Genomic DNA, 137219 nt, shown 5'->3' on the forward strand with positions numbered 1-137219 from the left:
GTCATGGCGCATGGGGGCCGGATGGCGGAGCAGGAAGCCGCCCCGTGGCGTCACGGTCGCGGTCCCAGTACATCGCGGGCGTCCCAGTGCCCTTGCGTCACACCGGGGAGAGGAACCGCCTGGGATCCCCCACCGTGGTGGGGGCGGGCGGTGGAGGCTGGAGGACACGGAGGGATTCCCCGCGGCGGGGTGCGGGTGGCCCCAAGCCCCCACATCCCTGCGGTCGGAGCGGGGCTCTCCCTCGCGTGGGTCCCCGGGGATGGTGGGATGTACCCGGGGCTGTGCGGTGCTGGGTGGGGGGGGGCTGCGGTGATGCCCCCACCCCGGTGCATCCCGGTGCCATCCGGATGCTTCTGTGGGCACACGCTGGTGCCAAGCCCTGGTGGGACCGGTGGGACCCGCATCCGTCCACAGGGCCACCCCGGTCACATCCCCGCAGCCCCAGACCACGGTGCCACCAGCTTCCCCGGCCCTGACGCCAAGGGCAGATAATTATAGCTGCAGAGAAGCTAAAAATAGCCCCGCGAAGGAGGGCGGGTTATTTTTAGCCGCGCTCCCAGCTCTGTGCCACCAGCCAGCCCCAGCCCGTGCCGGAGCCCGCGGCTCCACGCTGGCAGGAGGGTCCGGCAGCCTTTCATGTGCTGCCAGGCTCCAGCGCCGGGCGGGTTTGCTTTGAAGCAGGTTTCCAGGAAGGTGGGGGCAGCTCCCCGCCTCCCCAGCACGTCCCTGCGTTTTCAGTGAATTTGGGGGAGTTTGAGCATCTGTGGAACGGTGGGTGCAGGGACACCCCCCCCCCCCCCCCCCCCCCCGCCGGTGCAGCTCTGATCGTCCCCACCCGGCCGTGGGGCACCGACATGGGACCTCTGGCTGCAGGAGGGGACGGGGCTGGCACCGTCCCCGCTGGAGAAGGTGCCGGTGGCTCCAGCAAGGCCACGTCTCCCCGAGCTGCTGTTGGCCAGAGACTTGTGGGGAAACCGTGTCCCCTCTGCTCCCCTGCAGCTCCCCGGGCTCTGCCGGGCGCAGACGTGCCTTCGCCTCCCTCCGCCACCCTGGACACCCTTAAGATCAGCGCCAGTCCCCCAAGACCCAGCCGTGCAGTCGGGCATCCCCTGTGCAGGGTGATGGGGCTCAGCCCGAGGACCACGGCTCGGACCTTCGGCAGCAGCGTCTGGCAGAGCCAGGCAGGTGGTTTGCAGCCAGGGCTGCCCGCTGCCTGTCCCGCTGCCTGTCCCACTGCTCATCCCGCTGCTCATCCCACTGTTCATCCCGCTGCTCATCCCGCTGCTCATCCCGCTGCCGCCCTTCCCAGCTCAGCGTTTCGGGTCAGACACTGAAAAATCCCAGCTATTCCAGGCATGCGGAGGAAGCGTGGCTCCAGACTGCCCGTACGCAGCAGCACACATTCCTGCCGGGCCGGGCGGGCAGGAGCTGCTCCAAGCCTCTCCCCAAAGCCGGCGGCCTGGAGGCCGCTGCCTTCCAGGAAAGCAGCCCCCGTGGTGCACGCTGCTGCCAGCCAGCTCCGGCACCGGACCCCGGTGCTGCTTTGGGTGGGAGCTGCCGGGAAGCCGAGCGGGGAGACGGGGCCGCTGCCAGGGCAGGCGGAGGTCCCTTCCTTTTCTCCGAAAAGGGAAGAAACGCTGCTCTCGGTTTCGCTTTGCTGTGGCTCCATGGGACAGGAGGGCCCCGGTGCTTCCCGGCAAGCAGGCGATGCCAAACGGCCAGCTCTGGAGCCGCCGGGGCAGGGCAGGAGCTGCCAGCGATGGGGAGCATCAGGGTGGTGCGAGCAGCTCCCCCCCCCCCGAGGGTGGGAGAAGGGGATCCCCGAGGGGCTGCGCCAGCCCGGCTGTTGCTGCAGGCTGCGATCCCCGGGGGGGAGTTGGGGAGGGAGAGCGAGGGGATCCTGCACAGCCCCTGGGGGCGACGGCCCCATCCCACCCGCTCGGGACGCCCAAGCACCCTTAGGCAAGAGGGCAGGGGGAGGCGGCCGAAACGCCCCAAGGAAGGGGCCGAGAAGGTCTTCGCTGAACCCAGCTCCGGAGAACGTGGCAGGAAGGGTCAGTCATTACCCAGCTCTATCGACTTCCCCTCCCGCAGCCCTGCTCTTCCCAGAAGGGCGAGCGGCCGGGGCGGGGGGAGCTGCCGTGCCCCCCGCACCGAGACCACCTGAGCACCCGCCGCGCCGGGGAACCGTGTGTCGTCCCCCCCCCAGCAGCAGACGCAGGACAGGCTGGGCAGGAGACCTGGCAAAATGAAAAGTGAGCCTTTTTATTGTGTTATCAATTCACTTCTTAACAACAATTCCACAAAATATTAAACACTGTGCAAGAAATTGGTCTATGGCACACCAGAAATAAAAATCAGAGATCCAAAAATGCAGACGTTATGAGGAGCCTACGTTACAGACACCGATTACTTCCTAAGTACAGTCTTTACAAACCTTGATTTGCGTTTGGCAACAAGATCAGAGTTTGGCAAATAATAATAATAATAATAATAATAATAATAATAATAATAGACCAGAGAGAAAAAATTAAGAGCGCGAAGTATCAGACGCGTGGCTTCTGTTCAATGAAGTAAATGCGTTATTTTTACTTTGTTAAATAAAGTTGACTTTTTAAGTACTCGGAGGAGGGGGGACCTGCTCTGCTCCAGGCTGGGGAGGCTCCGGCACCGGCACCGAGCCGCCGGACCCCGCCAGCCTCGCAGCCGCGTCGGCGGTGCCGTGCGGGTGCCCGGGCGTCTCCCGGCTCTGGCTGCGCCGCCGGGACGGTCCCGGAGACAGGGAGGGGAGGACAAGGAAAACGGACCAAAAAATTAAATAGAAGCAACGTTTCCTCTCTCCCTTTTCTTCTGCAGCCTCTCTCCTTTCTATTTTTGGCAACGGCTTCACCACACGCTAAAAAGAAACGCCAGGCAGATTTGGGCATGTGTTTACGTCCAAAAAAAGGCCTTTGTGGAGCCGGGGCTGCTGGCACCGCCTGCCCCACGCCCCATCAGCGGCACAAGGGAGGCCCCGGCTCCCCGCTCCCCCTTCGCGATCTGGAGCACTTAAAAAGTCCTGAAAAGTGACTTTTTTTTTTTTTTTCCTTTTTTTTTTTTTTTTTTTTTGGCAAATGCACTAACAAAGTACAAGCAGCTACTGTAATTTGCACTTATATTTATGCTATACAAAAAACATCTACAGTATGATCACTGATTTACTCAGACAAGGAAAAAATTAAAAAAAAAAAAAAAAAAAAAAGGTCGAGAATTTTTCCACCTAACGCGTCACCCACTGAGAGACACCAGCACCCGCCGGCAGGCCCCTGCCCGCCTGCCCGCCCCGCTCGGCTCCCGGCAGGACCCTGCTGCCGCCGGCCCGCTGGCATCCCCGCGCCGGGAGCCCCCAGCCCCGTCCCCAGGCTCCCAGGGGACCCCCAACAGACGCTCCCTGCCCCCTTCTCCCGGCTCCAGCCGCACGCTGAACCTAGACCTGCCGCCTCGCCCCTCGCCGGCCATCCCACCGCCGGCGCGGCAGCACGACTCGGGCAAGACACCGGGGATGCGCGCGGCCCACGCGGGTGGAAGGACGAGAGGGGAGGCAGACCAACCCCCCATTTGCTGGACCGTGGCGCGCCTGGTTGGCTTTGCCGGCAAAGCGCGCCGCGGCGTTCGCCGGCAGAGCATCCCACAGCGAGCCCACGGGGCTGTGGGGCTGAGCCGCCCCGTCGCGATCCCGGGGGATGGAGAGGGCAGGATGCAGGCAGGGCTGGCACCCGCCCGGGTAGGGGTGTCGGGGTGTGGGGGGGAGCACTCGGGAGCCCCCTCGGGCAGCACGAGCCGATGACGGGGTGGGGGGACACGGCCCCTGCCCGGGTCTTGAGCGGAGAAGCGGCGCGCGGCTCCTGCGGTAACCTCGTCCGCTCGCTCGCTGCCACGCAGAGCGCAGGTTTTTCTGGCTGACCTGCAGCTCGGGCACTTGCCTGGGTCACCGGCTATAGCACCATGCACTGGTCTCTAACATAGAGGAAGAATCAGCAATCTGGAGTAGAAAAATAAGGCTGGAACTGTACTAGATTAAGGACAGAGGAAATTCCCTCGTGGAGAAGAGAAAGCCCTGCTGTGGCAAAACCCAGGCGCACCTCAGGACAGTGCTCGCTTCCCGCTACAGATGCGGCGTTCGAGAGCTTGAAGTTATGTTGGATGAAAGATTTAAAAAAAGAAACCAACCCAAAACCAACAAAAAGGCATTGCCTGTCGCCGTGCCGGGGCTGCCGCCCTCGGCTGACGGACGGTGCTCAGCGCGGTGCCAGGCTGGGGTGCGAGCAGGGCTGGGGACGCGTTCAGCCACGGAGGGAAATAAATCCACTTCCCTCTGCTCCACCTCCCCCAGCGCTCACATCGGGACGGGGTGAAATCCCGGGGGGAGGGTCACCAGCAAACCTGGCACAAGGCTGGTGCTGGGACAGGAGCCCACGACACAACCGGGGGGAGACGGGAGGTTTAAAACGCTCAGACCAGCAAAGGACGCCGGAAAAGCAGCTGCAAGACGTACACAGGAGGTGCTGTGGTTTGCGTTAGTGTTAAAAACGTGGGTTTTTTTCCAACTTCGTTTAAAAAGCCAAGTGATTGCGTACTGAAAAAAAGTGATGGCGAGATACCTGCAACCAAGAAGTGTAAATGGAGCATCTCTGCTAACCACAGCCTCCGCCGGCACTGCCAAGCCGGCTGTGTGGCCCGTCGGCGCTGGAGAGGGGCCGGCCGTGCTGAGCTCGACACCCCACAGCCCATCCCTGCACCGCGGGAGGAAGACCCTCCGAAGCTGCCCTTCCTCCTGGAAGATGCCAACCCGCCTTCCCCGGGTACCAGCCACGCGGCCGCAGGCTCTGCTCCTCTCCCTGCCTTCGAGCCGGCCTCCGGCATCTCCCTGCGCGGCTCCCTCTGCCTTGGGAGCTAGCGACAGCCCCGGGAACACCATCGTCCTCCAAAAAGCGGCCAGCAAAGCCTCCTGGCGCCCTGCCCGGACCAGCGACTCCGACCAGCCTAAGCACACGCAGCATCCAGTATGGGCTGCAAGGTTTCCTCCCTCCAACCGAACCACAACAGAAAGCCTGAGCACGGTTCAGCCGTTTCCCCAAAAGCCGAACCCGAGGGTCTCCTCCGGCCTCCCTCTCCCGGGGGCTGCCGGCGGACGCGGCCACGGGAAGCGCTCCCTGTCCCATGAAGGGGCCGGCCGCGTGGGGCTTCCATCCCAGCGGGAGGTCGTGGCATTTCAAACCAAATCCAAAGCACTGGGGGAATGGGAAAATTCCCAGGACTTCACATCGGCTGCGGTGGTTTGTTTGGTTTGTTTTTTTTTTTCCTTTCTCTTCCCAAAACCGAAACTCGGCACCGCGTGTATTCAGACACCAGCACGGGGTGCCTGTGTTCGGGATAACCGGGAACGGGTACCTGCGTGCTGGTTAGGAAACCGAACCGTGCCTCTGCCTACCGTGGGGAGCGTTCACCGTCCCCCGAGGAGCCGCCGAGCCCCGGGCTCTGCCCTGCGGATGCAGGCCGGGCTCGGTCACTTAAACCCAACGCACGGGACCCGTCCTCTCCCCGGCAGAGCTGGAAGCTGGTGAGCGATGCCGCGGCTCAGACGGCTGCGGGGCGCCCAGCACACCCGGGGCGGCAGCTCCAGCGACGCGGGGAGACGCGGTGGGACGTCCCTGAGCTCTGATCTTTCTCCCAAGCATCCGCCTGCCCCGGCACGGAGCCGCCGGGCTCCGTCACTGCCATCGATCCACAGGGCTCCGTGGCGGGCAGCGGGAGGAAGGCTCGCCTGCTTGTCCCCTCTTCCTCGCGGGGCTGCTCTGCGCCGGGCTACCCCCGGCTCTGCGGCGCGTGCGTTTAACCTCGGTGAACAAAGCGCTCCCTGTTTAAATCACATTTCAAGATTTCCAAGGGATGGGAACCGAACTATTTCTTCTACAGCCTTACCCTCGTCTCCCCGAATTAACTGGGTTTAGCGGAACGAGTTCCACTTGCCACTCTCGGTGAGAAAAAGGGAGATGGGAAATGCTGGTAAATCTGGCAATTTTAGCGTTTTGGACTGCGACTCTCCAAAAGGCCAATTTTAAAAGATTTCTCACGTGATACTGCACAACAGAAAGCCCCTTCCCTCCCCCCGCCCCCGGTACAGTCCCGTTTGGGAAAAACAGTGGTAACAGCACAGAGAAACCCCAGAAGTGATCAGAGGGGCTCGAGCCCGGCCTCTCCCATGCCTCGGGCTTCCTAACGCCGCTCACGGAAACCCTCTCGGCCGATGGATCTGACGCCGGAGAGCGTTTCCCCGCGGTGCCATCCCCTCGTCCGAGCGGAGCCGTGCGGCGCGGGGAGGGAGCCCCCCGGCCTCCGGCCTCCTCCCCCCGGCCTCGGTTTATCCATTTGCAACAGCAATTTTTCGAGCCGCGTTTTGGTTGGTTTGTTTTTTGTTTTGTTTTTTTTTTTCTTTTTTGTACTAGTTTTCTACAAAATAGCTCCCCACCTGGACTCTTCTCCCTTGTTCCCTCTCAAGAGACAGAGCAAATTCTTGCATCGATGCGCTAATTAGAAACTAACTGGATCAGACCCACTCAGAGCTTTGTTCAAAGCTTCTACCGGCGAGGTCCCGATACTCACGTCTTGCATCCCATTGGCAAATGCAATAAACCCCCCCGCTGCCTCCACCACCCTGGTACCAATTTCGAACGTTGCTATTAAAAATACGCCCCCCCACCCCCCACCCCTCAACCCTGGTTGGTTTTTTTTTTCTGTTTTTAAATTTTGACCCCTCTCAGTGTGGCACCCGCCCGCGAGCAGACCCCCTGCCCTAAACCACTTGCAATTTTTTTTTGTTTCGTTTTGTTTTTTGAGATTTAAGTTCTATTTGAATCCAACATTTAGTGTTTACCCCTCGGCGCAGTTGAAGTTTGTAGCTTGGTTTCAGTCGATGGAGAACGGTGCCCTGCCTGAGAGATCGCACGCGCCGGAGCGAGGAAAGCTATAGGATGATACAAGGCTTTTTGTCCTTAAAAGGATTCTCCGAAGCGGGCACTCCAACCAGCAGCGGGTCGTTCCTGGCATGTTGCTCGCAGTAATTCATTAGCTCGGAAGATGCTTTCGAGACCTAAATGTTGCAAGAAAGCAGAAGGTCAGTGAGAATATTCAGGTGAAGGTGCAGAGCTCAGCCCACGCAGCACCACCGACCGCTTCCCAGGCTCCGAGGGGGGGGGAGAGAACCGGCGTTCAGCTTTTCGTAACAGAAACTTTACGGAGATGGTGACAAACGAAAAGGGGAAACGGACGCGGAAAGAGAGTTTGTAAGGTCTGACATAAATAAAGCGATGGGTACGGGAAAAATACTCCCAGCCGGGAGCAAGAGATTTAAAAGAAGACATTATTGTCCTCATTGTTAAGGGCTTTGGGATAAAAAAGAGGAAAAAAAGCCTGCTTGAGAGTGGCTTGAGATGTGAAAAACGGAGGTTTTGAAACCATCAGAAACTATTACTTAAGGCTCTCCTTATTTTAGTTCAAAGGCGTCTTCTGGGAACAGAGAGCCCAGAGCAGCCTGGCAGAGGGGGGACCGCGGTGGTGGGCGAGCAACGTGGCTGCACCGCGAGGAGGGCGGGAGGCACGGGGAGAGTCTGGGCAGGGAGGTGCCAGCAGCTTTGGAGACCAGCGGCAACCCCTTTTTTTTTTTAATTAACTTAATAGCTGGTTGAACATAAGGCAAACACAAAACATAGACGCAACCACACCACATCTGGAAGGCCCAGATGTGACCTGTTGTAGTCGCAGAGCCTTACGGCAGCGGTTCCCTTCTCGGGAACTTTGTGGCTGCTCGGCACCAGGGCGGCTCATCCCTCTCAGCCGAGCTGAGCCGTGATTTAGGGGGGTGAAAAGCACCTACACGCCACCTCCCCGCTCCCCCCGGCTCCGGCTCTGCCGCTCTCATGGCGGCACTGCCGGGGGTCAGCCTCGCAGAGGATGCTGCGGCACACGGCCAGTGCGGCGGCCACTGCCGCCGCCGCCGCCGCCTGCAGAGCGATGCAACCTGCCCGGTAGGAACGCGCAGTTGCCCGCCGTCGTTATTAAACCTTTCAGCAGCAACCGAGAGTGCACGGCGAGGAGGAGAAACAGCGCTTGAGACAAAAACCCAGTTCTCTGCAGCTTTGGGCAAACCACTTAATCTGTGCTTCCACCCCACAGGGTGGGCTTCCTCCTCCTCCTCCTGGTGTCTCCTGGAAAGGCAGGTCCAGAGACTGCACCAGACAACATGCTTTTGTGGGAGTCTCTAGGTATTATTGCAATATTAAGTATTAAAGTCCTAACCAGTAATGAACACTTCTAATGAACACCGACTGCTGCTGGCCTGCACTTAAACCAACTTATCACACACATTGGGATCCAACAGCAAAACTGCTCTGCAGAGACAAGGTCAAGGCTCGGCTTTAAACCTATTACTCACATAAAACAGTAATTACTCCTAATCTCAGAGCAAAGCAAGGGGAAAGAGATTAGCTTGCCGGGAGTGCGGCTGAACCTGTTACGAGAGCAAGTGGTCTGGAAACCTCCGCACTCCTCTTAAAGCTTCAGCTGTGTAAATGCAGGGAAGGATGAGCCAGACGCAGTCGCTAGAAAGGGCCTGGCCCTTCTCCAGCAGAGGTACCGGCTGCTTGGGCTGGGGAGGAGAAAAATCACAGCGCGGTGGCAGGGCTCTGCTTCGACCGCAGCGTCGGGTGTTCCGTCAGACCTCGCAGGGAGGAATCGGAGGGCACTCCTCACGCTGCCGCTCTCGCTGCTGGCACAGCTTCGCCAACAGCTCGCAGGGCAGCCCGTTCCCCTCATCACAGAAGTGTATTAGCTCATTTATCCGCAGGCAAACGCGCGTCTCGCCGGCCTCAGCCGCGAGGTAGGGAGAGCAGGAGCTGGAGGAGCGAGCGCTCGTTTGACACTGTACAGAGCTGGCTGGCTTGGCACGCTCGCCCGAGAGCTGGGTTTGTGGATCACGGCTTTACTGAAAGCTCGCCCAGACAGCACATCTCCTCCACTCAGCCTAAATAGCAGCGTGTTGTGGTCCCACCACTGTTGTTCTTTCCCAACAAAGCATTTAAGATAGTCACAGCTACAAAGGTCGGTAAGTATGCACACACCCTCCGTCCTCCTCGGCGTGCACCGTTTGGGATCCTGGAGCTGAGACACGGTAATTCTTAGGAGAGTCAGCGACGGCTGTGCTGGGGGAAGACCTGTAATTTATTTTGTCTTCCCTAAAATGGCCTCGCTGATGGGTGCATCACTGGAGTCTGGAAAGTGGCGGCCCTAAAAACAGCTACAAAACCTCATGGCTTTAAAAAAAAAAAGATATTCAAAGCAGCAGCAGCTCCTGCACATCAAAACCAGAGATGACGGAGGACCTGCTGCTGCAGAAGTCCTAAATTAAAAATTTAATTTAGTTTGGAAACTAAACTAAAAACTATCAGGTGGATTTAACAGCTATGCATTTTACAGTATTTCAGTTTCACTGTGCCTTTCCATCACCACGCATGCGGCTTTCCTTTGCGTGACTTACTGACAAGTGGTTTTCCATGAACGGAGCTCGTCTCTCCCCTCCTTCCTCCCCTCCCGGGGAGTTTCTCGGAGGGACGGGCGGCGGAGCAGCCCGACCCAGCCTGCCGACCAAGGCAGACAAAGCTCAGATGCAGGCAGCAGGGCTGCAGAGCCGGGTGACGACTGCGGTTCCTCCATGGCTTAAGAGGTGTAAATTCAGAGAGTGCCCCGGGGTGTCTTGCTCACAGAGCTGGGACTTGCTGCCCACACACTAATATTTGTCTCCAGCAAAGGCTGCTCTCCAGAGCTCACGTGGCCGAATGAGCCTGGGTACCGCAATCACCGAGCCGGTTCCCAGAATAGAGTGAAAGCTCCTGGAGGACCCGGTCTCCGACTCTCAGGGGACGCTGTGGCTGTGAGCGCGTTACCTGCCTCCAACCCCCCAGTGCCAAAGGGAGCTTTATTTCTGGGGCTCCTTTGCTGCCCCAGCAGATTGCTGGTGAGCCAGCACACAGCTGAAAATAGACTCCGGTTTGCTATCCTGGAGAACTGCAGCACAAAATTAACCTTCCCTAGTTCTACCATAAACATGCCACCATAAACGTGCCTCAAACCAGAGTGAAGGCGTGCCACCATCCTTTTTCATCTGCAAGAATGCAGCAGCTGAGAAATAACTGTGCAGGCAGCGACTTTCTGAGAGAAACTGCGTATGGACAGTGAAGCCATCCTGAGAAAAAATGGGGCAACAAGACTGGAACGCGTGTGAGCATGCCTGGCAGAGCTTTGCTGGGTCCGGCCCCTGCAGCTTCAGTGCCTTCACAGGTTGCATGTGCCCAGCTGAGCTCCAGGAACTTAACTCCAGTGGCTGGTCTGCCCTCGAATCGCGCGGTCACCTCTAACACCTGGGAGAAGCTGCCCAGGCTGCGACCTTGCCTCCCGGTATGAGCAGCGCCCGTAGGAAGGGGTCTCGTCTAGAAATGCTGCAATATCTGAGCCGGAGACATCGCAGCAGCATGCACGTGCTCGGGGAAAACCCAAGGCGCTTGCCCAGGGACCCTTCTCGCCCCGTCCCTGCCCACCCCAGATGCGGCACGTGTCGCGCTGCTCCAGCTCCTGCGCTCACCTTGATCCTCTCGATGCCGGCTTCAATGCGGAGCTGCTCCACCAGCTTCCGGGCCTGCGCTATGTTGTTAGTTGTTGACATTGTCTGCCATCGGCTCCAGGCCCCAGCACGCGAGAATACTGCAAAACAAGGAAGGGGGAGAGGGGGGTTGGCATCGTGCACAAAGCCGCCACGCCACTGTGCACCGTCTCGAAAAGGGTTGTGCACCGCGTCCTCCCCGACAGCCACGTGCAAAGGGCTTCCGCGAGCTCTAAACCGATGACACCAACTTAACGTTTCCTGATTTTGCTTCAAGTTCTCCTTTCCTTTAAGCAGCACTCTTGGTGCTCTTCAGGCTTTTTTTTTTGATTAAAAAAACCAAACAGAAACTTGCCGACGAGAGGGGAAAAATAAAACTTTTTCTGCAGAAAGTCCTGCCAGATGCATTCAACTGACCGACTGGAAAAGCGAACAGAAATTTTCCAGCCCACGTAACCTGCCATGCACCTCTCGCAGCAAGCCAGGCAGGGGGAAGGTGGACGGGGACGCCGCTCAACTGTGACCACACACAGCTCCTGGATGTTCACGCTCACTTTTTATCTACTCGTTGCACCGCTGCCTTCGTCCTGCCCCGACTCCTCCGTCAGGATTTCCTCTGCACAATGAGGCTCCGAGCAGTAACTAGAAACGCTCGATACTGTGCAAACTCAGCCTACGCTATTTATCCATCATTCTGCAAATTGATGTCCCTGAAAAAATTAGAGTAAGAAAGTAAGAGCGACAGACGGTCCCAGGCTGGGTGGTAGGTGGCAAGTCAGGGCTCAGGCAAGGGGCAGAGGTTTCTCAGATGCCAAAGCACTGGATGGAAGCAGGGGACAGGCAGCGAGGCACGGGCACCGACACGGGGGGATATGAAAGCATGAGAGGCACCAATGGCTCATGTCTCAAATGAACCTTCCACAAAAATGGTGCAAAATAAGGGCCCAGCTGAACATGGAAACAAGGAGAGCACCGCAGGGTGAGCCGGAGCCAGAGCGGAGCAGGAACGGAGCTTTGCCGAAGCACAACTCCGTTCTGTGCACCAAGTGTCTGGTCTCTGGGGGTCTCGCGGACCCCATCCAGCTGCCAAACTCTGCACCCATCCCCGGCTGTGCTGATCGTGGGGCTTTAATATACCTGTCACCCGGCCGGGTGCAACCTGCACGTCGGGCCGTGTCCCTGCGACTGCCACGCTGCAGCCGGGCGCCCCGGCAGGGAGAACGCAGGCGGTTAAACAACCTTCCTCGAAATTTAAAAGCAACTGAAGAAGTTTGTCTACGAGACCAACACAATCCGTCACTGTCACTCAGGCCAGAGCTGTGGGGCAGCAGCCAGGGCTGCAGCACGCCGGAGGGCAGCTCCGGCCACGCCATCCCAGCCAGACTCCCTTGGCCAGACACGGTTCTCAGGTCATTTCTTTATGATCATCTCCGTGGGGCTGCTGCAGAGGTGTCAGGAAAAGTCACTTCCTTGCCCTGCCCGGCAGTGACTCAGCCCCTGACCATTCAATGATGGTGGGGAATAGGGGAAGAGGGCTGCAGCGAGTACCACCTCCCACCTCCCGCTGCCTGACAAACCATTAGACGATGCTGGGAGGAGGAAAGAGCCAAAGCAAACACAAGGTCAGATACCAGCGGCGCTCCCAGCGCCCCAGCCAGCCACCCACTGCAGCCCTTCTGTGCTAGCTTTAATTAGAGACTCCTTCAGTCTTCTCCTCAGGACCGGCAGCTTCAAAGCAGATGCTGAACTGCTGCCTATACTGGGGGGAAGAGAGGGGGGAGTGTCTGCCCCATCTAAAATCCTAGCAGACTCGAGCTGTCTCGCCTACGTTTAGACATTAAGGGAGTTTATTCCAGACCACAACGGCACTCTCGGGGATTATTTTGCTTGGCAGCAGCATGCAACGTGCGCTGAACTTCTCTCCCTGAATGGCACTCAGCTTCGTTTGCAACACCGAATGCTGTGGGAGAAAACAAACGGTGCTTCAGCCAGCGTTACCACCTCTGTCATGAGACAATTCCCTGAATTAGCAGGGTTATTTAGAAATCTCCGCCTCTCGAGTCCTGGAAGACGTTAGTCAGGACCAGGACAACATGGGAAGCCACGCTGTTGAAATAAAGTCTGGTACTGTGGAAGCTGGGAGAAGGAAGCAGGCTGGTCCTCGGGGAAGGATCCTCCTCTGCCCCGATTTCCTAAGCCACAATGCTGCAAGAGAGAGACTCGGCTGGTTTGCAGTAAAGCAGGATGTCCTCGTGCTAGCAGTGCCAGTGTCACACCTGAGCTCAGACTCGGGCCTCAGCGAGACGGCACCGTGTCTTTAACCAAAGGGTCCAGAGTCCTACAACGAGCTCGACCAGCACCCGAAGTCCCACATCAGGATGCCAAACCACACGCAGTGAGCTACCTCGCCTGGCACGGCGGATGGGTGCTTGTCCCAGCCTTCCTGACACGGCACAGGGGACGCTCCGCTCTGGTCTCTTTTCCATGAAAAAGCAGCACCTCCAGCTGGGAACACTTCATCTTGGGAGACAGCTTGTTCTTTCAGCATCAAGTGCTATATAGACCCCAGCCCTCCGAGTTCTTTGGGATTTCAGAACAGCAGCTTGTGTTCAGCCCTGCTGTGGTTCCCTACGCAGGCTGAGCAAGAGCTGGACATCAGCTGCACTACTGCTACTGTCAATTTTTATGTCATTAATCCCTGGAAAAAACAGGAAAGTTTTGCCTGTTAGGCAGCTAGCGCACGCGCAGCTACTTGTGGCCATCTTCTGACCACCTGCATTTCCAAAGAAATCCCTGCTAACGGCACGTGCTATGGTGAGAGCAGTTATCTTGAAGCACTCCAAAATAGTGCAGGCAGCATTAGGACCAGGGAAGAGCTCTAAGTCAAGCTCCTTCTAAATCTGTACTGTGAACTTGAAAGACCTTCCCACTGCAAATAGTTCACTCCTCACTGACAAAACAATCCTTCACCTGGATAAAGAGTTAGCAGGCAGCTGGAGGAAAAAGAAATACAAGCAATCAGATGTAATTTATGTTTGCAGCAGCACAAGATCACCTGCTTGTACTTTCCCAGCTTCCTGTTTATGGAACAAGGCTGATGAATCAGTCGAGGACGAGTTACTTAAGGGAACTTCTGCTTCTGCCGCAGCGCTGGGAGACGCGCAGCCCGTGTCCCCGTCCCTGCAGCATCCCGTGGCTCGTGCTGCACGGGGGACACCAGCCTGGCTGAAGGAGGGATGCGTTTTACTAAGTACAGCATGGAGAGAGTCCTGCTGCGTGGCAGGAATTATTGAACTACTGTCTTAAAAGTCCTTGGCAAGGGGGAGAAGTTTTACTCCCCACTCTCCCTGTAGCCCAGTTTCATGGAGTCTTTGCAAAGCGAAAGCAACACCTGTAAATCAGAAATGATGCTTTACTGGGGTCGTTACAGCATCAAAGCAGGCAAGCTACCTGCCTTCCCCTGCCCGTGTGCTGATGACCGCTCTCCAGCTCACCACCATCATCTGCCATCCAGCGAGACCCTGCTTTGCCTACGGCAGCGATGCACTTTGCCTCTCCCAAGCGTAAAGAGCAGCATCGATCGCCCCTGAGCACAGGGCTAACGGTTTTATAGCAACAAAATCTGCAGCGGCAGCTCCTACTTCCTCCTCAGCCGCCGTCACCCAGCGGCGCTGGCGCAGGGCTCCCTCGGGGGAACCGGGAACCGAGCGAGTGGTTCCCTGCATGCCGTGCTGACGGCGCAGTTCCTCTCACAGCAAGAACAAATTTCAGCAGCTGAGCTCTCAGAAAGGTCAAGGGGCGTTTCGCTGGATGCAAAATCCTCCTCCAGCTGCAGCCCACAGCGGCTGCTCATCCCGTGCATCCCTAAGGCTCCTCGGCGGCTCCCGGTCCAGACCTGCCAAGCCGGGTCGGGTCGGCTGCTGGCACAGTTTGGGTCAGCACCGGCGCCGCAGCCGCGTGGTCTCAGGCTCCGCAGAGCCGCAGCGGGACCTGCGTTGCTTTCAAGTCTGGCATGGGTCAGGTAACCCGGCCACAACCGCCGGCCACGCTCCAGGACTGCGCTGCCCAGTGGGAATTTAAAACCAGTTTCTGTTACCTTGGTGAATAATTAACTAAGCGCGTCATTAACAACTGGAGACCATCAATACAAAAGATCCAGTGGGTTGCTGCATGGCACACAAAGGGCGTCCTCGGGATTTTTTAAAAGCCAAAACAAACTTTAAAGATGTCATTCAGCAGGCTTATAGGGGCATGTAAATAACTCGTGAGGTAAAGGTATTTGGAAAAAAGTCATACAGAAGCACGCAGAGTAAAGTATGTGTGATGCAAATCAGGATGACATGCAGGACACAGCTATGTCACCCCTTTTTCCAATCTTTATGTTTTAAAGAAATCAGCATTTGGAAAAGGACGGAGCGGCGACGTCTGCAGCTGGGCCCGAGGAGGAAGCACAGGACAGTCAGGACACCCAGGTCTCGTGCACATCCTCTTGCCTCCGCTCTGTCATCTGACCGCGGAGAAATAATCCATTCAGCCAGGCTTCCTTCCTGCAAGGCGGGCAAAGCCTTCGGTGTTTGGCCACGGCCAACCTCCTCCCGCCCCTGCCCGCAGAGAGCGGCTGGCGCCTGGCCAGGGCAGACTTCTCCTTTCCCCGATATCTACTCATGACTCTGCAGAACCACAATGTCACTCGCGTTTCGCTGAGTCACGAAAGGACATCATTCAGCAGGAAATAAATCTTCCCGCGTCTTTGCCAGAGCACCTTCTGCCCTCCCGGCTAATCCATCTTCCAGCTCTCCCCGGCAGCGTTCCTGGGAAGGGCAGCGCTGCCCAGAGAGGACAACCCAATTTTCGGAAATGACTCCTATTGCGTTAACGCAACGTTAACTTGGCGTGCATTTTTCACGCTGTCGTGTAAGCAATTCCAGGAGGGCTGAAGTCATCAGACGGTCTTGCAACCCTCTGGGCTGCCGTCCCTGTTCCTCCAGCGGCGGAGTGATCTGGCAGGCGGCTGCAGATCCCAGACTGCGGAGGTATTAACAGGACTCGGACTGCAGCAAGATTTCACACCTATGTGGTTGTAGGATGGCGTATGAAAAACACTGCTGCAGTAAGTTAAACACTGAAAATGAATAAAAATTAAGAGAAAACAAGAGCATGGGCGATGACATATCATCCAGTGGTGTTTCAAGGTCAACACCAACAAAAGCAGCAGTGAGGGAGGGTTATGAAACCTTGCAGCAAGTAAACAGGGAGCCAGGAGTGCGGGCAAGGGGCAGAGAAGACTCAAGAATGAAGCAAACAAGTCCCGAGTTATGATTTGGCTGCAGCGCAAACATCCCGTGAGCACTTCTGCCTATTTTAGGAAAAGCACTGGAAGACAGAGTCCCAACAGTTAGGTTAGGATAAATTCTGGAACGATCAGGATTTGTTGTTTTAAACTGGTTTGCATATCATGAACCAAAAGCAGGTCAGGATGCTCATAACTGTGTCCTGCATCAGCTCAGTCTTTGACTCAAGAACAACCACAAATGCCCTCTTCTAGATCAGGTTTCATCATTAAACAAAAGAATTTAAAGGATCACAATAAGTGTTACAAAGGCAGATTTCTTGTGTTCGCATTCTTCATATACCTTCAGCAAAAAAGGTTTTTCAGTGTTTACAAAGCAGGGTGCTTCAGGCAGCGTATTGCTACCGGTACTCCAATGTTTCCATTGAGGCAAGCGTGAAAAGGGCATTTACACGGGACTGTTTTGCACTTTCAGTACCGAGTATCTGTTCTGCACGGCCCTCTGACATCAAAGCAAGTCTGACTTATGACTACGGAGTAGGCACCTCTGCTTGTCACAGAGCTTTTCTTTCTCATTAAGCTAATTCTTCATGTACCAGGTAGATTGCAAAGGTAATGATTTGGGCTACTTTAGTGGGAAAAAAACAACCAAAAACAGCGCAGCTCTTGAGTCAGAAGCATGCAGCAACAGCGGTGACAGCAGCGCTGGCTCTGACGAGCCGTGACTCAGCACAAGCTCCGTGTCAAAGGAGACGCCTCCTCCATCGAGCATCTTGGTCTGGCTCCGAGCAGGGCTTTGCCCGCTCAGCCCTTTCATCCATTTCCCAACCCTGCCCCGGCAAGCGCTTCCTGGCTCCGCTCAGAGGTGAGGGATCACGGAGTGCCGCGGCACGGAGCAAGGTCGCTGCGGGACGGGGCTCGGCATCCCGCACCTTGCTCTGTCCCACGAGATGCATGGAGGGACCCTTTGTCTCACCCTGCCCTCGGCGCCGCACCGAAACGTTACAACAGGATCCAGGTCACGAGGATGAAACTGCCACCCTTGGCATCGTGGCGTACCGAGAAACCGGGCTTGCCTTAGCACGCCTCTGATCTGCACCCTGCGAGATGTACGGCGCTGTGCTGCAAGACTGACACCCAAAATTGTTAATCATTGACTGGGCACAAAACCCTTTTCTCTTTTATGCAATTGGTGCCACCTGCACGCTCCCACCCGCAGCCTCTCCAGCCGAACAGCAGCATTACGCTAGGAAAGAAATATGCACTGATCCCTCCAGTTTCTGAATTCTTCCCATACTTCTCATAGCTGGAAGCAGCCACTCCTAGCAGGCTAAATAAACAAGCGAACATCTGAGTAACTGCCGGAGTTATGCTTCTTTTGTCCCATCCCCGTCCCCGTCCCCCCCCCCGATAAAAAACCCCCCATGAGATTGGTGCTTGTGGATGTCCCTGTGCTCGAGCTGCTGGCTGGAAAGCACTGGGAGAGCACGCCTCCAGCAGCCTGCGTGGCTCACACCCTGCAGCCAGGCTGGCTGGAGCATCATCTTCCAGCCGTCCTCCCATCACGGGGCTGGCGGGACGAGGTACCAGGGTACACTGCGCCGATGAAGGGATGTGGGGAGATGGTCGGGGTAGGAGGACGCGCTCCTGGATCTCAGCCTTAACCAAACTGTGCTTTTAAAGAGCAGCCCAACCGCCAGCAGCGTTTCACTGCAGCACAGCACGCGTGCATTTGCTGGAGGGTGAAACATCCCGCACCACTGAGATGGCACCAACTCTGGAGCCACAGAGGTGCATAAAACCATCTCCCACGCGATCACGGGCAACGCTGGATCAGCAACCTTGCCTGGCAGCCCGAGGGCATCCAACCCTGGCTGGAGAGGCGAGCCCCCCCCAGCACGCAGCCTGCCGTGCTCGGAGACTGAGCGGCCAAGGGCCCACGTTATCGAGCAGCTCCCTCCCAGGCGAAAGCCTGCGGCCCCTCTGCCGAGGCCCTGGACCGGGGCCAGGCGCCCGCCGGCAGCCCCGGCATGGGAGCAGAGCAACATGCACCTCGCCGGAGTGATCCCGCGCCGAGCCGGGCTGGTGCCAGGAAAGCGGGGGGACGAAGGGGGAGCCTGAGACTGGTAACGCAGTGTAAACCCGCTCGGTGGTTACTGCTTTTAAAGATGACCTCATGCTTTTTTGGAACAGAAAAAGGCTGTTAGGGCAATGGCATTTACTCCTTGTCTGGGCAGAACAAAGCAGGCTCCATTTTTCTTTTACACTTCCTGCATCAGTAGCTTAACAGCTGAATAAGCTATTGAATTTTTTCCTGAGTGCAGCAATTTTTTCTTTTTTTTTTTTCCTCCTTTTAGACCTCCAGATTTCTATGGCGTGGGACAATACTCGGGGAGAGCGCAGCGAGGAGCTCGGCCGAGGAGCCATCCCAGGATGGAGAAACGCTCCTTAAAGAGGCAGTGGTGGGAAGCACTGGGCTTCGCTCTGCCTCTTGCTCAGGGCGAGGGTTTATCCACATTTCAGTGTTGAAATGATCCAGCTTATTTTCCACACCTTATTCTGCATCACCTGCAGCTTGACCGGCATGAGGAGCACGGGAGAGGGGCAGGGACGCCAAAGCATTTCACTTCAGCAGTAAACAAGTTAACTGAAGTGCCCATAAGCTCCTTTAGATTTGTAAAAGGTCCCCTCATGCTGTCCCTCCCCAGATAAATTACAGCCTCCTTACAACAGGTTGTAACTAGGCCACGTATTTTAAGGTACTTAATGTCCCTCCTGCAGCCAGCAGCAGCTCCAGCCCGGCAGTGACAGACCCTTCGGAGCTGCTGTCACCGGGGCCGAGCCTTGCGCTCCAGCCCACTTTTAATATATTAGAAGCTGAAAATCTCATCATTACTAGACCAAGAGAAGTCTTATCCTCAATTTCAGGTCCACACTGACAACAATTTGTTTTTCGGGGTTTATTTTTCCCCCCCAGCTCCAGTATCTAGGTATGTCTGTTTCCAGATGGAAACAACCCAAGCCAACATGTCTGAGCTTTGGGGTTTTTTTGACACGCAGAAGTAAATTTGCTTTTTGCACAACCTGGGTGGGAAGGAAACATGTTCGCTTTTCTATTTGCGTTGCGGCACAGAAACCCCTGAGCTCCGAGCGGAGTCACCGGGGTTTCCTCAAGGGAAGGGAGCACTCCTATGGCAAGGTACGTCTCCAGCAAAAATGGGGCTTGCAGCATGAAGCCACGCAGAGCAGCGCGGTGGTGGGCTCAGCAGCCACCCAGCCGAGGTGCACGGTGACACGGAGTATGGCCCTGGTGCCCTGACGAGTTTCTGCCCAAATTTCGGAGGAGGCTTTATAAGCAGCACGGCCATTTGAAGAGAAGGATGGCACGGCTGCTCGCCACTCTTCCTGGATATCCGTGTCACACGTTAGCAGCAACCTGCGTGTAGTACAGATGTAGGAGACGGGGCACGTCTCTCTGATGCAGTTCTGTCTTTACCAGAAGATTCATTAATTGCTGAAGTATTTTGTCTCTTGAACTGCTCTAATTTCAAACCGGCCAAGGATTTTGGAAGGAGAGAGCATCCCTAGAGACGTGTAGCTCCATTTCCTTCCCATTAAAGGAAACGATTACCTGGCTGAGAGAGCGTGAAATCCTGCAGGACACACCTGCCAGCTAAGCTGCAGAACATTCAAGAGACCTTGTTTCCAGGGTAGCCTGAAACCCCCACTCAAGTTAACTCACACTATCGTTATTAGGTCTGGCTTTAAACTCCCCCTTCTCTCCAATTTATCTGCAGCAGCTTTGGTGCCAGCTGGGTGGAGACCTCTGGCAGGACTGCCACAGCAATTACACACAATCACCACCCCGGTGCTGCAGATCATGTACCCTGAGTCACTGCAGCACATTCCAACCTTATTTTTAGACCACACATTTAAAAAAAAAAAAAGAAAAGAAAAGAAAAGAAAAAAAGAGCAGAGTGCAAAGGTATTTACATCGGTTGTTACCTGGAGCCATCACCCAGAGGCTGCAACACAACCAGCAAGGCACTGGGTTTGAAATGCAAAGCCAGATGCGCTTTCAGGTTTCTCCTTGGCTTGCATGTGTGGGAGCTGCAGACGCAGTCGTGGTGCATGGGAGAACCAGCTGCAACAGCGACCGCGCCGGCCTGCCTGCAGGAGGCCGAGCAGCAGGTTCCCTGGAGGGATCTGGCTACCCTCTTGAAGGTCTGGAGCCACCACTGGGCTCGTGTATTAGTCCACGGTACAATACAGATGGCCAGATACATAATAAACGCTCCACCATATAATTTAAACCAGGAACCAAAGCTGGGCTTTAGTCAAGGTGCTTAAGGGCTGTTATGGGTTGAGGGTAGTAAATAAATCAGAACTTGCACTGCAAAGTCCTGCTCTGTCCTCATCCTTCCTGCATTTCTGGTCAGTGCAGTCACAGATAAAGTACAAAGGGGAAAACCAGATCACTGCATGCAAGCAGCGAGCGCTCACAGCTTCCGCAGGAGCGCTGCTACGAGAATTAGGCCACAAAATTTCATGGTAGGTACTCTTTCTCCACATGCTTCAGAGCAGCTGTGAAACTCAGAGCTCTCGGCCAGCATTAGCAGCAGTTATTTAGGAAGGAAGGACGAGCAGAAAAGCAGAACAAGCTCCAGCACCAGTTTCAATCGCCGGGGCAGGTGTAATCTGTGCACGAGCAGCTCCAGCGCTGCTGCAGAAGTCACCAACCACCACTTCTGCAGAGGGAAAACTGCAGCTCGCTCTGTCAGGAGCCGGTGCTGCACCCCAAAACCTCTCACCCTCCCCGGTGCAGCATTACAGGCTCTCGCTTTGAATCTGCTCCTTTCCAGTCACCTGCAGTTTCCTCTCCTACTTCTCAGAGCCTGAGATGACTAAGCCGTATAAATGCCACCCCTCTGCTTGCGGAAACCATTGCGAGAACTCATGACCCCCCCCCCCAACACCCTGGACCTCCTCCCCGGCATGAATGCCTTCTCTTCAGACAGGTGGAAAGGAGAACTTCCTCCCTGCTCTTCAAAATCAGGTTGTAAATGCCTGTACTTCAAGGACCATTTAAAATCTGCTGCTCTACAACTGTCTCAGCAAAATGTTAATCACTTCTGTGAAGATTTTTTAAACTTGAGGACATTTATGATCTTTTAAGTAAATACATGCTCTTCAAACATCTTCATGAAATGCAAGCTAACAGATTTTGTGATCTTACCCAAAGAAAAGGGATGGAAGAACCAGTACTTCACACAGAGCACTGAAATGAAGGCTGGTTTTGTAGTCTGGCTTGTTGAAAATTGCCCACTGTCAAGTCCCGGAATATTTGTACTTTGCTTAAGCAATGCTCAAGGTGCAGGCAGTGTCACAGGCAAAAAGGCACCCATGCTTTCTTTCCAAAAAGGGACTATGAGGAGTAACGCTGATGTTTTAAAAAACTCTCTGAGTTAGTGTATGTCTTAATAATAGCGAAACTAAGACAACATAGATCTGTCCTTGCAGCTCCTGCAAGGGAAGCACACAGCTTTGCTCTAGCCTTCCAGCAGCAAACCCACGATACCAGCACACCAAACCCCAATCATCCCGCTAAAAGCGATAAGAAGAATGGTTTCTTCTTCACGGTTTTGCTATTAAGTTGTTATTTTCATATGTAATCGTTTCGGAAGCGATTAGGGCTAAGTTTTCAGGTCCTTGAGTCCAGAGATTGCCCTAGCTATAAACACAATTCCAACTCAGGCTTGTGTCTTCAATTATGGCCTGAAAAGAGGTACCGACTTACTGATTTTAGTGGTCAGATTGAGAACTAAATATGTATATCCTGGCTAGACCACTGTGGAGTTTGTCCTTGTCTGGGAGGGCTTGATAGTAGCTCCACATTCAACGGGAGGGTATAAAGACTAAGCAGGAAGCTGGGCTGTGTCGTGGCACAGGAGTATTAAGTTATAGAACGAGATAAAAGAAAGGGAAGTTTAGGCTGAATATCACAAAGCTTCCTGAGAATTTCCCATAGCTCCCGAGATCTGAGCTGGGAAACGCTGCGAGCATCAGCACTCAAGACATTTAAAGGAGGCAGGGGAAGTTTTAACATGGTACAGCCTTTCATTCCCTTCTTTACTGAGCGTACAAAGGCTCTTCCAGCTGCACCACAAGGTCACATTAATTTATCGGCCTCGTGTGCAAAAGTTACTTCATCATGAGATCAGCAGATTTTATGGCATCAGCCATGACACAGCTGAGCGAGCAGCCTGCAGCCAGCCGGGCAGTTCCCTCTGCTGTGCAACTCCTTGGGTGCCGAGTGGGTGGAAAGGTTTTGAAATGACTTTTGAGTTTCCTACAGATAAGCAAATGCCCGAAGAGGGAGAATCCTCTGACTAAAGCAGCCACATTCATCTACCCCCAAACCTGAAATGCAATACCAACTTAAATACCACGCAGATGCGATGCTCTCATCTTCAGCTGTAAGCAGAGGAACAGGCAGACGCACCCGGACCTGCACACCGAAACTTGAACAGACCGTGCAAGGGAGAATGACTGCCAGCCACCCAAAAGACATTGCTGCAAAAAACCCACCCTGTTTTGAAGCGGAGACCCTTTGGTCACTGGTATTTGCGTCCAGACAATCTCCTCCTTTAGACACTACCTTTATCGCTGCCCGCTCTCAAACTTTTCAGCACAGTTTAACAGCAAGCCTCCACTTTCTACCTGGGAGACCTAAAACCAGGCTACGTTGGAAATGGTAAAAGGAGACGCCAAACTCTTTTATAAGGGAAAAGGAAAGAAAACGGAGATGAGAGCAGGGGTCTGAGTCAGCTGGCAGACCTGCTGTGTTTTGGTGGAGAAAGCAGCAGAGAATTTCCCCGCCAGTAATGCACGGCTATTAAAAGAAACAAGTCCCTGACATACCTACACTCTCAAGTCACCGTAATGCCCAGATAAAATTCCGTCCTTTAAAAAGTGATCTTATCACAGGAATAAGTCTCTTTCCTGAGACTCCTAAACAGCCAATATTTTCCTGTGCCACACGAGCATTCAGGAAAATTCAGAGCCACCTCTCTGCTTGCAATCTGTGAGCAGAACGCTTTGGCTTTTTATTATCTCAAACTTATTTTGCTTCTCCCCAAAACAGGATCACATGTTTAGCAAGAAAGTTAGCCACAGGGAATTTAAGGAAGATTACAAGAAAACCCCAAAATAAGAATTCAAGGCAAATACTGTGAGGAATAGCCTTTATTAGGAGCATTGTGCCGATTATAGCCTCTATTCACTAGAAGATACTAGGGCTTTTGCAGGGCTTCAGAGAGCGGTTGTGCTGAGCAAGCCCAGCAGGGCATGTTTATTGAGCTTCACACGGCTCTGCGTGCAGGGGATGGAAAGGGCAAGGAGTTTGGCTTCAAGTAACTTCAAGTTTTCATTGTGGAAAGAGTGTTTGGTGGGAATTACATCAGAACCACAAGCTACAATATATTCATTGTATCGCTCAGCATAGCTTGCTCAAGGCTTCTTGAGAAGACAGGGAACTGGTAAATAATCGGGGTAACACAGCCGTTACGAACCTTCCCAGGACAATATGCCCCTCAGCTACCTTTTTTTGTGTTATGGAAAAAGAAACAGGGTTTGTTCATTGCACTGACTGCAGCTATTATACCTATGTGCATTCAAATCGCATTTCAAAGTAGCTAAAAATAGCCTTGCAACCACTGTTAAAGCAAACAGCAGTTTACCCTTGTCTCATTGTTTTCAGCCGGTCTGCAGCGACACTTTCAGCCGGGTATCCTGCCCCAGCAGGATCAAGCTCAAATAACCAGATGAGCAATCCCTCGAGCTGCCACGGAGGGTGTTTTCCCCCAGAACCGGCGCTGACCCAACGCCGCAGTTACAGTCAGCGGGGAGGTGGCACAGAGAGACCAGACATCTGATCCCACACATGTGTGAATAAGCCTGGAAGCAGGAGTCACTGTAATTTAACCTTTTATGACTTTTAGATACACACACCACACACACAGACCTTTCGTTACTACTCTGCAGGCCAAACTGAAGGCAGCGCGGTCTGAAGCTGTTCCGATTACCCCTGGTGTCACTGCAGAGATGGTAATCTGGAGGCTTAGATGAGCTCATCTGATGTTTGAGGACAAGATATCCCACACTGAGGAACTCAGGCCATCTGCTCCAGCGTCACTCTTACTTGTTGACCTTCGGACCAGAATTCAAGGCTGATTTATCTCCTTCTAGACTTTTGCCTGCACTGAAGCCGAGCAGTCCAGGGTGAAGTCTCCCCCTTCAGCCTACTTTCTGCAACGTCAAAAATCAAAACGATAAGCAGCACGGGTGCCCTGTAAGGCTATGGGAATTAATCCCCCCAGCCTATGGTGGCAGATGTGCTAACCACCCCTCAGGTTTTTCTGTATTGGATTCGGTTTCATTCCAGTGTCTGCACAAGGCAAGTATTTGCAACCGTCAAGCTCGGGGGGGGGGGGGAAGCCTGAGGTTACGGTAAAAATATTTACTTAAAAATTAAATACCTTCTGTTCAAGTGCAGGAAGATAAGCGATCCTCTTTGTATGACTGTTCTCTAGGCAAGCCTCACAGAATTGGGAAGCAGCATTCAGCTGATGCTGAGCAAACAAGAAAAATGCTGACTAGCTCGTTGGTGAGCCTTGGTGTAGCACAGAGCTGTGAAGAAACCTCTTTAGGAACGGGAGCCAAAAGCATTTCAGCCTCTTTAGTGTGACTTAAGAGGGTGATACAGGGTTGGCTACAGCACACCTAAACCAGCTTCCAAAGAAAGCATATAAATCACAGCATATTTTCGGCTGTCAGAGCATTGTTTTACACTTTGTATAGTCAGAAAGCCTTTTTGAAGCCACATTATCAAAACCAGAGCATTCCCAACGCTTGGCTCCTGCCGATTGCGTTTGCCACCGGCAGTGACTAAAAGGCTGGCCCTAAGGGCCAGATGGTGTTTGCATAATCACTGCATGTAGAAAGTTTTGCTTTTTTGTTTTCAGTCTGCCCCATTTCAAAGCATCGTGATCGCTTCACCTTAAGTGAAAATAAGAATGGCCTAAATGATAATACTGGGAACCGCTAACTCTGTTCTGCAAAGCAAGGGGAAGAGTCAACTACCCAGCCGATTAAAATACAATTGCATGCTTCTGTGCTAAATTCCTAGTTGCTCTACCAGCTAGGTATCTCACTGCACCCAGACAACAATCCCCTAGAGGCCTTTAAAGTACATTTCTTAGCAGAACTTTTAGCACATTTCAACTAGCAGAGCTTGAAACGTTGACTAGCATTTGCTTTACTCTGTCAAAAACATAGAAGAGTTGGTTTTCCAGGTTCATAGATGAGATCTTTAGTGTGAGCTGCTCATGAGAATTTTTTCCTTTGCTTCAAACCGCAATTATTGCCAAGGAATAGCGACACGGAAACCTCTTTACTCAGTGCATCTGCTCTGGACACATCTGGGTCACACCTGCTTGCTTTACCACCAAAGTTTTTCTGCTGTTGGTTTTGCAAATGCTTTCTACTTCTGTAGTGTGAGGAGCCTCCAAAGCTGCGGGTGAGGTTACTCATTGCAAATACTCTTAGGGATGAGGATGTGAGCAGCAAGACAAGCACGGTATAGCTTTAAAATCCTGAATTCAGTTTATAGCAGTTGCATCTTGAGTCAGTGAAGAAATCAGATGCACCCGTATCTGCAGTGAGGGCTTGCAACGCCTTTCCAGTCTACATGAAACTCAAGCATGAAACGCTCACGCACTGCTTTTCCTAGGGAGTCAGCTGAAAGATGCAAACGAACTTGTAAACAGTGCTGGAGTGGAGCAACGGGGGTTTCAAGGGAAAGAGACTGAAAGCAAAAATCTCTCTAGACATAATGGTGCCATCAACGAATCAAGGCAACCGTGCCCTGAAAAACACAGCGCCTAGACAGACTGTTGCTACAGAAAGTTCAATATTGCAACACAGATTAAGTAATGCATTGACTCGACAGCCATGGGCAATGTGTCCAGACACCAACTACGGACCTCAAGCAGTGAGAGAAGAGCAGTTTCCACTAGCCTAATCCCTGAGAGTCCTTCAGTGACCCTGGATCGAAACAAACACGATCCCTGCTCGTGTTAATATCTCGCATGCTGACAGAGAGCTACTTACAGCTATGAGCAGGGAGGAAAGCGGTTCAGGATAGAATTAAGCAACATCTACGATCGTGTAATTGCTGGGACCCCGAGCGCACTGCTAGGCTGAGCTAAAGTGAACAGGCACGTCCTTGTAGCACGCGTGGAGGACTCATCTCGAGTACTGCATCGCTGCATCAGCCCAGCACTGAACAGCAAAGCAGAACATCACAACATCTGTCCAGCACCATGCCACAGCTGCAACGCTCCAAGGTTTGAGCTGGTCATGTCTGGGCATGTAGTGCACTAAATACCTATCTTTTTTGCTAATACAAACCCCAAATCCTCTGACCCCACCCAGTAATTAGCACCCTGTTGCTAACTAAGCCTCAGAAACCCAAAGTGAGAATCTTTTTCATAAGGCAGGAACCTCATCTACAGTGGGAAAACTCAGACCCTTAATTCCACACTGGTACTTCTGAAAAATCACACCCCATAGCTCGGTGTTAAGCAAAAACTCAAAGTCTTAACTACATGCCTCAGAAATAACTAACAGCTCGAGGTATCCTGAAGCTGGGCTGGTGTGACACTTGCTTGAGAGCTGAACCGCTCAGGGATGCTTATTCACTGCCAGCTACTGACTGCAGAAGGGACTCATTTGCATTTGGGGGCCAGCTCCTTCTAATTTCACTAGAAATGTCAGTGACCTTTTGCAGCAGAGACATCACATGAGCGTAAATACTACCGCTTTCTTCATACACCCATAAAAGACACTGATATGAGAGCAGCCCTGTGACTTTCTCTAGTCATCTTGTTTTCATTACTGATGTAGCTACAGAGGGCAAAAATGATGCTCAGGAGAAACGCACAATAGGTCAGCAGAGCTGGGGGCTCCTCCTCCCTCCCTAAGTCAGCTGCAGGCAAGCAAAACCGAAGAGGCTTGCTTCCAAATGCGGATGAGGACACATTTTGATCAGCCCGATGACTACTTTTGCACTTGTTTCAACCACCAAAGTAATTACCCTAAAAGAAAAGGCCAGTATCTCCATGTGACTGCAGCATCTGTGCGGCTGTTTTCATGCAAACCCGGGTCTTTTGGTAATACTGATGACTGCAACATCATGTGAGGGTTTGCAACAAGGAGCAACTCCTACATCGGCGCTGGAATCCGCTGGGCAGACAGGGAGAGGAAGCAGAAGGTCGTTTTCTTTTGTCTCTCTTACAGGAAGAGAAGTCACGTTGGGCTGGCAGCGGTTCAGCTCTGAGCTCAGGGCTGGGACTGGGAACTGCTGGGGAAAGGCTGGGGCTGGAAGTAAGGCAGAGAGGCTAAAAAAAGCAACTCGCACACTGTGTGAAAGGGTTGTACCAGAAAGCACGTGAGGGATCTGCCTTCAGGTAACGGGCAACCTTTGGCTCGCTGACTATTTTCATAGGGCTGGTGCTTATATTTAGAAAATCATCTGCTACAGGTTAGAAAAACCAGAGATGTAAAACATTCAAACTTCCCCAAATTCACGGCATTAAGCAATTGCTATTACGCAGGTGCCATCCTCCTCTGCTTACACTGTACGTACCTGAGCATCGCTGGCACCCACTCACCTGCACCTCCAAGTCCCAGGGGACTGCAAAGTCAACCCTTTACTGAAATTCTGAGAATTACCCAATGGCACTTTTTGCCCCCAGTTTTTATCCACACCCTGGACAAGGAACGCAGTTCTGCAGTTGCTTTGGCCCTCCATTTCTGTATGAACTCACTTGCCAAAGGAAAAGAAAAATTACTTATGTGCCTGGCTGCTAACTTGAAACTGAAACAAAGAGAAGGGCGAAAGCTTTCCTTTTGCACAACGGCAATGCAAATACTGACATCTGGAGAAGGGTCGGTACCGGCAGCATCTGCTCTGTCACCGAGCTGGGAGATGAAACACAGCGTCACAGACTGCAGGGCCTGAAACTGCACGTTATCACAGAAATACAGGTATTTCCTTCTACTTGTGTATCTGAACAGGAAAATGTGGGACACTAAGAATATTTTGAATAATTTGTCAAAATTAGTCGCTAAGCCAGGTGGTCTACTTCAACTGTAAACAGATTTTGAGGCAAAATATACCATTGAATAAAAAAATATCTGGCCCGATAAAAATCTGATTCAAGAAACAGATTTCCACATACGCTTGACCAAAGCACGACGAGCCTCCTGCCTCTCCTGGGAAGCATGAACCTCCCCAGCTGAGCGTGCCGAGCACTGGGGATGCCGGAGCAGGCACCTGACGGTGTCTCAGTGACCAGCTGCCGGCCAGCGCAGGTCCCTCGCCAGCGCACGCCAGCGAGCCGGTCGGCGGCGAACATCAGCCCCGCAGCTCCTGGGGAGGGAAGAGCCTGTCTCTGGGGGACCAACCCTTCGCACAGACAGTACTCGCCAGCCCCAGAAGCGCTCGCTCTTATCTATACATGGACTTAACTGCGAATAGCCCTCACATGCATCCACTTTTAATCCCGAGCAAGAACACTTTGTTCCTGTTTGCTTAATCTGCATTCAAGAAGCATGTTTGTGGGGGAAAGAGCTGGTCAAAACATCTTACAAACAGAGCAAAAACTGGTTAAAAATTACCTTCTCTAGCTGCTTGGGGCTTCTTGCTTTTATTTCTTTTTAAACTGTTAGACAGTTTAGACAGTAAGGACTCCTAAAACGTTTCCATGTAAAGTTAGACCAGATGAGTCTAAATAATTGGCAAGAGATTTACACTACTCTTATGCTAAAAACAACTAGCAGATCTCACACCATCCATCAAGACTCTTCATTTGTGGGAGTGATGACTGACAGCGATGGCAGTTAAGAAAAAGGAGCATTCAAGCCCAGTCTTCCCATTTAAAAAATGCCCAACTACAACTGGGTTTGATTAAAACCAGTATAAGGCACTTCTATTCCAGAGCAGGACTACCTCCAGATGGGGAGATGTACTGGTGCAGGCATTAGCTTGCGACTCCACACACTCCTCAACAGCAGCAGCTTCCTGAGCAGACGAGACCTCGGGCTTTGCCTGCCCACCCCGAGATGTGCCAGACAATTACATCTCCCTCCCTTTAAAGAAAGTTTACATAACAGGGACAGAAGTGCTTTTAAACGTGGTCCAAAAAAACACGTATGCTGAAAAGGTAGTAAAAGAGGCACCGAATTTAAATCCTGCTTTGCCTAGCAAGCGAAGAGCTTGAACAAACTTAATTATCCCAGTAAAAGAGAAAAAATTAAGCCGCCTTTACTTTTGGTGTGATCATTCCGAGTTGAAATAAAACCCAATGTGGTGGCCTGGCCCCCAGCTTACAGCATCTCCACCTCCATCCAGCTGGCAATGCCGAGGTTTTGCATCGGGACCAGCTCCCCTAGTTTCAAAACAGATTGATTCAAACTGGTACACGATGAACCCGAAGTTCAATTCAACTCCAGAGAGCAGAGACAGCCTAAGGCTGGAAGAGTGCAAGTGACCAAAGCTGCTCTTTGTGGACAACTGTGTCAAAAAATAAAAACTTAATCCAGTATCACTTATTGATTTTTCCAAGAAAAAATGGCCTCAGATGGCCACAACACGTACATACCGTTTTCCACTCCCTGGAATATTCATGGGAAAACAGAAGAAAGAATAAACATAAATATTCAACACAAAGTGATCGGAAAAGTCCTATTTAACACGTGCAGCCTCTTCACAATGATGAAACCAAGAAATCTCATAGTCTGATACCGGACACGGGCGAGGCTTACAACACACGGTGATCTCCACCGCCGCAGCGGGCAGGTGGCTGCCTTGCACGCTCCGCGTGCCGACAGGCACCCGGCGGCACTGGGTCTGGCTGGGGAAACTGGGGACCTCCTGCGAGCACCGGGTTCATCCAAACGCGGTCATGCTGGCACTGACGGGGGGGGGGCCCGGAACAGATTGGAGATGACAGACGCGATGATGAACGCTGACGGCAGCGGTGACACTTGCCGGGACAGGAAGGTATTTGTGCGGCGAGCAGAGCCCGTGCCCACGGCGCGGGCAGCGAGGGACGGGCAGATAAGGGAGAGCAGCAGGCGCTGCAGGACAAGGCATTTTTCACATAACCAGCATTCCTAGGGGAGGCCGTCGCTGCAGAAATCCCTTGTCTCGGTTAATAAAAACACATAAAAGGGAGAAAGAATGAATCAAGCTTATTTAGCCACAACAGCGAATACAATACTTAACTCACTCTGCAACCTTGTGTGCTGTGCAGAGACTCTGGATGGGATTGCACTGTATTTTTTAAGGTAAAAAAAGGCATCACACAAAACATCTGTTCGTCAGCACCCTGCCCTCCCCACACCTCAGCACATTCGCTCACGTCCATATAGTTTATATCATGCTCATATATTTTAAAAGGACCTGTTTATAAGCTTCAGCTCCAAATACCCAAAACAGAGTTGAAAGCTAGAGGAAAACTGGAAAACCATAACCTCTGTAGAGGCAAGTTAACCCAAACTGGAACAAATGACAGGCACCGATACAGGAACCAACGTGATTTTCTGGCTGCCCATTTTACTGCGTTCAGCAGTAGGGGACAGGCTACAGGAAACTCGTATCCCATGATAAGCTCACTTACAGAGGGATTAGTGGAATTTTACCAGTTTTCTAAGTCATTTACACAAATACACGAACCACCATGCTGGCATTGCTTGTCAAACATCACGCCGCTCGTCGGCTACAGCACAGCAACAGCATGAGGAAAACTGGGCCTTAACCGCAGATGTTTTATATGGCTTGGCTTTTAACTCGCAGCTGCAGAAACCTTTTCAGCACACTGCTGTACCTCCGCATGAACAAAGTAAGAGTTCGTCCTAAGAGCTAACTTACAATAAACAAAGCAGAGCACACCCTTGCATACATGGCTGGTGTCCCCCACTGAAAGAGGCAATGAATTTTGATGTCTTTAAGAAAGCTTAATGACCACCGATATTAAAAGTCTCATGGAAAGATTTCTATTGACCTTCATGTTCGCAAAAACCCTTTTACCTTTAAAATGACTCAGAAGCCAAGTCCAGCCTAGCTGTGCCCTTAAATCCCAATTTGCATTCCTGCAATTTAATGTTAATTGCATTTGATAGAACATGGACAAATAATATTTCTATTCCGCCAGAAAAAGACGTGCCACCTGCCCGGCTGTGCTACTACTGACAAACTACAGAAGGCCACTTTTCTCACTGAAACGCCGCCTTTTAGTGACCAAGCCTGGATAAAGATCACAGAAGAGACTCACCCGAGACGTGCATAACTGGCATTGTAATGCATAAAGCACGGTTGTTAATCCATGGCTAACTAACATCTTCAATCAGCAGCTGAAGTTATGAGGAACACATTACCAGTGCATTTAAAAGTTACAGATTACACGTGCACGCCATTAGTGCCACACACTGTCAGCTTCTGCAGCTGATCCTATTTCCCCTCCTTCTTGCCCATTCCAATAACATTTAGTCCAGTATTTCTTGCTCAGGAACTATACATTAATTTTGAAAATGCAACCTGACTCATTTTTTAATATTTTTTCCTCTTAAACCCCACTATATTAAGGTTAGCAGTAATAAACTCAAGCTGCTTAAAAACCTCTGGACTTAAGTCCCGAACTTAAAACTCCAGGCTACACGTTCAACTCTTAGCTTGTCAAGAGCTAGACATTGAACAAGATGAGGATAATGTATTGTGTGATGTAGAAAGAAAAAACACAAACCCAGCCACCCAAATGCAAGTTTTATTTCTTCAAAACTTAATTGCAAGTCCTCTTTGCAGCACTGAAGGCAGGCAGCTATGGGGATGGGTCAGGCTCTGCCAGCAACACGAGATCGAGTCTCCAGAGGACTATTGTCAAGCTTCTGAAAGAAAGGAGTGAAATAAAACAAAAATATTTGTAAAACATAATGGGATTTTTTCCACCACCACTGGAGAATGTTTTTCAGGCAGTTAGCCAGCACCACTTCAAAGTAAAAAAGCATGTGGTTTTTGCACAGCTTTGTACTTTAATATTAAACACAAAAAAAAAGCCGGGCTCAGTGAGGCAGCCAGGCAACCGTCACTTTGATGCAGGAGAAAGTACGTCAATCGGCTGCATCACTGCAGCGGCTCCGGGGTCGGGGAACCCTCCTACAGCATCTCCCTGCCCACGCAGCGAGCACCATGTACTGCTCCCCTCCGCAACGCCGCGGGTTTGGCAAGAGGAGGGGGAGGAAGACAAAAAACCCAAGACATCGCTTTTCACTCCAGCAAAAGGACAAAGCTGAGTCAGACGCTAACTCACAGGCGGCTTCTTGAAAGGTGTGGAGGTAACGCTGCCAAGGCTGGAGCCGTCCCACGGCGGGGTCAGGAGGAGGCACACGCCGCCGGGCTGCTCCCCACTCTGCTGCCAGCCAGAAGGACGAAGGACGTCCCTGCAAGAGCTTGAAACGGGGATGCAAACCACCTCATTTCATCTCTCTCAAAGATCCTTAGGCAGAGGTGGTCCTGCCGCAGCAATTCCCCCGCTCTTGCTCAGGCCATCATAAAAATCAGAATAAGCCAGGCAAAGCACATTTACGGCAGTCCTGTTCGTGCTGCAACACACCGGACTTTCATGCAATTTCATTTTAATACAGGACCATTAACTACACGTTATGGGCTTGTTTTGCAACTGGCTCCTGACTGTCTGCAGAACTTAATTTAGACATATGAGAGAGACAGGTCTTAACTAAGCAAGAAGCGCAATTTCTAGCAGCCCTGTTTTGCTATGAAAGCTAATTGTCAATTCCTCAAATTCCAAGTAGTTAAAAACTGGACTTCGGTCTCGCTTCCCACTAGTTAACCTGTTCAAGTCTGGCACTAACCTAGCTATATCCAAAAGGACCCAGATCTAAAGATTATTGCACTATGGCTCTTCAACCCGATTTCTGCTCCTTTCTGAGCAGGTTTTCAACTCCATGCAGCAGGTTACCACGGGGCAGAGCGGGACAGCAAACTTTCCAAAGCATAAACTGTCAACCAACTCCATCAGCACCTTGCGCAATGGGAACCCAACTCGACCCACCTGCAGATACTACTAAAAGCCTGATGTTATCGCTGAGAGGTTTGATTTATACCAGGCTCATCTCAGAAAAGCCAAGAGAAAGCCCTGCAGATTTCTCAGTTCTTGTTCCGCAGACAGCACCGCACACAACATTCCCAAAGGACTTGCAGCAAAAAGCAGGAATTAAGAAACACGACGCGCAGGCGGTGGCAGGCAGAGGTTATTCTTAGCAGCTAGCTGAAGTAATACGGTTTATTTAAAAAAGGGAAAGTCCTCGTGCTATACGAGAACCTCAAACGTCTGCTGCTATTTGCCTAAAGTTTCTCATTCACACTAAGATTAATTAGACAGTGCTGCACCAACCTGGAGTCTCCTACGCTAAAAATAAAGGGAAGAAAGGCAGGATTTAGTACCTTGTGAAAAATGCCTATTTGGGTTTGCCAGGGTGGCCAAAAGCTGCTTTGCTATCAGTTGCTACTATTGCTAAAAAAAGCCCGCTAGGCAGAACGAGTATAGTCCTTGGCATCGTGCATCTCCTCCTCCTCCTGCGGGTGGCCGGGATCCAGCCCCGGCACGCAGCCGCCCCGCGGACCTCCCCGGTGCTGGCTGGCGAGCGGTGCCACGCTTCGCCTCTCGGCATCTGAAGCGAGTGAGTCGCGCTGCCACCTCCTCGAGCCCCGAGGAACCCGGACCGCACGTGCAAGCTCTCCTCCCTGCCGCACGCAGGGTCGGTGTAAGGTTTTGGTGTGAAAAGGGCAAGAAAAATCTCCCCCATCTGATTGCAGCATTGAACGAGTCAACCGAGAAGTACAGCTCGTGGGACTTTTGCTTCTAAATCCACAAGGTACTTTTAAAAAAGACTCTTCAGTGATGAAATGGTTTTAAATAAGATCGTTCTAGCTGCTGTAAGATATTCCTTCACTCTTTCCTGGGAATTTAGTATTCTGGAAACTGCCAAAAATACAGCAGAGAGTGCTGGGGACATGCTGCGATAGGGACAAGTGTGATGCTCGGAGCACCCTCAGCTCCCACTGCAGACAGAACCCGCTTTGCCACTCAAAACCCTTATGTTCATCCAATGGTTTTCAAACAGTTATGAATAAAGTTAAAAACAGGAGGAGAAAGTTCACTTCACCCTACACTTATTAATTTTATAAGAACTGTGCTTACACAGACAGAGCTTTTACCAGACAAGAGCAGAACTGTTCGCAAGGGCGCAACTTTCTGGTGAAATTTCAGTATTACTCAGAAAAGCGTCTTACACATCATCTTGACAGAGCTGGAGTTTACTGTATAAGCTCTCAGTGCCAGCAAAGGCAGGAGGATGTTTTAGCAGTGGTGTGGGGAAAAGGGAGGAGCTACCACTCAATTTAGTAACTGAACTACGACCTGCAAGTCGACAAGTGGGTAACTGCTAGAGGAAAGGCAACGTGCCTGCTCCAGAGCACCAATACTTCCTATTAAGTAGGAAATACTTGGAGAAGAAGAGGTAAAAGCAACTGCAGAATATGACAATGAGAAGCCAGGTGGATTAGTCACTGAAGGCTAATAACACAAATGAATCCAGCGTGTGCGTTCATTCATCCCCTCCTCCGAGGGCTTCGGGATGCTGCAGACGTTACACGTGGAGCGGCTCGACATTAAGTGTGAAATGAGGTAAATCCAATTCTCACAGGGAGAACGCAATCGCTCTGACAGCGCGTAAATCCCGTGGACCGGAGCTGGAAATACCAGGGGAAATGACTGGATCATGAGAAAGTGAATTCAACCCCACCATAGAAGACAGCAACAAACTTTTGTCGAGCTCCTTACCAGGCTGTCGATCTGGGGCAACGGCTAGACTCATGCAAAGGAAAGATTGGCTTGTTTTTACTTATTAAAGTGGAAGGAAATGCTTCCATAAATAGGAACTACAGGAATCAGTACTGATGACATTTGCACTGACCTCATTGGTCCTCAGGAGATGTAAACACTGAATTTCACTCTTGACTGATGGACAAAACAAGCCCTGAACATCCCTCTGAGTTGTAGGGGAAGGAAAGTGGTTGTTTTTCGGGTTTTTTTTGTAACTAGAATAGAAAGAGGAAAAATGACCAAATTCCTGAAAAAATGAACATTCACCTAGTAAAGTCTGGTTTTAAACACCGGTTTGAGCCCAGCTTGCTTTCCAATCGCCTATTCACCTCCCAAACGCCCTCAAGGTCCCCGATACAGGAACTGACTTTACAGCGACTGCAGGGCACCAGGTCAAGGATCACAGGCAAGAGCAGCCTGTTGCTAACTTTCTCCTACTCTTCAGCAAGCGAGTTTTTTGCTATAGTGTCCCACACACTAGCTCCTGGCTTGCTTCTGAGTGAGTCAAAAGAGGGAGGGGGGGGGGGGGAGAGAGACAGTTTGGAGCAGGCTGGAGACAAGAGAAGTTACTTGTCCTGAAGATCACCAGGAGTTAAAGGCAGCACATGTATGGCTCAAGCACTCTCTATTCAGCAAAGCTTTTAAAATAACACAAAGTAAAAACCACAATTATCGCTAGCTTGCATGCCCAAAGCCGGTGTTTTTACCAGCCATGGCTTAGACCTGACAATTTTACGTGAATGACAGCAGCAGATCTGCTGCTTGCAAACAATCCTCAGCTTGCGCTCAGAACACTCTGCGTTCATTTACAGGTTTTAAAAAAGGGACTAATTACGCATGCCTCTGCAGTTAGAAGTACATACGAACCAGCCCAGCTGTAGTATGACCAGCCTGGGCACAGGAGAACAAAGGCAGTAACTGCAGGACAACAGGGAGTGCTGGGAGAGGGAGAGGAAAGCAGAGAACACTCATTAAACCACTCGGAGAACCATGACACATCTCATGCTGCCACCCACACTGGAGGCGAACAAAATAAAACAAACCATTAATGAAAAAACAGCTGATACTATAGTGACCTGACCACAACTTGCAGGGGACAGAGAAGCTGAGCCGCGCTCAAGGTGCCTGCTGCTGGCCACGGCACCTCCAGCTCCTCCACCAGCACCAGTTTAATCTCCAAAGCTTTGGTCTCTCACGCCTAGACCTGGCAGACTCAGCTCAACTCCATTTGTCCTACAGATTACGGCCGAGCCTTGTGAGCACACACGCGCGCGCACATGTCCTTTGAAGATAAACACTGCTTATACCCAGTGAATCAGCTTAAGTCAGCCCAGCTCTGAGCACTACGGTGGAACAGAGTCTCATTTTCTGAAATGTCAGAGTAGGAGTCTGCAGCTCATTAGTGCCAGCTCCAGTGCTGAAGGATGCAGTGTGGTAGCGTGCCTTGAGGAATTAAGTAAGGTCAGTCCCAAATTTAGGGATTGGGCTGAATATTCTGCTAATGTGTCTTAAATGCAGTTTGTTAAAAATAAAGGGTTTATTTTGATACGGCATACGGCACATTGCATCATCTGGAGTGTGCGGCGAGACAGATGGTAAGAGTAAGACAGAGCCTTCCCTTTGCAGCATTTGCTACCATGTTAGGAGCCTCTTCAAATGACTCCGTTTAATAAGTTTTCCAGAGGTTGTTTGAGGCAAGAGAAATTGAGAAGCAGAAGATCTGCGCTCCATTAACTAACATTTTAAAGGAGCTGACAGCACTAAGAACAGGCACACCGGAACAAGAAATCCACTACAAGTCTTACAGTATTTTTGAATGATTCTTGTTAATATTAGATAACTTGCCAACCAGTCGCTAACACTTAGGACGGGACAGCAGGTTCCCGGCTTTGCAGGACTCCTGGAAGCCTCCTCTTGCCCCCCAGTCACCCACTTCATCAACACCAGCCCTAATTGCTCCTCAAAGTCAGTGCATCAAGGGAAACATCATCTTAAAAGCCACTTTGAACCAACGTTGCACACTTCCAACGTCAAATACTTTGGTCCTCAAAGAACATCACCGAAGAACAGCATACCACCACCTCACTCCCACCAGTATCACATTAAGGTTTGGCTGCCAACCTAAAATTGTTGGCAATTTTACAGCAGCAACGAGAAGACAAAATGCCTGCTCAAATCCACGAGCGATGGACAAGTACAGTGACATTTGGTTCAGAATTGAGTAGAGAAACTGCAATACATGACGTGGCAAAGCCAGCCAGCTTTTAGCTAATATTCTCCTGGAGTAAATAAACCCAAGTCAGGAGACTTACAGAAACTGAAGAAATGTATCTGAAGGCAACATCACCCCAAAGTTAAAAGCAACGAACGGCTAAAGCACCGTGGGAGCCTCTTGGCTCCCATATAGCCTGGAGGTCCAGATAGAGTGTCTGAGATAATTACAAAAAGCTCCACTTCGCCACTGGAGCCGCAGAAGCAAGGCCAAGCTCGGCGTGTCGCACAGCTTCCCGCTGGGGCTTTGGCTCGCCGCTGATGACTGCGGTCCATAAAAGCCAGCGGAGCATCCTGCTGAGCCATCCCCACCACCCAGGGGAAGGCCCGCAAAGATACAACTGTCTCTTGCAGTTTTGCTGTGGCCGTACGTTCGCAGCGTTAAGGCAATAAAAGGCCATGCAATGCACTCTCCTTCTAACAGGTTCCCCTCCAAATTAACAAATGTCTTTTAGTGCCAGGAAAGAAGCATCATCAGATTGTGGCAGAGCCAGTTCTGCGTGTACAGAATGCAAAAATTACAGTTCCTTAAGATATCTGGGAAGTGCTGGAGGAGTGCAGAGAGGCTGCTTTAATTGCTTTAACCCACTGCTGCAATATCTCTGTAGCAGATATTACTTTCTAAGGGTTTTAATCTGAGGTACAGTAGCTGTCCAAAGCTATTTGCAAGTTTATTGTAAACAAGTCCTACTTCTCAGGCCTCTGCTTCAAGCAAGATAAACAGCAGGGCAATTAAGCTACAACTTCTGCGCCAAAGCAAGATAAACTAATTTTCTACTGAAGTTCTGCAGATCTATCCCAAACTCCTGGAAGAGCAGCCTGGGGCACGGGCAGAGGAGCGAGCGGGCTGCAGGGTGCGATGCTGCAGCGCTCCAGTGCGACAGCCTTCACCTCCGCTCATGCTTCCAGCCGTCAGCAGATGGAGCGGGGGCTCTTAGGAATTCGGGACCCAGCACTCAAGCACAAACAGGGAGAGCCGCAGAAAAGCGGTCACTCTCCATCTGTTTGTCCCGCAATACCCTAGCGCATTCGGGTAAGCCCTCGGACACGTTGCTGGTAGTCTTCTCCAGTGAGGGTTGGCTATAAAAGCTTGGGAGCAGTAGTAAGTGAAGGGCTACCATGAAAGCAGAACTTAAATTAAACCTCTGATGTAGCTTTGCATGGGAAAAGGCAACTACATGCTGTATTAATTTATACGTGGCACCCAGGCTGCTGGGAGAGTGACTCATCTTTTGCAGAGAAGCCAGCGAACTCATTGGATGTTTGGAAGACACCAGTGGTTCACGTTCAGCTCCCATCTGCTCTGCACAGGAGCTGGGTTGCAGCTCAGCAGCTATCTCCATCTTCTGCCCGACTTTCCAGGTACACCAGACGATCTGGATTCAAAAGCACTGCTGCACTTGAGCAAGTACCTCGTGCATGAACCCAAAACGAGTTACAGTTCAAGGCATCTCAGACCACTAGGCCGACTGAAGTTACGGATGGGTTAAGACTAGAGGAAATCTTGAGTAATTTAACATGTTCCAAAAGTGTCCTGCTGTGTTTACAATTAAAATACCACAGGAAAAAACCACTGTCCACAGAAAGGGGAAGAGATTTGTGATTGTTTCATATGCCTTGAACCCCTTCTGGCCTTGAATCCTTCGGCCAGACACTGCATTCAACAGGTTAATGAGCTGGAGAGCTGATCAAAGGACAGATGTTTATTGCCCCTTTAATTTCTGTTCAAGTCACAAATGCTCACAAATATTTATCTACAGAAGTCATAGCACTAATCCCATCTCCTTCCTAGCTTTTAAGTTTAGTGATCAAAGTTGTACCATTTCTTGAGGACAGTATTTCAATTTCAGTTAGTGGTCTCTTTTAAAGAATAATAAAAAAGTACTTTTCATAGGGGAAATTAAGAGAAAACGGATATGTTCTAGTGAAAATTAAAAGAAACATCAAAGTGAAACTAGGCAGCTTAATTTCACACCATCTATTTGTAAAAAGGATGACTGTAGGCAATCCCCTTTCAACAAATGCCAGAATTAGGATTTCACTTTCCCAGAAAGGCATTTGGGAGGACAGCCTCATCTACCTCCCCACCCACACAGATACCCCCAGCTTCACATCAGAATATGAGTTTGTGTGGAAACTCCTCTACCTGCCCCCCAACCCTCTTCAAAAACGATCTCAAGAGCGACGAGCAAATCCCACCTGCGTTCCCACCCGTCGGTGGCACAAGGAAAGCGGAGGCTGTGACAACCGAGGCACTTGCTCAGAAGGTGGCCCTGGGAAAGGGCTTTGTTTTGTTTTCCCCTGCCCTTCCACCCTTAGCTGGCCACAGCTGGAAACACACAGCTTTTGAGGTCTGACTTGATTATCGGAGCTAACTTGCATTTCACTGTTAACTATGCGAGCCCTGTACGGGACAAGTGCATCACTGAAATTTCACCTGATAAATAAATGAGGTTAAAATCCGGCGCATGGTGTGGTAAACATTTCCTAACTATTATTAGCCAAAGGAAAGAGTGTGACTGAGCTCCTTTAACAGTCAACACTGGCTGTTTCCACCTGTCCTGGTGCCAGGGGTGTAGTTTGCTGCCAGGGGACATGCGGTACCTTTGCTGGACAGCTGCACCAGGATGACAGGCCACTGCTGTAATGGGGTATATTAAAATTCAGTGCTATGAGTCAGAAAAGCACGTGCAGGACGTCTTCAACAACAAACCGCCCCCGGGCGCTGCAAGCATGCAAAGATGTTTTGAGCATCAAACCCAAGGCATTAGAGGTGCATTGGGGGCACGCCGCTCCTCGAGCTCAGGGGAACTGAGCTCTCTGCAGAGAGTTTTCCAATCCATTTGTCAGAGATTCTTGTTTTCCCTCCTCTGCTTCCAAAGAAGTAAAAATTAGATTTCTTCAGAAGCAAAAGGCCAAACTTCCCCACATGAGGGCAGTAATTAGGACCTTATTAGAAATGCCTTCTGAGATGACCGTTCTCTCCTTCCCCCTCTCGGTGCACGCTGATCCTGGGGAGTTGTTTGTCTCCACTCTCCATTTGTCATCCTCACTCAAAGAGCACATGAGTCAGACTGTGCACCACAGATGCTGCCGATAAAAGCACACTCCATTTGGGAATATTAGCAACCCTGCAGAACAAAGACAGCTAAAAAAATAAATCCCCATCCACTGACTCCCAATCAACTCTGCCAGTAAGTGCCTGGTAAATGTCACTGGCTTTACGCTTTGTATAAACATCAATCTTTGGATGGTCCAGATTAACTCCTCAACTCCTGCAAGATCGGAAGCACACACCTTAGAAAAGGGCAGCAACCAAGGTGCACCTCCAGCATGGGACAACCAGCGCCTGTCCCAGGGGTGCTCACTGTAGTTCTGTCCCAACAAATACCACAAAGAGGGAAAAGGAGATACGTAACTTATTTCTGCACAGCAATATTACATAGGCTGGATTTTTGCTGTGTATAATTTTCCAGAGCAGCAAAAGCGAAGCAGTTAATATTCACATGGACCAGTCACAGCAGAGAGCTCAAGCCCTGGCCAGCTGGAAGCTCGACCCCAGAGACCAGCAGCTTTGCTTTGGAAAAGGGATCCGACCAGCTTACGTAAAACAGCACCGACTGTAGGTGCTCTCACCACTGGTTTGGAATCAGTTTACCATAACAGAGTTAAACTAGATAAAAGGAAACACTTCAGTGCATGTAAATAATCCCACTAAATAAATAAAACTATGCATGATTAAAAAGCCATCAGCTTCAGTGCTGATAAACCTCGGCAGGCCCTGACTGCACTGTCGCCGTCTCACCGCAGCTCTCGGCAGCTCTTAATGCTCCTTTCAGGCACATCTAGAGAACTATCCTATTATCTACCAAAAAAAAAAAATCCAGAAAAAACACAGTGACCCAGTTTGAAGTGTACAACTTGTCTATTTTCGATAGAGCACAGAGCCAGCTGCAATGCAGACTGTCCTGACCAGAGGCAGAACAGAAGTCCTCCTCCGTCAGCACACAGCGCCGGGCTCTGTGCAACAAGCTGCTCCTTCTGCATCAGCCTGTTCTGCTTGTGCCAAATTGTTCTTCGTAACACTCACAAACTGGTTCTGCAGAATCCTACAATTAGAACAGCACCACGTATACAAATGCCACAGATTAAGGATCAAGAGCTCCTCTGCTCACAAGAGGAGCTTCTGAATCTTCCAGATTCAGATTAATTTGCATGTAGTGCGTTTTGAAGCCATGAACTTAAATGAAGGAATGGAGGAGTTTCCAACAAAAACGGTTAGCCCTCTATACGTACAGGCTCTGTGGTGCTCAGGCTGCATCAGCCTAAAGATCCATTGTGCAGAGCTGCTCATCCTGGATAGCAGCCAGCAGGAGAGGAAGGAAAATGTGCAAGAAACCGGGCAGTCCAGCTGGGCCGTAGCTACTGGTTTTATGACTTCTAAAGCTCCAGGACTTAAAATGATTTGAGGCTTTTCCCTTATCACCACTGTATCTCATCTGTTCCTTCCAACACAGGGAACCAGTTGTACAGCACTCGCTGTGCGCCAACAGCTGGACAACACTCATCTGGAATATTAACCTGTGCTGGAGGTCTGAGAGTGCCGAAAAGGCCAAGATAACTGAGAAACTGCTGGAAGACACTAGAGGCAACACCACCACCACAGAAAAGCAGCGAATTGCAGGTCTTCCTTTACCCACCTGCACTCCTAGCTCCCACCTTCCTTCCCCGTCTGCTCCACTACAGCATCTCCTCGGCCTCTGACTGCAAGCAACGGGAGCTGCTACTGCTAACGTCGGGTGTTGCAGCTGCATTGACCGAATCTGAGATCGGGGTTCGCGCTGCCTCTAGCACAGCGTCACGACAGGGGAGTGCAGGCAGCAGGCTGCCTGCGGATGAGATCTGCTGCCCGAGCAGGAAAGGGGCAGGAGAAAAGAGGAAAGATCAATTCTAAAGGAGCACTTTTCTAATTAACAAAAACTTGCCAGCAAATCTCACAAGTTTGACATACAATCTCTCTCCGTCAGTATCTGAACAAAGTATTTATCCTACTGATACTAATTCAACAGTGCAAAGGACTTGAAATCAACTTGCGCTTTCTAAATCTTCTGCAGCTCCAGGTCAGTGGAGGTGGACACAGCAAGCAGCCAGGTGCCAGCATCGCTAGGCACGTCAGGCACACGGTGCTGCCGTATAAAGAAAACAGAATCTATCTAGTCTGTTCAAAAGGGGAATGTCAGGCACATCCAGGTAACCAGCAGAAGCATCTGTGCTGCCTCCAGACGTCCTGTACCCAGACAGCAACCTTGGGTTCTGCGCAGCCTCCACGTGAACCTCCGTAACAACTGCTGAAACACAAGCACTGTCCTGGTAAAAGGTATTAAAAGCTTATCTTTTAGACATAACATGATTAATTGTTATTATTTTTAAGATTTAGGTATACTGGAAAGGGAACAATGAATAAAATAGACATAAACTAGTCTTTACGTGATTTAAGCCTTAAACATACAGAAGAAGGTGCATTTGTAAGAGACTAAGCATGCCACTTGGACTTTGGCTCATTCTATCAGCAAGAGAAATGCAGTCTGTTACTTCCTCCGGGCCCAGCCTAACACTGCCACTGAACAGCTACTGCCTGACAAACGGCCCCGTGGTCACCCGGATAAACAGAAGCTCCCGTGGTCATCAGGGTGTGCTGCTATCGTCGCCAGATCACTGGACTAAGGTTCTACGGCTTTTATTCGGGGAAATACAGCACTACCTGGGAATCAGCGTCAGCCATGAGGCAGATTCAACAGCAGCAGGTACAGCAAAAAAATAAAAGTTTTTTTTCCCAAAGGCAAGTGAATTTGGCAAGAGGCCAGCGTAGCGACAGCTTCCTCAAACATCGAAGATTAGCACATCGCAGGTCTGCACCGAGAACACGTTTGTCATCTCTCCAGGTCTATTACAGCCCTGGTAAGATGAGATACACTAAACATGTCCATGAACTTGAGCAGAATAAGCTCACCGTCAGCACAGCCATGTGGTTAGTCTTCACTGTGCTGCAACTTTGTCTTGTAGGGACAAAATGTAATCTGTTGGACTCACTTCCTCTGTGGAGGATAGCTCGCGTCTACCCTCTGGCTATTTTCACCCTGTATTGATGAACGCAAACAACTCTTAATTAAAAGCACTGGAGTTAAGTTTTCGTCACATTTTAAGAGGCAAAGCCAGGAACGTAGCACGCTTGCGTCATACAGCAGGTTGTACAGCATCATACCACCAGAAGTAACCCCCCACAGTTCTCTAATTTTCCTTTCCAAATAATTAATATTTATGATAAAAGTATCAGCTGCTTTGGGCTTGTTTGGCTAGCTGGACCCTTGGTTCCAGATTAGGTCAAACACACGGGAGCCTTTTGGTTACTTTCCTTCACCTGAAGTTTGGTATCGCTTCTGTGCCTGCTTATATAGGACACCCTTTCTTGCACAACAGCTTCAAGTCTTGAGAATTCGAGTTTTGCTGGATGTTTGTGGATCCCACCACCAGCTGTCACCTCTTTAGGAACGCAAAAACAACCCACAACAAATTCGCAGTTAGAGAACAAGTCTTTAAATCAGACACTTGCAAAAGCATGCAGAGCTACGATCCTGCAAAAATGTTCGAAGTGGGCTCTCGATGGCAAGGTAATTATAGATTTATCTTAATAGCACATTAAACCCAACAACTTCTTTTGCAAAGATGAAGGGCCCCAGGCCTGCTGAACTTACAGCCACACACAAATGCTTCTGTATATTCTGGCAACAAAATAAGCCTCTTTAAAATACCAAGTATTTCTTGACCATGGAAAACGGAGCTCCCCATCTAATTTATGGCCTTGATAACAATGTGGGAAACTCATTACGAGAAACAAACAACTGAGATGTTGCTTGCCACCTCCCACCTATCCCAACAAGCCCGGTATTAAACTACTTTCCAACTGCTTCTCTCCTCTGGGAAGGTAAATAGCCCGACGGGCTGATCCGAATGCACCCTGTGGGTCCTGCCTCGGGATCAGCCAGCTCACACACGGTGCTCGAGCGCTCGCTTGCCTTGCTGTACTGACAGGGAGAAGATTTGTGTGAGCAGGACAGCTCGCGGGAGCGCAGCAAAGCTGTTCCCGCGCCCCTCGTTCCCACGGACAGCAGCAGAATATTGTAGCGTGTCTCATTTCAACCGATCCTAAAGCATGCAACGAGGCACAGGACAAAGCCTGCAAACCCAAAATACAACTTGCAGAAGTAGCAGCTTGCAGACTAAACACAACACAGACCAGTTTGCACGGGCTCTTTAAATCATTATATTCCTGTTTCTTGTGAAACGACCTGCAGACATCATGACAATTTTAAGAGAGCACATAAGCTGGATCAGTACTGGTTTCTGAAAAGCTACTTTGAGAGTTCTTCATACATAAGAACATACTTTTATCAGCTCCAGAAGAGGAAAAAGCCGCCTAAGATGCAACTAACTCATAAGCTTTCCACCTGAAATCATCCACATAAACAGCCTGAATATGAAAAACTTTTGAAGGCAAACCTCAAGTATCAATTTGTTGGATTAAGCTGCTCACTCACATTCCCCTTCACAGAGTTTGAGCGGGATTAGAGCTCTTGGCCTGTGCTGTGTACCTATTTGGACCCCAGATCCGGACAGCGTGAGCTTAGGGCTCCACGTCAGGGCAGTAAGAGCAATACACAACCACAGTAAAAAGCTATTTCTCAGGCCCTTTCTGGAACTCCATCAAACTGAACTGCCTGTTGATTTAGCCGCTGGTGCGAAGTCGAGCGGAGCCAGCCGCCAATACAGACAGCCCTGGCACTGAACCGAGCTTCAGCAACGGTTGCAGTTCTGAGTATTTTTTTTGCTCTGCTTGGAACCACGTAAATAGCATTTCTGTTTGCCATTAATCCGTTCATGCTTGCGCTTCCCAGAGTAACCACTGCTGGGAACAGACTTGCGTGTCTTCAGATGCCCAGGGCTTCCCTACCACGCCGACCTGCCAGCCCTGCAGAATGCAAAAAAAGCCGCCAGCGCAGAAAACAGCGGTGGTGTCACTGGCAGGACAACAGGCAGAGCAAAGGCATCGAGGTTACGCTGGGGAACAGAGGAAATTGCTGCCGAACACAGGAGCAAGATGCCAGTGTCTGGAGGCTGATAATCCTTCCACAAAGAGAACTTTGTGACATACGTTTGTAAGCTAACGACTGTAAAGAAATTGAGTAGGCTTTTCTGTGAAGTCTCTGTAAGCCAGAGATGCTCAGTGATAGGAGTTTCACTCGGGATTTCAGCCAGAGGAGATGGCACGCTGCAGGCATAAACTAATATATTCATCACTAAAATTCTACACTAGGCACAGAAATAGCTGAAAACATTAAGGAATATTGTTATTCTAACTCAGCCTTATGCTTTGCTACTCTCTCTGATTATTTTAATTGCCAGGTGAAGTATTAAGGCAAAGCATGCTCAGAACAATGGCATCTATACCTCTATTAATTTCAGCCTAATATTAAGAAGGAGCAGCGGTGTGAAGGAGCCAAATTATTACAGCCCCTGAACATCTGAGACCGGAGCAAGCCCTGCTAGCAATAGGAAGAAAGAGGTGAGGATTAACAGAGACCATTAGCTGCACATCACCTACAACCCTTATTAGTTCTGCTATTTGTTAGAGGGAGGAAAAATAAAGCAGTTGGATATTACAAGAGAGAAATCAAATGGCAGAAATGCAGCTGTGTTTTCTGAAGTGCAAGTTTCATACTTTTGACTTCTGGAAGAGGATGCGGGCACAGCCTCCAGGCAAAAGCTGCTGAAAGAATCAGGGTGGTTAGACTAGGGTGGAGGGACACTGCATACCTGGAAGGAAACCCACTATTACCACCGGGCTCCATCAAAACCAGGAGCAGTGGGCTGAGGCTCAAACAGGACAAATTCAGCTTTAAGAAAACCTGACAGCCAAGGGAATTGCTTTCTGGAACAGTTTTCGTACAAACTGTTATGGTGTATTCACGGGCATCCTAAAGACGAGCAGGATTTGGTCCTTGAAGCACAGCGTTACCAGAGGCTCCAGGTGGCACAGCCGTAGCAGGGATGGCTGCCACCGCGTGCTAACCAGGCACTACCCACCAGCAGGTTTCAGAGTGCTCAGGCCAGATCAGCTAGTGACACGTGAGAAGCATTAGTAACACAGCTGAGTACTAATTGAGTCACACAACCACAGGAAACTCACTGAGTTCACCGCATCTTCTCCCCCTCCCCTCCCATCGTGGGAATGGCAGGAGAGGAGATGTCGAGGAGAGCCAAGCGAGGCAGACAGATGACCTACCGAGCTGGGTAACTGCGCAAGATGATTCACACAGCCCCAGCCGTGTGAACGGCCTGCAAGCACATCACTGCTCTTCCCCATCCAATAGTAAATACTGGACCCAAGCCATTTTATTTCTCTTGGGGAGACTCCCAGCGTTGTTTTGGCACAAAAACAACAGAGCAGCCGTTCCCATTCTCCAGCTATGGCAGTTTACTCCAACCTTTCTCAAGCTCTCAGCTCATCTACTGTCCTCCTGCCTTTCAGGGTCCCTGAGGGACCATGACTACCCTTTTTGCCCAAGGTCCAAGCTCTCCAAAGCCAACTGGGCTCCTTAAACTGAACTTGTTGGGCCTGTGAACCCTATTTCAAGCCATTCTTACCCAGTAATGCATTTCCCAGATGCGATGCTCAAATGGCAACCGGCTAGAAACCTGTTCTGGTGGAGACAGCTGTGAAATCCAGCACCTGGCTGTGGGAAAGCAGAGGTCACTTCCCCAAAGCTAGTGAAAACAAAGAGGTGTCAACTCATTTGAAGAACGAATAGCAACATCCATACCAAGACAGACAGACCAAAGGAAGCATCAGTTTTGAGAGCGACGGGAAGACGAGAGATTCCACCAGCAAAAATAAGTACACTGCGTGCATCCCCATGCGATGCATGCAGCTACTCCTCCGCTGCAATTGCAGCATCTCAGTCATATCCATCTCAAGTATTCCACATCACTTCAAGCCGTAATAGAGCAGATTTTTGGTGTTGATCGCACTCTCACAGCGCTGCACTCGTTCAAGCTAACCATGGGAGATGAGGGTAGACAGCCCCTACTGTTGTCTTGGACACTGAACCTGAACCCCTGCATCAGTTCTCCCCTCTCCTTTTTCCACGATCCAGCCAAATAGCAAGGTATCCTTGGATTGACACGCCAGCTTTGAGAAAATGAGAAAAGCGGGTGCTATTAATGGACATAATGCACTCGGTGCTCCCAGGGTACACCCTCTCCATCCCTCTGGTCTCCCAGAGGTCTGTGACCGTCCCACTCGAAGGGCTTCAACGCATCACTTCAGGGTGCCCAAAAATTCATGGCCCTATAAAGGCCCCCAGCTCCCTAGGCACGAACTTTCTATGCAAGTGGAGGGATGGTATCACGTCAAGATGACCCCAGAGCAGCGAAGGAGACAGGTACACAAACAGGCTCGTCTCTGTAAGGCGATGCAGCGTGACATGGCTGGAGGGCAGCCAGGAGCAGAGAAGCTGGGAATGCATTCAGAGGAGACCTACAGTGAAGATAACTTTACTGCAAAAGAATGTTTTAGGGGTGAGTCGTGATTGTGAGAGAAGATACCAAATAGTAGTTTGGTACTGGTCTATAGAGCAAATCTATTCTGCTGAACCTAAACACCCAACTAAGCAAACCCTTACTCTGAATTTTTGTGGCAAAGGTGTTTAATATTAGAGTCTCGTAGTCTCTTCTCCTCTGTATATACAGAAAAATTCACAATCAGGCTGCAGTTCATGGAGAATTGACAGAAGGTGCGTTCATATCACCAAATTTTAGTCTGATACAAACTTAACACTGAAGGTGACAAGAGGTACAAGGAAAGGAGAAAACTGGAAAAAACGGGTTACAAAATCACAGCATCTTAAGGTACCTCTTAGGAGACTGAAACCTGAACAAGGCCACTGGAGAGAGAGAATCGGGACGTTGCCCCAGATCTTTTTCTGATATATTAAACTGGGACTATCTCAATTATACTAAAAAAGCCATACACAGACTGCCACAATCTCAAGTTTTCCCTTGACTATCTGCGCGTTGCTGATTGCGTCTGATTGAAAATGCAGAGGACTTTTGCACATGCTGCAGAAATTACATTCTTAGAAAAGCATTTCGAGCACACAGGAGGGAAGGAAAGGTGGTTTGTAAGTTCGTGTGTAGAAGAGGTGAAGAGAAGGGACATTAAAGAATGGTCATCATCGACAAATTACAGACTGTGGGGAAAAATGTGGTAACTCAGCTGTCAGTCAGGGACATGAGAGGGACCTTCTGAAGAATGAGGTGTCATTAAGTGGTGCTGGATGAGCGTCTAAGAAAATGCTTTGAGCATCTCGCTGAGCTCAAATTAGAAGTGGAGAACTGTAAGTCCTGTCCTGTTTCAAATACAATCCAACTTTGAGCAGAGGCTGTTGAGTTTGGAAGTGGGTTTTGGGTTGTTTTTTTTTTTAAAATACGAGCAGTAGAGACAGGGCACAAATTCACCTGTCAGCTTGACTGAGAGCAGCAACGCCAGGAAGGTAGCAGGGCAGCCTTATTTTGTCCAGCCTTCTTCCAAGATTACAGCGTTCCCCAGCACACTTTCTGAGCCAAGGTTGCTTTAATGCCTGCCTCAGAGTACAGTTAGTCATGTCTAGTTCTGCAGAGGCACACACTATAGTTAAAAAATATGTGGGTCCTCTGAGTAAGTCACTCTCACCCTCTGTTTCAGAGCTCCACAGTGAGCAATGAGGAAGGAGAGCCCCGAGGCAAAACCACAGACCTGGAGACTGCAGCCCGGGTTCCTACACCAGCTCCGCCACAGCTTCCCTGCATGACCTTGGGAAAACCACCGACCTTCTCCTGCGAGGCCACTGTAAATTTTAACAAAGCACTTAGACACAGACAGAAAACAGCATTTGTCACAGAGGAGACAGGATTCTTGTCAATGCTGATAAAGCTGTAAATGTGCTTGCACAACGACCAGCAGCTAACCAAAAGAAATCCTTTGCACAACCCAGAAGTTAACTATTATTCCTCTATGGATCACCTGTTGCAAGATCTCAGATGACACTGCAAAAAGTACTGAGATAATTTCACACCATTAAAAAAACCCACCAAATATTTTGTAAGTTACATTCATCATTAGTAGGGAGCTAACTAACAAAAAAACCTGCTCAAAACAACCTAAAGGTTTGAATTACAGCTTATCTCAAAAGCCCGCATAATGTGTTTGCAGACTGAGTAACCATTTTTGCTGAACACAAGGTTTTACTACAAAAGAGGATCAACTTTCACTCTACAGCTGCTCCAACACGCAGCCATGACATAAAAGCCCCCAGCCCTGCATCAGAGCCATCTCCCCTCCAACCAAGGGCAGGGGCAGCTCCTTCAGCTGCAGACAATCGAACCCTGGAGGGTACAAGCCCAAAAACTGAATTTCTGCCTTCTGAGCTAATCTGCTTTGTTTTTAAAAAGGAACCAGGCTTCTTGGGGACAGCCCCAAAATACTTCCCGTTATTCCTTGCACCAAAGCATAACAAGCTTTCGTCATTCTTGACAGATCTGAGCTTCCCAAAACTTGTGTCTCCAAAGCTAGCCCCACCAGCTCCATCACAGCAGCATTAAGAGCATGCTAGGACGAAGGCTTTCATCCTAGCAAACATTTTGTGCCGACTAGTTCAAGTGCAATAGTTCAGAAAAAAGGTTTCTTATAGAGCTTGAAGAAGAGCTTGGATGTTTAGCTGCTGTCCCACAAAAACCAGCAGTTAATTTGTTTTTAGCCGCTTTCCTTGAAGAGTGAAAGAAAAATTAAGAAGAGCAGGACTGGTTTGGGAGGCAAAGACTTGTAAAAGCAGTTTACGTGACTCATGCTTCCGCCCCCCCTCCCCGAAACCAATGAGAAGGGGCAGCAAGTGTTGTTCAGCACGCTAAGGAATCATTTCCTTTTGTTTCAGGGGCTGGCTGCAATAGGATTAAAATTGGCAGTATGAGCCCTTCACAACTGTTGTGCAGAACTACCCTCTCCTCATCTCCAGTTTCAAAGTCAGGCACGAAAAATCCGTATATTGCGGATCTTCGGCAAGCTCCGTGCTTTGCATCGGTCACGGTGCAGCGGGTGTGACTTTGGCAGAAGCGCGGTCTTTGCTGCAACAGGGAAAGGAAAAGGAGAGAAATTACTGGCAGTGCGGGCCACTCCTGTTGGCACGGCTTTGCAGCCGTAGCAATACTTTATAAGGAAATTTCTTGGACGATGCTGCCTTATCCTCATGTTACTGAGGTTTTTTTGTATTCCGTTGCAGATGCTCTACAAAGTTATTCTTAGCAGGTATTCTGTATAGAACCAAAGCTGTCCCCAGGCTAGGGGCTATCTGCAGAAACACCAAAACAGATTTGAGATCTGCTGTGGAAATAAAGCATCCCTTCAGTTCAGAGCTACTGAAGTCAAGACCAGAAGAAGCAAAGACAAGACAAGTCCCAGGAGCTTCAGGTTTAAGAAGCTCCTAGTACAGATGATGTAATACGGTTAAATCAGCCTTTGTCCAACCTTTGGCTATTAACCGTCAGAGACCTGCTGGTATGCTTCCAAATGCTGAGAATCGATTACATTTCATCATCAGGCTACGGTAATATTCAAATGGGAGGCTTCCAAGGAAAGTTCAAGTTCTTAATTTGTTTGTACTGGGGGTGCCAGTTTCTTCCAGATCAATGATTTACCGCACCTGGCACAGTCCCGGCCATGGCCTCATGGCTACGCAGAAAGTCCAGATTAATAAAAACCGACTTATGTCTAATTTTTAAAAAGATTAAGAATTCCAACACTGCTGTCTTAGTTCAACTCCAGCCCAGGCTGGAGGCACCAAGTTCAGGACTACATCAAAGACGTTGAGGAATAGGGTGTATTGTCTGTGTTTTGGGGTTGTTGTGGGGTCCGTGTCCCCCCCCCCCGACAAAGGCTGGTCTGACCTGGGGGATGTGGATCATCCATTTCCATCAAACAGTTACCAATAATAAATCAAGCTGAGGAAAGCAATAGGTAGAAAGCAGAGATGCACTTCAGGTGTAGAAGCATGGCACCCAAACGCATGGCTAATTTCGCTCTTACTAGACACTTTTGCACACACATTTTCCCCACCGCCTTGTACAGCTGGCATCATGTAACAATAACACCCTGAGTCTCTCTGGGCTGGACTGGCAGAAAAGCTGAATTCTAAGGAAAGAACAGCTCATGTATGAGCTCCTGTGTACACAGAGTGGAGAAGGAGAAACCCAAAACAGAGGAGATTTCTCCAGCCCAAGTTGCCATCAAGACTTGTAAAAAGCAACTTTCCTTTCAGATTTTTAACTGAAATAGCTGAGTGCCTAATAAGCAAACTGCAACTGCCTTTACTCAATCAAATGGCATTTGGGAATTCCAGATTAATTCCAGTGATCTACAGCAACAAGCAACTGAAAGTTGCCAATATCCATTTTATTGTAATACGTACGAACAAGATTTAAAATGCCAGAGGGCAGGGGCTGTATGTACAACTAATAAAGATGTCTGGTAGCTTAAGTGATCTGGAGACAGTTCTGGGATTCAAAATTTAAACCAATACTAAACAAATGAGCTGGTGCAGAGGACCAGAGGAATGCTGGCCTCAGGGCTGAGGAATGCAAGCCCGTCCAGACGGCAGCAAGAGAGCAGCTGTATGTGCACCCTGTGCTGGGATGGGAAACCAGCTGGAAATATGTAAAGTTACTGCTGTTTAGGCATTTTTACATATATCTATACTTAGAAAAACTAGATAAAGAACAAGCAAACCTGTTCAATGACAATATGCCTATGCAATTCTGTTCCGCAACTTGAAAGCACAAATTCAACGAGATTCAGATAAGAGATTGAAGGCTTTCACACTAGAAAGTTAGAAATCAATTATAGAAACAATTGACAGTTGGATTATTCACCTAAAGCCCCTGCACCCTCTCAGCGATTTGCATTTCAAACAGACCGAATTTCACAGCAGGACGGATCGTTTCCCCATCTTGTCTACAAGTTCACACAGGACTCAACTGTTCTTCCAGTTAGCCCACAACCAGGGCTTCCTATCTCACCAGAAAAGAAAAGGCTTAGTTTAAAAATCATAGTAAGCATTTTTGCACATCGATAGAAAAGTGCTTAGGCAGCTCTAAACTTCAAAGAATTTATTACAAGCCAGACAAACCTGGTTCGGCACAGGCCAGCTCTGAGGCTCACTGATTGCGTGTGATACCGTGAGCGGTGCTAGAGCATCACCGTTTTCTAAAAAACAAAACCAAATCCGATATTTATACGACCCGCACCATAGATGCCACCATACCATCTCATTAAACAGCGATGGGTAACGTCTTGCACATCTGTCAGCATCTCACACACCAAAACAAATGTCAGGGTTGCCCAGTCATGTGTGACTAACTCGGTCAGCTCCTAAGCCAGCGACCACAACACCGAGCACCTCCACACAATACTGTCAAACAACGAAAGCTCAGCTCTGCAGCTGGAAACGACCATAGGGTTACATTCACGTTTACCCAGAGTTTAGGTGTTTCAAAGGAAAGGCTGATTTAATTATCCTGGCTGTTTGCCAGTTTGGCAGGAGCAGCCTGCCCAAACTTCAGGGACCCCCTTTTTCCTTCCCAAATCTCCAACGCTCCTCAGCCGCGGCTCTTCCAAAAAACCTAGATTATCTCAGGCCAAGGAGCAGGAGAATAGGAAACCGGGCTCTGTTTACTGCTAGCTGCTCGGAGGAAAGCCCATGGGGGCTGTCACTGCTGAAGGTTAGCTCGGTGCGCAGGTGGAGCGTGTGGGAGGGCAGGAAGGACAAAAACCAGAGCCAGTAAGAACTGACTCAGCAACGCTCACCCCCTTTCATTATCTCAGATCTTGAAGCCGAAATGTTAAAATACACTTTCAAAATGAGAAGGCGAGCTGGAGATGGTTTATATAATACTGCTGGAAGCAGGCAGACTAACTCATGCAAGTTACCAAGAGCACAGATGTATTGGGAAGCTGCCGATGAAAGATCGTATCGCGAGTCATCGACAGTAATTGGGTGCTGCAATAAGCCGTTAACGTGCAGAAGCACATTTCAGGGCTTCGTGCGGGAGGAGGCTGAAGGACAGCCTTCCCATGCAGGAAGGGATGGGATCGCAGCCCACATGACGGGAAGGGAGAGTCCCACCCAGCACCACGAGGGCAGCAAAGGACAAAGTCTTTACTCCTGGCTGTCAACATCAGCTTGAACATCCAAACACCACAGCTTTGCAGACACCACAGGGTATAGTGTGTTATCATTTCCCCTGAAAATAGCTAAAAAAATTCTTTGAAGAATTAACTATGCCCCAAAACAAATAATACTCAGTAAAACAGGAGTAATGTCGCAATTTAAAAAATACAGACTTTTTTCCTTTCTTAGATAGGTAAGGAATAGAAGCATCATCAAAGCTGGCAGCTGCTGGTATAAATAGAGAGGCCACCAGGGCTGGCTGAAGGGCCACCATGAAGAAAACTGACAAAACGCCCGCTGTACTTGTTTTTCCATTATCTAATATTAGGCCATGTAGGTATTTATGAACCATTCTGCAGTGCATTCAAGCTAATTCCCAGAAAATCACGTGCCTGCGCAGTGAATTCAAGATTAGGAAGCTTTCCAATGTTTTCTTGAGAAGAGATGTGATCACCATGCAGTACTAACAGCAATTTGAAAGTCTGCCTTGTTGGTTGGCTGCCAGCTACTGACCCAACGAGCATCTTATTAAGCCTCCAGTCATCTCTTCCCAGCTATTTGTGTCAAACTGTGTGCTCTGAGGCTTGAAGGGTTTAAAACAACTTCAGACTGGGGGCAGAAGGACAGATACTAGTTACAGAACCTCATTATAAAACATTTGAAGAAATACTAAGTGCTCAGAAATTAGTGCTCATATAACAAGTACATGACAAGAGCCTCTCTGGTCTACAGCTGCAAGAATAAGTCAGTAGTCATCAGGCCTGAAAGGCTCGTTTAATTTCTCCGTAAAAAAAAGAAAGTAAAAATGCCAAAGATGTTTCCAGCCACTTTGGACAATCAGTCATCATCAGTTCCCACCTCCTTCAGCCTAGGACACGAAGGGCATGAGTCACGCAAGCCACTGAACAGGGCAACACCTCTGTCCAGATTTGACAGCCTGATGGGGAAAGGTGCCGGGTCGCTGCACCCCCTAACCCTTCTCTTCCCTGGGATGTACACTTACAGTGCTCAGAAAGCAAAAAAAAGCCTGTTAAGTCCGTGTAATGATGTTATATTTAATAGAATCCACGTAGATGCCTGTACGAACAGCCCTGCAGTGACTGGGACAAGAGCTACTGGCCGTTAAGTTTCTTATTTGAACAACATTAGCTCTTTATGCAGCCTGCCTCTTCCTACTGTTCCACTTCTGGACAGCTGCTAAGGGCAAAAAGCACTCAGTCTGCACTGATTAGCTATCTTCAAGGAAAAAAAATCACGCCTAGAGGGCAAGGCAGCTGAAAGCTACCCAAAAATCTTGCTACAAATTTTTGTATGAAACAGCACCTTATTTAGACAATTTGAAAAATGTTACAGAGGGACACTATGGCTGGGAATTTGCATAATGGGCGTCTACATCTTGCTTACCTAACGGGAGAAGAATCCTGTCTGTCAGTAAGTCTAGACTGTGGTGTTGAATCCAGGGGACCGAGGAATCTCCCGGCCAGAAATAACACCTGGCGCAGGGCAGGGTGCTGCCATCTGCCGACACCCACCGCTGGGACGGCGAGGCGGCCGAAACCTCGCTTTTTGTAGGCATCTCTAGATCGGGACTGCTCTGCGGAGCTAGGGTCAGTGCTAAGAGCGGCAAGAAAAGCTGTCCTCCTCCTTGCAAAGCCTAAGCTGACTCTTCCAAGCGCTCCAGGGAGACCTGCAAGGAGTAGCGTCCCCTGTAGTGCCTCGCTCCACTGTGCTGGCTGGACCGCGCTGTTAGCTGCAGCTGCAATTAAAGCAATGGTAGCGTGACAGTCTATTTTGTTAAAATGTATACACATTATTTAATATTAAAAGGCTACAGCATAACAACAGCTTTCACATTTAAAATACTCCAAAGGCTTAGGTGGCTTAACAGAGACCTCTGCAGTTCAGACCGGCTCACTGCAGGCAGTTACTCTAAACACAGTTTCTCCCACTGATCTGCATTTTAGAAGATAAGATACCCAAAAGGCACAAAGGTGTGCGTTTAGCCACCGTTTCCACCTCCAAAAGCCTTGCTTTCTGTGTGGAAACACAGAACCACCGGCTTTGGAGTCACCTAAATCTCAACTCCTCCGAGCAACTGCAGCAGAACAGCAACCGTTTGTCATCTGTCCAGCTTTCCCTCCTGCCCCAAAGCAGCACCAGCCTGACCCGCTTCTCCCCAAAGCCCCAGCGGGGATGTCGAACGCCTCCCGAAAACAGGGAGGTTTGAAACACGCGCTCAGCCTCCTGCCCCTTCAATTCCAGCGGGTACACTAATAGAAGCAAGCAACGCTCCTTCTTTTCTTTGAAATACAGCACCCTTGATCTAAAGATAATCCATCTCTAGGACGACAGAAGTATGTGAGCAAGATACTCTATTCTCAGCTATGGGTTTGTCATCTCACCAAGCTTAAGTTCCTTTACCTTGCTGGTATTTCACACATGGGACAGGAAATATAGGATTTCACAAAAGGACTGCTGATACACGAAGGGACTTTTGAGGCTCCACGGAAAGCACTCATGCCAAGTATTACACTACGAAGATGGACCAGAGAAAGGCGACACCAACACTCGCGTACCGCAGTCCGTATCCCCCTGTGAAATTTTCAGCTACCGAGTGCTCCAAGCAGCAATAGATATCATTTCTTTAAAGCCTACTGAAAAGATTTCTAAGTATTCCGTATAAGCAGCTGCACTTAAAAGTCAGCATCTGGTGCCCAGCAGGGCAACGATGGACAAATGGGATGTAGTTAGACCCAACTGCATCACGTCATGCGTGGTGCCACAGACCTGCCATCCGTACGGCAGACAAGATTCGAGACCTCGGAAGAAAAAGATACGTGAAGACAAGGTTGTGTGAAAAACTGCAGAAACTATTTTGGAAAAGGAAGCAGTGGAAATACGCTGGTGAAATGCTGTTTCTAGGAAGTCAGAGCAGACCGAACGCCATGCTTAATCTCACCGTCATTTCCTTCAAGCACACTAAAGTTTACTTGTCCGATGCGGCCCATCTCCTTTACGCAGTGAGGTCAGTGAGGCTTACTAGAAGGTGAACTACAGCTACAGGCATCATTTCAGTTTAAATCAAATTTAAATATTGCATTTGGGGGCACACAGGGAAAGTATCAAAAAACAGACAAACCGGTCTAAAACTTTCAGAACAATGCTACTGATTTATTCTGTGCTCTGAGATCACACAAAGTTCTAGGGCAATTTAAAACAGCACAACTGATATTTAGCTTATTTCTTCCATGGAAAAGTCATGAGGCTTTAATCACCACGCTGCTTCATTAACTGGAGATTACTAATTACAGGATTTATTAGTCAGTGCTACCAGACAATGTTTTAGTGTTGATTGTTTGTATAGGGAAGATCGGAACTGACGATTTAATAATTTTAATGGAATACAAGGTAATTTGCAAGAGCTGTCCTCAGCAGCATGGACAAAAATCATTATGGTTTTGCCTTGTCGCATACTTCCAGAAAGCAACAGCTTCAGTGGGACCAATGTGAAGCCAAAGATGAGAGAAAACAGCACAGGACAAGTGAGGCATGCACCTCAAATCACCTGTTGAATCTCCTGCCTCTACCTTGACCATTCTGCTTAGAGGGCAGGGAGAAGACAGGACATTTGCAGCATCTAATATTCCAGCACAGAGCAAAAAAGCTATTATACAGAATTAAAAGGCCATCATTTGCAGTATCTCCTGTTCGTGTGCTACTGGTTAACACACACATACGTTCCAGCAAAGGCTAGATAAAAAAGGAAACTGAACTTCATCATCCAGCTACAGCAGTTAAAGCCTGCTGCTTCCCTTGGCTCCCAACAAGAACAAAGGCTCCCACACACCCCTCACGCCTTCTGACTAAGAGGGACATGTCTCCTTCGGAATCTACAGATCTTCTTCCCTAATTAAGGAGGTGGATTACTGTTACATAACGAGCAGAACGTCGCTCCATGCGGGCAGCGAGTAATCACCAGCCTTTGTCTCGGACCGGCAGGAGCACGAAGAGTCAAATCAGAAGAGCACCTCGGAATAGCTAACGTAGTTGGGCAAACACCACAGCGGTATTATCTGCTGTGGCATTTTCCCGCTGTAGCAGATAAAACTTAACCATCAATGGAAGGTAAATTCATGATGAAACGATAACTGCAAGTTTCACAAGGGTAGAGTTCTTCTTGCTCACCTTCTTACTGCAGTGGAGCAGTTTCGGCTACCGTCTCGTCGGGCGCGCTTGCTGCCGGGGATCCCAGTTATGATTCCTTCTGGAAAGGAAACGGGAATTCAGGAGATCCATCACTGATATACTAAACAGATGGTGCATTATTAATGAAGTTATAATTTGGAATAATATCTTTTACTCCATTGACTGCGACTTTATAGCAATATTTACTTCAATAATGAGTGTAATAAGGAAGGCACGGCATTCACCGCAGTTGTCTGGTTTTACCGATATCAATTTTCATACCGAAGAACTCAATGTCCCAGGTATGTTTTGAAATTAACATTGATTTGTTTGAATTTTATAGTGTTTCCAAGCACATCTTTATTTTGTTGCATACAATGGACACACATTGACAGGGAACCCATTTTCATTTGTTTTTATAAATAACACGCACAAAACAGTCACACTGTGTATTTCAGACACTGAATCTGAATGTGTGGCATCTGAAACTGGAGATAACTAGTGCTTCAACGACTGGATGAGAGTTCACTTAAATATTTTGCTCTAGATTTCACTGCAGTCTAACTACTGGACTACAGTCAACAGATGTTGAGCGTAAGTCCCCCGTGGTGGGAGAGGGAGAGGTGTTTGCACCTTTGTATTTTTGGGGGGAATGCTGTATAGCAGTGTTTTAGCAAAGAAGCCAGCAGAGTCCTCTGGCTAAACACAGACAAGCTTAGTTTTCAAGAAACAAGCACAAATAAGTGGTCTAGGAATGAGCTGGCCTTAAGAAAGCATTAAAAACACACTGAGAAAAACCAAGTCATGTTTAGCTTTCTCACATGTTGGGATGCTCCCCTGCCACACCACGTTACACGGCTCCGCAGGACGTCCTCCTTCCTGCTTACCAGTAAGACATTGCTCAACCCTCCTCCGGTCAGCCCAACTTACCACACTGGAGTCAAAGCTGTTGTGAGCGAGAGCTAGGGATTAAGTCCAAAAAAAATCTATCTGAGCTGAAATCCAACCCTGCTTGTTTTCTCCACTTACTGTCTGAACACAAACAATTTTTTTTTTAAAGGAGTAAAGCCCACGTCATTTACTCTGCACTGGGTTTTAGGCCATGGCTTGCCTTGCCTCTTTCACCTCCATCTTCCTCAGATTTCAGTAAATCAAAGGGTGAGGAATAGCCCTCTTGCCAAAACAATCATTTTAAAATCAATTTTTTTTTTTTTTTTTTTTTTTTGAGAATAGCAATTCTCACAAATACCATATTCCAAACCAGAGTGGCAAATGCCAGCTATCCACACAAATATGAAGGTGAGAGCAAGAGAAAAAGCCTTACTATGAAACAGAAGAACTTGTGTTAGGTTAGGAGACCAAGGGACCAAAAAGGAGCATGGGGTGAAAGCGTAAACACTCCAGACGGAGCAAACGGCACAAGGTTTGCAGTCGGCCTCTGAACGGCTCCGAGTCCACCGCCACTGATCCACCCCTCCTCCAGGATCAGCAAGCCACTTGCTGCTTTCTCACATTCCCCCTGCTCGAGCGAAGCTTTCCACGGCATCGTCCACACGCTCGCCTGAAGGCAGCCCCTGGACCCCGCCAAGGCTTTGGCGGGAGCAGAGCTGTGCCCGGGGAGAGCAGGTGGAGAGGAGCCTGCGCCTTCCTCCCGGCCCGAAATAGCAAATGCCAAAGCTGGGGCCTCGCTCATTGCAATCATTCCTGCTAAAGCAGCGCAGGCCTGCCTGATCCCCGTTCAGAATTCAGTAATAAACCCAAAGGGACTGAAATTCAGGGGATTTTGTCAATCAAGCGGCATGCCCTTCCCAAAATAAAGTATGGGAGACAGGCAAGGAGCACGTACAGGACTGTGGAGCTGAAAAACAAGTGCAGCAGCATCTGAAAGGTCCTGCAGGTAAGAAAGGCCACCAGGAACATGGGAAAACAAGTCCTCAGGAGCAGCGCTTTCTGGGATGCCCTTGCTCTGCCGCCAAGGAGGCATTTCCATCACAAGGAGATGCAGTTCCTGCCTCTCCCTGCAGAACAGGTTAATAAGCCTCTACGGAAAGGGGGTGCGATGAGCAGCCTGGAGGAATTTCAGCCCTCAGTAAGTCAATATGCTCTTCAGCCCTTTCCATACAGGACGGTGTGCTTTTTATAAGGGAAAGGAATGAAGATTACTTTCCCAATATCCTGCTAATTGCTGAAAAAGATGAACTTGCCCCCATAAATCACAGGCTGCGCTGAGCCAGCCTTCAGCTGCAATCCTCACTCCACCGCCTCCCAACTCTTCCAGCTATACGTGATTTCATAGCATGAAAAAATAATTACGGCTTCTAAATTGCAAACAGATTTAAATAGCAAGTAGCTTGGCCCCATGAAGTATGTGCAGTTGTTTAAGTGCCTCTGGTGCTCTGTAAGAGCTGATAAATGCCAAGCTGCTACAGGAATCAGCCACCACCTCCCAGCTGCAGGAGAGCGCACAACGCCTCATTCAAAGACAAGCCACCCAAAATCAAATCTACCTTCTGACTAAGTGAAGTCTTGAAGCTGTAACTAAAGCGAAAACCTGAAATTGACATTACACACATTCTTTATTTTTGTTTGTATTGTTCTTCCTTGAACTTTGTCAATGCACCTGTCATCCTGATTGCTCTTTCCTTTTGTTTTAAAAGCAACACAGGGATTTCTGGACTGCCTTTTTTTTTTTTTTTTTTAAATCATTCAGCATTTTAAGAGCTGTTTAGGTTTTCTGCAGGCACTACTATTTGAGGACTACTCCAGAACCACAGCAGAAGCCCCTGCAGCTGAAGGCAGTCCCTGAGCAGCTCCCATGCAGCAGGCGGGAATAACACCACCACGAGCACCACCCTCCCTGCAACACACCTACAATTTTGACAAGGACATTTACCACCTCATCACCCCAGACGGGCCATCTCTGCAGTACTGGTTTATGGCCTCTGCAAAGTCAGTTGGGCAGGAGACGTGCCTGTAGGCAGGCCCTTTGCTAGAAGGCTACCTGGCAGGCTGGAGTCAAACTCTGCAGGAGCCAGCACTGCTGCAGGAGCAGCCTCTTGCCTGGGCTCCTCCCAGCTTCCTCCTCCTCCTCCGGTTTGCAATCAGTGCCAGCTTTGCAGACACCCCGAGCTATGCCTGATGAACAACATCACCATTTCTCCTGCACAGACTTTTGAACTGGAAGTTAGTACACAAGGAACAGTTTGCAGCAGGGAAAAACCAACCCAACAACTTTCCAGATGAACACGACACCATCTTTGGCTTTCCGCAGAAACGAGCCTTTTGTTTACAGGCTTGCAGAATCTGACTCCAGGGGCTGGTCTGTTCTTGCTCAGAGAGGGAAAACAAGCCTGACCTCAGCGTGCTGGAATAAACTCTGCCCCCTCCTTCCTTCCACGCTTCTCCCAGTGCAAAGGTAAAGAACATGATATCCAGCAGCGTGACCAAGCTCGCCAAGCGACGCGTGACTGCACACACTCCTGTTTACTGACATCAAAAACAAGACTGCTAGAGCCAAGGAGGTAAACTAACTGGACGTGCTCCTGCTGCCGTTCATCAGGCTACGCCGGCCGGCACTTCCCAGCTGGCGAAAGGTCTTCAGTAAGTCAGCTGGCCCCCGGTACGTTAAGTACAGCATTCACTATTTAGCACATACCTCTCCATGCATGGACAGCCATGCTCACAGCAGACACTCCCCTATCTCCCACTTGTACCATTTCCTACACAGTCGATAAGCAGGCTGCAATTTCCTCCAGGCGGATATTGCACACCAGCACTTGCCGGCAACAAAGCCTGAACAAAGAACCTAAAAGTCATCGTGCAAGACTCGGAGTGGCTCTACCATTCTCATTAGAAACAGCTACTCGTCATGGGAATTTGTCACACCAACAGGTTTGGAAAAAAACCCTTGTCGTATTTGGACCTTCTTGACCTATGCCCTGTTTACGGTGCGGGCCAGAACCCTTTGCTCAAGCCTGCTCTGAGAACATGCAAGCGGCTAGCAATGCAAGTACCAGCGCTTTAAGAGATACCTTGAAGCGAGTGTGGGCTGCAAGGAGGGGAATTCCTTTCTGAACTAACTGGAAGCGGCAACAGTTGGTAATGCAAAGCATCTCCCAGGGCCGGAGCCTGCAGCTGCCAACGTTCCCTCAAAGTCAGGGCAAGGCTCGAAGGAAGCCAGATCATCCATTCCAGCCCACCAGAAAACCCGTGGTGCCAGGAACTCCGTGGGAGGCAGTCTCTGCAGAAGAGCCTTTCCACAAGGATCGTCCAGCTCACCGGCAGGAGGAACTTGCTATACTTCCCTCAAACACGCCAAGATCCAGCAGATCACGGAGCGGGCAGGCAGCCAATGCTATCAACTATTCCAACTGTGATTAATAAAAAGCTCTATGAAAAGATTAGAGACAGCTTAGGAATACAAGATTCAAAGACTCATCCTTCTGTAGCGAGTGACTGCTGATTGTGTTCCTAGTCCTTAGGATTTTTAAAAAGAATGCTTGAATATGTGGCAAAGTGTAAAAGTCAAAGACGCTGCATTCATACGGTAAACAAGACACCAACCCTACCTACCTCCTTTGCAAATGAAGGTCGATGTGCAATGTTCTTGACAATCTGACTTGGGGTTTTAAAGTGAGAACTAGAAAAAACTGCATTTGCACAGGCTCTAAAGACTAGCTCTAACTCCAGCCTGCAGTCTGCTCATTTTGCTATCAGAGTTCAAAGATTTTGAGCACTAAAGAACCCATGCATTTTAGAAAAAACAGAGCCAGTCAGCATGCTATTCGTGCAGAATATTTGTGCTCGACATTCCCTTTCCAGAAGGGAGCCCTGCTCCGATGACAGCAGCGAGATTCAGCCCGCTGCAGGCAGCTCAGCAGTGGGGCTGGTATGGAGCTCTGGCCTCCCTGGCCCAGTGGACGACGCGACCTCGTTCAGCACCGTTAGGTAACACGGAACAGCTCATGGAAAATGAAGCTGTCAAATAGCAAAAGGCTCCTTTTAAAGATGCCTGATGGATCCCTAATCAAGGAACTTGGGAATTCTTACATGCCGTACCACAGGGCTAAATTAAAGCATTACTGGCAGGTACTGCTGACTGACAGATAACGAACCGACACCGAGATGCATCAGCACGAGACTGTGATTCAGAGCAGTGCTGCAATTATGAGGTAACGACCTGCTGTCCAGCATGGTGCATCTTCTCACTCTGGGCAAGTAGGGCGCAGACCCACACCAGAAGTTCAGGTTCCCCCAGTGCTGACATGTTAGTGAAGTTAAAGGGAGAGAAACGCGTTACTGAAGGTGAAGTTGCTCAGATCACACTCGGAATTAAATAACCTTAAAGGGATAACCAGCACCGGGTTGAATTCTGCTACTTAGTACTTTAATAATAGGCAAAAGATCTTGGTGCAGAGGTAGACTTTGTCATGTCTCTAAAAATATATACCTATAAACAGTAAATCATTATCAAACAACTGCATCTGGACAACCAATGCAAAATATCCATGGTAAAGAGAGAGCCTGTAAAGTTTAACTTTTCCCCATTAATTCCTCCAAGGGATGAGCAGATTCTTTTTTCCTTGTCCACAGAACTCCTGCCATTTTCCAGCACACAGCCCAGGATTTTTGCTAAGTAACAGCTGCCACAGCCAGTGCACATTTGCTTTTGGAAGCAAATCGCTAATTGTGAAGTTGCTAGGAAGTCTGTTCTGGCAACTTGCTCTGGAACATTTTTTAAGTCCTAAAAAGGGAAGGCTTGGAGGAGAGGCAAGCAAACAGGGCCTTCCCTATGGCCTGCAGTGCTTCACACCTCAAAGGATCTATGCTTCAAGCTCAAAAGCTGCAGAAACCATTTGACAGGACCGGTGCTACTACACTTGTAGCTAAAGTCCCTCCAAAGGCTAAGTCTGACCAGCAGCTGCTCCTGTGAAGCTCAGCTCCTTCGGGGTCTCCGAGCAGAGCAATGGGAAGCATTGCCAGCAGCTGTGCTGCCGGAGGACAGAAAGCAGCCCGGTACCCCAGCTTCATGCACAAAGGCATCTATGCATGAGCGGTTTCACGTGGGGGAAGGTGCAACTCTAGAACACACAGCCCTGTGAAAAAAAAAAAAGGGTAATTCATAACTGAAGTTTAAGTGTGAAATGCCTTAAACACTCATCGATTTAAGGAAAAGAGCGGAGGTGAACAAGGATGGCTAGCATGGAGCAACGCAGCATGGTACACGGGCACCGTATTTACCTACCCAGCCATTCTGCAGCAAGCGGAGTGGTCTGCTGAGCAGTCTGGGGTATTCAGAAGGACAGTTACTACACAATCACGCATTCCTACTCAGGCTTTGTTTTTCCTCTGAGCAAAAGAGGAAAAAGTTTAAAATAAACCTTGCAGACAGCAGCATTCCATTTGCAAGAGTTCATTCTTTAAAGAAACGGGACAAACTAATTCCTCAGTAAATATTTGGGGTTACAACTCTGCTTAGCAGTATCTCGTTAAACACTTCAAGGTTTTAGAGAGCCAGTAATACACTCAGGACAGCAGTCCATGGAAATAACAGGACTTATTTCAGCAGTAACAGAGCTATTTTTAAAAATTTTACTTATGGGATGCCAATTTCCTGAAGCTGTTTGGAAAATTAAATTTAAAAACATACAAACACTAATGGAACAAAAATGTGCTATAGCAACAGCCTTCTTTTGCTGGGAGATACACTAGATATGTTTCTGGACTTTCCAACTTACTTTCATCCAAAAAATCACCTTTTCCTCCTTTTGAAGGACAAATTAAGAATAGCAACAAAAAAATCTGTATGTCTGCAGCAAAAAATGTTTGCTTATAGAGAAAGCTTATTCCTAAAACAAAAATCTTCCAGTTTTAGCAAATGCCTCCAGCTGTTATAAACAGATCAAACCAGTGACAATACACTTCTTTACTCTAGGGATGCTTAGGTTTAACATAATTAGATTAGCTCAATGCCTCTGCCAGGCAAATAAGCAATACAAGAAGTTCTTTTATGTCGCTGACAACCTCCTAAAAATTGGAGGAATTTTAAAATGTACACCAACTTAACAACTGCTTGAAACAGGAAGAGGAGGTGAAAGAGTATCCAGCTGAAGCAGCAAGGGAGAATTCATTACACTGTAAATACCAGAGTGAAACACAGATGGGATGCTGAGGTTTATAATTCTTAAAGTGCCATTATAAAAGTGCGCAGGCATTTGCTTTTAAATATTATGACAAGCAGCTGAACGGTGTAAAGTATAGCTGTTTTCATAGGCTGCACCAACAATTCAGGAACTGTTCCAGTAAAACAAATACTAAAGAGCAACAGGCCGTTGACTTCAAATCACTAAAAACACCACACAAAGAAAAATAAAAATGACAAACTAGCATTGCTTCCAAGCTAGCAATAAAGCACTCCCCAGGGAGGGGATCCTTCCCCCTTTCCTACCAGATGCGTAAAGTTCACCCTGTTCTGCCATTACAGAAAGCGAGAAGGGAAAGAAGAAAAATGTCTTGAGGAAGGATTTAGAAGCAAGGTTAATAGTTTTGTTTTAAATGTGGATGTTTCTCCTGGGATACATTTTTATCTCAAAGCAACTTTTGAGGTTATTTCAATGTGCTTTCATGTTATACAAGTGCCCTGTCTTCTAGGGGCTATTGAGCAATTTTATACAGTCAATTAGTAAAAAAACTAAACGCCTTAATGAACCCTGGGAAACAGGGTGCTCTCGATATGTCAGCGATTACTAGGCCAGGGCAGCATCATTTCTGCAAGATGTGAGTCACCAATAAAGGTGCCTTCACGTACCTTTAGGAACCGGGCAAAAATTGACAGGATTAAAACCTGCTTCCTAAATAACAGACAGGTGCTGTGAGAGTCCTGACTGGCAGCAGAGAACTGCTGGTTATTCACCACGCAGAGCTGAACGAAACGAAAGGGTTCACAAATGGGTCCTGAAAACAGAAGCCAAACCCAGCAGTGACAACTCATTCACAGCCCTGCTGCAGAAACAGCTTAAAAAGGGAAAAAAGCACACTGGGCTGGGGAGGGATGCGTGCTTCCATACTTCAGTAAAAATCTGCCTCTTTAGTGAACAAAGATTTGCTTTTGAGATGGAGACTGGCATAAGCATTTCCTGTTTGGAGCCCTAAGGCAAAATATTACAATATAACAAGCTCCATTAGTTTTCCTTTTTTTGTTTTTCTCCCCAGTTCCTTATGTTTTGAATTAAGTCTCCAGTTGACTCTGACTCACAGCAGAGTTCTATGCTGATCCCACGAACATCGTTCCCCTCTTGGAGGAGACACCAAGTGCAAAAAGTAGGGCAAAATGACGCAAGTGGGACAGACGGGACATTTTTTAGGAAAGTGAGGCAAGAGGAAGCGCTGCCGGACCCCTGCCACAGCCTGGGGAGAGGACCAACAGTCACATGATGATATACAGCTCCTAATACATTTGCTAATGAGTCTGCCAGTCAATTACTCACTTCAAATGGTTTCAAGGACTTACGCTCTCTCAGCGTTCTGGAGTCTAATGCTGTTTCTGAGATGACGAGCAGAGGCGGTGCATGCCTGGCAGCTGATGCTGTGCGGTCCAGCTGCCAGGGACACACTGCCCTCTCTTGGAGACTCCAAAACCAGCCCCACGGAAGGACGCTGAAGACCAACACGCTGTTGGCATCTCTTAAAAAAATCAATTTCTGCCCAAGAGGCAAGTCAGAGGCGACAAGCAACTCTGCTAACGCTCCCCTGCCTGATACATTGCTTTGAGGAAGGAAGTGTGAATGCCTTTTGGAAGAGCTGCTCTTAAGGTAGGTCAGTTTTAACTAATAACCTTGAAGGTACCTTTATGTCATCCTATCAAAACTTTAATCTTTTCACATGGAATTGTATGGCAGATAATGCATGGCACAACTGCGTCTACCCCGGAGAATATCATAACATCTAAAGAATGGCGATACGGTAACAATCATCACAGAAAAAGAATGTAATTCAGAAAAACCATTCCAACTTACAGGCAACACCTGCACGTTAGCTTTCTGTGTGACCTTGGGGCAATTTTAGACACTTAACACCCTACCTTGGTCAAACTGTCTCTAAGTGGACTCCGAGCGTGCTGCTATCCCATTCACACTACTCACCTCATAAGATATCCCTGGTTTGGGGAGTCAAGGATACAGAGATGTGGAAAATTAACTGTGAGGCAGGAGAGGTGGTCTGGATGGCTTTGTGGTGTACTGCTGCATAAACGTACCTGGTCAGAGAGCGTTCACACCACCTTCTTCAGCACAAAGGCAGATGCGCTCCCTGGCTTGAAAAAAAGGACAGCTCTCCTAAAAAAGGAAATGGAGAGAGTTTTCAGCAATTAAAACATTCCTGCGGGGAATGCCTGACTTTGATCCAACCAGCTGAAGCACCTCACACCTCTTTTTTTTTTTTTCATTTAATGAAGGCAGACATAATAGCCATATGGCTACAAAGACCCTTTTTACACTGACAGACACATTTTCTCCCTGCTTGAAACCAGGCTAGACTTGGCTATTACAGAACTATTTAAAGTCACCCAATAAGTATGAGGGGCACGTCACATGGATTCAATGATTAGCAGCTTCGCAGCTATGATGGTCGGCCAGCTTTAAGGCTGACTCCTGCCACGGAGGCAGAGCACCTGTCTGCGCTCAGTGCAATTTCATATCTGAGTCTGAAGATGGCTCCATCAGCACAAGAGATGCCATCCACTCATGCCTCCCTATGCACAAGAAAAAAATATCATTAGGCACACAAAGAATGAAGAAATATTCAGAATGCTTAGTCAGCCATCAATCACGTTATTTGTCATATGCTGACAACAATGATGCGGTGATGGCAAGGAAGCAGTCACATACATGCATTATATATTTCTAAAGATGTAAGACTGCGATGTAGAAGCTACAACAAAAGAAACTAGAGAAAAATAGCTTGAGCAGCTCATGGAAGTCAAAGAGAAAAAGAATGACAAAGACAGATTTAACTAAAAAAAGGGAAGAGGAAGGCATATCTGCAGCATTTCATTCTTTGTTCCTCCCCACAACGATCAAATTAAAAAGCCCACACACTTAAATTAAGTACAAGTTAAAGGGGAGCTGGAAATACAGTTATTCAGAATCACTATTTAGGTTAGGAAAATTGCTGCATTATATTCCTTTGTCAAGCGGCAGATAATGAAATCTGCAAAAGAAAATGCGGAATTCGGACCCATCACACAAGAACCAGAAAGAAACCGCGGAAATCTTTGGTACAGGTTTACCACGCAGAACCTAAGGAGCTCTGGCCTGGTAAACACCACCCCGCAGGGCATGAGTGACAATGACAGGACACAAAAGCAGCTGTGCAAAGATCCCAAACCCTTTCCCCCATGTCCTCATCACAGCTACAGCCATCATGCTACCCTCACACACACAGCCCAACAGGGTTTTTTTTGGTTTGTTTCTTTTCAAACACAACATGAAAAACAGAACTCGGGGAGGGCACGTGTCCAGGACCCAATTACAGAGCTGTGATTACTAATAAACCTTTCTTCGGGAACCTTCACAATGTTTAATTTGTACCTTTGAAAACACCTCTGATAAAACCCTGGCTCCACCACCGTCTGGCCAGATTTGTCATTGACTTAAGGGTAAATATCCTCGTCGCAGTTATGTTTACGTTGCATTGTGTCCAAAGCTCCAGATACGACTTGAGTATTTAATTCGTGATGACGGGCAGACACCTCAGCGTTTCCAACGGCCAGCCAACCCCTGCAAACAGAAGGCTACCAAGACCCCTCCAAGGCTTGACCCTAGATGAAACCCTCTAGCAAGGGTTTTGGAATTGGAAACACCCAATTCATGCTAGAACATTTAATGGAAGAAAGCATAAAGGGAATAGAGAATATGAACATTATTATTTTAGGTAAAGCTTTTGCAAGCTTGGGTTTCCTTTAAGGTGCGATAGAAACAATCGGGTAACTACGGCTGGTGCTGCAAGGGGCCACAGGGCAATAACAGGGCTGCTGCTGGTGCTCAGCCAGTTTTCATGGCAACAGCACTAGAACAGATGCTGCAAGCTCTGCGAGGGCAAGTAGCTGCAGAGCTTGTTTCTAGAGGGAACTGTTTAATGTCTAATCATTAACAGTAAAAAACACCCTAGATAAAAGTCAGCTAGCGATAGACTAAAGCAATGATGCATTTCAAGTCAGCAGAGTCATTACAGTCACCAGGAAGCGCGGGATGTTTGCTTGTTCCTGTTATGGCTCTACCGTGTTTCCCCTGCAGAGGGGACAGCTTCACAGGAAACAATATAAGTTAGAATTAGAAACAGTCATCTATTTGTTCTTCAAACCCCTCTCATCCAAACAGCAAGAGCATTCGCTCCAGCACGCTGAAGGCAGCAAGATCAGACGTGCACACACACATTAGGGCATTTTAAGCTGCTGCTGCCATTAAAGATGAGAAGCAGCAGCGGCAGCGTCGTGAGCTTGCTTGCCACAGGGACTGCAGAGTTACGTAGTCTGAAAGGTGCAAACTTAAAATGTGTCAACACCATTACTTGCCCGGTAAGGTTGTGAGGGCATACCACCCCCAGTGTGCACCTGTAGGACCCTATTCTGTGATAAAGCAGCAACTTGGGACTCCCGTAAGAGCCTGAGAGAGAAACGGAGGTGCATTAACCATCGTGTGGCACATCTGCCCTGTGGAAGAGATGCCAGACGTCCCGTGCTACATGCCTGGACCGGGACGGGCAGGCTCTAGGCACAGTCACGGCACGTGCACCGTGCGGCCCAGCCGTGCATCAGCGATGGTCTCCTACCTGCAGCTTCCGAGCATCATCAGCTGCTACGGCTCCAACCCGGCTGTCAGACAAACATGGGCACCGCTAAGACGACATGCAAAACGTCCAGTCCTCTTACCCTTCCAAGAAATCTGCTGCGTTAAGACACCCGCTAGACTCACTCCAGTCCAGCCCACGAGGCATCAGTATCTACCAGCCCGCGTACTGGAACAGAGAGGCATTTGTTCCCTTTCATATCAACCCTACTCTCTGGGCTAAAATCCAGAGACAACTGCCGAGAGCAAAACCCCTCAGCTGCCGAACAGGCACGAGGTTCCCAGACCCTCCTTCCACACGCCTCCGTCCAGGAGGGGTGTCCGCCTCGAGACCCCTCCTGAGAAAGCCTCCGAAGCTGCAGCTGGAAGCCAGCACAGGGGAGGTTGCTGCAGCTGGAGCCTGGTAACACGTGAAATAAAACAGAACTAAGCCAGATCATTTTAAATGGATATAAATCGTTCTTTTTCTTCACTACCAGAGGTATGTAGACTCCATGGATGAGCATGGAGAAAGCCTGCATCAGAAGCGCCATCTGCATCCTCACTAAACCTTTCCTTTTGAGTACCTTTATCGCCTCACCCCCTGCCAAAAAAAACCTGTTAAAATAGACCCAGTGTTCAAAGACAGGTTCTAAACAAATTTAACTGTAAAAAAAAAGTCTAAAAGACTCTATGAAAAAGGCAGCAGCACGTCAGCAACCATATCTGTCTTCGCTTCCTGAAGCTAAAACATGGCTCTGTCCATCACGCAATAACCCCAGGCCCTGTACCCAGCTGTAAACGTGGTGCTCTCTGCCAGGAGATGCCTCCGCAGAACCAAGCATCTCCCGCTGGCCACACAGGACTCGCTGTCTTTCCACGAACGCAAAGACAAAAGCCCACGCGACACGGCGCAGCACAGCCCCATCCCTGCCCAGCTGATCCGCAGCAGCGGACAACGAAACGGCAAGGCTTTCAACACCCAGCTTCACACTCGGAGATATTAACAAAAATTACTTAGGATTACGAGATGGCACCACAAAACAAAACGTTCATTGGTTTTTAACAGAGCTGTTTACCGTTTGTTCTTAATCTCCAGCCCCTGTATTTTATAGCAAAAGTACTCACATAACAAAGCTTTGCTGTGCTTGAGAGCATCACAGAAATAGGCCTTTTTTTAAAAAAAAAAAATATTCAGAAAGGGGTATCTGAATAATACTTTGCCCTTTTTTGGTTTCTTTTATTGAAAGCTTCTTAAGAAGCAATAGTTTGCTTCCCTACTAATCTGGCATTGAAGAAAAAAAATCTCAACTGCCTCGTTACAATCACGTTGACGCTCCTAAAAATCTGCAGAGACTTGGGAAGTTCTTGAACTCTGTTGTCCCAGAGACAGAGCATCACTACTGCTCTGCCTTTGTACCCAGCAGGAACATCACCCCCTTCACCCACAGCCACGATGCAAAGCCAGAACCGGACAGATATATAGGGTCCCTACGAGCCTGCTGAGCATGTTGCAAAGCAACTTATGCCCAGCCACTGGGATTAACGAAGATCATCTGAACCTGCGTCCCCCACGATGGACCAACTTTGGCAGGAGCTCAGAGTGAAGGGGTCCATCCACCGTGGAAACACCAAGTATGGTTCACATCATACAGAAGACGACAGCAGGAGTCCCCAGCAGCCCGAGAGCCAAGCTGACTTGTGGCAATGTAATTTCAACTCTCCTCTTCGCACGGCTGTCTTTACTCAGACCAGCTAATGGAAGTCTGATTTGCAAGAACAAACCTCGTAAGATCGGAGCAGCAACCGCTATTGGTAGAAACCTGAAAAAGCCTTCAAATGCCACAGAAAGCCCACTCCTAATGAGATCTGTTTCAGTGTCACAGAAGCCAAGAAAGCAAACTAATAATATTCATAGAAATGGATTAGAGCTGAATCTTCTGTAAACCTGGTCATGCAAAGAAACAAGGAAGTTCACATTCACGGAGAGGTATTTGCCAGCTCTTGGTGCAAACATGAAAGAGGTCATGAATTTATGAGCTCTCACTTACGAATCCATTCTTTTCTAGCACATTTATACAGCTTGCAAAACCTTGAAAAGAGCACTTGGCGACAAGTCTGCCGGCGAGCTCTCTGCTCCCTGAATTCGTTATCATGCTCATTTCCTGCGGTCTAAGGGAAATGCACGCAGGCATTAGGGACAAGTACTGGATCATGTAACAGGCTCACCTGCTCCTTAACTTTCTACTCCAACGACTAGTTCCACAACAACCCTTTAAATCAGGATGCTAATAAGGATAACGCCTGGAAGGAAGGTATAAGAATCAAGAGCAAGAGCACTGTCAACTTTCATCCTCCTCTATTTTTCTTAGACAAAATTAAACGCTGCTAGTGAAAATGGTTTTTTACTTTGATAATCTCACTTAAGTTTGGTCTACATAACAACACAGGCCCCAGGGTGAAGTGCCTAGTATTTTAAAATGAAAAAAAAAAAGTTTTAAGAATTCTACTATTTATGATTGCCCGGTGTTACCAGCACTTGGAAGAGGAAAGACTCCTGGTCGGATGCAGCCTGCAAGCAAGCTCAAGTATCAGCCAACATTAAGCAGAAGAAATACAGAAGATATGGGCAAAGGCCTCTCAAATACTGTTACAGGATTAAGTGGAAAGTGTCCAAGACCTTCCTTCCCACCCAATCGTTATATTTTCTTTTTAATCAGCATAAGGCTACAGGTTAAGCCAGCAGGTCCCTCGTTTCTTGGGTTTGAAGGAATGGGAATTTACAGTGCAATATCATTCACAGCAAGCAAGCAGCCAACAAGAGAAAGATGGAGAGAAACACAGAGCCAACACAGAGCCCTTTTGCAGTAATTAAAAAAAATACTGCATTCGATTCATTTTTACCTTGTACGCACTTAAAAAAAATTCAAGTAGCATTGGGACAACTTCTCAACAGAAGCCATCCACATTGCTCTGCCTGGCGGTCCAAAACCCGATCCACGGGCACTAGGACTCAGGTTAGCTCGATACAATCTGTCCCCGCAGGAGTTTGAACCCATAATTACAGCATATCACAGCAGTCTGCACATGGGAAATATGAAGGAGGAAGGCTTTATTTATGCAGGGGGCAACAGTTTCAAGGATAACGTGATTAAATCAAGGAAAAATGGTTAAATGCAGAAAGCTAGCAGATTCAGGAAGCTCTTAAAAGAAAAACAGCTGCACCAGAGACTCTTTAGCTTCTCAAACTACAAGAAAAACGCCTGTGCACAGGAGAACTTTGAACCTGAAATGCCTCAGGAGCACTCACCAGGATCCTCACAGTTAAAAATTCAGAAAGGCACTAAACTTTATTACCTCCAGCAGCAGCAATCCTCCTGCCAGCCTACGGGTCCCTCCCTCGGCTCAGGGTGTTAACGAATTTCCTACACCACTAGCAGTTAGCTTTGTTAAGCCTCAAACAAGATTTCCTGCCCCTCCACCAGCCTTCCCCAAGTGCTCTTCCTGGAGACATTCGCATCTTCCCCAGGCTAGCAGAACTTGCCTCCGAAAATTAGGGAGCAGCACACTTTTGAATCAGGGTGGTTTGCCTGCAGACAGATTGTATTTCACCTACAAAATAACAGCGTACACAGTTATTAGCCAAAGAACCTCTCCCAGCTGTTATTTACTGAAGAGAGTAGGAAGTGGTTACTCTCTCGAGCTACAGCTAAACCACAGCAACTTTTAATTTTTTTTCTTTTTTTTTTTTCCCCTTAATGCAGTACGAAGGGAGCGCAGTAACAGTGCACCAAAGAGATGCACACAATACATCTCCTCTGTTAGTTGACAACCCTCTTCTATTTCGGGAATGCTCATCTGCAGGTGGAATTGGATTCATGTTCCCATGACTGACAACACAACTCGCTCGACTCCGCTCCATCCTGGCCTATGGCAGCGGCTGCTATTTTGAGCACTATGCCTCTCCAGTGCTGCCGAACAATATTATTCCAAAGGTGAGAACTATTTCCAGATAACACGAGAACAGCATTTTTCACGCTTAAAAAAAAAAAAATCACAGATTTTTAAGAAGTTTTGCAAGAGGGTGAAGAACCCTCTCCAGCAAAGCCAGGGTCTACTTGCATTAACGGGCTTTTCTTATACATAACCCATGGAGTCACTGAGACTATTAAAACAAAATTAAAGTCACTGCCCTGTAGCCCACTCGCTGCCCTGCCGGAATGGGCAAAGTAGTCTTACCTGGGCTATCACAAAGATATTCTTCACCGGCAAGTAGGAAAGCATCTATTCCCTCTATCCTGACGAGAACCTTGCCTTCTGGCAACAGATTGGCAATGTAGTCCTTCAGAAGTCACGGCTACAGCCAGTCTATGCTGGAATTGTCCCCAGAAATATCCAGAAACCAGAAAGAAAAATGTGACGTAACATTAAGATTGAGTCAATAGCATACGTATTCCTAACAAAAGTGTTAATCTAGAGCATATAACTTTGTTTTTCACACGTACGCACCACAAATACTTTTCACAAACATGCACCAAAAGAGCAGGTTGGTCTTAGACTACTTCAGAAATGTAAGAGTTAACTGCTCCTTAGGAGCCTCTAGAAGTGTCAACCTAGATCCCCAGAAAGAAAAGCTGAGGGTGGGATAATGAGGCGAAGAATGTTAACCGTCTAATTAGCGATCAGAGAAAGAAGAATTTTGTGATCAGTCAGAAGCGCTGACTTCTTTAAGCTTCATGTTGACCCGTGCAAGCATTGCAGTTCAGCTAGAGACGTTCTCGGTCGCTCACCCTAAGGTCCCTAACTCAGAAAGCCTCTAATTGCTACAAGCAGCCAGCTCTGCAAGATGAAGGGCTAAGCCGGACGATCGACCAGAAGGTCTGAAGCCAGAGCAGTTCAGCTTCTTCCCTGCACCAGTTGAAAGGCTGCCCACCGCAGCTCTCGTGATCCGACTTCCATTGCAATTAGCCACAAAAGCTGTACCAGGTCAGCAATCATTTCAGCCTTCAGAAGCTCGTGTCTTCCACGATGCCTGTAATGAACAATGCCTGGACAAATTAAATTCCAGTCAAATCGTCACCAGCTGCAGCTCACATGCACACAATTTTTAAACTAACATTCTGGAGCAAGCCCTTCCTTGTCCTCCATAAGCTGAATTGCTTGTGCCCCACAGGGCTGTTAGAAAATAATTACTTCTCTAAACCCACAGGCTACTCTTCCAAAGTAGGTGTGCCCCATGACTAATATCTGGCAACCAACCAGTTCCATCTGCATTGGTATGCTGCGAGCACAGAGCTACTGCTGTCACTTGCAACAGCTCCTGTTAGATCTGTGCTAACAAATGTGAAATCCTTTTCTTCACCTCAGTGTCCTATGTTAAAAATGCTGCATATATTTCTGGTGATGTCTTTACAAAGGGTATCTGCTATTTATCATATGCACTAATAGATAAGTCTTTAAAGCAAATGCTCTAAGCTCGACAAGTTTCTACAAGGGACCATAACGCCATGTATTTGAGCGCTGACAAATGAATTTGGCATTGCACCTCTGCAGTGTAAATCAGCAGAAAACATGGGATTTTGTTGCCTTTCCCAGAAAGATATCTGCAGCAAGCCCCTTCAGAGCACAGGGTGGGACTTGCGCTTTAACACACACTGAATAGTCCGTGGACTCACCAGAACGGAATTAGAGAAACCCACCCGTTGCTCCTGCAGCTCCTCCTGGGGACACGCTTTCTATAGCTTGCTTCCCAACACAACCGGCACCAGGAAACATGAATTCATTCAAACGAGCAGGGAACGCACAGTACAGCCTGAAGCAGCTCTTTCAGATGGATACTGGAGTGCTGGGAGCCAAACTCAACTTAGTGAAACGGGCTGCAGGAGAAACTTGAGAGATAAAAAGATATCCGCGTTCACACCGCTGACTGTGCCTGAATGTCTACTGAGTATGTTTGAATCATCAGCTTGTTTCCCAAAAGACTGGCGTGCTGCACAGTCCCACCTCAGATTAAGCACGCCCGATCCAAACTGACAGCACTTACAGGTCTATGAGGGACAGACACCCGGACTCTGAAAAACAAGCGGTCCTGGAAACCATTTGTAGGCAAAGCAGCACAGGGTTTTAAATTGGAGGAGAAAGACATGACGAAAGGTTAGTTTATTTCCAAGTACTTTTACATTCCTCTGAGAGCTTTTCTCAGAGTCACATTCACCTGAAAACAATCTCCAGGTCCCATTCGTAACAAAAAAAAACAGTAAATCATTGTACTGACCAGCACCTAATCCCATCCTACCTGCAGTTATCTTCACCTGACTCAAGACAGCGACTAGAGCACAAGGTGAAGGGTCCTTTTCGTTTATGTTTCCCATGTTCCTTCTTCACCAACAAACACTCAAGAAACCAACGAAACAACCCAACAAAATTAGGCTTAGTGATTCCCTGACCACATGAAAAAACCCACAGTTTAAAGACCATCAACACTTGAATTTCCAGTCTTGCACAGTTTTGTCTCCAAACTTCATCCCATTCTTAGGCTTACAGGACACCAACCCGCTCTCAACTGCTAGACAGTATTTCTTTATTGTAGTACATTCTTCTCATCCTTCCTTGCTTTTCAAAACCGATACCTTCAAAAATCTCATATAAAGAATATGACTTACTGAATATTTACTTCCCCGTTTCTAAGCTACAGTTCCGGTACTTAAGCAGAAAGCATGCTGGTTCCAGGAGGCGTGTTCCACTTCCATTTACTAGCTTTAACTGGTGCTTTGCAAAAACTCATTTTATACCCTTCCAGATGAGCAGCACCACTTTTGTTTCACGATTTACCGGTCAGTATCTTACAAGGATGGAAGCCAATGCGTCAAGATCAACAGCGTAACCGCACATGCGATTCAACGACGGGAACGATGACAATGTTTAATCGGGATTAGCTGCAATTAAACCTGCCTGACACTAGCGTAACACAAGTTTCCCATCGGAGCCACCGCAGGCACTCACGACACTCGTGGGTTACGGGAAAAATGGTTTCCCAACATTTTGCCCAAGACACAATGAGTGTGATGCTCCTTGAAAACGATACCGGTTCCTCCTAATCCCTGGAAACGCGTTACCTGGAGCTATCCGCTCAGGCACCCAGCACCGCTGACCGCACGCGCTTCAATCCCACACCGGCCAGAAGAGGATCCACTGCTAAGATTACACTTACGGACATAACTCCAAAATTAGAAGCAAAAAGGTCATATTTCTTGGCCTTAACGAAGGATCTTTGACTAAAAGAAGAAAAAGAGCCTCTCGAGCCTTTTTCTCCTTCCAATAGAAAAGTTGCATAGTAACATTAAATTCACAACATTTGTGTTTGGGAATTGTACCATAATTCACAGCAAGTAACTGAAAAGAGAAGCCATGATACATCATGATTTATTGAGCATAAACACTGATCCTTTGCCAGAAAAAAAAAGTTACCCTTAGACTGGAGGAAATGAGAATAACCATGACTACAGCAGGAATAACCTCCTAACAGCAGTTTCCGCAGTACGTCCACAGAGAAACTCTTCTGTAGTTTCAGAACTGCAGCAGAAAAATCTGAGGACAGGCTGTAAAGGGTTAAAACACACAAAGAAACATTCAGACCTTCTGCATTTTTCTAAGAGCAGATGAGGCAGAAATGGACAAAAAGCCTTCAGGGCTCAAAAAACCCCAAACTATTCTATATATTTAAAAATAGATTTATTTTTTCTGAAGGGGCTAAGTTGGAAGAAGAAAAAAAAAAAAAAAAGGCTTTTGGTGAACATTAGCAGAATGACAATCTCACTTGCTGGCTGCTCCCCAGAGCCATGAGAGGAGGCTGTCACCTCCACGCTGCCACCTGAGCAGGACCAGGGAGGTGTCGGGAGGAGGAACATCCTTCCACCATCCCCGGGACCAGAGTCCTAACGCTGGCTTCAAGCCAGATCCGATTTTAGTACTCGTACGCTCGCGTTAGGAGAGAGATATTTTTAAAATTACTCTCACATGGTCCGTTTTCTAGCTTTTTCCCCCTCTTTCTGTAGAATGAAAATAAGACAAAGCAGGAGTTACTGAGGTTTCTCAGCTTTTACAGCTTCTTAAAAGTCCATTAAAAAAAAATACCTTTAACTGCAAATTTGGAAACGTTTTCAGTTGTACAGAACCAACGCAGCCTGGAGTACTTTAAAATTTTTTCTTGTCTGTTTGAAGGAAGGGGGAAAAACGTACAATAAATTACGAAAAAGCATAATCCTTAACTAAATTTCCTGTTTTGTGTCTCAGCACTAACAGTGTGCCTGAATTTCCTCCCCACCCCCCTTTTTTTTTTTAAAAAAAACATCACAACCAATCCCTACCCACCCATTTAACAAAAACCTCATCCAAAACTACTGGAGATTTCAGGCATGTTCGAGTTTGAAACATCAGCTGAATTCATAACTCATTCCCAGGAAAAATCCAGCTCCTACGCCCCTGAAAACGAAGATTAAACATACTTCAGCTGAAGAACGGCTCCTCTCGCACAACAGCCGCTTGCGCTGAACACCACCAGCACCAAGAATTAACTGCGGATCGCTATATTCAGCCTTTTCAAATTTGTTGTCATGACCACTTTTAGTTGGTTTTTAAATCAGTTCATGGCTTTTCAGGTAATTTGGAGGAGCAGCAGCAGGAAGGAGGAAAGCGGTCAGCACCATTGCGCAACACAAGGGACATTTTAAAGTGTTTGTCGAATTGAGGGGTTCGCTGGAGAGAAAATTTACATACGAGAAACTCGAGACTGTTGTGAGCAACTTTCACTTTCACAAATAGTACTTAAAATGAAAACATGGTTGTGTTGCACAATGGCCTGTTTGTTCTGGTATTTTAATAAAGGGCCTTTTAGCAGAACGGAGCAGAAGCGAGCAGATGATAACAGGGGACTTTTATACGTGACAGCAGTAAAATCTGTATGGCTGGAGCTAACGCCGAGGGATGGAGCAGAGTCGCCTGAAGCAAACTGCCCATCGCTTACGCACGCACAAGGCCACCAAAACCAGATGCTTCCAGCTGGTACCCAAAAGCAAGGTCTGGCTCTTCCAGTTCTCTGTAAGTTCCAGCAATTTATTTTTAAATACAACCTAAGTGGGTAAATCTAAGACAAATTAATTTTTTTTAAAAAAAGCTCTCTCCAGCTTTGCTGGCTCGCCCTTATTGCGACAATGGTCAGACCACACAGCAGGAGGGAACTGGATTTACATTTTCTTTTAGTTTTGTTCCCTTCCCAAATTAAATTCTTCTGACATTCTGCACATCAGGCTCGGAAACTCTTGAGAGAAAGATGATATATCCCATTATCTGGCAACAGGTGAGAGAAACTACCCGACACGCACACCGTCCAAAGAAGTCAGAGATGCTACAACTGGGAAATTCTGAAACTCACTATATATGCACGGGACCCCACCAAAAGATTTCTGGTCCGTGGCTAAACCAGTTAAATAATTTGAGTGATATTTGAGCAATTACAGAGAGGTTTCCACCTCAAAGTTCAACTATTAGACCTTCGTATCTCAATTCCTTTGACTTCTCGTAAAGATGGGGAAACCCACACTGGATCTACAAGCCACCCGAGCAAGTACCAGCGCCGTAGCCACGGTGGGTACCTTACTTCAAACCATACCCACTGTTACGGTGATACAGTATTTTATAAAACCCTTTTTCCTCTTGCTCTACCCTCCCCGTGCAAGAATCCCCAAACAATTACGAACCTTTACCCTGCTTTTTATGCAGCCATCATTTTTGGGTCATCCACCCACGGCCTTCCTACAGCACAGCAGGATTGCCACCCCTCTCGCCAGCTTCGCCGCTACCCACAGCGTTTGGAAGAGCGGTTTGGAAACTCTTGCAAGCTCAGAGCTGCGCTGGGGTCTACAAACCCAAGGCGACCGAACTACCCGATCTTTCCAACCTGAGCTGATCTTCACAGCCGAAAGGGCGAGAAAGGTGCTTTAAGTGACAGCTCGAGTTCTGCCGTTCACCACCTCCTCCCGAAGACGTCAAAGAAAACTTCCCCCGGCCGCCGGCGAGTGGACAAGCGGCTATTTCAAGCCCTACGCAGAACAGACCATTCTAAGGGCAATTAGTTAGGCGCTGGCGCTCGGCCAGCCCCACGGCTCTGCAGACTAACCGCTGCGCTAACGGGACGACTTCTGGCAGGGAGAGCCACGATTCCCCATCACTGACGGCGACAACTCCTACTGCCTCACTTGCACGCGAGGAAGCGGAGAATGGCAGTTACCAGCAATAAAGATCGGTGTTTTCCAAAGGGCAGAGCGTCCAGTTCCTCTGGAGCCGAGTCCAGGGACAAGCAGCGGGACCGCAGGTCCGGGAGCCGGGCACTCGTTACGCTAACAAACTTCAGGGCACGACAACCTCCCAGCGCACGAGGTAGGGCAGAGCAGTTATCTCCATTTCAGAGATAAGGAAATAAGGCAGGAAGGCAGAAGTTGGGCCAGCCACAGGGGAAGTGTGATGAACAAAGGACAAACCTACATCTCCCGAGTCACACACTCCTCTCCCGGCCACTGAATTATTCTTCTTGCCTGTTCGAACCAAGAGAAGTCAGTCTCCTGGTGTGCCTCCATTCCCCTACCTTCAAAGAGGGATAATGCCTTCCTAAGATAACTCTCGATGTCAAAAAGCATTAATTACCTTAAGCAATACCAGTTAAATACTATATCCAGGGATAAGATGGATACAGAAGAAAAACTGGTAGGTACGTTGAAATCTGCCTCCTGTGTAAATCATTAAAATCCACAACAATACTCCAGCCACACAAAAGAGCTATTTCCATTTGTTTCACAGCTACAGATGGCAGAAGAAAACCTCTCAGACAATAAGCTCTATTTAAACATATTGATCCAGCTTTTTTGGTGCGTTTTCCCCCATACTGGCTACAACCAGAATATGATAAATGGTGCTACGTGGTCACAGAGCTCCCGTGCATTTGCTTTATGATCATGCAGCTCACTTGGAACCCAAACCAGCAGCGATCAGCTCATCTGCCTCCACACAACGGGATGTCCCACACAGCAGAAAGCTAAAGACAGGCAAAACCTCCACAGGATGAAGGTCTGACTACGCGCCTAAGAAGCAAGTAGTCTCTGAAAAGCAGTATGTTAAGAAAACCAAGCAATCACCTAAAAGGCCTCAAGTTTACTTACAGACTCAGACTAAATATCAAGTTACTGACTTCTGTGGTCTACCACAAGTCAGCTTTTCTCCTGGTAGTAATCACCGCAGTTGTACTTGTCCGGGTCAGTTTTACAAGAAGCCCATAGCTATAAACAAACCTGAAGGTTCTCAGTTTCCCCCCCAAAAACCCCAAACCCATTAAAGATAATTCAACACCTTAAAAGCCACAGTAACTTCTTGCCTCATTTACAGGCAGTAACAGAGAACGTCTCTTGGAGCAGAATGCAGCTCTATCACAGTCCATTTGGCTTTTATTTAAGGCCACAGCTGATGGCGATGGCCCAGGACAGAGGCAAAATCCCATTCACCTGCTCCAGCACTGCTGAAGAAAATGAGCTGCAGAGGAGATCAGGTACCCAGCTCCTGAACCAGGCACCGTGACACCTTCCAGTCCCTGCTTACCTACACACACTTCCCTTCCTTAACCTCCTAAAGGACACCCGCCAGCATCCAGCTTTTCATTCCACACGCTTCTGTTCAGAAATGAGAAGAAGCAGCAGACAGATTTCTCTCTTTGTCTGCGGCACCCACTTACCTCCTCTACTTCGCTCTACCTCAGTAATACAGAAAATCCAGATGCTGCAGCTACCCCTCCTTTATATAACCCATGCACTACGGTTCACTAATGCCTCCACAGCACTGCCCAGAACAGGCAGGCTACCATTACTATCCTTCACCAGCTCCGCCAGCTATTTTCCCCTTCTCTCCACCACCTCTCTATACCAACCCACCGTTAACTCACGCACAGAAGAAAACGAGTAGATTATGTGATATTAGACCTTCTGACAAGCTTCCCAACCTCCTTTTACACACCAGAAGAGGATCTAGACCCGTTCCCCGTTAAGTCACCCAACTTCCAAAGCAAGCTGGCGCTGAACTGCGTTTCTCGTCGATAACGATTGCTCCCTCTCATCTCATCCACCCAAAACCCCGAGACTCCCCTCTCCATCCCAGCTCCAGCCACACGCCCCGCTGCCCCCCACCTCCGTCACGACGGCCCCTTCCACCCAACACCCTCCCGCTGCAGCTCACCCCAAGACTTCGGGGGCCCCCCCACCACAATAGAGCACAGCCCCTCTCTGCATCCAGCCCCAAACACACCCCCAGATCACCTCCTCGCGCTGATCCTCACACAGAAATTATACCCCCCTGGCCCACCAGCACTCTGTGATCCCCATCAGACACCCTCCCAGCTGCTCATCCCTATCCTTCACCTCTCTACCACAAGCTCCAGCACCCCCAGGGCCATCCTTGCCCACCGAGGAGCCCCTTAACCTGCACCCCAGCCCACCCCCACCCCCCCCGACCTGCCCAGCGGTTCCCCTTCTCCCAGCCCTGTACCCCAGGACCCCGGCACCCTCCTAACCCAGTCACTCCAGCCCAACTCACCCCTCATACCCCACAGGATTCCCAGCACCCCCAGGGCCTCCCAACCCCTCCACCTCCGGGGCCAGCACCCGCCCCGGCCCCCAGCACCCCCCTCCACCTGCCCGGGCACCCCTCACCGCCAGCCCTAAACCCTCAGGGCCCCGGCACCCCCACGGCCCCCCTCACTCTGGCACCTCCGACCCCAGCCCCCCCCTTTGGCCCCCAGCCTCTGCCCTGGGGCCCCCTCACCTGCAGCCCCAGCCCCACCCCCCCCCGCTCGGCCCCACCGCCCCTCTCGCCCTGCCCACGGCCCCCTCAGGACCCCTCCGAGCTGCCCCAGGCGCCCCCCGCCCAGCCCCGCCTGCCCCCCCTGGGCCCCGCCGCCCGGGCCGCAGCGGGCCGCGAGGGGCCCCGGGCAGGGCCGGGCCGGGCCGGGCCGGGCCGGGGGCTCCGCCAGGCCGCGGCCTGCGCCGGCCGTCCCCACCCGCTCGCCGGCGGCTGCCCCCCCCTCCCCGTCCCCGCGGCGCGGGCGGCTCCTCACCGGTCTCGGCGGGGCCGGGGCACCGAGGGGCGGAGGAGCGGAGCCGCCGCCTCAGACACCAGCGCCGCCGCGCAACGCACCCTGCTGCCCAGCCCCGGCCGGGCGCGGGCAGGGCTGGCCCCGCCCCGCCGCCCCGACTGGCAGCGCCGCCCACCAATGGGCGCTGGCGCCGCGGGGCGCGCGGGGGGCGGCCCGGCGGGGAGGCGGGGCCGGGTGCGGCCGCCAGGTTCGGTTGCGACGGCGGCGCGGAGGGAGGGCGGTGAGGGGGCGGGGTCGCTGCGGAGCGGCGGGGGTAGCGGCCAATCGGCGCGCGGGGCGGGGAAAGGGGCGGTCGCATGTAAATATCTCATTAATATTAATGAGAGGGTCGCCGCGGGAACGGGGCGCGCTGCGGCGGCACGTGGCGCCCGGGGCGCGAGGCACCGGGACCCGCCGCAGCCCCGGGGCAGCGGGACGGGCCCCCCCGGATCCCTCCGGCATCGCCCCGGGATCCCCCCTCTGCTCCCCGCCCCAGGGCCCTCGGTGCAGCCTGGCTGTGTCCCCGCGAGATCCCGGGGCACCCCCAAAAAACCGGGGTGCTGGGCTGCCCGCTGCCCCCGCAGCCCTGCCCAGCCCCAAGGGCGGGGGGCGCTGCGGGGGCGACGCTCCGCGGGCACCCCCAGCCATGGCGTTATCGCCCACTGTGCGGCACGGCCAGACGGGTGGGCTGCAACGGGCCCGTGGTGAGGGGCACGGCACGTGGAGTGTCATGGTGCTGCCAGGGCAAAGCCCGGCGCGGGACCCCATCTCTTGGCCGGGGCCCAGGGAACCCGCGAGTGGCCTCACCCCCGGGTCCCCTCCTGCCACCGCCACCCGCGCCCACCCGGGACCACCGACGGCTGCGTGGCCACTGGCCCCGGCCAGCCGGGGAGAGGAAGGGCCGTGGGACGCCGCTGCCGGGTCCCTCCTGATGAATCTTGCTCTGAGTCACCCATTTCTTTAAACGTCCCCTTCCCTTTCCAGCGCGGGGGGGCAGAGCCTCCAGCCGGCCTGGAAACCCCCTCCGTGACCCTGCTGCGGGACTCCCCAAACCCCCCGAGCCCCTCGGGCAGAGCCTTTCCAGCTCAGGGGCTGCAGTGCCCGGCAGCCCGTGGGTTGGGGGCGAGAGGATGGGCCCGTGCCCCTGGGCAGAGCCCCCAACCCCGCTGTCCCCCCCCGATGCTCTGGCCCCAGGTGCAGCAGCCCTGGGGCTGCTCTAGCTTATACCGGGAGGGGACGGGCTCTGCCCAGCCCTGCGTGCCGGGGGGCCGCGGCCCCGGTCTCCCCCCACCCTGGGCCCCAGCGGAGCCGCTCTCCCTGTGCAGCGAGGGGAAAATCCAGGGGGATGAATCAGCAGCGGGCGGGAGTCACGCTGCCAGCGCCGGAGGAGCAGGAAATCACGCTCGCCGGCCCGGCACCGCCGTGAATCGAGGCTTTGATTCCCCCAGCTGCCGCCAGCACAGGGCGAGCGCGGCTGGCTGGGTCCCGGTGGTGCCTGGCTCCCGGCTGCGGTGCTGGCGGGGTGAGGGGGGCCCGGTGTCCCCCACGGGAGTCACCGTGGGGGGATGCAGCCACGTCCCCGGGGCAGGAGGGGCAGAGGATGCTGCAGCCATCACTCCCCGGCAGAGCTTCCCAGCACATCCCAGCGCTGCGCCGACGTGCGGCTGGGCCACACCAGTACGCACCAGCTGCCGCTCCAATCCCAGCATGACATGAGATGGAGAAACGCTGGGTCCGGGCTGTCCCCGCCGGCTCCCCCTGCCCCGATGGGGACGTGGCCCCGCTGCCGGGCGCACGCCAGCCCTCGCTGGCGGCTGTGCTGAGGTTGGGCTGAAAACTCAATAATCCTGTTAGTGGGAAGGCGGCTGATTTTTCCCCTAATCCAGTTTGCTCCCATATGCCCTCGCCCGCGGTGTTATAAGACGCTTTGGCCACAGATGGGGCTGCACCGGGCATGCGCCGGGGCACGGGGGGGAACCCCCCGGCTTTGGGCCGGCGCCTCGAGGGGTGCAAGGGCCACGAGCGCTGCCAGGAGTCTTCCCCCCACCGCCCTCCGTGGGGGGGACACAAGGGACGATGTCCCACGCAGCCACCAGGTCCCGGCATGACGCAAGGTGCCAGGAGCTGGTTTGGGTCCAAAACACTGGATTTGTGCTTTTAAGCATTTTTACGGCCGCGGGCTGCAGCGACGGCTCCTCATCGGCTGGGGGAGCGACGGGAAACGGCTGCACCACGGCTCGTTCTGCCACTCGCTAATTAACGCTCAGGAACGGCTTGTTTAAAACCCCGGGCCCGGGGGAAGCACCCGGTGCCCTGCGAGGGATCGTCCGTCTCGGTCCTGCACCGCTGCCCGGCCGGGCTCCCGGCTGCGGGTTTCGGGGTGCTCAGGGTGCCCCTGGCCCAGGTGGTCCGATGGCTGCTGGGTGCCAGGCTTGGGCACGGGGGGGCTGCAGTGGCCAGAGCCACCCAGACCCTCCTGGGAGCAAGTGACCTTCTCTGAGAGCAAGAGCATCCCTAGGGACATCCCAAGGGACATCCTGATGGACGTCCCAAGGAGCACCTTGAGGGACATCCCTCGGAGCATCCCAAGGGACGCCCCACACTGCAGCGGGACCGTGGGCCCCCAAAGAGCCTCTCCTGCTCCGGGGTGACTCAACGGGCACGGGTCCCCATCCGCACTGGCCAGGGCGGGGGGACAGCGGGGGGACAGAGATGGGGGACGGGAGACCCGGGAATGGGGGGACAGAGATTTTCTGTCCCCAAGCGGAAGGCGTTGCAGAGCAGCTGTGAACGCTGGGGGTGTCTCAACGCAGGAGTCCTGACTTTTGGTGTGACAGTGCCCGGGGGGCCGCCCCCCCCCCCCCCCCAAAAAAATACCTGTGAGCCCCCCCAGCCTTGCCTGGGCTGGGCCTCCGCAGTCCCGGGGGATCCAAGGGGGTCCCAGCGGGTGGGGACCGGCACCAAGCGTCCCTGCGCCCGCGTGTGCCCATCCCGCTCTCCCGCCCTGGCGCCCACCGAAGGTCCCAGCTGCCCCCAGCCCATGGGAGGGACGTGGGGACGGGAGCGGTGACATCCCCGCGGAGCCGTGACCATCCCCACGGAGCCGTGACATCCCCACGGAGCCGTGCCCTTGCCAAGGCCCTTGCAGCCTGCGGCAGCCCCGCTCCCCCCGCCGCCCCCCCGCCCGCGCCCACGTGCCCACGCGGCTCCCGCGCCCGGGGAGCAGGTGGTTTCCATGGCAACAGGCATGATGACGCACGCACCGCGCTCCCACCCCCTCCCCACGGGGCCGCCAGCCCGCGCTGGCAGCGAGGGGCGGGGGGCACCCACCGGCGGCTGGGGGCTGCCGGGGCGCGCGGGCACGCAGGCACACACGTGTGCGCACGGTACGGCACGTGCGTGCACGCGGTACGTGCATGTGCATCGGCACAGGCGCTTGTACGCGTGTGTGCGTGCTTGCACACGCGCTGTGCGCACGCACCTGTGCCTGCATGCCGTCATGCATGCACCGACATGGATGCACACGCGTGCACACGCGTGCACACGCATGCACCCCCACCCCTCCTTTCACCCCCTTCGGGCCGAGCCGTGGCCTCCCCACCTGGTCCCGAGCCCCCGGCCGGGTGCTGCTCCGCGGGGACGCAGGGGCATTTCTCATCTCTTTATTGAAGGAAGACTATTTCTAGAATAAAGGCTACATCGTAATGTCACCTTGTCCCCTGGGCGCTCGGGTCGTGTTGTAAAAAGCTGGGGGCAGGGGGAGCCGGGCGCAGCGCAGGGGCCCAGCCTGCCCGGGGACACCCCCTCGGGGACACCCCCTCGGGGACAGCCCCAGGGCCCCGGTGGAGGGTGAGCGGGGCCGGAGCGAGGGGACAAACCCCGCTGGGACGAGGGGCTGGTGACAGCGCGGGGGCCCCGCTCCGGCCACGGGGGGAACAAGCAGGGCTGCACCAGAGCTGGGGGGGGGTCGGAGGGGGGGGGTCGGGGGTCCCCGGGGTGTGGGGCCGGGCCACCCCCAGCAGGGATTCTGCGGGAGCGAGGGGACGCTGACCGCCGGCGGGGCACTGCGGCAGGGAACAGCAGCGCCCATCACCGTGGCATCGTGGCCCAGGCGGGCTGCGGGGCTCATCCTGTGCGGGAAGGGGGCAGCGGGGGGTGGGGGGGGGCCCGTATGGCCGCGGGGCCGGGGGTCTCGGGCCGGAGCTCACCAGGATTGTGCTGGGTCAGGACCTCCCTCGGACCCGATGCTTTGTGCTTGGGCTGGCGGCTCCGGGCTGCGGCGCCGGGACGGGGCTGGAGGCTCCAGGCTGCGGGGGCAGGAGGGGCCACGGTGCCAGGAACGGGGCTGGGGGCTCGGGGGCAGCGGGCACCATGCGGGGGCTGCTCCCGTCCCGGGTCTCTGCCTGCAGGAGCAGAGCGCTATGGCGTGGGGACGGGGGCACGGGGAGGGCCTGGGACGCGTGCGACTGTCCCCAAGGGTGACACCAACACCCCCACGTTGCACCGTCCTTCCCACCCACGAGGACCGATGTGGGCTCCCCCACCAGGGAGGGGACGGGGATGGGGACGGGGACTGGCAGGTGCCGTCGGTTGAGCTGCAGAGTGCGTGTGGGGGTGTGTGCGTCCGTGTGCTCCCCGGCGGTGCCCGGACGCGTGTCCCCGGTCCCGCTGTGCCGGGCGCGGGGCGGTCGAGCATCCCTCGGCTTGGCGGGACGCCCCGTCTTCGCCCCCAGACCTGGGGCGAGCGCAGTCCACGCCACCGGCGCGCCACGGCGTCCCCGCACAGTCACAGTGATGGCATGGAGGACAAGGGGACGGCCCCGCTGCGATGCCACGTCCAGTCGTGGGGGGGGAGAGGGGGGGACCGGGGGGGGGTGGGGGCCAGTCCGGGGCTCTACATGATGCTGCACTTCCCCTTGATTTTGTCTGTCCTCTTCTGCTTGCTGGAGCGCTTCCCGTCGATGGTGAGGCTGACGTTCCTCCTCTTCTCCAGGTTCAGCAGCTCCTGGAAGAGCTCCTTGACGTTGTAGTTCATCTTGGCCGAGGTCTCCATGAAGGCGCATTTCCACTCCTTGGCCACGGCCTCCCCCTCCCTGCTCTCCACCTCCCGCTGGGTCTCGTCGCACTTGTTGCCCACCAGCATGATGGGGATGCTCTCCACCGTGCCCTTGATCTGCACGATCTGCTGGTAGATGGGCTTCAGCTCCTCCAGGGACTGCTTGCTGGTGACGGAGAAGACCAGGATGAAGGCATGGCCCTTGGAGATGGAGAGGCGCTGCATGGCCGGGAACTGGTGGCTGCCCGTGGTGTCGGTGATCTGCAGGGTGCAGACGCTCTTGTCGCAGCTGATGACCTGGCGGTAGGTGTCCTCGATGGTGGGGATGTAGGTGTCCCGGAAGGTCCCCTTCACGAAGCGCAGCACCAGTGAGCTCTTGCCCACGCCGCCAGCGCCGAACACCACCACCCGGTAGTCGTTGCTCTGCTCTGGCATCTTGCCCCGGAGATGCTGTCGCCGCTGCAAGGGAGAGGACAGAGGGAGGCGTCATGCCAGGAGCGGGGGCTTCGGGATGGACCCCCCCCACCCCGGGCACTACTCCGCGGGGGGAATGGGGCAGCCCCCCCTGCCCCTGGCTCACAGCCCCCTTTGAGATGCAGCCCCCCCTGCTCCGACCGGGCCAACGCAACTGGAGGGTCCTGGCCCCCCCCGTGCCCTTGAGACGCCCTTGCTGGGCGGCCGGGGCAGGATGGCACTCACCGCCCCTGGGGTGCAGCAGCATTTGCTATTTTTACCAGCCGCCCGCTGCGGCCATATGGCCGAGCCGCGGCCACCGGCACAGCAGCTGTGGCCGAGGCTGCCGGGGCAGCCTGCGGTTGGGGGGGGCGACACCAGGCACCTGCGGGACCCCCGGAGCCCCCGGGCAGCAGGAGCAGCCCCGTGGGGCAGCTGCCGGCCCAGCGAGGACCCGGTGGTACCCGGAGCCCCTGACCGGCCCCTCCGGCTCTCCCACGTGCGGCTGCTGCGGCTGCCAAGTACGGAGGTGCCATTTCACGCACAGACCTCGGCGCCTGCCACGCTGCCCAGTGCCCTGCCACCCCGCGCCGTGCCCTGCCACCCTGTGCCACCCTGTCCTACCCTGTGCCATGCCGCCCTGTGCCACCCCTCTGCTCCACTCCCACCCCGGGGATGCAGCGGGGAGTGGAGAGACGTGGGCACCAGGCGAGAGTGTGGCATGGCTGCGGGCTCGTGGCCTGCAGGCTCGGAGACCCCCATGGCCGCCCTCGTGCTGCCAAACCTCGGTGCCCGCTCGCAGGGGATGCACGGGCCCGGGCAGGGTCCCCCCTTGTGCCCCCCCCCCCGAGCGATGTGGCCCCGGGGTGTGAAACGAGGGGGCACAAAGAGCCGCTGATGCTGAGCCCCAGGCTGAGCACCGCCTCGGCCAGGCCCTGCCTCAGTTTCCCTGCTGCAGCACAGGACTGGGCAGCACCAGCTTTGCCCCATGAGGTGTCCCCGGCGCACGCGGGAGCATCACAGACCCTCGGGGCCGTTAAACCTGCCGTGGGACAGGGATTCCGAAGGCGCCCGCCACAGGCGACGAGCGGGGCGGGAGAAGAGGGGAGGGGCCCCTGGGCGCTGCTGCGGGGAAGATGCTGGAGGGGGTCAGGTCTGTCCCCAGCCAGCTCCGCTCCCGCCACCCTCCACCTCAATTCAGGGACCGACGGGCCTGGAAGGGGGGGACGGGAGAGTGCCTCGGGCAGCCCTGTGCTGGCGGCCGCCCCGGGCACCGCAGCTCCCTCATCCCCGGGCACCTCTGGGGGAACCAGCCTCTTCCCACGGCCGCTGCAACCCCACCCCGTAGCACCGGAGGGTCTGGACCCCGCAAGCAGCCCCAATACCCCGGCACATCCCCAAACACCCGGGCGGGTGCTTGGTGCCTGGAGAGCCGGGCGAGCAAGGGGTTGGGAGCCGGGGAAGGAGCCCATCACCGCAGCCTCCAGCACCCGAGGAGCTCGTCCCATTGTAGGCTCCCCGGGCACAGGGCAGAAAAACGCCCCTTGGATCCCACCACATCGGAAGCGTCACTGGCACACGGGGGACGGGGACGGAGCAGGGCCCGTGGCTGAGCCAGTGCGTGGGAATGTCAAACCTCAGCCAGGGCTGGCGACGGTCCTGCCCGTCCCACCTGCCCGCGGCGCAGCCGAAAGCGCCCCCGGCCTCGCGGCCACGGTGTGGGGCGTTGGGGCCGAGGGGCTGGGCTGGACGGGCCTTCACGGCGCCCGGCGGGTGCCCAAAGGCCTCTGTGGCCTCTGCCCAGCAGCGCCCCAACCCCAAACAGCCCCCTGTGCCTGCGGGTCCAGACCACGGCCTCCCCTCGGCTCCCGGGGATGGGGCCACCCACCAGCCGGGGGCAGAGCCTGGGACTGATCCTTCCCGGGGGGGCTCTGCACCCCCCCCCCAGCACTCCCCAGCATCCTCCCACTCGGACCCCCAGTGCTGGGGGAGACAAACGGCAGGTGGGGGGTCTGGGGGTCGGGATGGAGGGCAGGGGCAGGGCAGGGGCAGGGTGGAGGTGAAGGAGCAGGGGCAGGATGGAGGGCTGGAGGGCTGGGGCAGGATGGAGATGGAGGGGCAGGAGAAGGGGCAGGAGAAGGGGCAGGAGAAGGGGCGGGATGGAGATGGTGGGCAGGAGAAGGGGTGGGATGGAGATGGAGGGACAGGGGAAGGGGCAGGAGAAGGGGCAGGATGGAGATGGAAGGGCAGAGGCAGGGGCAGGATGGAGGGATGGAGGGGCTGGGGCAGGATGGAGACGGCGGGCAGGAGAAGGGGCAGGGAAGGGGCCGGCCGGAGGGGCAGGGGCAGGGACCAGGGTCCCACCGCCCCGGGCCGGGGTCCCGGCCCCGCTCCCCAGCCGTGCCCTGCCCTTGCCGGGGGCCACCCCCCCCGGTTCCCCCCGCCGGAGGCGGCTGCCCCGTTCCCGCTTCCCCCGGCTCCCCGCCGCGCCGGTCGCATTGCGGTGCCCGCCGCCTCACCGTGTCCTGCCCGGGATCCGCCCTTGGCTGCGGGCTGCGCGGCGGCCTCAGCGCATGGCCCGGCCCGGGGCGGTCCCGGCGCGGCGGCTCCGGTCCGCTCGGCGCGGCGGGGCTCGGCTCGGCGCGGCGGGGCTCGGCCCGGCCCGGCTCGGCTGGGCTCGGCTCGGTGCGGCGGGGCCGGCTCGGCTGGGCTCGGCTCGGCTCGGCTCGGTGCGGCCGCCGCAGAGCCGATCCCGCCCCGCCGCCGGCCCCGCCCGCCGCGCCCGCCCCGCCCGGGGCCGCCGGACCCCCGGGCCCAGCCCCGAGCGGCTCCGGGACGGGGCGGCGGCGGGAACGGGCGGGACGGGGACAGACGGACGGGGACAGACGGGATGGGGACGCACGGGCAGGGACAGACGGACAGGGATGGGGACAGACGGACGGGGACAGACGGGATGGGGATGTGCGGGCAGGGACACACGGAGAGGGATGGGGGACAGACGGGGATGGGGACAGGGACACACAGACAGGGACAGATGAAGATGGGGACGCACAGGCAGGGACAGACGGACAGGGATGGGGACACACGGGGATGGGGACACAAGAACAGGGGTGGGGACACAGGAACAGGGACACACAGACAGGGATGGGGACGCACGGACGGGGACGCACGGACAGCGATGGGGACGCACGGACAGGTGTGTGGACACACAGACAGGGACCACACACGGACACGGGCACAGCTGGGGACACAGACAGACAAGAGGAGGAACACGGATGCACAGACAGGGATGCACAGCCAAGGGACACGAGGATGGGGACAGAGACCCACAGATGGTGACGGGGGTACGCAGGGACACACAGACAGGACAGACGGACGCCGACACCCCGAGCTGGCGGGGTGCAGGCAGCGGCAGGGTGTCGTGAGCCCCCGTGGCAGTTGGGGGTGGCCCAGGCAGTGGGCCTGGGGACACAGCTGCCTGCGCTGCCACCGTGTCACACCAGCACAGGACCAGGAGCCCGTGCACGGTGGCACCACAGGGGCTCTGTCACCAGCCGCAGCGTCCCCTCCCCGGGTGCCGTGGCAGAGCGGGGTCAGGAGCCCCAAAACCCCGGAGGGGCCCTGGCCGGGAGCAGAGCTGCCCCTCGCAGCAGTACCCGGGCCACAACCCCCCTGCGAGGGGACATGCTGGGGGTCCTCGGGTGGCACCTGGCGGGGCTGTGGGACCCCCAACCCACCTCCCCGGTGCCGGCCGAGCCCCGCCGCCACTGGCCGAGTGGGATCGGGGCCTGAGCAGCTTGGTGGTACGGGCTCAAGGGCTGACCGTCCCCGGCAAGGCCGCACGGCGGAGGGGCCGGCTCCTGCTCCGAGGGTCCTGCAGCCGAGGCACGGCCCCCCGAGAGCCGCGGGGCTCTGCTGCCGGAGGAAAGCCGGCATGGGGGACAGGGGGGCCGGAGCTTGAGGCGACCAGGGGCTCCGGGAGTTCGAAGGTCCCTGCCAAGGTCGGGGTCTGCCGGCGCTGGGGACCGCGGCCGGGGGCTGCCAGGCCGGGCTGTGTGACTCACGCTCACTCCGGAGCAGCAGCAATTAAAATCCGCAGCTGCTATTAATAGCTGCCGGCAGAGGAGCGGGGCCATGGCAGCACCCACGTGGCTGTCAACACGCATCCCATTGAGAAGCGCTGCCAGGCCCAGCGGGAGCAGGGGGGGGGGGGCTGTGACCGCCTCTCCCCCCGGGCCCCCGCGGGGGACACCAGCCTTCCCCCCTCAGGGACAGGGCCCCGGCCAGCAGCCGCAGGGACGGGGTGGTGGGCAGCCGCAGCTCCCCCCCCCCCCCCCCCCCCCGATGAAAAGCCACCCTGCCGGGCGCCCCCCCACCCCTGCAGTCCCCCGCCGCGTTATTAGCTGGACGGATACTACTCGTTAGAGGAAATGAATGAGTTTCCTTGATCATTTTAGCTGCGGCTCCTCCTCCGTTTCATTCAGTCCCCAGCTCCCCGCCAAGCCTTACGCAACGGGGACGCTGCCGGCTGCGCCGGGGCGGCTGCACACGCAGGGCTGAATCACGCCGATGCCGAGCAGGCTGCGGGGCAGGAGAAGGGGGAAGCTGGAGGGTCCTGCCCCCGCGTTCCCCCTCCGAGCTCAGCGCAGCTCTGTGGGGGTCTGGCCGGCAGCCCCGTGCTGCCGCCCACCCAGTTTCTCCCCCCCCCCCATGGGATTTGACTCCCCGGGGGGCTCGGCCCACCCCGGGGACGTGTACGTGCGCCCGCTGCGTGATCCAGGCACCCAACAGCCGGCGGAGCGACGGGGGGCTTCAAACAAACAAGCGACACAAAGGGGAGAAGGCCAGAGCCTTTATTGGGAGCAGCAGATGGGGCTCATCCTTCTCCACTCCCAAACCAACCCAGGAGCGCTGCACTCCGCTGCTCACAGGTGAATAAACATCCCCCCCCCACCCCCCCCAGGCATCAGGGAGCCCCCCCAGGGAGGCGGGAAGAGGGGTGACAGCTCAGCCTCTCCCCGCTCCCCCGGCCAGCTCTGAGCCCAAACTCCACCAGAAGAAGGAAGGGTATAAAATGGAGGCTCCAGCCCACTCCCCCCACTGTCACACTGACCCCAGACACAGGGACCACGGCGGGGGGGGGGGGGGGGGGGGATCCCCGATCCCCACTCGCGTTAGCGGATCCCTAATGATCTTTTGGGCGCTGGTTAAAGAAACCTCCTCGCATCAACAGCTTGTCTTGGCTTTAGTACATCAGCCCCTGGATTGCAGATGGGGCCAGGCGGGAGGAAGGATGAGGAAGGTGAGGCAGGGGAAGGGGGTGCTAGGATACACCGGGCCCTCCTCCCTTCACCAGTACTCTGGGAGATGCTCACATCTGCCCAGATATGGGGGGGAAAAAAAAAACCCTACAAGAAAAACATTAGCTGCAGAAACTAAGAGGCAGAGGCAGGAACCCGAGAAGGGACACTCGGCGCTGTGCTCCCCGACACGGCGTCCCACCTCACCGCTCCCCTGCCTCGTCCCACCTGCCCGGGACGACCCCCAGCACGGAGAAACACCCGATGGGAGCGACGCTGCTCTGCACGAGCTGCCTGCGAGAAGTGAAATAACACACAGAGGTTTTACCACATGGAGGCGAATTACATTCTCATCAGGCCCTGCTAATTTGTGTCATCCGAGGCCTAAAATAACCCTCCCTCCCTCCTTCCACTCCAGGTTTTTCAAAGCAAGATTAATTGACTTTGGTATGCTGCAGCAATTAAAATACCGAGCACCAGGAACCGTCAGATGATCCTCATCAGCCTCCATATGCTGCAGCTGTGCCAACCACTGGCTCCAAGATGCTGCTTCACAGTCTCACCCATCCTTCTTCCCGCTCGGATCACGGTAACGGGGACTGCGCCATGGCGAACCCTGCTCTACATCGTTATAATTCCATCAGCGCTTCCAAAAAGCTTTGCTCTGCCTGCGGAAGCTGCTGCAGAAGCGAAGGCTACGTCTAATTAAAATGCATCCCCCGCGAGAGGCCGGCGAGGAGCGCGGCTGCGTTACCCTGCCGGGCTGCGGAGTGAGAGCCGCTCTCTTGCGTTACAGCCGCGGGAGGGAGCGGGGAGGGGCAGGTTCCCGGCTCCAGCCTCTGATCCGAGCTCCTCGCCTCGGAGGGCAAACCCAAAGGATGACGACGGGATCCGCAGCACGCTGAGCTTCCCCGGGGGCCGCGCTCTGGAGACAGGGAGAGACCTGCTCGCGCGCAGTCAGATTGCAAGTGCCTCTAATCATCCCTTCCACAACCTCATAAACCCCCAGGGAAGAGATTTCTCTCCTTTGAAGACACCGACAAAACGCCCTGCAAAGCCCCCGTAGCGCAGCTCTCGCTCACACAGCACGGCCACGTGAGCCTGCTGACAGCGAGAGCAGAGGCTCCGGGAGCAGCCCCGAAGACGTGTTCGATGGTGACTGCTAAACCCCTTTCACCGCAGACCATTTAAAACACAAGCACTTGCCCTAAAATATTAACGCTGGAAATTGCTGCTGCCCGTTTCTTACAAACTAATGGCGCCGAGTGCTGCAGACGGGCCTTCAGACAGGGGCCTGAGGATTTTCAAACGATACACGAACACGCTGCTGGAGGTTTTCTTTAGGGAACGCTCAACGTATGGATGAGACGGAGAGAACGAAGCGCGGGATGTGGCACGGCTTGGCCTCGTTTCTTCTGTTAATCACTCTGAGAAACAAAAGCTCCCAGAGCCACTTGTGGGTTAAAATGGAAGCTCTGCTCGGGGGGAGCTGCGGCACCAGGCACACCGAGCGGCCCCAGAAGGGATGTTATTTTTGGCAGTTATTACAACCAGGTTTTGCTCAAAACTAAGCTGGCAAAAGCAGCTTAGTGCAGCTGTGCGATCCATGATCCCACCTGCTTTTGACTTTATTTCCGTTATTGTTTCTCACCTTCTCAGAGCCCGAGAGCGAAGGAAGCAGCCTCTCAGCCACAGTTTCTGCAGTGGATGTGAGGGGAAGGAGGGAGGGGGCTGGCTACGCAGCCTAACAGGAAGCCACACGCCCGACGAGCTCTTTGCAGGCAGCCTTAGAACCAGATTCTTAATGTTTGTGTTGACTAGTCTCCGCACAAGCTGCTGCACCCGCAGACCCAACAGGCAGGGACAATACCTTGTGACACCTACACTGGGACACTCCTCATTTTTACCTCCCTCTGAGCACACAGGAAGAAATTCTCCTTCTTCAGCTCAATATGGAAATGCCGCCTGGACCGTGATGTTTCACTCGGCTGTTGAGCTCCAGTGTCCCCCCCTGGCTGAAGCGGCGGCTCATCTCCGGTGCCGTTTGCAAGGGGAGGAGGTGAGGTTTGCTTCCCATCGCTCTCATGCTCACCACTTGAAGAAGACCAGCCCAGCCAGAACTGTGTAGCCCAGCACCAGGAAGAGAACCTTCAAGAGACGGTCGTTCTTGTCTTCCAGCTCCTTCGCAAGGATCTCAAAGAAGGTGATGAACAAGAAAGTGCCCCCCGCGATGCCTTGCAGGAGCAGGGAAGTAATGTTGCTGGCCGCATTTTGGGTGCTCTCAATCCCCATCCCAATGCTGATGCCCAGAGGAATCATCAGGCTCACCGTCGCAGCCATCTTCACAGCGTCCTTCAGGGGCAACGAGGTCTTGGCCATGCTGATGCCCAATGCCACCGCTACCAGCGTCTCGTGAATGGCAACTCCTAGGAACAAGCTCATGACTTTGCCGCCCTCCTCCTGCAAGCCCAGGGCCAGTCCCTCGAAGATGGAGTGCGTACACAAAGCAAACGCCAGCCCGATGAGCCGTAAGGGGCTGGAGCGGGAGAGCTCCTGGATATTCAGGCCGTGGCTGTGGGAGTGGTGACCGAGTTCACTGTACAACGCGCGCCCTCGGGAAGATGCGATGAAGGGACTCTCGTATTCAGAGTCGCTCCCGACATCGGAACCGGCGTTGAAGGTCTCTAAGTCAATGAAGGAAGGCTTTTCCTTCTGGAAGGTCAAGATGAGCTGCTCCACAAAGACCGTCACAAAGAAGCCAACCATCATGATGGTCTCAGCCACCGGGTAGTCCGTGGTCACGTTCCCCTGCCTGAGAACTTCATCGAGCTGGAAGGAAGCAAACAATCTACAGTGAATCAATCACCTTCGTCCCTCTAAAGGGGAATATTCCTATTGCGTTCACACAACTCTAAATGGAACTAAATTGATCCATGATGCTTTAATACCCTTGTATACAGGCCTCAGCGTAAGAGACAGGGAACCTAGTTCCCTTCCAGCAGAAGGTTAGCGGCTGTCTGGAAGTGTTTTAAACACACGCTAAATGGCAGGAGTTTGAGCCTCACACCCCAGGCGATGCTCAGCCTCCTTCTGCATCAAAAAAAATCTCCAGTTACTCCACCCGGACAGTCAGCAGTAGCTGAACGGGAAGCGGGCGCAGCTCGCCCTCGTGATCTGAAGCACCAGGCACAGCACAGCCGTTTCTGAGCAGGCTTCGTGGGCCGCTCTGACAAGACATAGGCCCTTCACCTCCATTTCCACAGGGGCAGAGGTCTGGTGGCCTGGGCTCCTGCAGGGCAGGAGAGGGGAGGCTGGTTCCCCCCCGCCCAGGGGTCCCTAACATACTCAGTGGCACAGGTTCATTAAAATTGCTCGTAAGCAGTTACCTTTTCTCTCACGGCAGGCAGCAAGGCGTTGAAGCAGGTGGCCAGGAAGACTCCTCCTCCAAAAGAATTGCAGAGGGCAAGAACCTTCCTGGAGCGATGAGCTTTCTCATAATCAGCCTCAATTATCTTGACGGGGAGAAGGGACCCAGCCAGCATGAGGACGCAGATGCCCAGCAGACACAGCACTTTGGCGACCACGATCTTCATCGTGCTTCCTGGGGAACGCTCCCCGCCAAGGGCCCTGCGGACGGCAGCTGGTGGGGGTCCCTCCGGCCGCTGTTAGAGCGGGTGCATCGGCAGGCGACGGCACGGACAGACCTCGAGGGAAAGGTGCTCCTGGGCTCAGTACCTGTGGATGGGAGTAAAACGAGAGATTTTCCTAGATAAGCATATACCGTGCAGAACAGCACCTTGCATCCCAAAGCGCATGCCAGCCTCTGTACAGGCATCACCTTAACTCCCCAGAGGCAACGGGTGGAGATGACAGCGGCAGCACCTCACGCACAATGGGGTAGAGGAACAGCAGAGAAGAGAAAATTTAACTGCAGCAACCAGTAGCTTAAAAACCGTGTAAGAATTGCACTGGCCACACAGAACTGGCACAGCCTCAGGATTTAGAGACTTCATTTGAAACACCTACACAGTGACAGACACAAAACACTTGATCTTGCAGAAAGATCCACCTGAGTCCAACCAAAGGATCAAGTCTTTGGTTTTTAACCATGAGAAATGAATATGGGCTTGAGCTGGTGGCTTTTTATCAACCAGAAACGAACTTAAAGATCTCCAACGTTCACACGGGTTTTTTTCGTACTGCCCTTGAATCTAGACGGTTGGATTCATCCCTGCTCGGTTTCCTGAGCCACCGTCACCATCTCGCCAGGGTGGGTCGCAGCCTCTACAGTCGGTTGTTTGCTCTGTACCAGGAGTCAGTGGAAGTTTCGATTGCTGATCAATACGCACGTCTCTAAAGGGAAACCCCTATGGAGAAATTCACTGCAAGGTTCTCTATTGTCCATAGGGTGTAACAAAAGAGGAAGAGGTTGTTTCACACCAGAGAAAAATGCAAGATGTGAGTTGCCTAGGTCACAAAAATTGACTCAATCCGAAATGTAAAAGCGTTTCCCTTCAGGTTACATGCAGCGGCAGTGAAACTGGTTTTCCTAAAATCATTTTACAAAATCAACAATGTTAAATCTATTTATAAAAATACATAAAACATGAACAGGTCCCTCTACTGCTGCTCGTTCTTGCAGCAGCACAGCCAGCACCTCGGAGGATTTCGCTTACCGAAACTGACTTTCACTTGCACCGAACTGACTTGCAAAGTCAGATCAACGGCACCTCGAGAAGGTTCTCTTGCAGGTCACCCAGGTAAGGGCTGCCAGAGAGCCCCGAGCACTGACGAGACACTGCAGCGTGTATCAGGGTAACGAACTAACACAGAACGCTTCCAGCCACGCTGACACCCGCACCCGTGATGGACAAGGTAAGTAATTGGATACCTGCTTGTTGGAGCGGCAAATTAATTTTAATACAGAAGATTCCTGAGGCTAAAGTCTCCCTTGAGGGCTGACAGTATTAATCACTATCACCATTTCTGCGCAGTGGACTGCATAAACGGTGCTTTTATTGAAAGGGAAGTGGGAGACTGAATGACTCTGTACTTGGTAAGGGAGTTTAAAGCCTTTTTCCAAGTTTGCAGTTCAAGCAGGAGTGAACAAAGAGGTCATGGCGGTCGGGCCATCTGCGGCAGGTCTGGTTCTCAGCTGGGTATCCACGGGAAGCGATGTTCATCAGAAGAAAACCCTGCTCAGATGACACTGATTGACTCACTCCCTGGTGAACCCAGCAGACGAGCCAGGTCTGAACAAGTCCAGAGCCTGAAATCTCGGTGTACGTTGTCAGGGCTTCCGCAGCAGGCAGCCTGTCACTGCGGCTGACGAGCAGGCTCCCTCTCCAGAGACGACGACTCCAGGACTGCCAACGCTCATCAGCGCTGTGCTGACACAGCTAACGAGTCACGCCGCCTTTGTAAAGCACGCGCTGCAGTTTCAGCGTCAACAGAATGACAAGGTTTTCACCTCGCATGGCGACGGTGTGTTGTTATGCCAAGCTTCTCAAACGAACTCTCTCAGAAAACGATGTTAGCAACGATGCCTTGGGATCACAGATCACGAGAGCTTGCGGCTGCACCTGCTGGGTGCGAAGGCACCACCCACACCCGCTGCGTTAGGCAGGCAGGCAGCTCCCAGGACAGAGGAGGGGAGGAAAAACCTCCTTTTCCAGAATTCACACCTCCCCTGGAACACGCCTGGCTTCCACTCAGAAATTCAGAAACCCCCTAACCTAATTTTTTTTTTTTTTTTTTTCTTTCTTTTCTTTTTTTTAACTCACCAACAGCCCCCAAAGCAGCATAAAGCCTCAAGCTCTCGACAGCAGGTGGAGCAGCCGCCCTTCAGTGCCCCCTGACCTGGGGCGGAAAGCAGCTTAGCAAAAAACGAAGCGGTAAGTACAAGAAATACCTTGTGTTTCTCCTCGCCTGCTCCTTCCGACAGCCCAGCGTTCGGGAGCCAGTGCTGCCAACGTCCGGATTATTTTGTCAGCCCAAAAGCTTCTGTAACAAAGAATTAACTGAGGACAGGTACTGCTCGGCTTAGTGGCTATTAGATAAAGCGGACAGCCCTCTGTGGAAGAAAAAAAGGGTTTCCTTATGCGTGAGCCTTTAAATCTCAGTTTTTCTATTAAAAACACACGCTCACGATGCCCCCAACACACCGGCACAGCAAAGACAGCGCGGTGCTGACTGCCAGTGCACAGAGACCAGCCCGGATTCCCCCAGAGCCGCGCTTGTCCCAGCACCTCCCAACACCTGAAGCCACTATGAAATCACCCTGGTCACCCTGGAGAAGGGGGGGGGGGGGGTGCTGGCTGGGGGGGGCTCCTCCCAGGCCGCCAGAGCGGGCCTAAGCCTGCTTGAGCGCCCCAAAAGGCCGTAGAGACTGGGGGGAGGGAGGGAGGGGGGGGGCTACAAGGGTTGCTGGGAGCGGGGTGTCCCTCACAGCTGGGGACGGGGCCCAGCCTGGAGCCCCGCTCTGCCGTGGGGCGGGCGGCCCTGTCACCCCGCACCCCAAAACCCCGCCACCGACACCCCCCCCCCCCCCCCAGTTACCTCAGCAACAGCCCCCCAGCCCGGCCGTTACCCCCGTAACGCCTCCCGGTCCCCCCCAGCCCCGCCATTACCTCACGAAACCGCCCGCCCCCGGCCCCCCCCTTACCCCGACCGCCACCCCCGGTTACCCCGGCAACGGCCCCCTCCCCTCGGCCCCCCCACTCACGCGCCGGCTCCCGCTCGCGCCCCGTCCAGGCGGCCTCCGCAACGGCGCCCGCCCACGACGCCCTCCCATTGGCCGCGGCGGGAAGACCGGCTGCCCATTGGCCGCGAGGCGCGCCCGTCAGGCCGCCCACGCCCTGCGGGGAACCTCTCCTAGCGCCCGTCTCGGCGTTGCGGGGCGCCGCCGAGTAGCGCCCGCGGGAAACGCGGACCGCGGCGGCGGGTTCCGGGACAGCGCCGGCCCCGCAGAGCTGTCCGGTGCGGCCGGTGCTGAGCGGGCCGGAGCCGCCCCCCCGGGAAAACAGCGGGGTCCGGGGTCACCCTGGAGCTGGCCAAACCGGCGGAGGAGACCCTCAGCCAGGGACGAGCATCCTCCACCGCTACATTCCCTATTGCTGCAGGTTTTCAGCCGCTTTTAGTTAAAGAAACACGTAAATTTGGTTAAAATAGCACAAACCAGTAGCTGCAGAGCAAAAGTGGACCTAAAAAAAAAAAATACCAGGGTTTTTTTTTTGCTGTCAGCATGCTCCCCAGAGGAGTTAGGAAGTGTGGGAGTCTGGAAGGAAACCTGCTCCGCCGAAAGCGGGCTGCCAGCTCCCCACTGCGAGTTCAGCCGCAGGCAGAGGGAGGCGGGTGGCACCCGGAGCCCGTCCCCAAACCCAGCGTCCTGCTCTGCCAGCCGATCCTTCCTCCTCCTCCATCGAGGACTGGCTACGGCCTGACACGGGCAGGAGCGCTCCCCTCCCCGGGAGAGCTGCACACTGAACTCAGCGGTATGAGAATAAAAGCGTGGAGAGACACGAGGAAATATTGCAGCTACAACAGAGCAAGGAGGGTAAGGAGGGGGGGGGGGGCAGCCCTGAAACGGTCTGAAAAAGAGGAGGAAAAAATCCCTGCAGTTTCCTTCTTTTCAATAATCCTTGAGCTTTTCCTTTCCACGCTGTCCTACAGTCCCAGGTTACAGAGAACTTAAAGGGGGGCGGCCATGGAAAGGAAGAGTTCCCATCTCCGTGCTGCAGAAATACACAGGAGGAACATTTCAGCAGGGAAGAACAAAGAGAACTGGACGGGGCCGATAAAACCCATCCGTAGGCTGCGCCTCGCAGCCCTGAGGGAGCGGAGCCCTGGCCCCGCACAAGCCTCTGCGGTCAGCGGCGTTGGGACCCTTCAGTCACCCGGGCAAGAGGGATAACAAAGAAAGTGTCCAAATATTTTATTCTTCACAAGTTACATTAACCACATATTACTTTATGGAGCATTTACAAATCATTCTTTTCTTGGTATTAACCTTCAGATACACCTGCTCACTCACACCGCCAGGTCTCCTGAAAGGGCGTTTTCTATCTCACACCTGCCCGCCTTTTTTGCCCAGCAGTCAGGCCGTGAACACGCCTTCCCCACCACAAATCAAACAACTACTTTAAAAACAACTCCGAGGTCGATGGAAGAGTCTCTGGCCTCAACTAGTGAACTTTTAGTTTAGGGGAACTGGCCAGGAGCCTTCTGCTCACCCCAGGAAGGACGCGGGTAATTCTAGAGGGGTGGAAAGCTGCGGGTCCCTCGAGCTGGCTACAGGAGCTCCCCCCCCCCCCCCATCTCACACACCATACGCTGAGGCCAATCCCCCACGTTGAACCAGCAGCCGCTTGATTTCTTACTATCCAAGCAGCATTTTTATTCCTCCTGCTCTCTGCTCAGGCGCCCTCTGTTCCTACCGTTAGCACAGTCAACCAGGTTGATTACTTACATGCATAAAAGATTAAAAAAGCAGGGAAAAAAAAAAACCCCTTTAAACACCAAAAACATCATATCTTTCTCACTGTCCACCTGACTAGTTCACAGATTGGATCATTCCAACAACATAGCCATAATTACTAAACACTAGACAAGTTTTTGTCAGGACTGGGGAGGAACCCCAAGAAGTGTACCTGGAAACACTCACCAGAGGAGCAGTCGCGCGTGGGCACGTTCTACCCGGCCAGTCCCAACCCCCCCTCCCCCCGACACATTTACACTAACCTCTGAGAGGCGACCACCAAACCCCCGCGTATTGACGACACTGGCCACGTTGCTACAGACCTGAATGAGAAAGGCAGTGAATCTAATCAACAGAAACCCTGTTCCTGGAGGCAAGAAGATCCCGAGATCTCCAGAGTGTTCAAGCAGTACTGTCTCGTAACCGGCAGGAAGATTAAACGGGGCAGGATGGGGGTTAGGTAGGACTCGAACACTTCTTTGAAGTGGCACGTGGGCAGAAAAGTGAAGACGTCCTGTAGTGAAGAGTGCATCGTTCTTCAAAAACGGGTTAAAAAATTCCCATGTAGCAAATAACATAGAAATGTAACAGTGTAGTTAATTTTCTGAGTTTCTTTAGAAAGACTGTCGGTGCTGGTTTGTGTTCAGCTTGCTGGATCTTCCAGAAGAAAAAAAAAAAAGACTAATGGAAAGGCTGAGGGGGAGGAGCGGGGACGAAGACTAGGGAAAGGAAGCGTGAATCTGTCTTTAACATGCAGGTCATATAAAGTATTTTGTTTTTCCATTATTTTTCCCCCCTCTTGGACACTTCCAACTCAAGAAATGGCAACACGCACATGGCTTCCAGTTTTTAAAGCAAAGAACGTAGTTCCCACGGACTGCGCTGCAGAGAGAGAAGACAAGACATTTGCAAATTCAATCTTTAAAGAAAATAAAGTGTCCCTTTAACCACCACGAACACTAGATAATGAAACTCGTTTGTCAGTCACACAAGGCGTGAGGGAAGTTCTTATTCACCACTCCTCAGGGCTGAGCCTTGCATCTGAGGCACAGCACCAGCAGTACTGACGCAGAGAACCCAGGCTGTACAGAGGGGAGACACACCAAATTGCTAAATTAAGGCACAAGACAGATATTGCAGCCAAAATACATAAATTCCCCCTCAGCTGGCCACAGTACAGCAGCACTCCCGGCCACAGCCTCACCTGGAGTGCTCATTCCTGCTGATCTTCGTTACTGGCACTTGGAGTTCGACTCCTAATCTGGCTCCGTAGCTGCTCTATTAGTTCAGGATTCTGCTGCTGCATCTGCTGAGCGAACTGCTGGCCCCTGAAGGAGAACAAGCAACAGTCCTATCAGTGCTCACACACACAAACACGGTCTGGTGCTAGGAAACTCTTTACAGCCGATTGTCAAAACTCTACTCTAACAACTAGTTCACATCACCAAAAGAGGCAGTACTTCACCCAACATTTAAGCCTTCCTCAACTGGTAAATTAAGGTTCCACTTCTAGTCAGAAAAAACCCAAATCCATTTACTGACCAAGGCAACGGGAAACACCCAGCTCTCTACTCACGCTTGTATGAGGCTGGCAAGATCATTCGTGGAAGGGCTGGTGCCTGCTGCTCCCATGGCGTTGTGGCCACCAGAAATCATCCCGGACATGCTGAGGAAATAAGATATTGCTCAGGGCAGGAAAAAAAAACCCGCAGAAATTGTTTGGTTTACGCTGGGAGGGGACTGTCAGGATAACGGGAGCACCTTCCCACACTGATTGTGAAGTTACCTGCAAGGGAATCTTCTGCAACAACTTTTTGTGCATTAACTGCAGAAGAGTCACTGTAACATTGAACTGCACAACATGTAGAAATATTTCTAATACTGTCAGTTACTGTATTCCCAGAGATTCCCCCTTTTGCGTGCAAGCCCTGTGTTACGTTTGTTTAATTAAAACACTGCCCTTCCTCACGCAAGCTATTTCCTTGCTCTGCATCAAACGAGATCTACTGACAGGACAGCCTAAACACCGATCCACGCACGGTGAACAGCCCAGAACACGCTGGGTCTACGCAGCCCCTTCCTCTGGAAGTCCTCAGGCTGCATCTGGCACAGAACCTCAGCTGGCAACGGCAGCGGAAGGAGCAGGCAGAAGCAAATGGAAATGGTGGCTGACGTTCAGCCCTTTAGCCAAATTATCTCATATGGTAATCAAAGGGTGAGCTCCAGAAGGTCTCTAACTCACTGCCCACCTGTGCTCAGGAGAGGTACGTGCCTTATTAATTTTATGACTTTATATTACCTAAGCATCTCACAAACATTGTGATTTGATCCTCATAACCCTGTAGCACGAAGAATGGAAATGCTCTCATTCTAGCGGAGATGGAGCTGTGACGTCCCGTCTCCAGGTCACATAAATACTGCGCAGCAGAGCCAAACCGACCCCGAGCTTCCCAAACCCAACTCCAGCGCCATGACCTAGCCTGCCCCCCTTCTGCAAACGTTTATCCTAAGATCCCTCTTCAGCACAGTCCAGAGCACTCAAAACACAGGCTAGCTCAGGCAGCTGGTCTGGTTTAAAGGCTGCCCTCCATGCTTCTGGCCCAAGCACCCTCCCGCTCCCACCGGTCCAGACCTACTGCAAATGCCAAACACACAGAGCCTCAAACGAGGGATTCAAAGAGGAAATACAAGACGGGATCAAAAACTTACAGCTGTTGTACTTGTGGATTGTTCATTAGGTTAGATGCCTATTTAAAGAGGGGAGAAAAAAATGACACCCTATTTAGTCAGAAATGACTGGGTAGATATGCAGATGTTGTGCCATTCAACGACAAACAAAGCGAAGGCAGAAATACTTGGAAACAGATCAATAGGACAAAAATAGCTATGAGAAGCACAGTGCAACACACAAGACGAGGCTGGTAATGCAGAACAGGCACCCTTTCCACATCCAGCACATCGCAAGGAGAAGCCTGTGAATAAGACACTGGCTCTTCATTTGACTGACCTTAATGAAATACAAGCACAGTTTCCTCACAGCAACACTGAAGCCAAGAAATGAAATGAAAACAAATCTGCTAGAGAGACACGGGAGCTCCCCAAGCCATGTACCGAGACATTTCATCCTGAACAGACCAGCGCACAGACCAGACACAGCCTGGCTGTGATCTGCGTCCAAATTTACCATACTCATGAAGCCAGGGTTGTTCAGCAAGCCAGCTAAATCGAATCCTCCCGGACCTCCAGTCTGTAAGAATAAAGAAGCCACAGGCAGATGACGACATCCTCTCACTTCCCGATGCACATTACAATGAACATTACTTTAATACTTTACTCCCGGTGTTATCAGAGTCTGGCCTTCAACCACAACAAAGGGAAGAGGCTCTGTCCGTGCCCTTCCTGTGAGGTCAGACAGCCTCGGGGGAGGCTCACTGAGGGAGTCAAAGGGCAGATGTCTGCATTACATGGCTTACTGATCACCTCTCACCAGCTGAGCCACATTAGCGATGTACAGCTGTAACCCACTGCAACTGCCAAGTTAAACACACCCACTTGGTCACCTTTGCACTGGAGAAGTCTTTAGAAAATTAAAATCCCCTTCAAAATGATAAGCTAACATCTTCCTGCACAGAGCATGTCAGCAGTGCAGCCACCAGCTTTCTGACTAGGAAACCTTCAGGTTTCTTAAATATTTGTAAGAAGAAAAAGCCACATAAAATGCCCTTTTAGTACTGCTAACAGGTCACTAGAAAAAGAAAAAAGCTGGATTTTAGGAGTAGTGACTTTAAGAAATGTGCTTAAGGCAAAATTGCTGCTTCAAAACACTCCTTTCTCATCAGCCATTTTCCAGCTCTTTCAAATAAGCCCAAGGTGACCATGCTCAGGCAGTGAAGAGAAGTTACCCACTCCGGATTTGAGTGGAAGTGTTCACAGCAGGACTCATTAACTATCTCCCCTCTGTCTGCATGCAAGGTTTGTATTCTAAACACAAGCCAGGTCATCGAGGCTCTGCCAGACAGCACCTGTTAGCGCTTACGGTGAAGAAGCCTCCTTCTAATCCTGCCCACATATAACAAGCATCAGTTTCAGAACTTACTGGACTAGGAGTCTCCTTCATTTTCTGTTCAGCTATTTTAAGATTTGATTTGTATGTGTCATTGTCCGGATCCAGCTCCAGGGCTTTTTTGTAGTAAACAACAGCTTCTGTGTGTTTATTTAAACTGGAGAGGGCCAAGCTATTAAAGTGGAAATAAAATAAAAAGTTACAGAGAAGCACTTGCAGGCTTCCTCCACACCCAACAGAGGTGAAACACTAGGTATTTTTGCATGGCATTCCAGGGCAGAACACCACTGATGATATCACTGCCACTAGGCACTTTGAGATTAAAATTCTGGCACAAAAACCCCTGCTCTTACTTACCCCATTCTGCCATAAGCTTTGCTGTAGTTTGGATCAATGCCTATAGCTCTTTCACAGTCTCTCACTGCTCCGGCATAATTTCCTAGTTTACTGTATGCAGCAGCTCTGGAGGGAACGGAGAAAGACATGCAGAAAAGACTTACCAGCTTGAATACGCTGATTAAGGTCACCCCTGTTCCCTCTCCGTAGTCTCCTGTTGTACAAGGCAAAGTCAAGTGTGAACTTGACATGAATCCAGGGCATATCTAGGTGAGCAGGCTGCTATCCAAACACCCAGCTCCACGTTCTGCTCCTACTGCAAATAAACCTAGGCTCTCACTCCTCTTTATGGGCTTTCCAAGAGGAGCCTGGGCTTTGGGGAGGCACACAAGTATCACGCTTGCTAGCGCAGTCTCTCTCAGCTTCCCTTATGCCCTGATTTCTTGGTCATAACGACTTGTTTCATCCATTTCCCCACACACTCCACGTAAGAGGGAAAACTGTTTTCGAAGCCATAACATGCTCATTCAAGGCTCGATCTCGCAGCTCTCGCAGGCATCAGGGCACCTGCCCAAAATCTCACGGGACTGACCCTCATGCAGTTAAAGCAAAGCTTAGCTAAAAGCACCAGCTGCAGTTCCTTGCCCCAAGAAACACCTCACCATGTCATTAGCATGTGTGCAGACATGCGATTCCTGTAGCCGGCTGTACGTATGTACTCACGATAAGCACAAACTAAAACAAATCCTGATTGGAAGCCTGTTTTATTCAACAACTGCCTTCCCGCCAACTTCCAAACACTTTTGCTTAGAACTGAAAAACAGGAAATTCGCTTGCATACCCAATTTTGCACACACATCAACTTGCACAGTTCTCAGCAACGAGCCTTCAACTTGCCTCATTTCACTCCTTTGTTTTTGTTATCAACGCAGCCTCTCGAACCTGGGCTCTCTACCCCACTTAGAGTTAATTGCATGAAAGCAGACAGTATTGCTTGGCATCCTTCTATCTCCTCAAGTGCCTAATAGAGTTTGTTTCCACACCCCCATCCTATCTAGAGACGCCAGGGCACAGAGCTGGCAGGAGGCACAGGAATGTGTCACTATGAGCTTACAAAAAGAAAACCAACACACAAAGAGCAAGCAACAGAACAAGCAGTCTACAGAATCGTAGAAAAGGGATTTTGACCATTCGAGAGTCTTATATCTAAGTAGTAAGAACAAACACAGGTGTACAAGGGTGAAGAAAGATAATCAGTACCTGTTGCAAAAATACACAGCGTTGGATGGATTTAATTCAATTGCTTTTCCATAGAAAGACACAGCAGCTTCAAAGTTTTCTGCCTTCATTTGTTCATTTCCTAAAGAGATGGCAGAAAGGCTCACGAACAAGTGAAAAATGGGGACAAACAAAAGCAACAGGCCTGGATCTACGTTCTACTTAAGAAAATAGAACAGGAGAGAAAAACCAACCACTTGCAGCTTGTGCCGGTCAAAGTGCTTGCAAGTGAGAGTCATGCTCGGCAGCGAGGTAGGGGACCCATGTCCTGGCAGTTCCAGGTTGCCTGATCCCGCAAGCCCCCTTAGCGCCCTCGGCTGTCCTCCCACCTCGGGCACACCTGAGGCCTCCCCAAAGCAGCGCTGCATCCTGAAAAGCACTGCAGTGCCTTGGCTCAGAGAAAGCTCTCCGTTGTGCTTCAGCACTAATCGTGCCCTCTTGCATGGCAGAGAAAAGGCAACACGCAGAGGAGAGCTCAACAGGAAAGCCCTTTTCTACGAAGCGCGGGCTGCTTAGGATGCAGAAGAAAATGCTGACCCAGCTGTCTATCTAGGCTCTGTGGCAGCTAAATTACGCCAACCTACACACGCTCCTGGAGCACAAGCAGAGAAACAAGCAGAAATGGAAGGGTTGAATCCATCTGCTTTCTTCCCCATTCCAAGCATTCCCCAGGCGCCGAGTGAATTAAGCCTCCCTCCCCATTATCATCTAAACCTCATTATACACCAGCTCCAGAGGAGGTTACCTTCAGTCTTGAGTCTTTCGGCTTCAGCTATGTCATCTTCAGAGGGGGTGATGGGCTCCGAATTTGTTCTGATGTGTTCAGGCTCCTTACAAGGAAAGGGAGAACGCTGTGCTGCAATAAGGACTCCCACTGAGATGTACTACACCTCCCCCTTCCCAAGCGCTGGCTTGTCAAGCCCAAAACATTTCACTCCTACACGCCTCCGAGGGGGCAGCATCGCCACAGAAATCAGAGCTCACTGCTTCGGCTGCTTAAATTGAAACTCAGCGCATGTTTTCGGGCACTCACTCACCTTTCCTGCAGCAGCTTCAAATATTTCAGGAAGAGTCTGGGACACAGCTAGGCCTTGGTCCTCCATCGAGACACCAAATGCCGTCTCCAGGCACTGGATGGCCACTGGACAAGAAGAGTCAGGTAATCAGCTTTCCCCATTCCATCTAAATACTTAGCCTCCTCCCACAGCACCTGAATTTCTTACTGTTGAACATACCAGGAAAGAAAAACCCACCCTAAACCACAATTCCACACACCAGACTCGATATTTGGGCCATATCCTCAAGTTTTGCCACAACCTCAGAGCTGGGCAAACCTCAGCTCTGGAGACCAAGCTCCTGGATCGAGTCAGTCACAACTCCCGTCCCCTCAGGTGACTCCAGAGCAGGTGCTGGGGGCAGAAGTTAATCAAACTGGGGCTTTACTCGCCTTCCCACAGCCACGGGTGGCAGAGAGCAAGGAGAGATCTGCATGTTTCAGGAGGTGGTCACTTGCCAGAGGGTGGCTGCTCTGTGAAGCACTTTGGCCACGCAGAGGTGCACGGACATGAAACGCCGGGTCCTGTGGGGGCTGCGGCTGCCCCCACCTCCTCCCTCATCAGGCACCTGGTCAGGAAGCTGTTCCCAGCACAGAGGGGAACCCCAGCAACATAACAGCCCTCAGTTTTACAAAACTCTGCCATATTTTACAGTCCAAAAGCACCAGGAGCAAACCCTTCCTCCCACCCTCTTCTCCCGCCTCGCCCAGGAATGTACCCAACACTCTGCAGACGTGCCTGTGCTCTCCTTCAGTGGGACAAATGTACCGGCCAAAGACTAAAGCGTAAGCTCCTTAAGTGGATCTTTTAAGACCAGTGTGCTCTCACGACCAGTGAAGCCCTCTGAAAAAGCCTGTATAAATACTCCAGGGCGTGGCGTGGAAAAGCATTTTGATAGCAGAACAGGGAAAGCACTCCGCAAGCATAAAACACTTCCACGCAGCCACAAAGTTCTCATTTTACACTACGAGCCTCCTGACTCCACCTCATTTAAGATAAAACTTTTAAGTCACAAACCCAGGGTCAGGGAGGCTTTTGATCCCAGGTATATCCCTTCCTCGAGCTAATCTGCTTTTGAAAGAGATAACAAGAAATCAGATAAGCAATCAGCATCCCTAACGCCCTGGGGTACCTCCCCAGGAAGACAAATTCATTTCAAGTCTTGAGCAAGGTTTGATGTTAGGAACAGCCCAGCCAAGTAAGAGGCAGAGGAGAGCAACAGTGTCCAAGTTTCCTCAAGCGTTGGGCTGACAGACCTAGACACGTGAATAGGGAAGCGCATACAGCCACCTACCTTCCAAACTCTCCTGAGCATCTGGAGACAGACCCCCATTCTGTAGCTGGTCATGTAGAAACTGGATGATGGAGTAGGCAAGGCGCTTCTGGTCTGCCATTCTGGGAGGCTGTGAGCAGTTTGTTTCAACTTCTTGTAACTTTAAAAAAAATCTGGGGAGAGAGGAGTTATATGACTTGATGGACAAGAAGTCAAAGAGCTTTTCTGCTGCTCTCCCCTGGTATGAAAGGAGAGGGTAAGGGAGTTGTTCAGGACCGGCCGAGGCCTCCAGAGCCTTCGTTAAACTCTCTGCTGTAACCACGACCCCTTTACGTGAACCCTCCAGGCCTCAATTCACCCTCTTCAGCACGAGCTGCACAGCACAGTCCTGCCCCACAAGGCTCCTGCCAAGGGAAATACGTAGAGGGTGTTGCAGGCACTTGGGATACCAAAACATCTCTGACTGACCAGGACTAGACAAACTGAGCGCTGAGGAGATCACCGCTAAAAAAACCACAGTCCCCTGCTTCCAGAGCATAATTTGATCCTGAAACAAAAACAAGGGCTGAAGCAATTTGCCACCGTTAGCAGAGCTGGGGTTCAGGGCTGCCAATCCTCCGCGCTGCTTGCCAGTCTACATCACCTACCCCGCCAGGATGCCAACGGTAAAGGAGAGCGAGGACACAGGTAGCAAAGCGACCCCCGTAAGCGGACCCCAAGGCCGGGGCTTTGCAAAGATCCCCATGCAGGTCCCGTAAGCAGGACAGACGCAGCTGCTTCCATAGCGTTGCCGCTGAGCTGCGGCGCTCCGCCTCTCCAGAACGCTTAACCGGGTTTGGGGCACAGCAAACCATTCAGGGCGATTTTATAGAGAAAGTAAATTGTTTAAACGCGACCTCTGTGAAAGAGAGCCCAACAGAGCTAAGCTGGCCCCAACCCACTGAAAGACACGGGAGATACGACCGGTCCCAGCCGCAGATGGACCCTGCGGCGCGTGCCTCGGACGAAAGCCTGCGCCGGGCTCCCTGCCCCAGTGACAAGCGAGGCCAGAGAGCCCACAGACCCCCCCCGGGGGCAGGCAGAGAGGAGGGAGGCACCTCTCCTCACCCACAGCGCCGGGTCCCCGCCAACAGTCCAGGCCGCAGCTCCCACCGGCGCCCCCGGGCAGGCGGAAGGGAGGCAGGCCCGAGGGGCGCGGCGGGCCCCGGCCAGGGCCACCGCCCCGCTGCCGGCTGGGCGGCCCCGTTCGCACACCACTTCGTGAGGAGACGGGAGCACCGGCGGGGCTCTCCCTCCCGGACAGGGGAACGCGCCCGCAGCCCGCGCGGGGTGGGGGGGGAGACACCCCGCCACAGCCCCGGGCCCGGCCCACGGCGGACCCCGGGCGAGGGAAGCGCCAGGCCCCACCGCGAGCCCGGCCGCTGCCCCCGCCAGGACCGGAGGCAGACGGCTCCCGGCGGGGAGCGCGGCCCGGCCCGGCCCGGCCCCCCCCGCCACCGGCGCCCCGCCCCGCTCACCGGGCGCCCCGACACTCGCCTCAGCCGGGGCGGGCTCGGCACTGCGCATGCGCCGCGCACCGCCCACCGCGCCTGCGCACCGCCTCCGCCCGGGGCGCGCCTGCGCCGCCGCCAGGCACGGCTCGCGCCCGCCCCGCCCTTATGTGGCCGGGAGGAGGCGACGACGCAGGCGCGGAGTCCTCAACGCATGCGCAGTCTGCGCCGCTCGGGGGCGGGGCCAGAGGCCGGAAGCGCAGCTGTCGCCCCTCCCTGTTCTTACCATAGAGAGGGGGCGTTGCCATGGGAACGGGTGGGCGGGAGCCCCGGGCCGGGGTGCTGCTCCCGGCGGGGCTCCGCTCCCGCTCCCGGGCCCGTGGCGCCGCCCAGCAGCCGCCGAGGCCGAGGGCCGGGGCAGGGATGGGGCTCTACGTGTGCGGGCGGATGGGCCGCTGCCCCCCGGCCCGGATGGGGCGAAGGGAAGGGGAGAGCGGCTCAGTCCTCCACTCTCCCAGAATCCCTCGGCGCGGCCGCTCTCTCTGCCCGCCTCTATGGTTGGGGCACATGCTCCGTGCGTGGGGCCGGCGCGGTCTCCTCCCGGCCTCGTCAGCAGAGCGGGGCTTCCCGGCACCCCCGGCACCCCCGGCATGGCCCCCCCGACAGGTACCGGGGGGCTGGGAGCACACGGGGCGGGGGGGCGGGGGGGGGACGACGGCGGCGGCGGGGAGGAGATGAGGGCAAGGGGCTGGCGTGGCGTGGCGTGGCGTGGCAAGGGGGAGACGGAGGAGAGAGGGATGGGGGCAGGAGGAGGGAGCCGGGGGCAGCCCCCCGAGGGCTGCGTAGGGAGACCTTGGTCTCCTGCTGCCCCCGCTGTCGCCTCTCTGCCCCACAGCTCCCGCCCCGGGCAGGGGACAGCCTTGTTCCCGGGCTGCGACAGCCGTGTCCCCGGCCCCCCCCCCCCCCCCCGCCGCGTCCCGTGGGCAGGGGCACCTGCCGGGGGCACGGCGGGGAGGGAGTCAGGTTTCTGTGAAGGGCTTGTCATGGCCGAGAGGGTAAACAGCGCCCGGAAAAGAACCCGGCTGCTGATTGCCGCCAGCACCCCGCTTCCTTCGGAGCCCGCTTGCCCACCAGCGTGGTTTGTTTGCCGGGCCTCTCCGTTACGTGCTTTTATCGAGCTTTAACTATGCAGCTGAATTTTCTTTCCAGCCCGCGTAAGACTCTATCTCACAGACGGTTCCCTCCCCTGTCCCCCCCGTCGTCCCCCCCCCCCAGGTAACGTTGTGGATAGCCAGTCCCCCAGGCTATTGGCAAACCAGCTAAGATGGGACCTGACTGCGGAACAGATAGAAAACATGGCTGCAGAGCTCACGGAGAGGACCAAGCTCGTGTACGACCGGGTGGGCTCCCAGGAGCAGGGCGAGGTGTCCTACGAAAACACTCTGAAGGCACTGGCTGATGTGGAAGTGGAATATACGGGTGCGTACACTGACAGGGAGTACTGGCTTTCTGGAAATCAACGTGTTACTAAGATTTTTCTGGTGGTGTTTTCTTGCTCTGTACCGTCATCTCCTTTTTTGCTTCCCTTGGCTCCCTCAGCAGTATGGTTTTTTTTTTTTTTCCCCAGTTAATGTTTATACAGCTAGATAGAAGTGCAAAGAATAGAGTAGATTTGGAACGGAAGAGCGAGTCTCAAACAAGGATGGCGCTTTGGCAGCAGGGTGGTCTGCGGGAGGAGTGGCCAGGCTTTCGAGGTTGTCTCCTGCTTTTATGGGTCAAGGTGCATTAGCGGGAACAAACTGCGCGTTGGCAGGAACGGTTCGGATGATCTAAGAAATCTTCAGCTCGTTTCTAACTTCTTCCCTAAGGCAGCGGATAAATGTCTCTCTGTGTGGCTTGTTTAAACACTGCTGTCGTTTTAGGGATTATGTGTAAAGTAACATGACGTGATGGCATCGTCCTGGCAAACGATGCGGGCTTCGATATGTCTCTGGCTAATTATTTACAGCAGTAGAGCGCCAATGTCACGCAGCCCCCCTCCTGCCTCCCGGCATCTGTTAGCTGTCCTGACCGCCCGTGTTGCGAGGTGTCGCGTCTGTACGAAGCAGAAGCCAGCCTGCAAGCCTCTTCTTTCTTCTCTCTGATTTCTTTTTCCTAAATTAAGAGGAAAAGCCCTTGCTAAGCAGGGGGGATGTTAACTTCAGCAGAACTGTCAGCACTTTCCCTGGGAAACAGAGAGTAGCTGCCTGCTCACCTTCTGCTGGCTGGAGAGTTCTCGCGCCTGGAGGGCAGCGCCTTCCCGCCGGAGTTGTATTATTTGAGGTTTTGCAGAGGGAATGTTCTCCCTGTTTTCACTTCTAAAGTGGAAATACGTCAGGACGGAGCTCACCTGGGACACGGTGGCTTTTGAGGAGCGCCTGCAGTAAAGGTGTGTCACTTTTAGCCTGGTCCTCTAAGGAGAGGAGTCACGCAACGATGCTGCCCGTGTGTCTGCCAGCATAGAAGTCCTGTGATTCTTGGAACTGTTGGTACCAGCTATGGCTGGGGCAAAGGCGTTGGGGTCTCACAGGCGTGAAATTCGTGTGAGTTTTGTGAGGAAGATGGATCGCAGTGGGAAATCAGTGGACAGATGTGCTCGGCAGCGAGGCAGGGGTGAACGGGTGCTGCGGGTGACTGAGCGCTGCTCAGAGAGGACAGCTCTGGGTTTGTCTGACGGCAGCAGCTTGCCTTGCTCTTCCTTTGCGTGGGCGGGCAGGTCAGGCTCCAGGGCCGTCAAACTGGCTCCCAATTAACACAGGCTCTCTGTGTACGCTCCCACTCACAAGCAGTTCTGGGACATGAAGCCGTTGCCTTCGCCGTAATCCCTCTTCTGCCTTTCCAGTCCGTCGGAACATGCTGGACTTCCCCCAGCACGTCTCTCCTTGCAAAGACATCCGTGCGGCGAGCACCGAGGCTGACAAGAAGCTCTCGGAGTTCGACGTGGAGATGAGCATGAGGCAGGACGTGTACCAGAGGATTGTCTGGCTCCAGGTGTGTGCTTGGGAGGATGCTCTGTCAGCGATGACCTGAGCAGGGCACTGAAACCTCCTGGAATTACAACAAACCCTTTTCCCTTGTCCCAGAACTTAGAAGTGAACGATACCGAGTCAGGGCTGGAACTGAACCGCTGTGTGGTCGTGGCAGAATGGTCCAGCTGTCAGTGAGAACTGAGGAGTTGGGGTTTGAGGGCTCTGCCCCCCCCCCTCAGGGCCTCGATCGGCCCTTTGGTAAAATGGCTTTAGTAAACCCAGCCTGCCTCACGCGGGGAAGGGACTGGGTAATGCCCTGAAAAGCGCTGTAACGCGGCATAAAGGCGAGATGTTTAAAGCAATCCGATAGGAGCTAATGCACCAAACCAAAGCCTTCTTGTGGGGTGTTTCCATCTGCTTCTGGGTCACGGGTGTTACAACAACCCACAGCTCCCACCGGGAACCAACTTTCCGCAACACCTGATCCTGCGGTTCCCTGTGCTCATGGCTTTTGTTTTACAGGAGAAGGCAGAGAGCGCTTCACTGAAGCCTGAAGCAAAGAGGTATCTAGAGAGGCTGATCAAATTGGGTAAAAGAAACGGTCTCCATCTCCCTGAGGAAACGCAGGAGGTGAGATCACAGAGCTTAAGTAAGCACAGGTCGAGGAGGCCTTGCAGGGCTAACGGGACAGTGTAGCATTAGAGCAGAGGACTGAAGCTCAGACTCCTGAATTTTGCCCCTGATTCATGTGACCTTGGGTGCGTTGGGTGATGTCTCTGTGCCCCTCTTTTTCCTTTCCGTTGGATGGGGATGACGTTTACAAAGTGGGGTTGATGTCAGGGGGTCGGGGGGCTCCCAAGAAGCTGAGATTGCAGATGGTGCCGTGCAGGTCAGGAGTGGAAGCGGGACCCGGCCCCCAGAAGCAAAGGGGCAGTCAGGGAGGGTGCCCCACTGGGGCTGGGGTCGAGGTGAGCGGGCTGGGGGCCGCTGAGCTGCTCAGGGTCTCCCTCTCTTGTCTTGTGCCAGTGCACGGAGCTCGAAGCTGGGTTAAAAATAAAAGAGAAGGTGAAATGAAATAAGGGGAGGGGAGGTTGTTGCTTAAACACCTGCAGCTCCTGAGCTGGCAGGAGGCAGCTGGGACCTTGCTGAGGTGGCTGCTTTCCTACCAGGTGCGATCAAAGGGAGCCTGTTCTAGGCTGAGAGCTCAGCGCCTGCATGCAGTTAATTCTGCAGCGTTGCGTTTGAATAAAAGCCAAGTGCAGACCACTGGGCAACTCAGCAGGCGGGCTGCTGGCTGGAGACGGTGAACGGTGCTGTTTGACTTCCCCCTTTGGACTGACTTTTCTCTGTTCATCTATATTTTAAAGAAAATCAAAGCTATTAAGAAAAAGCTGAGCGTCCTTTGCATAGACTTCAACAAGAACCTCAACGAAGACACCACCTACTTGCCCTTCTCGAAGGAGGAACTAGGTACGGAGCGCTCGGGCTTATTTCTCTGCTGCTGTGGCCCTGAGTGCCTGGATTCCTCTGGCCAAGGAGCAAGAGCCTGTGCCTGTGCTCAGTCCCAGAGCTGGTATTTCTGGAGAGGCCTGGGCTCTCCATCAGTCCTGTCTGCTCTTTTCTCAGGGGGGCTCCCTGAGGACTTCCTGAACTCCCTGGAGAAGACAGAGGATGGCAAGCTGAAAGTCACCTTGAAATACCCGCACTATTTCCCCCTCCTGAAGAAGTGCTACGTGCCCGAGACGAGGAGGAAGGTGGAGGAAATGTTCAACTCCAGGTGCAAAGAGGTAAGTGGTAAGTTTGAATAAAAGCCAAGTGCAGACCACTGGGCAACTCAGCAGGCGGGCTGCTGGCTGGAGACGGTGAACGGTGCTGTTTGACTTCCCCCTTTGGACTGACTTTTCTCTGTTCATCTATATTTTAAAGAAAATCAAAGCCTTGCTGCTTGCCAGCAGGGCCAGACGGGAGGCCGGGTCAGGTCCAGGCACTGGAGGGGTCTCGTCTGAGATTTGTGCTTCTTTCCACGCTGGGGCTCGTGCTTCCTTTCTCGCCTGCGTACCCCACTTCACTCTTTGTCTGACTCTACCTTGCAGGAAAATTGCCTGATCCTCAAGGAGCTGGTGGACTTGCGTGCTCAGAAAGCCAGTCTCCTGGGCTTCAACACGCACGCGGACTTTGTGCTGGAGATGAACATGGCTAAAAGCAGCAAGACCGTGGCTACGTTCCTGGGTACGGCACTTGGCTGTGGAGGGGAAGAGCAGGGGCGTGCGCTGGGCCGGGTGTGCTGCTCTCGGCCCCGGGCACTAACCCTGCCTGCCTTGGTTTTCCTAGATGAGCTGGCCCAGAAGCTGAAAGCCCTTGGGGAGAAGGAACGGGCTGTGATCCTGGACCTGAAAAAGAAAGAATGCGAGAAGCGCGGCCTGGAGTTTGACAACCGCATCAATGCCTGGGACATGCGCTATTACATGAACCAGGTGGAGGAGACCAAGTACAGCGTGGACCAGAATCTGCTGAAGGAGTACTTCCCCATGCAGGTGGTCACCATGGGCCTGCTGGCCATTTACCAGGAGCTGCTGGGGCTCACCTTCCATCTGGAAGAGAAGGCTCAGGTCTGGCACGAGGACGTCCAGCTCTACACGGTGAAGGACACCTCCTCCGGGGAGACCATCGGCAAATTCTACCTGGACCTGTACCCGCGGTGAGGCCTTGGGCAAGACAAAGCAAGGGAAGAGGGCTAGGGCAGGGGGGAGCAGAGCCTGCCATGCGCCTGGGGAAGAGGAGGGGGCGTCCCGCTCCCAGGCGCGTGGCTGTGCAGAGGGAGCAGCGTGTAATCGGGCAGGGCTGTCCCAGGGGCACGGGGTTGGTGTGAATCGCAGCGTCGCTAGGAGCTTCTGCTCTGAGCAGGACCACGCTGCCCTGTGCGGTGGCTCGTGGCTGGCCGTGGGGGAGGATCCGTGTAACAGTCTCCTCTTCCTGGCCTAGGGAAGGGAAGTACGGGCACGCAGCCTGCTTCGGCCTGCAGCCGGGCTGCCTCTTGCCGGACTCCAGCCGGCAGATCTCGGTGGCTGCCATGGTGGCCAACTTCACCAAGCCCACGCCGGATGCGCCTTCCCTGCTGCAGCACGATGAGGTGGAGACCTATTTCCACGAATTTGGGCATGTCATGCACCAGCTGTGCTCTCAGGTGAGGCCTGGCTGGGCTGGCAGAGGGTTGGTTTGTTACCTTTCCCCTGTCGTGCTCCCTTGTGGGGTTAAATGACGCCCCGCTCTGAGCTTGCCGTGTCTCCCAGGCGGAGTTTGCCATGTTCAGTGGGACGCACGTGGAGCGGGACTTTGTCGAGGCACCGTCACAGATGCTGGAGAACTGGGTGTGGGAGAAGGAGCCGCTGCTGCGCATGTCCAGGCACTACAAAACTGGAAGCCCCATCCCTGATGAGCTGCTGGAGAAGCTCATTAAATCCCGGCAGGCAAACACGGGTGGGTCCCTGCGGAGGGAAGTGGGAGCCGGCAAAGAGGGGCAGGAGGAGAGTGAGGGCTGTGTGCTGTCCCCAGTGAGGGCAGAGCCTTGCCATGGTGTCCCCTGTGTGTGGGGAGGGGAAGGGGACCCTCAGTGACCTGGCTGGGTTAGAGGAAAGGCTTTGTCTTGCTCCCTGTGAGGACTGAGAGGACTGGGGGGAAGGAACCACATCTGCCCGCTCTTAATCTGGGAAGAGCGAGGGTGGCATGGCGGGAGGTGCAGCAGGCTGGGTGGTGGCACAGTGAGAAGGCGTGCAGGGGGAGGCAGGGATTATCTGCAGGCGGGGGACGCGGCTTAGGCCTGAGTGGGCGCTGCTGAACTGGGCTGGTCTGGGGAAGCGGGTCAGAAGCTGGGTGTGGGGAGAACTATGGGAGCCCCCCCCGGCCTGTCCTGCGGCGACCCGGCCTCGGAGACGCTCCTGCCTGCAAGGCAGGAGCTCAGTTTGCCTCCTCTTTCTGGGAACAGGGCTCTTCAACTTGCGTCAGATTGTCCTGGCCAAGGTGGACCAGGCGCTGCACACCCAGACGAAGGCCGACCCCGTGGAGGTGTTTGCCCGGCTGTGTGAAGAGGTGCTGGGCGTCCCTGCCACCCCAGGTACCCAGAGGCTTGGGGGTCCCGCTCTTGCTGTCTCTCTAGGCCTGGCCTGCAAGCTTGGCTCAGCAGGTTCTTTTCAAGGCTGGGGCTTCGGGCTGGCTCAATGGGGACAGTTTCTGTTGGCTTCAGGAAAAGCAGGGCTGAAACCATAGAAAAATAACTGGAAAGTTCTTCCCTGTTTCCCCTGGGATCGTGAACAAGCTGACCCAGTGCCTGCTCTGACACGTTTCCAGCACGGAGGGGTTTTTCCGTGCTGTGAGCGGTTCCAGCAGCCTTTCCCGTTAACGCCCCTTCCCTTCCTTTGCCGCAAAGGTACAAACATGCCCGCTACGTTTGGCCACTTGGCCGGAGGCTACGATGCCCAGTACTACGGCTACCTCTGGAGCGAAGTGTACTCCATGGATATGTTCCACACACGCTTCAAGCAGGAGGGGATCATGAACTGTAAGGTAGGGAGGGCGTCCGCCGCGGCCGGGCTCTCGGCGTGTGGCAGGGGCTGCCTCCCCTGCCAGAGGTGGTGGGAGACGGCAGGGGGGTGGCATCAGTGGGAGGGCGGGTGTCCTACGCGTACCCCCGTCTTTCTCCCCTTGCAGGTGGGCATGGATTACAGGAATTGCATCCTGCATCCCGGCGGTTCCCTGGATGCTTCCGACATGTTGAGGAAGTTCCTGGGCCGCGAGCCCAAGCAGGACGCCTTCCTGGCCAGCAAAGGACTGAAGGTGGAGAGCAACTCGCTGCCTTCGGCCTGCTGAGAAACTGCTCCAGCCCGTTTGAGTCAAGCCAGCTCCTTCGTCTACGCACCAGTCCTCTCAGGCCAAGCAGCACCCGGTACTTCTGTCACCAGACGCGTCCTGGGCCAACCCCCGCCTGGAGCTGTTCCTCCGGGATCCTGCTCCGAGCTCACCCTGGGCTTCGGGAGCCCGGTTCAGCCCTGGTCCAGGGCTCTGCGGTGACAGCTCTGCAAAGGGAGTTGAATTGCCTTTGTCACCCCCCCCGAGGGGGACGGGGCTGGCGGTAGCCCACACAAATTGGCTGAACTTTGAACCTGATTTCTGCACGAGGGTGAGTTTCGGCCTCGTTTATATAGCCGGGGAGGAGGGTGAGAGGAGTTACCAAACTTGAATCATTGTTTTAAAATCCCTTTTTTTTTAAGAAATGAGACTTCCCACCGGGCTTGGCTTGTTTTGTGCCCCGGGGCAGACTTGCTGTTCTGAGCACGAAACAAGCCGCCTGAGAAACTGCTTTGGGAGTCGTGCTCTCCCCCGTCTTTGGGCAGCTGGCGGCTGTGGAATAAAGATGGGGAGATCCCAGAGCTTAAAAACCATTGCGTTTACTGGAACGTCCTGCCCTGAGCCCCTCAGACGTTCCTGCCGGGGCAGCAGGCCTGGGAGGGGGGGGCAGAGATGGCCGGTACAGCTCTTCCCAGAACAGGGGGTCTGGGCGGCGTGGCCTGGCCCCTGCGCGCGCTGCCAGGCGTCCTCGGGAGGTTGTACCTTTCCCCAGGCTGTATCGGAGCTGTTGGGACCCCGCGCCCGTGGCCATCTTAGGGCAGCCGATGCCTTCTGGGCTCAGGCCACGGCAGCAGAGGGTGCGTTGCTATTGCTGTCACCCCTAAGCCAGGGTGGGACAGGGGAGGGCTGTGGAAAAAAAAAAAAAAGCGGACAGCTTCAAACAACACGGATGCCGGGGATAAAAATATCAAGTGGGCTTCGTGCCAGGCCTTGAGCGGCCGGGCTCTGGGTGCGGCGCCGAGCCGGGGGACGGCAGCCAGCCCTTTGCCCAGCCTTGGGAGCAGCCAGGCTGTGCCACCTGCCCCCCCCCCCCCCCGGGGCTGTTGCCCTGTCCTCGAGAAGGCCTAAAACCTGTGCCCGTGTGGCGTGGCGTGGCGTGGCGTGGCGTGCCTCCCTCTGCTCTCTGCCTGCCTCTGCGGTGCCGTTCCTCCTGGTGCCGCCGTGCCCGAGCAGGCAGGAGGGTGGCTCCGCTGGTGCCTGCGGGGCTGTGGGTCGGAGCTGCTGGAGGGGAGCGCTGACCCCAAGGGCAAAGGCTGATTTCTGGTGTTGCTCATGTGGGAATCGGGCGTGGGCTGGGAAAGGTTTTTAGCAGTGAGTGCGTGGGGCAGGTGGAAGGTAGGCTGCTTCCTCGGTAGCGGAGGGGAGCTGAGGACCTCGGCGGGGAGCTGTGAGTCCCCGCCGGCGTGAGGGATTTGTGGCCACGGGGTACTGAGGGCAGATCTCGTTTTCTGGTGTCCCACCTCCAGCCTCATGTCACTCTGCGTGACGCCATTTGAGGGCTGCGGGATCAGTCCCTGCAGCTCTTCTGTGGTTTGAGCACGCGGAGGGTGCCGGCGAGGGGCCGAGTGCCCGTGCTCACACCCACCGTCCTGGTCCCGGCCAGGGCTGCGCGTGGGAGCTGCCGTCCCTCCCCAGGGTCTCGCGCCGCGCCTCCCTCCCCGCCTGGGCTGTTCCCTTTGCTTCTCCTCTCATCTGGGCTGCGTCACCGTAGCGGCTCTGGCTTCCTTCCCCGCAGCCGCTGATGAGAGCGTTGGAAGAAAAACAAAGTCGTTGCTGTCACCTCCCTCCCCCAGACCCCTCTGGTGACACGGGAAGGCTGGTGACGCCCTCCCTCGCCGGTCCCCTCTTGCGCTGACATGTGGACGGGTCCGTAAGCGGCGAAGCGGCTCCTTGGTGCTTGCTGGGGCCATGTTGAGCATCTTGTCTTTGTCCCCCACCCTCCGTTTTAGGCATAGGCGAGTGTCTGTCCCGGGTGCCGGCTGCGCAAGGCCGGGCGCTCTCGAGTTGACGCTGTGGGTGTTTTAAGTGTCATGTTTTACTGAGCTTTCAGGGTTTTCTTTCAGACCTCTTCTCTCGAGGGAGAGAACTGAAGCTGAACGGGGAAACTGCGCACTTTCCTCCCTCCTTCCCAGGCCACAAATAACTCTGTCCCTCCCTCCAGTAACCCCTGCTGCTGGCGGTGCGGTGAGCGGTGCTGCCGAAGGCTACGGCCAGGCAGAGCGGGGGGGGACCTGATGCCTCCCCAAGCGCTGCTGTTCCCTGTGCGTGGGTGATCCCCAGGAGCAATGCCGGGCACCGGGCTCTTCGGAGCTGCACCTTCTCCCCGCTCCCCCAGCTCCTCGTCCCCATCCCGTCCCAGGCTGGCGGGGAAGAGAGGTCCCTTTCAGGTTTGGGGTTTTGGGGTTGTTTTTTTTTTCTGTTAACCTTTTCTAAGGGCAAACTGGTGTGTGTGTGTGCCGTTCGTAATGGTCACGTCCCACCCTGCTTGTTTCAATGACTGGATTTTAGACAGTTCCTAGCACTAATAAAGGTTTTCCTAAGCGGATGTTTGCATGGCTCAGGTCCTGCCGAGGAAGCTGCTCCTTTGCGGGGGGGGGGGGGGGGGAGATGGCCGCCCTCCGGGGTGGCAGGATGCTGAGTCTCGGCGCTCCTGGCACGGCCAACCCCTCACCAGCGCCGCGGCAGCCCCCCGCAGCAGTCTGCGCAGCGGGTCCTGTCCCACAAAGACGGGCACCGAGCGGCAGGCGCGGGGCGGCAGCCTGTCCGGCGTGAAGCCCTGGGGAGCAAGAGTCAGTGACACCCCCCCCGTCCCCCGCCGTGTCCGTGTGGGCTGTGTGCCCCCCCCCCCCCCCCCCCCCGGCACCACACCTGGGTGAAGAAGCCGTGGTCCAGCACGTCCCGCAGGCTGGGCCGTGCTGCGGGCTCAGGGGCCAGCAGACGGGCGATAAGGGCCCGGGCGTGAGGCGAGAGGTGGGAGGGCAGCGGGTACCGCGCCGCCCGGATGCGCTGGTACAGCTCCTGCCGGTGAGCCGCCTCAAACGGGGGGCTGCCCGTCAGCGCTGCGTACCTGGGGGGGGGGGGGGGGTGTCCGGCTGCTCAGCGAGGCCGGGAGCACCCCCTGCCCTCCTTCCCTCCCTCCTTCCAGGTCCCCGCTTACATGGCACAGCCCAGGGCCCAGATGTCCGAGGGCACCCCGTGTCCCTTGCGGTCCAACACCTCCGGGGCCAGGTAGCTGGGCGTCCCGCAGAGCGCCCTGGGGAGACGGGCAAGGTGAGCCCTGGCCCCGCAGCCCCGGCCCGGCAGCCCCGCGGCCCCACTCACCCCCAGCGCCGGCCAGCCGGTGCCTCCCACCGCGCCAGCCCCAGGTCCCCAATCTTCACCTGCATCTTCTCGGTCACCAAGAAGTTACCTGCGGAGGGAGATCAGCCCGAGCGGGGCCGGCGCGGCTCACCCTCCCACTGCCCCGGCTCTCCCCCACGCACTCGGCTTGAGGTCCCGGTGGACGATGCCCTGTCCGTGGAGGTAGCGCAGCCCCGAGATGATCTGCCGCAGGTAGTACCGCACCTCCGGCTCCGTCAGCCTCCCCCGGACCCGCAGGATGTCGGCGAGGGACTGGGGACGGAGCGAGGTGCCAGCTCGGGGCCTGGCAAAGCCCCGGCGTGGGGATGCTCCGTTTTGGGGTGCCGGCGCTTGCTCACCCTCCGGCTGCAGTACTCCAGCAGCAGGTAGACGTGGCTGCGGTCGGCGAAGTGCCGGTGGAGGCGGACGATGTGCCGGTGGCGCAGGCAGCCGTGCAGCTCCCGCTCCCGCTCCACCTGCATCGGCGCGAGCCCGGCCCCCCCCCCGGGGAACCCTTTGGATCCGGGGACCCCCAGCAATGCACCCTTGGGGAGACGGGGATGGGAACCCACCCAGCTGCCCGGGAAGGAGGGAGAAGGGGCAAGGGCAGGGCTGTGGGGCTCTGTGGGGTCCCCGTGGGCATCGCCCCCCCTCCCTGGGGACTTTCTATGTGTCCCTCCCCCAGGACTCACCCTCTCCCTGATGCCCACCACGGTGAGCTGGGCTCGCGGGATGACCTTCGCCGCGTAGACCCTGCCGCTGGCCACCTCCATCAGCTGGTAGCAGCGCCCGAAGGCCCCCTGTGAGGATGGTCCTGCGGGAGTGAGCAGCCCGGCACGCCGGGACGAGCCGAGGGGCGAGAGGCTGCGGCAGAAGAGGGTGCCGGGTGTCGGGGCGCCCGGCCACGTGCCCTTCCCTGGGGGGCCAAGCAGCCCAGGGGACCTGGCTGGCGCTGGCCCCGGACACCTCGGTCCCAGCGTCCCCCCGCTGCCTCAGTTTCCCCTTCCCCAGAGGTGACGTGGTGGGTGCCCCTCGGAACGGGACACCTCGGGGACCCCCTGCAGCCCTAGGGGGGTTGCAGGTGTGTGACACCGCTGGGGTGCCCAGTGGGGAGGGGGTGCTGGCTGGGGTGAGGGGCTGTCCGGGGGTGCAGGGACGGGACCGGCGCGGGGGTGATGGGGGGTTTACCTCCCCCAGGAGCCGTCCCCGCTTGTAGAGCATCCCGCTGCCCGCGTCCTCGATGTAGCATCCCGGGAGCTCATCCCTTGCGCACCCCCGGGCCATCCTGCCCGCTCTCTGCCGTGCCCTGCAGCGGGGACACCCCAAGGGACACCCGCAACTCTGGCACCGTAACCCCTTCAGCTCTGGGCTGGGGGTGCCTGGGGCTGCCCTGTGGGGCCCAAGGGTGCTGGGTGCAAGGGGGGGCACCCAGCAGCCTGGGCTCTGCCAGCCCCTGGCACCCCAAACCTCCCCCCCCAGCAGATCCTGCTGCATCTGCCAAGCCCTAAGCGGGGACCCTCTGTGGGACCAAACCCCCCCCCCGGATGCCCAGCATTGGGGGGGTACCCGGAGGGTCCCGGATCAGGATGAGATGAGGTGCGGGGGTCCCGTCTGCCCTTTCCCCTCTGCATCTGGGGCTGGTGGGGTCCCGGGGGGGGGTGCAGATGCTGCGGAGCGGCGCCGGGGCCCCCCCCGGGACCCCACCAGCCCCCCTCGCCGGCCGGAGCTCCGGGCCCCGAAGGGTTAACGGGCGGCTGGGGAGGGCTGGGCGCACCTTTGGGGCTGGATATTAATAACGCGGCGGGGAGGGACGGGAGGCGAGCGGCGGGGAGGGGGGGGAAGCCTCGCCCGGCCCCCCCGGAGCTGCGCAGGCGATGCCCGATCGTCCCGGCTCCCCCCTCCCCGCCGCCGGGACGCCGAGCCGGGACTGAGCCGCCGGGACGCCCCGGACGAGGGGCGGCATGGCCGGGTGGGGGTTTCGGGGCGGCCCGGTCCCCCGCGGGGGACCCCACGGTGCCGGGTAAGGTCCCGATTTCTGCTTAACCCCTCGCGGACACCCCCCCCCCGCCCCGCTCGGGGTCAGCTCCGCTCCTGCGGGGAAACTGAGGCACGCGGGGTACCCCCGGCCGCCAGCGGGGTCTGGGCATCACCCGACCCTCACCGGGTTCCGGACCCTCCCCCCCCCCCCTCGGAGCGACGGCACCGCGACCCCCCGCCCCCATCCCCTGCCCTGCCGGGGGGGGGACCCAGGCGTTCGGGGCTGCGGGCGGCCACTCGCGACCGCCGGTCCCTGTGGGAGCTGCGCGGCGTGAGGAAACCGGCTCGGCCGGGGGATTCCCCGACACGGGGGGCTAGGACCCCGGCACCCCCCCTGCACTCCCCGCGCCCCTCTGCACCCCCGGGCTGGGCGGGTTGGGGTGCTCCAGCGTCAGGCGCTTTGGGACGCGGCCCCCCCCCCCCCCCCCGCTGCCCCCCATCCCGCTCCCTCCGCGGCGGGGCCGGATCCGGATCAGGGAACGACACGGAGCCCCGGCCCCGCCGCGCAGGTCTGGTCCTGTCCCGGCAGGCAGCGAGCCCGGCCCGGCTCCCCGCCGCGGGGCCGTGGGTGCGGCGGGGCCGTCTCCCGTGCCCGGAGCCGCGTGGGCACGTGTGCGGGAGGCGGCGTCGCCCGCCCGGCTGCGCCCACCCGCCTGGCCCCGCTCGGGGTCGGAGGTCCCCGGTGTTGCCGCGCGGCACCGGACCCCACATCCCGGCCGGTGCCGCCGCCGGCGGGGACCCTCCCGCCGTGTCTCGTCTTGCCTCCGTCTCGCCTCCTTCCCCCTCGCTGGGGTCCCCCTGGGGGAGGGGGTGGGGGGAGCGCGGCGGTGGCCCCCCGCCCCCCCCCCCCCCCGGCAGCGCTGGCTGCACCGATGCCGGGATGCGGGACACCCCGCTGCCGGCACCCCGGTCCCTGGGGACGGTGGGGCTCAGGGGTCTCCGCTCCCGCAGGCGCCGGCGGCCGTGGCGGCTGCTGCTCCTGGCCTGGCTCAGCCTGGGCTGCGGCCTCGGCACCGCGCAGGTGAGGGGTTCGGGGTGCGCGGCGGCACCCCCGGGCTGCTCCAGCCCGGCCCCGGCACTGACCGTCACCTTCCTCCACGCAGGGCCCAGCCCTGGGGACGCCGGCGCGGGTCCCCGAGCCCCCAGCCCCTGCTCGGCCCCGCCGGCAGTCGGCCCGGGGTGCCTGGGGGCCCTGGGGACCCTGGAGCTCCTGCTCCAGCTCCTGCGGGGACGGCGTCGCCCTCCGCGCCCGGAGGTGCCTGCGGTGAGTGGGGGACGGGGCGGCATGGCCGCCCCGGGGGGTCCCCACACCCCCCCGCAGCACCCACACCCCGTGACACGGCTCTGCCACTGCCTCCGCACGTGTCCCTGCAGGCCCTCGGCACCGCGCTACGCCCTGGCCAAATTCCAGCCCAATTTTGGAGGGGAAGGGATTGGGGAGGGCGGGGGGAGCCGGACCCTGCCGCCTCCATCCCGGGGTGCAGCTCTGGCAGGATGTGGCCCCACGTGGGACATCGTGGTCCCCGCTCCTGCTCCCCCGTGGGGATGCATCCCAGCCCGGCTGCAGCTCGGTGGCATCCTGGCCCCAGAGACGGGGAGAGTCCCCGTGGGGGACACAGGGTGCAAGCAGGGATGCTCGAGGGGGCCGTGCCCCGGCCCCACCGTGCTGACACTGTGGCCGCAGGTCTGCCGAGGAGGAGCCGTGCACGGGCGACCCGCGGCAGTACCGGCTCTGCCAGCTCCAGGTGAGCGTTGCGAGGGCCACGGCACCGGCATGGCCGGCCCCAGTCCCGGTCCCGTGGGGCTCCATCCTGCCGCTCCCACAGGGCTGCCCCGGCGGCTCCGTGCCCTTCCGTGCCATGCAGTGCTCCCTCTACGACAACAAGCCCGTACTGGGCACGCCGGCCCGGTACCGCTGGGTGCCCTTCCACGGAGGTGAGTCCCGGGGCGGTGGGCGGCATCACCGGGCTGACCTGGGGCCACAGCTGCCACCGGCATCACCCCCTTCCCTTCCCACCCGGCTCCGGCAGCCCCCAACGTCTGCGACCTCAACTGCCTGGCCAAGGGGCACAACTTCTACTACACCTTCGGCCGGGTGCTGGACGGCACCCGCTGCAGCCCCGGCTCCCCAGACCTCTGCGTCGGCGGGCGCTGCCTGGTGGGTGCATGCGGGGCCGGGACCCCCGGGACCCCCAGCCCTGACCCCCCACCCTGAGGCCACGTCTCGGCTCCCCGCAGAGCGTGGGCTGCGATGGGATCCTGGGCTCGGGCACGCGGCCCGACGCCTGCGGCCAGTGCGGCGGCGGCCACGACACGTGTCTCTTCGTGCACCGGCTCTTCCAGGGCGCGGACCCCTCCTCCGGTGAATGAACCATTGCCCCGGCCCCCTCCATGGGTGAATGCTTTGGCTCTTGGCTCCCCTGTCCTCCTGTCCCCCGTCTGTGTCCCCAAGGCATCGCCTGGGTCCCCCGTCACCCCGTCCCCTCTCCATCTGCCCCATCGCCACTGGCACATTGTCCCTGATCCCTTCCTGTCCCCAACACGCAGGGACAGGGACAGCGGGCTCAGAGGAGACCTCTCACTGGGGTGATGTCTCGTTGCAGAGGGTATCACTCCTCCGGGGGCTGGGTGGGGGATCTCTGGGGCACTCCTCTGGTCCATGGGGTCCCCAGGGGTGTTCAGAGGTCCCTGGGGGCACCCAGGGTCCGTGTGGTCCTATCCAGTGTCCATGGGATGCCTGGCCAGGCTGCGGGGACGACGATGCCCGTGAGGACGGACAGCCTCGGATGGCACCCCAGGGCCCCCCAGGGCCATCGCTGGGTGCCCCAGATGTCCCAGCATGTGGGGCCCAGCTGGGTTAATGCCACTGATGCCTGGGACGGGGCTGGGGCTGCCCCAGACCCAGAGCTCCTCTGTGCCCGGTCCCCTCCTGCCCCAGCCCCGGCCCCCCCGTCCCCAGGCTGTCCCCTCAGGCCGTGCCCCGGCTCTGCCCTGACTCTGTCCCCCCCTGCCAGATTATTTTGGGTACGTGAACGTGACCAAGATCCCAGCTGGGGCCACCCACATCAAGGTGACGGACAAGAGCCGCAACTACCTCGGTAGGACATGTCCTGTCTCTGTCCCAGTCAGTCCCCGTCCATCCCAGTCGGTCCTGGTTGGTGCCACCCGTGGGTGCAGGCAGGGCAGGGCAGGGGGTGGTTGTGCCGTGCCGTGCCATGCCGGTTCCCCTGCTCGGACGCTGTTTTGAGCATCGCGGGTTCAGTGAACTCGCCGGCGCTCAGGGCACTTTTCCAGAGGCCGCGGCCGTGGGTTTTGGGAACGACTGAGCTGGAGCGGGGCCAGGCCAGCCACCGTGGGACCAGGACCGGCACCCCCGTTCCCAGACCCCCCCAGTCCCCCTCCCGAAGCAGCCGGGGCCCCATCCCCACCAGGACCAGGGCTTGGGGGCTCGGCGGGTTTTGCACACCAGGGTTTGGCTCCGGCTTGGGACGAAGCCAAGTTCTTACAAGAAAGCAGATTTCTCCCAAGCCCCGACCGCAGCTCTCCCAGCCCACGCTGCCCTCCCCGCTCGGGGAGAGGCCTCCGGTGGGGACCCAGGCGTCTGGGCTGCCCCCCAGCCCAGCCCAGCCCAGCCCAGCGTGGGGGTCCCAGGGACCGTGTGGTGCTCGGCCCCCAGACGCGCTCCCTTCTGCAGCCCTGATGACGAGCGATGGGCGCTACGTGCTCAACGGGGACTGGTCCATCGCCTGGCCGGGGCCGTACGAGGTGGCCGGCACCCGGCTGCACTATGCCCGGGCCCCCGACGGCACCGAGAGCCTGGAGGCGCCCGGGCCCACCGACGAGGATCTGCACGTGATGGTGAGGGCGGGGGCGGCGCGGGGACAGGGGCAGCCGGCTCCCGGCCCCCATCTCTCCCCTTAGCTCTGCCCCTGCCCGTGCAGGTCCTGCTGCAGGAGCCCAACCCTGGCATCGAGTACGAGTTCTGGCTGCCCCGCGGGCATCCCCAACCTGGCCGTGGCGACACCAGCCCCCTGCGGCAGCCCCAGACCCGGGGAGCCGGCAGACCCCCGCCCCAGGAGCCCCCGGTCACCCCGGCCCCCACGCTGCCGCCCCCTCTTGGGCGCTCTGCCATGGAGCCACCACCGAGAAGCCCCCCCGGCGGGAGCTGGGCCAGGGCTGCTGCAGGTGCCTGCTCCCCCACGGGGGTCCCCACAGGCTCCCGCACCCCTGGGCTCTCTGCTGCGGGGAGGGTCCCGGAGAGCCCCATGGGTTCACCGTGAGATGGGGACCCTAAAAAAGGGCCCCCTGACTTAACCCCCCTCTGGGACCCTTGGGAGCCTGGTGTGTCCCCTCTCTCCTTATGGGATATGGGCCCCCATGCCCCCTCCCACCGCCGCAGGAGGGGGTTTTGGGGGTGCCGTGTCCCCTCTCCCCCCTAAACTGCTGCAGGTTTGCCCCCGCAGGGCGATGCGGGAGGTGCCGCCCGGCCAAGGGACGCTCCCAGCGCGTCCAGCACTTCTGCCAGAGCGACTTTGGTGAGCGCCAGGGACGGGAAGGGGCTCGGGACGATGCTGGGGGACGTGCCCTGCTCAGGGTGCCCCGTGCTTGCCCCGCAGTCTTCCAGGGCAGGATCCTGGCGCGGCGCTTGGTGGGGCAGGAGACGCGCTACGAGGTGGAGGTGAAAACGCCATATCGTCACCGCTTCCCCCTGGTGACCCGGGAGTACGTGTGGGTGCCCAACACCTGCAGCTGCCCCCCGCTCCGGGAGGGCGGCGAGTATCTGCTCATGGCGCGGCGGCACGTCAACTACGAGCGCACACTCAACCGCATCCTGCTGCAGGACGACGGCTACGCCCGGCCATGGACGCCCCGCGAGGACCGGCTGGTGCGGGAGGCAGCCCGGCACTGCCCCCAGCCCCGGCCGCCCTGAGCCCCCCCGGCTCTATCACCCGGGGAGGGGACGGCCGGCGGGACCCCAAGGGTGAACCGGGGGGCTGGAAACGCTCCTGTCCTTCCCACGGCTGTGGAGGGGCCAGGGCCCCCAGGGACCCCCGTCCTGCCCTCCGCCCTGTGACGGGCATCTCGCCGTCCTTGGGGTCGACTTGGCTGCGGGGGGGTGGAGGAGGGTGGTAATTTATTTTTTTTGCAGAAAATAAACCTGTATATCACCTCGCTTGCCGCGTGCCCCTTCCTGGCTGGAGCCGGCCCAGGGCGTCCCGTGCCCTCGCCACCCCAGGGTGCCTGGGCGGGGGGGGTCCCCTCCCGCGTCCCCATGCTGAGCCCCCAGAGCAATGCACCCGCCCAGCAGCGTGTCCCTGTCCCGGAGATGGACACCTGCCAGGCTCTGCCTCTCGAGGTCGGGGACCTGCCGCTTATCTCCCTTCCGGCGGAGGCGAGCGGGTCCCTCCCTGTGCCGGAGCCCCCCTCGCACGTAACCCAACCCGCGGGCTGGCGGGCACAACCACGGGGCCCGCGCGGGGACGGGACGTGCCCCGGGGGTGCTGCGGGGACGGCCACCCCGGGAGCACTGCACTGGGCACCCTGGGGTGCATCGCCCGCTCGGGGCTCCTGGGGTGGTCTTGCACCCATTCGGGGGTGGGTTTGGAGCCGGTGCCGGGGAAGGGCTGAGCTCTCCCAGCTCGTGTCGCTGGTGACTGTTCCCAAACTGGGCATGGGGCTGGGGCTGCAGCTGGGGGGTACCTGGGGTGGGTGCCCTGGGGTGGGTGCCCTGGGGTGGCCCGAGTGGCAGCTGCCAGCCCAGGAGGGTCCTTAGCATAACGGGTAATTAGTCACCAGGAGCCGGAGATGAGCCCTGGGAGCAGCTGGGGCTCTGTGCTGGGCTCCCCAGCTGGTCCCAGTAATGCCTGGGTGCTGCCGGGTGCTCCGGAGCGCGGGCGGAGGCACCTTGGGGTGATTAGGGCTGGAAAGGTGCCTCCACCCTATAAAAGCGCCCCCTCCCACCCCCTCCTATGGCTGATTTGGGGCTGCTGGGGGGGGTTGTCCCTGGGCAGGGTAGGTGTGCTGGCTGCTGTGCCCTTGGGGGTCCCCGGGTGGGGCAGTGCCTGGGGGAGCACCCCCAGTTCCAGCAGCTCTTTTGGAGCGAGCGATGCCCAGCAGCCCCAGGGCTGGGGCTCTGTGCTGTCACCTTTGGGCATCCCGTGCTTGGGGCGTCCTTGTCTGGCTGTCCCAGCCATGGCAGGTTTGGGGACAGTCACCCCGTGTGCGAAGAGACCCCGCAGGGAGAGCAGTGGGGACCTGGGGGTCTTGGCCACCAAAGCGGGGGCTCGCCGACGGGCCAAGAGCCGGCAAAGAGAAGAGGACCGGGGGGAGCACTGCCCACTGCGGGGCTGGGAGCTCCGGGACCGTGTCCCGTGTTCCCCCTTGCCGCCTGTGACCCCCGGGAAGGGCCGGCTGGCGAAGCTGCGTCTCGAAGGGGAGCGTCGCAGGCCAGCGTCTGCTCCCCCCTGCCCCGGGGAAAGGGGTGAGTGTGTGTCCCCCCCCCCGGGGTAATCCCTGCCTGGGGAAGGGGGGGATTGCCCCAGGCTGCGCTGACAGGACCCCTCTGTCCCACAGAGCCTGCGAGCTCCCTGTTGCAGCCCTGCTATAAGGGCGCCTACTTCTCGGGGCTCCCCGCAGACAAGTGCCAGGACCCTGCTGCCCCCAGCCTGTGAGTATGTGGGGGGGGGTCCCCACGGCCCCCCAGCCCCGCTGCACCGCCGACCCTCTGCCTTCTTCCGGCCAGGCTGGTCCCCGCAGTCCCGGCGCCCGGCAGGGATGGTCCCCGGAAGACCCGCAGCACACCGGAGCGCACCCTCGTCCTGGAGCTGGTGAGCTGGGGGGGGGCCGGGGAGGGGGGCTGCGGCCCCGGGGCTGGGGTCTGACTCTGCTCCCTGCCCTGCAGGAGGGGACCCTGGTCTGCTCCTCTGTGCTTGCCAGCTGGCGGCGGGGTGCCGCGGCCACCTTCACCACGGTCTTCCAGGGAGACTCCTACGAGGTGGGTGCCCGTGTGCTGGGGTTGGGACAGCGGGGTGCTGGGTCCCCGGGGGGGGCACACAGGGCTGTGACTCAGGGCTGTGGAGAGCCACGGTGTCCACGTGTCCTTCCCTAGTAGCCGGGGGGGGAAGTGGGCCCCAGGGGCTGAAATCCCAGGGGAGAGGGTGGCCGAGGGACCCCTGGGATCCTGCTTGGGGTGCTGACCCCCCCTCTTGGGGGTCACCTTGGTGTCAGGATACGGGTGCTGGTGGTTTTCTGGGGCTGTCTGGAGATGCTGTTCCCTTCCAGGTCCACGTGAAGCTGCGACCCCACGTGCAGCGGTTCCTGGAGAGCCTTTCCAAGACCTACGAGGTACCCAGAGCCCCCGTGTTCCCCCAGGGTGCTGCTCTGTCGGGGTGGGGGGGACTCGGGCAGCCCATGCAGGGACCTTCGCCTGCTCCCCCAGATCTTCATCTTCACAACCGCGAAGAAGGACTACGCCGAGAAGGTCCTGGATGTGCTGGACCCCAAGAAGCAGCTGATCAGGTGATGGCCTTAGTGAAACCCCGCTGGGGAGACCTCCCCTGTGACAGGGACTGGTCCCCATGGGCTCTGCCTCCCCCTCCAGGCACTGCCTCTCCCAGCAGGACTGCCTCTGCGCCCGGGGCTGCTACTGGAAGGACCTGACCCGCCTGGGCAGGGACCTGGCCAAGACGGTGGCTCTGGACCACACCATCCAGGGCTTCCCCGCCCAGGTACCGGCAGCGCTGGCCCTCATGGAGGGGTGTGGGGGGGATGGTTGTGTGCACTGGCCCCCCCCCCCCAGGAGCACCCCAGCTACGACGGCTCCTCCATGGCCAGCGCTCGCCCTCTCTCCCCAGGCTGCCAACTGGATCCCGGTGCCGAGGTGGGGGGGGGACCCGCGGGACGAGGAACTGCTGCGCCTCACCCTGCTGCTGGGACAGCTCGGCTGGGCGGTGAGGACTGGGGGGCTGGGGCTGGGGAGAGGATGGGTGCCCTGGGTTCCCTGGGGTGGGGTGAGCTCCCCCCCCCCCCGGGGCACAGCCCTCCCCTATCCCCGTCTCTTCCCCGTGCAGGACGACGTGTGCACCGAGATCCAGCGGCGGTTCCCGCACCGCAGGCTGCCCGCTGAGGACTAGGCCAGTCCCGGGCAGAGGGGAGCGGGATGGAGAAAACCCCTCGGAGGGGCTCGCACCGCTGCGGGGGAAGCCGTGCTCCAGCGCGTCCAGGCTCTAACTCATCCCGCGGCGCTGGGCTGGCGGGTGTTTTGGCAAAGCCATTGCCCCCCCCACCTTGGTGTCTGCAGCCGCACTCTGCTCGCCTCCCCCCGGCAGGCTGCGAGGGGGATCCCAGCCTGTCCCCGGGGCTGGGGGGGGTCCCACCGGGGACACCCCCCCCCCCCCCTCGCTCTCAGCTGCCACTTGAGGAAAAGCTCCGTCCCGGCTCCCTCCTGTCTGTGCTCTGTAAGGTCCGGCCGAGGGCTGGTTTCACGGGTGATTATACACTTGGACAAAGCTCTTGCTCTCTTCTGTAACTCAGCTGCGCAAACACGCTGCGCTCGGGGATGGCACAGCCGGCCGGGGGGGGGACGACACAGGACAAACCGCCCCCACCCTACCGTGCCGCAACCGTGTCCCGGGGCAGCCGGGGTCCTGCGGTCGGGAGGCTGAGCCCCGCGTGGTGCCGGTGCCCCTGGGAGGGCCCCAGCTGGCAGCTCTCCCCGCGCCCGTCCCAGCCCTGCCTGGTGCCGCGCTGCGTGCCGGGGCGCAGCTGCCGCTGTGCCGCTGCCAGCCCTAATGGGACAGCGAGGGCCCAGGGCGTTCGTCCCCGCTGCCGTGGCAGGGGGAGAGCAGGGCAGCCGTGGGGTGCAGCACCCCCGGGACCCCCTTTTTTTTTTTTTTTTAAGGACTAAAGGCTGCTGGTAAACAAGAGCCGGGGACTGCACCGCGCTCTGCACCACGCAGCAGCAGGGGGGGTCCAGGCTGTCCTCCCCAAGCAGTGGTTCGGAGTCCAGCTGCCTCTCCCCTGCCAAAAGCTGCGTGGGCTCGCGGCTAAGCTCGTGCTGGAGGAGCTGGCTGTGGTCACTCGGGTGCAGCTGTTTGGAGAGAAGTCACATCTCCTCCTCCTCACGGCCCTCCGCGCCTGGGAAAGGGCACAGGGCTGCTGGCCACGCAGCCTGGCCCTCCTGGAAATAGCTCCCTCGCAGCAGCGTGCCAGGCCGGGCCCCCCGGCATGGCTCAGGCCCCTGGGGGATGTGAGGGGGGGGGATGAGCCAGGCGGGGAGGGAAGCCACCACCTGTGTCTCTGCCCATGCACAGAGCTGGACACGGGGTGGGATCAGCCCAGGCGCTGCTGGGAAGGGAAGTCACCCCTCGGAGAGGTTGGTCCGGAAAGGCAATAACCAGTTTATTTTGGAAGCCAGGTGAGGGCAGCTCTGTCCTAGGCTGGGATCCGGCCGCCTGTGTCCGTGCAGCCCAGGCTGGTGTCACGTTGTCCTGCCAGCCCGGGGACAGCAGGCACTACCTTTCACGACACAAAAGGCCACACGGTACGTGACATAGAGGACGGCTGAGAGGATCAGGCCCCCGCAGATGAGGACAGGGAGGAGGTCCCTCTGCAGCCCCTCCTCGGGGGGGAAGCCCCGCTGAGGGGAGCAGGAGTGGGTGAGCTCATCGAAGGTGCAGGCGGGGGGACAGGCCGTGCAGTTGTTGGCCGAAGCGCCCTGGCACGTGTAGCAGGAGGGGTGGCAGCTGGCACAGATGCGGGCTGCGCTCGTGGCGGCGGCTCTCTGGGTACGGCCGTAGTAGCGCGGAGGGCAGTAGGACAGGCAGGAGCGCTGGTAGGCGTAGAAAGAGCTGCCGCACTCTGCAGAGGGTCGGTGGCATGAGCCAGGCTGCGGGGCCACCCAGGGCCGAGAGCACCGTCCCCTCCTGCCCAAAGACTCACCCTCGCACGCTCCCTGCGCGTCCCGCCTGATGCACTCGTCCACGGCAGAGGCCGCAAAGCGCCTGGCCGTCATGTCCTCATCTGTGCCGTGGAGGTGCAGGGTGAAGCTGGTCAGCAGACCTGGGGGCAGGAGGGACAGGACTCGGTGCTGATGGCAGCCGCGTTCCCAACCCTCCAGGGTTTGGGATCCGCAAGCTGGTGGATGCGGGGCTGGAAGCTCTGGGGCCACATGGAGGAGAGCAAGCCGTGTCCCCTCCCCGGCTGTGTGCTGGCTGGGGAGACCCTCAAGACAAACAAACATGGCCCTGCAGAAAAAGAGGGCTCTGGCCAGACCCCGTGCCCAGGAGGAGCAGGGAGAGGACAAGCCAACAAGTTGCTAATCAAAGAAGAGGAAAGAGGAGGCAAGAACAACCAGGCACTGGGTGACCTCAGTGAACGGGGTTCACTCCCTGGGGCCCTGGACACCCACCTGTGTTATAGGCATCGCCCTTGTTCTCTAGCCGGAGCGTCCAGGTCCCGTTGGGGTTCTCGTCCCAGAAGTGTGTGGACATGAAGGTCCAATCCTCGTAGCCCTGCTGGCTGGTGTCGTATGGGCTGGAGGAGAGGAGAGCTGGGAGTGACGGCCCAGGGGCTGGAGGGGAGGGACGCAGCCCAAGGAGGCCCCGCAGTCACCCTGTGCTTGGTACAGTGGGGCATTGCTAAGACGTGGCAGGGGCCACAGAGGAGCCTTGGGCACGGTGAGCCCGTTCCCTGTGGGGGCCAGAAGCAGTCACTTCAGTGTGGGGGGAGAGTCTCCTGGCCCCAGGAGAGGCTGCGAGAGGAGCAGCCCTCCCTGCTCCCCAGCAGCTGCTAAATCTCAGCTGCAGTGTGCTCCCTGCGAGCTCGCAGAGCGCCCTTACCGCACGGTCAGCAGTGTGGACGTGGTCCCCATCGGGCTGGTCAGAGCGATCACCAGGTCCCCCCTGCGGCTGTAGCTCAGAGAGAGCCGGACCCGGACATGCTCCAGCGAGCGGATGCGCTTGGTCCTCCCCGAGCAGGAGGAGACGTCTGTAGAGATGGTGAGCTCGGAGCCGATGTTCCTGCCAAGTACAAGACGGAGGTGAGGGCATCTCTTCCCCCTCCAAGGGCACCCTGCCCTCCGCCGCAACCTCTAAGCACAGCCCTGTGGTTACAGCAGAAGCCGTGCAGCACAGACCGCTTTCTGGGAAGCATCGCTTGCTCCTGCAATGGGCACGGCACAACTTTGCTACAAGAAAGTCCCTGTGTGAGCTCGCGTGAGGTCAGACCCAGGGGATACCGTCCCTTACCGGGGGGCGTGAAGAGCCTTGACCGAGCATCTTCGCTGAGGCCGAGTTCCTGTCCATGCCTTGGCCATCTCCACCAGCAGACCAGCGTCCAGGAGCCCGTAGCCGTAGTGGTGGCTCACTGAAAAGCAGATGCCACCCAAGAGAGGACACGTGAGCCCCTCTGCACTGAGAAAGCACCGGGGGGTCCTGCCCCAGGCCTGCTGGCAGGAGTTTGAGGGGCAGCACATCCCCCCCCACAGCCAGGGGAGGGAAGCAGGAGCAGGCAGGGCCGGGCAGCCCTGAACTCACCCTTGCGTCCGACCCCGTTCACGGCCCAGTCTTCTGCCTGCAGGTGAGCAGGCTTGGAGGTCCTGATGACGAGATGCTGCAGGTCACGCCAGGTCAGTGCTGGGCTGGAAGCAAGGAGGACTTGGGGACAAAGGTCTCTGCTTTGGGTCAGCTTTTGAGGGTGAGATTTGGCACTTCTGATGTGGGTAAGTTAGCTGTCTGGGTCCAACTGGTCCCCCCACAACCTCCTTCACTGCCAAAACGGGAGCAACAGAGACCTCCAGAGGACAACTCTCCTCCTGCCTCCGGCCGCTCTCCCGCAGTGTCCTGGGAGAAGAGGCTGGCCCACCAGAGCCCAGGGAGACCTCAGCTCCACACCCCCAAACCTGCCTGGTAGCAAAGTCCCCCTTCCTTGTCCCTGCAGGGTTCTGGCGAGGCACCAGGCTCTCCCTGGGGACTGCCCCGCTGCCGCGACGGTCACCTACTTGGCCTCCAGCGCGAGGGCGATCATTCCCGCAGCCAGCGGGGCCGAGGCGGAGGTGCCCGTGTGCTTGTCGGTGCAGCGGTGGTGCAGGTCGGTGGTCACCTGGGGGGGAGGGAGGGGGGTCTCAGCACCATTGTCTGCTGCTGGAGCAGAGGACAGGACTGGCTGGAGTTGGGTAACTTCAGTAAACGCTCCCTCCGGGTCCCTCCGCGCTTTTTGGGGTCTAAGGTACCAATGCTTTAATAAAGCCTCTCTCTCCCTCCCCAGGTAAGGAGGGCTCGGATGAGCACGCTCTGTGCTGGGAACCGGTGTCTGCCCGAGGGTCGCTGCTCTGGCAGAGCCGGCACGGCACTCACGATCTGCACCTCGCTCGTGGTCCTGCTGCTGTAGGT

General features: G+C 54.6%; 7 protein-coding genes across 19 annotated transcripts in view; 2 read left to right on the top strand and 5 right to left on the bottom strand.

The window, feature by feature from the left end:
* Positions 1-2245: 2245 nt before the first annotated feature.
* GNG7 (G protein subunit gamma 7) lies at positions 2246-82814 on the bottom strand. 4 transcript variants are annotated; one of them, XM_076359253.1, is made up of 5 exons: positions 82747-82814; positions 67028-67106; positions 57775-57853; positions 10673-10791; positions 2246-7129 (listed from the first exon to the last, which is right to left on the bottom strand). In XM_076359253.1, exons 4-5 carry the CDS (start codon positions 10751-10753, stop codon positions 7004-7006), a joined length of 207 nt encoding a protein of 68 aa, XP_076215368.1. In that variant the 5' UTR covers positions 10754-10791; positions 57775-57853; positions 67028-67106; positions 82747-82814; the 3' UTR covers positions 2246-7003. The 4 variants fall into 4 exon arrangements, with proteins under 4 accessions (XP_076215368.1, XP_076215370.1, XP_076215371.1 ...); XM_076359255.1 differs by lacking the exons at positions 67028-67106; positions 82747-82814 and adding an exon at positions 66915-66935; XM_076359256.1 differs by lacking the exons at positions 57775-57853; positions 67028-67106 and having other exon boundaries at positions 82747-82797.
* A 4825-nt stretch (positions 82815-87639) lies between these two features.
* DIRAS1 (DIRAS family GTPase 1) lies at positions 87640-90861 on the bottom strand. Its single transcript, XM_076359199.1, has 2 exons — positions 90793-90861; positions 87640-88279 (listed from the first exon to the last, which is right to left on the bottom strand). Exon 2 carries the CDS (start codon positions 88253-88255, stop codon positions 87659-87661), a length of 597 nt encoding a protein of 198 aa, XP_076215314.1. The 5' UTR covers positions 88256-88279; positions 90793-90861; the 3' UTR covers positions 87640-87658.
* Positions 90862-95183: 4322 nt separating this feature from the next.
* SLC39A3 (solute carrier family 39 member 3) lies at positions 95184-100344 on the bottom strand. 2 transcript variants are annotated; one of them, XM_076359492.1, is made up of 4 exons: positions 100298-100344; positions 99485-99576; positions 96960-97308; positions 95184-96402 (listed from the first exon to the last, which is right to left on the bottom strand). In XM_076359492.1, the coding sequence occupies exons 3-4, from the start codon at positions 97164-97166 to the stop codon at positions 95662-95664; spliced, it is 948 nt and encodes a 315-aa protein (XP_076215607.1). In that variant the 5' UTR covers positions 97167-97308; positions 99485-99576; positions 100298-100344; the 3' UTR covers positions 95184-95661. The 2 variants fall into 2 exon arrangements, with proteins under 2 accessions (XP_076215607.1, XP_076215606.1); XM_076359491.1 differs by having other exon boundaries at positions 99485-99646; positions 100298-100337.
* A 1147-nt stretch (positions 100345-101491) lies between these two features.
* On the bottom strand, positions 101492-111625 carry SGTA (small glutamine rich tetratricopeptide repeat co-chaperone alpha). 3 transcript variants are annotated; one of them, XM_076359567.1, is made up of 12 exons: positions 111572-111625; positions 110076-110227; positions 108764-108867; positions 108472-108556; positions 107709-107808; positions 106470-106574; positions 106146-106284; positions 105234-105296; positions 104759-104796; positions 103626-103715; positions 103254-103377; positions 101492-102931 (listed from the first exon to the last, which is right to left on the bottom strand). In XM_076359567.1, exons 2-11 carry the CDS (start codon positions 110173-110175, stop codon positions 103263-103265), a joined length of 939 nt encoding a protein of 312 aa, XP_076215682.1. In that variant the 5' UTR covers positions 110176-110227; positions 111572-111625; the 3' UTR covers positions 101492-102931; positions 103254-103262. The 3 variants fall into 3 exon arrangements, with proteins under 3 accessions (XP_076215682.1, XP_076215683.1, XP_076215681.1); XM_076359568.1 differs by lacking the exon at positions 111572-111625 and adding an exon at positions 111162-111258; XM_076359566.1 differs by lacking the exon at positions 111572-111625 and adding an exon at positions 110702-110722.
* A 360-nt stretch (positions 111626-111985) lies between these two features.
* On the top strand, positions 111986-119984 carry THOP1 (thimet oligopeptidase 1). The gene is made up of 13 exons (XM_076359564.1): positions 111986-112210; positions 112820-113023; positions 114426-114574; positions 115075-115182; positions 115920-116022; positions 116179-116339; positions 116646-116781; positions 116884-117250; positions 117535-117736; positions 117843-118029; positions 118535-118663; positions 118976-119112; positions 119257-119984. The coding sequence occupies exons 1-13, from the start codon at positions 112099-112101 to the stop codon at positions 119413-119415; spliced, it is 2154 nt and encodes a 717-aa protein (XP_076215679.1). The 5' UTR covers positions 111986-112098; the 3' UTR covers positions 119416-119984.
* Positions 119985-124754: 4770 nt separating this feature from the next.
* On the top strand, positions 124755-129813 carry ADAMTSL5 (ADAMTS like 5). The gene is made up of 12 exons (XM_076359565.1): positions 124755-124813; positions 125782-125851; positions 125934-126094; positions 126515-126575; positions 126657-126765; positions 126861-126988; positions 127069-127192; positions 127845-127928; positions 128525-128688; positions 128772-129015; positions 129294-129365; positions 129447-129813. The coding sequence occupies exons 1-12, from the start codon at positions 124755-124757 to the stop codon at positions 129758-129760; spliced, it is 1590 nt and encodes a 529-aa protein (XP_076215680.1). The 3' UTR covers positions 129761-129813.
* Positions 129814-134208: 4395 nt separating this feature from the next.
* Positions 134209-137219, bottom strand: part of PCSK4 (proprotein convertase subtilisin/kexin type 4) — a 5516-nt gene continuing 2505 nt past the window's right edge. For 4 of the 7 annotated variants that reach the window (XM_076359144.1, XM_076359142.1, XM_076359148.1 and 1 more), the window contains 8 exons: positions 137184-137219; positions 136829-136929; positions 136365-136468; positions 136077-136194; positions 135669-135848; positions 135239-135363; positions 134770-134889; positions 134209-134688 (listed from right to left, as the gene is read on the bottom strand). The exon at positions 137184-137219 is cut by the window's right edge and continues 177 nt beyond it. In XM_076359144.1, coding sequence (XP_076215259.1) covers positions 134309-134688; positions 134770-134889; positions 135239-135363; positions 135669-135848; positions 136077-136194; positions 136365-136468; positions 136829-136929; positions 137184-137219 — 1164 coding nt within the window. In that variant the 3' untranslated portion in view covers positions 134209-134308. Of the gene's footprint in view, positions 134689-134769; positions 134890-135238; positions 135364-135401; positions 135520-135668; positions 135849-136076; positions 136195-136364; positions 136469-136828; positions 136930-137183 lie in introns of those variants that run through there. The other 3 variants (XM_076359143.1, XM_076359146.1, XM_076359149.1) reach the window with 3 other exon arrangements.

The sequence above is a fragment of the Aptenodytes patagonicus genome, chromosome 25, assembly GCF_965638725.1.
Source record: "Aptenodytes patagonicus chromosome 25, bAptPat1.pri.cur, whole genome shotgun sequence".
Taxonomy (NCBI): domain Eukaryota; kingdom Metazoa; phylum Chordata; class Aves; order Sphenisciformes; family Spheniscidae; genus Aptenodytes; species Aptenodytes patagonicus.

Coding starts and splice junctions, on each gene's coding strand:
- DIRAS1 (XM_076359199.1), bottom strand. CDS start 88,255: ATGCCAGAGCAGAGCAACGACTACCGGGTGGTGGTGTTCGGCGCTGGC.
- SGTA (XM_076359567.1), bottom strand. CDS start 110,175: ATGGCAGACCAGAAGCGCCTTGCCTACTCCATCATCCAGTTTCTACAT. Junction 106,575..107,708: donor GCTGTGTATTTTTGCAACAG/GTACTGATTATC, acceptor CGTTCCCTCCAG/AGCTGCTGCATACAGTAAAC. Junction 104,797..105,233: donor ACCCTGGCTTCATGAGTATG/GTAAATTTGGAC, acceptor CTCTTTAAATAG/GCATCTAACCTAATGAACAA.
- GNG7 (XM_076359253.1), bottom strand. CDS start 10,753: ATGTCAACAACTAACAACATAGCGCAGGCCCGGAAGCTGGTGGAGCAG. Junction 7,130..10,672: donor CCGGCATCGAGAGGATCAAG/GTGAGCGCAGGA, acceptor TGCAACATTTAG/GTCTCGAAAGCATCTTCCGA.
- THOP1 (XM_076359564.1), top strand. CDS start 112,099: ATGGTTGGGGCACATGCTCCGTGCGTGGGGCCGGCGCGGTCTCCTCCC. Junction 116,023..116,178: donor CTTCTCGAAGGAGGAACTAG/GTACGGAGCGCT, acceptor CTCTTTTCTCAG/GGGGGCTCCCTGAGGACTTC. Junction 117,737..117,842: donor TGCACCAGCTGTGCTCTCAG/GTGAGGCCTGGC, acceptor CGTGTCTCCCAG/GCGGAGTTTGCCATGTTCAG.
- SLC39A3 (XM_076359492.1), bottom strand. CDS start 97,166: ATGAAGATCGTGGTCGCCAAAGTGCTGTGTCTGCTGGGCATCTGCGTC. Junction 96,403..96,959: donor TGCCTGCCGTGAGAGAAAAG/GTAACTGCTTAC, acceptor GCTTCCTTCCAG/CTCGATGAAGTTCTCAGGCA.
- ADAMTSL5 (XM_076359565.1), top strand. CDS start 124,755: ATGGCCGGGTGGGGGTTTCGGGGCGGCCCGGTCCCCCGCGGGGGACCC. Junction 126,766..126,860: donor CTGGGTGCCCTTCCACGGAG/GTGAGTCCCGGG, acceptor CGGCTCCGGCAG/CCCCCAACGTCTGCGACCTC. Junction 126,989..127,068: donor GCGTCGGCGGGCGCTGCCTG/GTGGGTGCATGC, acceptor GGCTCCCCGCAG/AGCGTGGGCTGCGATGGGAT.